General features: G+C 41.4%; 1 protein-coding gene across 1 annotated transcript; it reads right to left on the bottom strand.

Annotated features, from left to right (window-relative positions):
* Positions 1-26,798: 26,798 nt before the first annotated feature.
* LOC137241001 (bilin-binding protein-like) lies at positions 26,799-87,583 on the bottom strand. The gene is made up of 6 exons (XM_067768112.1): positions 87,429-87,583; positions 35,711-35,822; positions 35,453-35,592; positions 29,236-29,315; positions 29,085-29,171; positions 26,799-27,116 (listed from the first exon to the last, which is right to left on the bottom strand). The coding sequence occupies exons 1-6, from the start codon at positions 87,449-87,451 to the stop codon at positions 26,941-26,943; spliced, it is 618 nt and encodes a 205-aa protein (XP_067624213.1). The 5' UTR covers positions 87,452-87,583; the 3' UTR covers positions 26,799-26,940.
* Between the last annotated feature and the right edge of the window lie 32,411 nt (positions 87,584-119,994).

Genomic DNA, 119,994 nt, shown 5'->3' with positions numbered 1-119,994 from the left:
ACGCCCACTTTTTCGATATCGAAAATTTCGAAAAACCGAAAAAATGCGATAATTCATTGCCAAAGGCAACTAAAGCGATGAAACTTGGCAGATGGGTTGACGTTATGACGCAGAATAGAAAATTAGTAAGATTTTGGACAACGGGCGTGGCACCGCCCACTTTTACAAGAAGGTAATTTAAAAGTTTTGCAAGCTGTAATTTGGCAGTCGTTGAAGATATCATGATGAAATTTGGCAGGAACGCTGCTACTATTACTATATATGTGCTAAATAAAAATTAGCAAAATTGGATGAAGAACACGCCCACTTTTTAAAAAAAAAATTTTTTTAATTCAAATTTTAACAAAAAATTTAATATCTTTACTGTATATAAGTAAATTAAGTCAAAATTCAACTCCTGTAATGATATGATGCAACAAAATACAAAAATAAAAGAAAATTTCAAAATGGGCGTGGCTCCGCCCATTTTCATTTAGTTTGTCTAGAATACTTTTAATGCCATAAGTCGAACAAAAATTTACCAATCCTTCTCAAATTTGGTAGGTACATAGATTCTATGACGGTACTTGTTCTCTGTGAAAATGGCCGAAATCGGTGGAAGCCACGCCCAGTTTTTATACACAGTCCACCGTCTGTCCTTCCGCTCGGCTGTTAACACAATAACTTGAGCAAAAACCGATATATATTTACTAAACTTAGCCCACCTACTTATCTGAACTCACTTTATCTCGGTATAAAAAATAGCCGAAATCCGACCATAACCACGCCCACTTTATCGATATCGAAAATTACGAAAAATGAAAAAAATGCCATAATTCTATACCAAATACGAAAAAAGGGATGAAACATGGTAACTGGATTGGTTTATTGACGCAAAATATAACTTTGGAAAAAACTTTGTAAAATGGGTGTGACACCTACCATATTAAGTAGAAGAAAATGAAAAAGTTCTACAAGGCAAAATCAACAGCCCTTGGAATCTTGGCAGGAATACTGTTAGTGGTATTGCATATATAAATAAATTAGCAGTACCCGACAGATGATTTTCTGGATCACCTGGTCCACATTTTGGTCGATATCGCGAGAACACCTTCACATATACATCTAAGGGCCACTCGCTTTTAAAACCCTCATTAATACCTTTAATTTGATATCCATATCGTACAAACACATTCTAGAGTCACCCCTGGCCCACCCTAATGGCGATATCTCGAAAAGGCGTCCACCTATAGACCTAATGCCCACTCCCTCTTAAAATGCTCAGTAACACCTTTCGTTTGATACCCATATCGTACAAACATTCTAGAGTCACCTCTGGCCCACCCTAATGGCGATATCTCGAAAAGGCGTCCACCTATAGACCGAATGTCCACTCCCTCTTAAAATGCTCAGTAACACCTTTCGTTTGATACCCATATCGTACAAACATTCTAGAGTCACCCCTGGCCCACCCTATTGGCGATGTCTCGAAAAGGCCACCTATAGACCTAATGCCCACTCCCTCTTAAAATGCTCAGTAACACCTTTCGTTTGATACCCATATCGTACAAACATTCTAGAGTCACCCTTGGTCCACCTTTATGGCGATATCTCGAAAAGGCATCCACATATAGAACTAAGGATTACTCCCTTTTAAAATACTCATTAGCACCTTTCATTTGATACCCATATCGTACAAACACATTCTAGAGTCACCCCTGGCCCACCCTAATGGCGATATCTCGAAAAGGCGTCCACCTATAGACCTAATGCCCACTCCCTCTTAAAATGCTCAGTAACACCTTTCGTTTGATACCCATATCGCACAAACATTATAGAGTCACCCCTGGCCCACACTAATGGCGATATCTCGAAAAGACGTCCACCTATAGACCTAATGCCCACTCCCTCTTAAAATGCTCAGTAACACCTTTCGTTTGATACCCATATCGTACAAACACATTCTAGAGTCACCCCTGGCCCACCCTAATGACGACATTTCGAAAAGGCGTCCACCTATAGACCTATTGCCCACTCCCTCTTAAAATGCTCAGTAACACTTTTCGTTTTATACCCATATCGTACAAACATTCTAGAGTCACCCCTGGCCCACCCTAATGGCAATATCTCGAAAAGGCGTCCACCTATAGACCTAATGCCCACTCCCTCTTAAAATGCTCAGTAACACCTTTCATTTGATTCCCATATCGTACAAACACATTCTAGAGACACCCCTGGTCCACCTTTATGGCGATATCTCGAAACGGCGGCCACCTATGGACTAAGGATCACTCCTTTTCAAAATACTCATTAACAGCTTTCCTTTGATACCCATATCGTACAAACATATTCTAGAGTCACCCCTGGTCCACCTTTATGGCGATTTCTCGAAAAGGCGTTCACCTATACAACTAAAGCCCATTCCCTTTTAAAATACTCATTACCACCTTTCATTTGATACCCATATCCTACAAACACATTCTAGAGTCACCCCTGGTCCACCTTAATGGCGATATCTCGAAAGGGCGTCCACCGATAGACCTAAGGCCCACTCCCTCTTAAAATGCTCAGTAACACCTTTCATTTGATACCCATATCGTACAAACAAATTCTAGAGTCAGCCCTGGTCCACCTTTATGGCGATATTCCTAAATGGCGTCCATCCATAGAACTATGGCCTACTCTCTCTTAAAATACTCTTTAATACCTTCCATTTGATACACATGTCATACAACCACATTCCAAGGTTACCCTAGGTTCATTTTCCTACATGGTGATTTTCCTTATTTTGTCTCCATAGCTCTCAACTGAGTATGTAATGTTCGGTTACACCCGAACTTAGCCTTCCTTACTTGTTTACTTTTTGCTTTGCGAGTACAGTTTTCATAAATTTTTTTAAACTTGGAGTTTATATTTTCACACAACACATCTACGTCATTCAACAAAAGACCATCACTCCAGTTTCGATGCAAATCTGTTGTTTTATTTTTGCGGTATCTAAAACATTCAGGGGGGGGGGGGGAGGGTATAGCTCTTTTTGCATTGGTTATGTGATGTTGCTTAGGTATTCCAAACACTAATGAATAGTGGTCTGTTATATTGCATTCAACAGTGGCAGATTCTATATCAGCATTATTACATTTTACAAATATATGGTCGATACAAGTACTTGTCCCTCGCTTAATATTGTTACGAATATTAGCAAAACTGAGGAGTGCTGCCATCTCCAGGCCGATGCTAAGCAGTGACGTGAATTCACATCAATAATTCAATCATTATGTATCTACATAAACGAATCAATAATTGCGTCTACACATATGTACACATTCCGTCGAGCAACATTTACATACAAGGCAGCGAGAGATGAGATGTCACACACCGATGAATTTACTTATACGCTTATGTGTGTGCGGGAGACTGTAAACTACAAACACATGAATATATATTATCTGAGTGGTCACAAGAGAGGGCAATAATTTGTGCACGTAGTTGTGGCTGGCGATTTTGTAGCCGAAACAACTAGTAACTTCTGGAAATCGAAGAGCCTAGAAGTATGCAGCGTAAACTATAGAAGCGGTGCAGGCGAGTAAGAAGTAATTCAGTTTGATTTGAGATTTGGATTAAGCGCTATCTAGCGAGCTATAGCAGTATTATTTTGAATAGTAGAGTTTCATTTGAGCTGTCAATCAGTTTGGTATTAAGTAAGCTATTCGTTGCAAAGTACAAGTGTTATTCTGAAGTACTTGAATAAAGGCCATTTTGCATTATTACATATTGGAGTTATTTATTCAACAGTTTAGCGATACGAACTTAGCAGAAGATTGCAAATAAGAGGATTTGCAAGTAAATTCGTTACAATTGGTGTCAGAGGAGGAATTGTTGAATAAATTCCAGAGGACTACAAGGACATGGAAAAGTTCAGTGAATTGAAGATCCAGCAATTGAAGAAGGAGTTGGAGAGCCGTGGATTGAATACAACCGGCAATAAGATCGAACTTCAAGCACGGCTACGAGAGGTAATGGAGTTGGAAGGAATTGATGTGGACGAGTATGTCTTTTATCCCGATGTGGAAGAGCCAGCGACTAAATTGGAAGAGAAGATAGAGACTCCGAATGTAGACACTAACGCGATACTAGCAGTGCTGAAGCAAATGTCATCGCAAATGTCATCTCAACTTGAAGAACAGAAGACATATATGGCATCCCAGCTGGAATCACATGAGACACGTATTTCAGAAATGTCGACACAGATTACATCAAAGATGGAAACACAACTGAAAGAGCAAGAGGCACGTATATCATCAAAACTCGAAGCGCGTATAAAATAAATAAATGTAAGGCGCGATAACCTCAGAAGAGATCTAAGGCCGAGCTTCTCTTCCAATTTGCGTCGTGCTCCTCTTGATTTTTCCCTACAAATTGGCCGGACGGGACCTACATGTTTTATGCCGACTCCGAACGGCATCTGCAAGGCAGATGAGTTTTCACTGAGAGCTTTTCATGGCAGAAATACAATCGGAGCGCTTGCCATACACTGCCGAGGGGCGACCCCGCTTAGAAAAATTTTCTTCTAACTGAAAAATCTTATTTCTAAAATTTTGATGTTGCTTTGCCCGGGAGTTGAACCCAGGGCATACGGTGTGATAGGCGGAGCACGCTACCATCACACCACGGTGGAAGCGCGTATAGACGAGAAAATAACGCAGTTTGAAGAAAAATTTGAGGCAGAGGTGGATGCTTTGAGAGGTCGTATACAGGAATTGCATCTTAATCGTCCAGCAGTTTCAGCGAGTAATCCAAAGGTAAAAACACCATCCTTTGACGGTTCTGTTCCTTTCCAGGTCTTTAAGCTACAGTTTGAGAAGACCGCAGCAGTGAACAACTGGAATGTGGAAGATAAAGTTGCCGCACTCTTCGTAGCATTGAAAGGACCAGCTGCCGAAATCTTACAGACTATTCCAGAGTACGAACGGAACAGTTATGACGCATTGATGGCTGCTGTAGAACGGCGATACGGAAGCGAACACAGGAAACAGATATTTCAAATAGAATTGCAAAACCGCTACCAAAAAGCTAACGAGACTTTGCAGGAGTTTGCTTCGGACATTGAAAGATTGGCTCATCTTGCAAATGCGGATGCACCCGTGGAATACACGGAAAGAGTGAAGATTCAGAGCTTTATAAATGGCATACGGGACGTCGAAACGAAGCGAGCCACATACGCGAACCCAAAGCAAACATTTTCTGAAACGGTATCCCATGCATTGACCCAGGAAACGGCGTCATTATTGAGTAAACCAGCATACAAAGCTCATCGTGTGGAAGTAGAAAGGCCGGAGTGGGTAGACACAATTTTGGAAGCACTGAAGGGATCTCAACAGAAGAATGCCGGAGTTATTAAATGTTTCAAGTGCGGCAACCCAGGTCACATTGCACGTCATTGCGATCTTGGTCCTAATAGTTCCAACAATGTAGGTGGCCGTAAACGCAAAGCTGGCGGAAATGAGCAAGAGCGTGTCGAATGTAAAGAACGAAAACTTGCCCCGGCTGTTGAATGTCCTGTGATATCTGTGTCGCAAATCGGAAGGAAATCAAGCAGTCTTACCGTCATTGGGAATGTGGATGGTAAAGAGCGTGTACTGACTGTAGATACGGGGCATCTCATTCCTTGATTCGATCTGATTTGGTCTACAGGAGAGTAAAGTCATTACCTGGAGCAAGGTTGCGTACGGTAACAGGCGAATATAATCAAGTCCAAGGCGAAGTGGTATGTGAGGTATTAATTGGAAAAGTCATGGTTCTACACAAATTCGTTGTGGCGGAGATCGTTGATGAAGTCATATTGGGAGTGGACTTCTTGGTTGACCATGACGTCAGGATCGATATGCGGAGGAAAATTATGCGCTATAAGAACCAGGACATACCACTTAACTTTAGTTTGGAAAAAGGGTTCAGCAGTAATCGGGTACTGGTGGAAAAGACTCGACAAAGACCACGAAAGTCAAAGGCAAAGGTTGATAGATCGAATGGGCCAAATAAATCAAAATCAAAAGTACCTGCGAGAGAAACACTGGCATTGACAAAACCTAAAAGACGCAGGAAAACGAAGCAACGAATTCCCGAAAAAGAATGCGAGGGTAGTTTCAAGCCGGAGCGCACTATTCTTGTGAAATGTGGGAACGATACCGATTATGCAAAGCAAATCCGTCCAGCGCAAGCTCTACGAAGTGGTTCATTGACCAAACAACAGAGTGTGAAGGAACGGCCCAGGGTAATGAGTAGTAAGATGAAACACTGGCATGACAAGAACTCTAATTCGGAAGGTTTCTTGGCGGGAAATTTGGTACTGTTAAACAACCCTCACCGGCGGAAAGGTGTTCCAGCCAAATTTCGGTGCAGTTGGGAAGGCCCGTACAAAGTTGTGAAGAAGATCAGTGATACCATCTACCGCATACAAACCACTGGGAAACCACGGATAAGAAGAGTGGTACATTTGGAGAGCTAGCGGCGTTTAGATTGGGAGATTTGTCTGATCGGGACGATCAGACTTAGGTGGAGGGCAGTGTTACGAATATTAGCAAAACTGAGGAGTGCTGCCATCTCCAGGCCGATGCTAAGCAGTGACGTGAATTCACATCAATAATTCAATCATTATGTATCTACATAAACGAATCAATAATTGCGTCTACACATATGTACACATTCCGACGAGCAACATTAACATACAAGGCAGCGAGAGATGAGATGTCACACACCGATGAATTTACTTATACGCTTATGTGTGTGCGGGAGACTGTAAACTACAAACACATGTATATATCTTATCTGAGTGGTCACAAGAGAGGGCAATAATTTGTGCACGTAGTTGTGGCTGGCGATTTTGTAGCCGAAACAACTAGTAACTTCTGGAAATCGAAGAGCCTAGAAGTATGCAGCGTAAACTATAAAAGCGGTGCAGGCGAGTAAGAAGTAATTCAGTTTGATTTGAGATTTGGATTAAGCGCTATCTAGCGAGCTATAGCAGTATTATTTTGAATAGTAGAGTTTCATTTGAGCTGTCAATCAGTTTGGTATTAAGTAAGCTATTCGTTGCAAAGTACAAGTGTTATTCTGAAGTACTTGAATAAAGGCCATTTTGCATTATTACATATTGGAGTTATTTATTCAACAGTTTAGCGATACGAACTTAGCAGAAGATTGCAAATAAGAGGATTTGCAAGTAAATTCGTTACAATATCAACTCTTGTACAGTCTGTTATTACTCTTTCCATACCGACTGAAGAGAGCATATCTAAATACAAAGTAACAATATTACTGTCTGTGTTGAGTGTATTGATATTAATATCTCCTATTATTATTTCGCATTCTTCATTACTTTACTTTCGTAGAACGCTTTCAAGTTCGTCTACAAAAGTGCGCACGTTGCTATGCGGAGGCCGATATATGGCGTGCAAAGTGTACGCAAAGTTGTTGTTACTTTCGAAAATTTTGATTTGGAGAGTTTCAAGAGAGGTAACCTGAATTATATTGCACTCATAAGCCAAATTTTCTCTTATGTACATCGCAATTCCGCCTCCTCTAATTTCCACTCGGTTAAAGAACTCAGAACAAAAACCCTCTATATGAAATAGGTTTTGCTCGTCTGATTTTATATTAGTCTCAGCCAAAACGAGAAGATCTATACAGTCTATCAATTGAGCTATTTCTGCAAGAAACGCATGAAAATTTTTCTAAGCGATCTGATATTGAGGTACATGGAGCGAAGTGAATGTTCCTTATTACCTGTTATTGAAAAAATATTGGAAGAAATTGTAGTCACGAGACTGACAAAATTCATTGAAAAGTACAAAATAATTGAAAATAGTCAATATGGGTTCCAAAAACAAAAAACATCAACCAACTTCTCGGAAATTTTGCTAACAAAATAAATGAAAATCTTTGACAAAGTATCCACAATCTTGCACTTTTTATAGATTTTACCAAAGCTTTTGACACATTCCAAGCTATTGGAAGCCTTGGAAAATGCAGGAATAAGAGGAAACTGCTTACAATGGTTTGAAAGCTATTTGAAGCTACGAGTCTATAGGGTGAAAATTTGCAATGAATTCAGCGACAAGATCTCTGTCTCTTACGGAGTTCCTCAAGGCTCAAAGCTGGGGCCCATACTATATTTAATTTATGCAAACAATTTGATCATGCACCTAACAGACTGCGAAGTCTTTGCATATGCAGACGACACCACCATCGTAGTGTCCCACAAAGATTTAAATGTTGCAACAACTATAATGCAACAAAAACTTGATATTGTAACGAATTTACTGCAAATCCTCTTATTTGCAATCCTCTGCTAAGTTCGAATCACAAAACTGTTGAATAAATAACTCCAATATTGAATAATGGAAAAATGACCTTTATTAAAGTACTTCACAATAACACTTATACTCTGCTACTCGCTGGCTTAATAACCAAACTGATTGATAACTCAAATGAAACTCTACTATTGGCCGCCAGATCGCCTGCTTAATCAAACTGATTGATAGCTTAACTCAAACTGAATTACTTCTTACTCGCCTGCACCGCTTTTATAGTTTACGCTGCATACTTCTAGGCTCTTCGATTTCCAGAAGTTACTAGTTGTTTCGGCTACAAAATCGCCAGCCACAACTACGTGCACAAATTATTGCTCTCTCTTGTGACAACTCAGATAAGATATATGCATGTGTTTGTAGTTTACAGTCTCCCGCACACACATAAGCGTATAAGTAAATTCATCGGTGTGTAACATCTCATCTCTCGCTGCCTTGTATGTAAATGTTGCTCGTCGGAATGTGTACATATGTGTAGACGCAATTATTGATTCGTTTATGTAGATACATAATGATTGAATTATTGATGTGAATTCACGTCACTGCTTAGCATCGGCCTGGAGATGGCAGCACTCCTCAGTTTTGCTAATATTCGTAACACTGCCCTCCACCTAAGTCTGATCGTCCCGATCAGACAAATCTCCCAATCTAAACGCCGCTAGCATCTCCAAATGTACCACCCTTCTAATCCGTGGTTTCCCAGTGGTTTGTATGCGGTAGATGGTATCACAACTTTGTGCGGGCCTTCCCAACTGCACCGAAATTGGGCTGGAACACCTTTCCGCCGGTGAGGGTTGTTTAACAGTACCAAATCTCCATTCCGGAAACCTTCCGAATTATTTTCCCTGTCGTACCTGTGTTCCATTTTACTACTCATTATTCTGGATCGTTCTCTCGCACTCTGTTGCTTGGCCAATGAAGAACTACTTTGTAGAGCTTGTTCTTGACGGATTGGCTTCACATACTCAGTATCGTTCCGACGTTTCCCAACAAAAGTGCGCGCTGGCTTGAAACCATCCTTGCATTCTTTCTGAAAAATTCTTTCAGTGAATTTAGTGCGTCCATTAGGGTTTGTTGATGCCGGTTTTTCCTCGCAGGTACTTTTAATTTCGCTATATTTGGCACATTCGATCCATCAACCTTTGCTCGATCTACTTTCCTTGACTTTCGTGGTCTCTGTCGAATCTCCTCCACCAGCACTCGCTTACTGCTGAACCCTTTTTCCAAACTGAAGTTAAGTGGCACATCTTGGTTCTCATAATGCACCACCCTTCTCTGCATATCGATCTTGATGTCATGGTCAACCAAGAAATCCACTCCCAATATAACTTTATCAACGATCTCCGCCACAACGAATTTGTGTAGAAGCATGACCTTCCCAATTAGGACTTCACATATTACTTCTCCCTGAACTTGGTTATATTCGCCTGTGACCGTACGCAACCTCGCTCCAGGTAATGACTTTACTCTCTTGTGTACCAAATCAGATCGGATCAAGGAATGAGATGCGCCCGTATCTATAGTCAGTACACGTTCTTTACCATCCACATTCCCTCTGACGGTAAGACTGCTTGATTTCCTTCCAATTTGTGACACAGATATCACAGGACATTCAATAGCCGGGGCAAGTTTTCATTCTTTACATTCGACACGCTCTTGCTCATTTCCGCCAGATTTGCGTTTACGGCCACCCACATTGTTGGAACTATTAGGACCAAGATCGTAATGACGTGCAATGTGACCTGGGTTGCCGCACTAAAACATTTAATTACTCCGGCATTTTTCTGTTGTGACCCCTTCAGAGCTTCCAAAATTGTATCTACCCACTCTGGCCTTTCTACTTCCACACGATGAGCTTTGTATGCTGGTTTACCCAATAATGACGCCGTTTCCTGAGTCAATGCATGGGATACCGTTTCAGAAAATGTTTGCTTTGGGTTCGCGTATGTGGCTCGCTTCGTTTCGACGTCCCGTATGCCATTTATAAAGCTCTGAATCTTCACTCTTTCCGTGTATTCCACGGGTGCATCCGCATTTGCAAGATGAGCCAATCTTTCAATGTCCGAAGCAAACTCCTGCAAAGTCTCGTTAACTTTTTGGTAGCGGTTTTGCAATTCTATTTGAAATATCTGTTTCCTGTGTTCACTTCCGTATCGCCGTTCTACAGCAGCCATCAATGCGTCATAACTGTTCCGTTCGTACTCTGGAGTAGTCTGTAAGATTTCGGCAGCTGGTCCTTTCAATGCTACGAAGAGTGCGGCAACTTTATCTTCCACATTCCAGTTGTTCACTGCTGCGGTCTTCTCAAACTGTAGCTTAAAGACCTGGAAAGGAACAGAACCGTCAAAGGATGGTGTTTTTACCTTTGTATTGCTTGCTGAAACAGCTGGGCGGTTTAATTGCTACTCTTGTATACGACCTCTCAAAGCATCCACCTCGGCTTCGATTTTTTCCTCAAACTGCGTTATTTTCTCGTCCATACGTGCTTCGAGTTTTGATGATATACGCGCCTCTTGCGCTTCGAGTTGTACTGTTATGCGTGCCTCTTGTTCTTTCAGTTGTGTCTCCATCTTTGATGTAATCTGTGTCGACATTTCTGCCATACGCGTTTCTTGTGCTTCAAACTTGGATGTTATATCTGTCTTTTGCGATTCTAGTTGTGATGCCATATATGTCTTCTGCTCTTCCAGTTGAGATGACACTGTCGATGTTTGAGTAGATATTGCAGCAAAAATCATGTTCAAGTCTGTGCTGGTAACCGTCTGCGATGTTTCGTTTTTCTCTTCAATTTTTGTTGTCTCCTCGCTATCAAGATGAAAGACATACTCTTCCACATCAATTCCTTCTGCTTCCATTGCCTCTCGTAGCCGTGCCTGAAGTTCAAGTTTAACGCCGCTTGTATTCAATCCACGGCTCCCCAACTCCTTCTTTAGTTGCTGGATCTTCAATTCACTAAACTTCGCCATGTCCCTGCTGTCCTCTGGAATTTATTCAACAATTCCTCTTCTGACACCAATTGTAACGAATTTACTGCAAATCCTCTTATTTGCAATCCTCTGCTAAGTTCGAATCACAAAACTGTTGAATAAATAACTCCAATATTGAATAATGGAAAAATGGCCTTTATTAAAGTACTTCACAATAACACTTATACTTTGCTACTCGCTGGCTTAATAACCAAACTGATTGATAACTCAAATGAAACTCTACTATTGGCCGCCAGATCGCCTGCTTAATCAAACTGATTGATAGCTCAACTCAAACTGAATTACTTCTTACTCGCCTGCACCGCTTTTATAGTTTACGCTGCATACTTCTAGGCTCTTCGATTTCCAGAAGTTACTAGTTGTTTCGGCTACAAAATCGCCAGCCACAACTAGGTGCACAAATTATTGCTCTCTCTTGTGACAACTCAGATAAGATATATGCATGTGTTTGTAGTTTACAGTCTCCCGCACACACATAAGCGTATAAGTAAATTCATCGGTGTGTAACATCTCATCTCTCGCTGCCTTGTATGTAAATGTTGCTCGTCGGAATGTGTACATATGTGTAGACGCAATTGTTAATTCGTTTATGTAGATACATAATGATTGAATTATTGATGTGAATTCACGTCACTGCTTAGCATCGGCCTGGAGATGGCAGCACTCCTCAGTTTTGCTAATATTCGTAACAATATCATTGCCAAATGGTCTCACGACAATGGACTGTTAGCAAACGAATTAAAAACTAAAGTCATGCATATTAGACCACCACATTTGCAAACTTCAAATATCAATTTAAAATTCCATAGCCACGATTGCTTACACAAAACTCTAATGCCTTGTTTGTGTGATGTTAATATTGAAACCGTCCGCACGTACAAATATTTGGGAATCGTTATTGATGACCATTTCAAATGGAATGAGCATGTATTGTATCTACAGAATAAGTTGCGAAAAACCTCGTACTTTCTAAAACATCTAAGCTATTGCAGTAACTATGCAGTCCTGCTACAGGCATACCTGGCTTTGTCAGAATCATACATCACGTACGGCATCACAGCGTGGGGTACTCCCACAAGTTTAAAAAGATACAGTTGAGTGAGAACTACATTTTAAAAACCTTGGCGAAAAAGAAAAACATATATACACCGAATATCAAGCTTAGTAGGGATCTAGGTATACTTGATGTTAGATCCATCTTAAAGATTACTATACTTAACGAGTTCTACGATGAAAAGAAGTTCCAGATAACAATCAACCACAATATCGGACCAAGAATGCAAGGGCAAAACAGACTTAGAATACCGAAGTTTCTGAATAACTACTCAAAAAATACTTTGTCTGTATTAGTACCTACCTTTCTAAATGAGCTACCAGTCAATTTTCTAAATCTTTCTAACGAATTCCATCGAAAAAATTAATCAAAAAACACATAAAAAGTTTATTGTGAGAATTTCCGCTTACTGTTTCTTTTAATTATTCTTTCAAAAGATAAATTTTAATATAGTACTTTATTATCTAATCCCTTACCGTTCTAAAAACAAATTAAATGTTAGTTTTAATTCTTAATAATTTCGATTTGAAGCTACATACTTCTTCTATCAATTATTTACTTTTTTGTGAAACATGTTGTACAATTATTTTACCCGCATACAAGCTCACAGCTTCGCGGGTTAAGTGTAATCCTATTGAAAGTAATACGAAATAAAATAATAATACGAATATGAAATACAAAGAGGTTTCTCTGGGTGCCTTTCTAGACATCTAGGGGGCTTTTAACAATGTCTTACCGGTGGCAATCGAAAGGGTTTAGGAGCCGAGGCGGCTCTGATTGAATTTATTAGCATACTTCTATGGGGCAGAATTGTCGCAGCGGAGTGGGGAGGGCCCATAATTAAGAGGAGGGTGTGCAGAAGCATGCCACAGAGGGGTGTCCTATCTCCTCTGCTCTGGGTTGTGGTAGTAAACGAGCTTCTTGTGGAGCTGTCAGCCAATGGTTGTTGGGTGGTTGCCTATGCAGATGACCTCGCTATCCTAATCAGAGGCAAATTTCTGGGCACCCTGCGCGATGTTCTGCAGGGCTACCTGGATACTGAGGCTAAGTGGGCTGAATCATGTGGATTGGCGGTCAAGCCGGGAAAAACGGGATTGGTTCTTTTTAAAAGGAAATATAAAATGCCCGATTTCAGAACTCCTTGGAGGGGTACCGTTGGTACTTTCTGATATGGTTAAATATTTGGCGATTGTTTTGGACAAGAAACTGCCCTGGATACCCAATGTGGAAGATAGTGCCAGGAAGGCCGCGGTTGCCTTGTACTGCTGCAGAGGGGCTATCGGAAAGAGATTGGGACTCTCGCCAGGCGCTCACAGAACAACACCTACCTTGGTACTGAACGTCATGCTCTAGTTGATATTGCGTGAAAGGCGTTCGCTCCTATACAACCTTCACCCCAGTCATTCCACCGAGAAAGGAGTGGGAAGAGGAATTATCTGGGGTATGGGAGCGGACTTGTCCACGGATGGATCGAAGTTGGACGGAAAGGTTGGTGGAGGGGTCTTTTGTCACGAGCTAAATGTCAGCCCCAAATTTAAGTTGGATGATCACTGCAGTGTATTCCAAGCGGAAGTTGCTGCGATTAAGGATGCGGTGGATGAAATGCTATCTAGTGCTACTACCGTTAGGGAATTTAACATCTACTCTGATAGCCAAGCGGCTATCAAGGCCTTGACCTCAACTGCAGTGCGATTGAGGGTGGTCTGGAGTACCTGACCTCGTTTGGGATTGCATCGCATTATTTTACAATTAAGATTATCTGAGTCCCGGGCCATAGTGATATCCCGGGTAACTGTAAAGCGCGTCTCTTCGCCCGCATAGGTAGAACTGAACCGGATAGAAATGCCTGTAGGTATTTCGGGATTCCGCTTGTCACCTGTGGATTGCTCCTCCACAGCTGGGCCCCGGGTCAGCTCAGCAAACGTTGGGCGGACACCAAGTCTTGCAGGGTAGCAAGATCTTTTTGGCCGAAAGTGGATGGCAGGAGGTCTGCTGAAATAATTGGGTTCAATAAGGCTCACCTATCAATGGTCATTGGGGTTTGACAGGGCACTGTTCCATGGGTATCCATACGGTACGTCTCAATATACTGGAAACTCCATCCTGCTGCAGCTGTATGGAGGATGATGAGGTGGAATCACCAAATCACTTTATACTTGATTGCCCAGCTTTTGCCAGAACTAGGCGAAAGTATTTCGGACGCGACTCACTTGGATCTCCCGAGGATTTATCCAAAGTTGAGATCGGTATCATTCGGAGCTTTATCGTTGCTACCCAGCGATTCGCTAAGTAGCTAGATCTAAGTCACCGTTATTTTTGGTGTATGTGTTATCACAACGGACCTTCGTGTTGTTCAAGTGAGCTATCCTTATCAGGGCAGCTACCACCTAACCTAACCTAACCTAAGGGCAGATCGACGCAAATGACTCTCCATTCGATTGTAAAGCAAATAGAGAGGCAACATTTGGGGATTGTTAAAATCGCTTACCAGCTGTTCAGTTTGCATATGTTGTATTACATTTATGTCCCGGTGTCCAAAAGGTTTGTGCCAATAATGTTGGCATTTTGTTGATGAACAGGATACTTGCATGACTTTGTCAATGATTATTGATACAAATTGTTTACTTGAGACACCATTCCAATTTCACGATAATCACTATTAAAAATTTTGCAGATAGATTACTAAAAGTTACTTTGAGACCTTTTTTCACAGATAGCAAACATCCATTAAACGATGGTATATACAAGACATTTTCTAGGCGGATTTCTTCAACATTTCCTTTCTGATTTACTAGCTGCAGTTCACAGGCACCTTTCTCAAAAGATTTCATGATATTTCCATTAGCTGCTGTAACTGTATCCCATTATAATTCATTCAAGCTCAAAAATTTGGTCTTATCGCAGCACATGTGACAGGTAGCGCCAGAATCGATCACCCAATTTGAATTCTAACCAACATTGACACAAAAAAAACTTTCATTAACAGTCTTATCATCAACGAAATGTAACTTCTCTTTTCCCTGCTGCCTGTTCCTGAAATTCCAACAATTTTAACCCTGGAATGTGTTTGTATGACATGTGTATCAAATGGAAGGTATTAAAGAGTATTTTAAGAGGAAGTGGACCATAGTTCTATAGATGGACGCCATTTAGGGATATCGCCACAAAGGTGGACCAGGCCTGGGTATCAAATGAAAGGTGTTAATGATAATTTTAAAAGGGAGTGGGCCTTAGTTCTATAGGTGGACGCCTTTTCGGAATATCGCTATAAAAGTGGACCAGGGTTGACTCTAGAATGCGTTTGTACAATATGGGTATCAAACGAAAAGTGCAAATAAGTGTTTTAAAAGGGCGTGGGTCTTCGTTCTATAGGTGGACGCCTTTTCGCGATATCGCCATAAAGGTGGACCAGGGGTGACTCTAGAATTTGTTTGTGCGATATGGGTATCAAATGAAAGGTGTTAATGAGTATTTCAAAAGAGCGTAGGCCTAAGTTCTATAGGTGGATGCCTTTTCGAGATATCGCCATAAAGGTGGAGCAGGGGTGACTCTAGAATTTGTTTGTGCGATATGGGTATCAAATGAAAGGTGTTGATGAGTATTTTAAAATGGAGTGGGCTTTAGTTCTATAGGTGGACCATTTTCGGAATATCGCTATAAAAGTGGACCAGGGTTGAATCTAGAATGCGTTTGAACGATATGGGTATCAAATTTAAGATGTTAATGAGTATTTCAAAAGGGAGTGGGCCTTAGTTCTATAGGTGGACGCCTTTCCGAGATATCGCCATAGAGGTGGGCCAGGGGTGACTCTAGAATGTGTTTGTACGATATGGGTATCAAATTAAAGGTATTAATGAGGGTTTTAAAAGGGAGTGGCCCTTAGTTGTATATGTGAAGGCGTTTTCGAGATATCGACCAAAATGTGGAACAGGGTGATCCAGAACATCATCTGGCGGGTACCGCTAATTTATTTATATATGTAATACCACGAACAGTATTCCTTCCAAGATTCCAAGGGCTTTTGATTTCGCCCTGCAAAACTTTTTCATTTTCTTCTACATAATATGGTAAATATCACACCCATTTTACCAAGTTTTTTTCTAAAGTTATATTTTGCGTCAATAGACCAATACAATTACCATGTTTCATTCCTTTTTTCGTATTTGGTATATAATTATGGCATTTTTTTCATTTTTCCTAATTTTCGATATCGAAAAAGTGGGCGTGGTCAAAGTCGGATTTCGGCCATTTTTTACACCAATACAAAGTGAGTTCAGATAAGTACGTGAACTGAGTTTAGTAAAGATATATCGATTTTTGCTCAAGTTATCGTGTTAACGGCCGAGCGGAAGGACAGACGGTCGACTGTGTATAAAAACTGGGCCTGGCTTCAACCGATTTCGCCCTTTTTCTTAGAAAACAGTTATCGTCCTAGAATCTAAGCCTCTACCAAACTTCACAAGGATTGGTAAATTTTTGTTCGACTTATGGCATTAAAAGTATCCTAGACAAATTAAATGAAAAAGGGTGGATCCACGCCCATTTTTTAAAATTTTCTTTTATTTTTGTATTTTGTTGCAACATATCATTACTGGTGTTGAATGTTGACATAATTTACTTATATACTGTAAAGATATTAAATTTTCTTTTAAAATTTGAATTTAAAACCAATATTTTTTAAAAAGTGGGCGTGGTCGTTCTCCGATTTTGCTAATTTTTATTAAGCAGACATATAGTAATAAGTGTAAAGTTCCTGCCAAATTTCATCATGATATCTTCAACGACTGCCAAATTACAGCTTGCAAAACTTCTAAATTACCTTCTTTTAAAAGTGGGCGGTGCCACGCCCATTGTCCAAAATTTTACTAGTTTTCTATTCTGATTCATAAGTTCAACTCACCTACCAAGTTTCATCGCTTAATCCGTATTTGGTAATGAATTATTGCACTTTTTCGATTTTTCGAAATTTTCGTGGTTATTGTCCGATATCGTTCATTTTAAATAACGATCTGAGATGAGTTCCCAGGAACCTACATACAAAATTTCATCAAGATACCTCAAAATTTACTCAAGTTATCGTGTTAACGGACAGACGGACGGACGGACGGACGGACATAGCTCAATCGAATTTTGTTTCGGTACTTATGATTTTGATATATGGAAGTCTATATCTATCTCGATTCCTTTATACCTGTACAACCAACCGTTATCCAATCAAAGTTAATATACTCTGTGAGCTCTGCTTAACTGAGTATAACAATGACAAAACAGAAGAGAAACCAAGAGTACTTACAAAATATGTTGATGACCCTTTTGCAATCATACAAGAAAATGAGATTCAAAATACGCTGAATACACTTAATTCCTTTCAAAACAATATTTAGTTTACTGTAGGTTTAGAATACGGGGCCAAATTACCTCATCTGGACTCCACTATAATCAACAAGTAAGGAAAGCTAAGTTCGGGTGTAACGTACTCACCTGAGAGCTTTGGAGACAAAATAAGGTAATACGGTAACCCTGGAATGTATTTGTATGATATGGATTCAAATTAAAGAAAAAAAGTCAAAAAACTCAAATTTTACAGGCTCGAAAATTATTTTTTTGGGTATGCTTAGTGGAACTTTTTTTTTCCTGAGCCCAAAACCTATCAAAAAATGGATGGCGTGATATAGGTTAATAAATCGACCCAGCTTAATATACATAAACAAATCAATCATTATGTCTACACATATGTACATACTAGCAGCGGAGAGATACGCACAAACACATGCATATATCTGAGATACTCACAAAAGTATGCAATCATCGGTAGAAGTATTACTCACATATACAAGCGCATATGGCTATGCGAGAAGCTATAAACGATCATCTGTAGTTTGTAGCTGGTAATTTTATATATGGTAAACAAGTAGTAAATTCTAGAAGAAGAGACGCCTAGATCTATGCGAACGAGACAGCAAAGGGTATAAAATGAGCGAAAGCTGAGTAAACAGCAATCAGTTTGATTTAAGCACGCTATCAGTTGCAAATTATAAGTGTTATTGTGAAGTATTTTCAAAGCAGTCTAATAAAGACCATTAGTAAAAGGTTGTAAAATAAGCGGAGTTTCACAAAATTCGTTATAATATGGTCGGTGTCACACCCATTTTACAAATTTACAAAGTTTTTTCTTGAGTTATATTTTGCGTCAATAAGCTAATCCAATTACCATATTTCATCCCTTTCCTTTCGTTATTTTCGATATCGAAAAAGTGTGCGTAGTCGGATTTCATCCATTTTTTATACCAAGGGTCATCTTCATTCCGAAGGGCGGCAGAAGCTGTCATATATCACCTAAGAATTTCAGGCGAATCATTATCTCGTCGTTTTTTCTTAAGACGTTTCAGCGGTTGATTGACCTGTACCTAAGGGAAAAGATTCCTCGGGGGTTACTGTCATCTTCACAGCATACCTACTGTGAGGGCAGATCGAGGGGGCTAAGATACTTGGCTTGGATATCATACGTGGTTCCAGGCTCTGGATCAGGGACTGTTATCAGTCCTATACCGGCAATAGTGACGAACTGTCACGCGTAATTAGTTATCACGTCCTGCACGAGGTGCCCCTGCTTCTACTGATAATGGCGGATCTACAGAGGACAATCTGATAAAACGCGAAAACCCTGAGACATTGTGCCGAGCTCAGGGGAAGGAGGACTCTGTTAAGTGTCATGATCGGTACACAACGGTGACGAACTGGATTGTTAGGGCTTTTGATTTTTGACTTGATGACTTTGGGCTGGTAGGTGCGTTATTCTGCCACCTTAGTAAGTCGGGGTGAAACCTTACCGAAATGGCTGGTAGGCTAATGCTGCACCTGCCCACGTCCCCTTAAAACCGTGGCAGATCTCAAGGTATGTTCCGGCTCCGTCGCCGTTAAGTTGGTGGTGTATGTGCGGTTGAAAATTTTTCCGCTTTGCGTCCGGTCTGGCTCTTAACGCATTACCCATAAGGTAATGCGTCAACCCTCGCGTGGCCTCCCTGCGTAGCATAGATAACCACGGGACCGTTGAAGGGCGACTATACAATCGGCTCCGGATAGCGGCTTTGAGGGGGAACTTTTTAGAATGGACAAAACTAACACGAATCCGCCAGTTCGGAAGAAGAGCGGTTTTGACGGAAATCCGTCAAATCAATCTTCAGCACTCTAATGCGGCTTCCGCAAATTTGTTGCTCTACCTTGAAAAAGGCGGAGTGGATATAGTCCTTGTCTAGGAGCCATGGCTGAGTAGTAGCGGCAGAAAGATTTCTGGATTAAGGACTGGAAAATTCAACACCTTGGTGCAGGTGGATTCAGGTAGGCTTAGATCTTTTGTGCTTGTTAAAACAGAGATTAATCCTTTATTTTCTCCAATTTCAGCAATGCTGACGTAACCACGATCTGCCTCGAGCAGGGCAGTAATGAAATGTGGGCGGTCTCAGCGTACATGCCCCATGGGAACGTAGCGGGACCTCCACCTGCGATACTGGGCGAAATCACCGCTGAAGCAAGGCGCAGAGTTGTTGGCGTGATCATCGACTAATGCCCATCATAGCATCTAGGGAAGCTCGGATACCAACACTAGAAGTGAGTCTTTATTTACTTTTATTGTAGATGAGGGGCTTTGTATATGTAATAGGGGGAATGACCCGACTTTTGTTACTGCGGTAACGGAGGAGGTCCTGGCCCCACCCTGTTTAGTAGAGAACTGGAAGGTCAGATATCTGGCTGGAGCGTTCTCAACGAGCACTCCTTCTCTGATCACCGATATATTCAGTTTTCGGTGAACGAAGAACTACCCGTAAAATATCTTTTAGGAACCCTAAAAGTACTAACTGGGACTTGTATTGTAGGAAGCTGGGAGAGCTGTTTCATTCGGCACCTACCGTTAGTTCGGAACTGTCCGAATCTGAGATAGAAGTTCTGGTGGAAAACTTCACCTCGACAAGCAATAGCGCCTTTCAACTGTCCTGTCAATTGAAAACTTACAGGGGGAAGGGCCCTGCTGGTCGGATCCTCTTGACGACCTAAGAGCGTCCAGTCGGCGGCTCTTCAACAGAGCCAGGAGGTGTAAATTACCCTCGGACTGGGAGCTCTATAAGGTGAGTCTGGAGATTTATAAATATACAATAAGGACATCCAAGCGAGATTCATGGTGAAACTTCTGCGAAAACGTTTGCAGAATGAACCGCGAAGTTTAAAAAAATACTCTCTAGGAATCCCGCTCCTCTGGGGTATCTGAGAGATAATGGTAGGGACTGGTCGATGAGTAGCGAGGAGTCCCTAAAACTTTTACTGGACAATCATTTTCCCGATGTCCCAGTTGCGCAGGGCTCTTCGCCTGCATAGTCGGCGGTCGTTGGTCATGCAGAAGTACCTGCCATTCCAATACGGGAAAGTCAAATAACCTGGGCTATAGGTTCGTTCAAGCCCTATAAGTCTCCGGACCGGATGGAACCATTCCTGCAAAATTTCAAAAGTTTTTACGCATTTCCTGCCGATGGTTGGCCATCATCTACACTCACTGCCTCAGGCTTAACTATATCCCGAAGTCTTGGCACACGCTTAGGGTTATTTTCATTCCGAAGGCCGGCGGAAGCTCTCATGTACCACCTAAGGATTTCAGGCCAATCAGTCTCTCGTCGTTTCTTATTAAGACTTTTGAGCGGTTGATTGACCTGTACCTACGGGAAAGGATACCTCTGGGGTTAACGTCGGATTCACAGCATGCGTACTGCAAGGGCAGATAGACTGACATGGCTCTCCGTTCGATTGTAAAGCAAATAGAGGGGTCCCTAGAATACAAAAAGTTTGCCCTAGGTGCCTAGAAAGGCAGACATCGAGGGGGCTTTTAACAATGTCTTACCGGGGGAAATCGAAAGAGCTCTGGTGGGTTTAGGAGTCGAGGCGGCTATGGTTGAATTTATTAGCAAACTTCTATGGGGCAGAAATATCGCAGCGGAGTGGGGAGGGCCCATAATTAAGAGGAAGGTTTGCAGGGGCACGCCACAGTGGGGTGTCCTATCTCCTCTGCTCTGGGTTGTGGTTGTAATCGAGCTTCATGTGGAGCTGGAAGCCAATGGTTTTCGGGTGGCTGCCTATGCAGATGACCTCGCTATCCTAGTCAGAGGCAAATTTCTGGGCACCCTAGATACTGAGGCTAGGTGGGCTGAATCATTTGGATAGGCGGTCAACCCGGGAAAAATGGAATTGGTTCCTTTTACAAGGAACTATAAAATACCCGATTTCAGAACTCCCTCGATTAGAGGGGTACCGTTGGCACTTTCTGATATGGTTAAATATTTGGGGATTGTTTTGGACAAGAAACTGTCCTGGATACCCAATGTGGAAGATAGGGCCTGGAAGGCCGCGGTTGCCTTGTACTGCTGCAGAGGGGCTATCGGAAAGAGATTGGGACTCTCGCCAGGAATAGTACATTGGCTTTACGAGATGGTGGTCAAACCGATTCTGCTATATGGGGTGCTGTTCTGGTGGAAAGCACTGGACACGGCGAGCACCTCCAAAATGTTAGTGTCAGTCCAACGGACGGCGCTGATCGGTAGCAATGGAGCTCACAAAACAACAGCTACCTTGGCAATGAATGTCATGCTCTAATAGATATTGCGGGAAAGGCGGTCGCGGCAAGGTCGTTGGTCAGGCTTCGTGATATGGGCTATGGGCTTTCTGACTTTGACCACTCTAGCCTTCTTATCGGTTTCGACTTTATCCCGGACAGAACGGACTATTGTATGCCGATAACTGCTCCCTATACAACCGTCATCCCAGTCATTCCACCGAGAAAGGAGTGGGGAAGAGGAATTATCTGGGACATGGGTCCGGTTTACTTGTCCACGGATGGGTCGAAGTTGGACGGAAAGGTTGGTGGGGGGTCTTTTGTCACGAGCTAAATGTAAGCCGCAAATTTAAGTTGGCTGATCACTGCAGTGTATTCCAAGCGGAAGTTGCTGCGATTAAGGATGCGGTGGATGAAATGCTATCCAGTGCTACTACGGTTAGGGAATTTAACATCTACTCTGATAGCCAAGTGGCCTCCCTGCGTAGCATAGATAACCACGGGACCGTTGAAGGGCGACTATACAATCGGCTCCGGATAGCGGCCTTGAGGGGGGACTTTTTAGAATGGACAAAACTAACACGAATCCGCCAAGTGTGGGGTTCGGAAGAAGAGCGGTTTTGACGGAAATCCGTCAAATCAATCTTCAGCACCCTAAGACGGCTTCCGCAAATTTGGTGCTCTACCTTGAAAAAGACGGAGTGTATATAGTCCATGTCCAGGAGCCGTGGCTGAGTAGTAACTGCAGAAATATTTCTGGATTAAGGACGGGAAAATTCAACCCTTTGTTGCAGGGGGAGGGGGGGGCAGGTAGGCTTAGATCTTGTGTGCTTGTTAAAACAGAGATTAAATCTTTTATTCTCTCCAATTTCAGCAGTGCTGACGTAACCACGGTCTGCCTCGAGCGAGGTAGTAATGAAATGTGGCTGGTCTCAGCGTACATGCCCCATGGGAACGTAGCTGAACCTCCACCTGCGATACTGGACGAAATCACCGCTGAAGCAAGGCGGAGAGTTGTTGGCGTGATCATCGACGAATGCCCATCATAGCATCTAGGAAAGCTCGGATACCAACACTAGAAGTGAGTATTTATTTCCTTTAATTTAGATGAGCGGCTTTGTATATGTAATAGGGGGAATGACCCGACTTTTATTACTGCGGTAAGGGAGGAGGTTCTGAACCCCACCCTGGTTAGTAGAGAACTGGAAGGTTAGATATCTGGCTGGAGGGTTCTCAACGAACTCTCCTTCTCTGATCACCGATATATTCAGTTCTCGGTGAACGAAGAACTTCCCGGTAAAATATCTTTTAGGAACCCTAAAAGTACTAACTGGGACTTGTATTGTAAGAAGCTGGGAGATCTGTTGCATGCGCCGCCTGCCGTTAGTTCGGATCTGTCCGAATCTGAAATAGACGTTCTGGTGGAAAACTTCACCCCGACAAGCAATAGCGCCTTTCAACTGTCTCGTCAATTGAAAACTTACAGGGGGAAGGTCCCTGCTGGTCGGATTCTCTTGACGACCTAAGAGCGTCCAGTCGGCGGCTCTTCAACAGAGCCAGGAGATGTAAATTACCCTCTGGAGATTTACAAATATAAAATAAGGATAGCCAAGCGAGATTCATGGTGAAACTTCTGCGAAAACGTTTGCAGAATGAACCGCGAAGCTTAGAAAAATACTCTCTAAGAATCCCGCTTCTCTGTGGTATCTGAGAGATAATGGTAGGGACTGGTCGATGAGTAGTGAGGAGTCCCTAAAGCTTTTACTGGACAATCGTTTTCCCGATGTCGCAGTTGCCCAGGGATCTTCGCCTGCATGGTCGGAGATCGTTGGCCATGCAGAAGTGCCTGCCATTCCATTACGGGAAAGTCAAATAACCTGAGTTATAGGGTCGTTCAAGCCCTATAAGTCTCCGGACCGGATGGAATTATTCCTGCACAAATTCAAAAGTCTTTAGGGATTTCCTGCCGATGGCTGGCCATCATCTACATTATCTGCCTCAGGCTTAACTATATCCCGAAGTCTTTTAGGGTTATTTTCATTCCGAAGGCCGGCAGAAGCTCTCATGTGTCACCTGAGGATTTCAGGCCAATCAGTCTCTCGTCGTTTCTTCTTAAGACTTTTGAGCGGTTGATTGACCTGTACCTACGGGAAAGGATACCTCTGGGGTTACCGTCGGCTTCACAGCATGCGTACTGCAAGGGCAGATAGATGGAAATGGCTCTCCATTCGATTGTAAAGCAAATAGAGGGGTCCCTAGAACACAAAGAGTTTGCTCTGGGTGCCTAAAAAGGCAGGCATCGAGGGGGCCTTTAACAATGTCTTACCGGGGGAAATCGAAAGAGCTCTGGTGGGTTTAGGAGTCGAGGCGGCTATGGTTGAATTTATTAGCAAACTTCTATGGCGCAGAAATATCGCAGCGGAGTGGGGAGGGCCCATAATTAGGAGGAAGGTGTGCAGGGGCACGCCACAGTGGGGTGTCCTATCTCCTCTGCTCTGGGTTGTGGTAGTTAACGAGCTTCATGTGGAGCTGGAAGCCAATGGTTGTCGGGTGGCTGCCTATGCAGATTAACTCGCTATCCTAGTCAGAGGCAAATTTCTGGGCACCCTAGATACTGAGGCTAGGTGGGCTGAATCATTTGGATAGGCGGTCAACCCGGGAAAAATGGAATTGGTTCCTTTTACAAGGAACTATAAAATACCCGATTTCAGAACTCCCTAGATTGGAGGGGTACCGTTGGTACTTTCTGATAGGGTTAAATATTTGGGGATTGTTTTGGACAAGAAACTGTCCTGGATACCCAATGTGGAAGATAGGGCCTGGAAGGCCGCGGTTGCCTTGTACTGCTGCAGAGGGGCTATCGGAAAGAGATTGGGACTCTCGCCAGGAATAGTACATTGGCTTTACGAGATGGTGGTCAAACTGATTCTGCTATATGGGGTGCTGTTTTGGTGGAAAGCACTGGACACGGCGAGCAACTCCAAAATGTTAATGTCAGTCCAACGGACGGCGCTGATCGGTAGCAGTGGCGCTCACAGAACAACAAATACCTTAGCCCTGAACGTCATGCTCTAGGAGATATTGCGGAAAAGGCGGTCGCGGCAAGGTCGTTGGTCAGGCTTCGTGATATGGGCTATGGGCTTTCTGACTCTGGACACCCTAGCCTTCTTACTGGTTTCGACTTTATCCCGGACAGAACGAACTATTGTATGCCGATAACTGCTCCCTATACAACGTTCACCCCAGTCATACCACCGAGAAAGGAGTGGGGAAGAGGAATTATCTGGGGCATGAGACCGGTTAACATGTCCACGGATGGGTCGAAGTTAAATGAAAAGGTAGGTGGGGGGTCTTTTGTCACGAGCTAAATTTAAGCCGCAAATATAAGTTGGCTGATCACTGCAGTGTATTACAAGCGGAAGTTGCTGCGATTAAGGATGCAGTGGATGAAATGCTATCCAGTGCTACTACGGTTTGGGAATTTAACATCTACTCTGATAGCCAGGCGGCTATCAAGGCCTTGAGCTCAACTGCAGTGCGATCGAGGGTGGTCTGGAGCGCCTTGCCTCGCATGCGATTGCATCGAATTATTTTACAATTAAGAGTATCTGGGTCCCGGGCCATAGTGATATGCCGGGTAACTGTCAAGCGCGTATCTTCGGCCGCATCGGTACAACTGAACCGGATGAAGATGCCTGTAGGGATTTCGGGATTCCGCTGGCCACCTGTGGATTGCTCCTCCATAGCTGGGGCTCGGGTGAACTCAGCAATCGTTGGGCGGACTCCAAGTCTTGCAGGGTAGCAAGATCTTTCTGGCCGAAAGTGGATGGCAGGAGGTCTGCTGAATTAATCGTATCTGGGTCCCGGGCCATAGTGATATCCTGGGTAACTGTCAAGCGCGTATCTTCGGCCGCATCGGTACAACTGAACCGGATGAAGATGCCTGTAGGGATTTCGGGATTCCGCTGGCCACCTGTGGATTGCTCCTCCATAGCTGGGCCTCGAGTGAACTCAGCAAACGTTGGGCGGACACCAAGTCTTGCAGGGTAGCAAGATCTTTCTGGCCGAAAGTGGATGGCATGAGGTCTGCTGAATTAATCGGGTTCAAGAAGGCTCACCTATCAATGGTCATTGGGGTTTTGACAGGGCACTGTCCCATGGGTATCCATTCGATACGTCTTAATATGCTGGAAACTCCATCCTGCTGCAGCTGTATGGAGGATAATGAGGTGGAATCACCAAATAACTTTATGCTTGATTGCCCAGCTTTTGCCAGACCTAGGCGAAAGTACTTCGGTCGGGACTCACCCGAGGATTTATCCAAAGTTGAGATCGGTATCATTCGCAGCTTTATCGTTGCTACCCTGCGATTCTGTAAGTAGTTATATCTACGTAACCGTTATTTTAGTTTATTATATGTGGTATCACAACTGACCTTCATGTTGTCCAAGTGAGCTTCGCCTATCAGGGAAGCTACCACCCAACCTAACCTAACCTATACCAAGATAAAGTGAGTTCAGATAAGTACGTGAACTACGTTTAGTAAAGATATATCGATTTTTGCTCAAGTTATCGTGTTAATTGCCGAGCGGAAGGACAAACGGTCGACGGTGTAAAAAAACTGGGCGCGCCTTCAACCGATTTTGCCTATTTTCACAGAAAACAGTTATCGTCATAGAATCTATGCCTCTACCAAATATCACAAGGATTGGTAAATTTTTGTTCGACGTATGGCATCAGAAGTATTCTAGACAAATTAAATTAAAATGGGCGGAGCCCATAACCTATTGCAAAAATATTAACTTGTAATAAAACAATTCTATATTCATTATTCAGATTCAATTACATGAATGAGACAAATTTTCCGTATTATATTAAAATGTCTGTCAGTTACCAATGATAACATACAACAAGTAAATGCAAACGTAAAATAGATTTTAATAAAAAAATATTTAACACTTAACACTTCCTCTGTGTATAATTCTGCACTGTGGGCACTAAATAACCTTGGCAGTTCAGGTGACTGGTACGTCGGAGGTCCAATATGGAAAGTCCTATGTCATTAATAGCACGCGTGTAAGCAGTTACAACATCCTGGGTTAGCACACGTTCTCGTGTATGAATCCAAACGTATTCTAAATTTTGGAAGAGAAAATAATGTTATAAATATGTTTACATTGATTTTTAATTGACATGTAAAATTGTGATTACGTTTGTCCCTTTTGGCTGCAGTATTCTAAATTAATTAAAGGTACAAATAGATTGTTGAACTCTAAGCCATTACTAAAATTTTCGTTCAGGGACTATGTTGAAGATAAGTGTGGGAATGATTTACCCAAATCTCGTTTGGAATTTGGTTTGTTAACGTAATTATTACGATGTTCAGTGTTATTGTTTTTTCCTACTTTCCACCGTGTATAAAAATCAACAAAACAGCTGCATTAATGATCTCTTCATCATCGGATGCAGTGATCTCTTATGTTCCAGTGATATCGGCAAGTGTAAATATTTGTAGAAAAAATAGCTAAAACATATTGCAAATACAAATACGCAAAACCCAACAAACCAGCTGTATTTCGCTTAATGGTAAATTTTTAAAAATTTGCCTGCCAATTGAAATATGTTCTAAAGAAAAATTGTTAAACAAATGAATTAAATTAAATTATTAAAAGAAATAGCAAAAAAAATGTATAAAAAAATTAAGTTAAAATAGGAATACAAGAAAAAAAAATTTGTTTATCAATCAAATCAAATTAAAAAATATGTAAGAAAATTAGCAAATAAATTATTAAATTATTAATAAAAACGTTATTAATGTAAAAAAGAATGTATGAGACAATTGGTAAAGTAGTAAAAAAAATTTTAAAACTTATTATATTCGTTAATAAAAAGAAAATTAGAAATGATTTTGATAAAAACTTAATTCAAATAAACCTAGCTTCATAAAGAAGAGTTAGAAAAAAAAATGTTTTTCTTTAACAATTAGTAGAATAAATAACAAAAGAAAATTTTTGGAAATAATTAATAAAAAAACTAAGTAATTTTTTAAATTAGTATAAAAAACAAAAATAAGAAATTAGTAACAAGAACAAAAAAAAAAATATGAAAAATGTATAAAATTTATGAAAATGTAGGAAAATAGAGAACTTGATTTCATTAAAATTTGCAAAGAATATTAGCAAAAAAAAAAATAATAAATAATTTAAAAAAAAAAAATTATAAAAATAAAAATAATTAGTGAAAAAATTTAGTAAAAGAATTCAGTGAAAAAATTGCAAAATTAAAAAAAAATTATGATATAGGTTAATTAAATAAAATTTAAACAAAAATTAGGAAAAAAATTTTTTTTCATACATTGCAAGTCACTATGGACTCATTCCTTCTATTTCACCTCCTCGCGGATCGGCCGGATCAACTATACATTGCGATACATTTTAAAATACATGTCCTGTATGTAAGAGAGTCATACAAGCGTGTGCTCCTATATCTTCTTCACTGCCTTTATGACATAGAGAATGAGAATAAGTCGGCTGAAATACCTTTTATTAAAACAAGACATTGTCCAAAAAACTTAAGATTCGAAAAGTTTTTCACTGATTTCCACCAATAAGAAAATCGCTTCTATTTATAGTTACATATATCTCTCAAATGATCTTGCAGACTATTCGCATTCTGTGTCGAACATCCATAATAGGGACCCGGGGGTCAATTTCCTATCTGTGAAAAACTGAGAAATGTACACTTATTGAAAACTCATTTGCTCACAAAATTTACACTTTAAATTACCATGCGATTCTGTAAAGTACTGTGCACATTGTTTTGCTGAATAAACGCTGGATGTAAAAGTCATATATCAGTGAGAAAATGTTTATCAAACGCCTTGAAAGGAAACGAAATTATTCTGCAACAGTGCGTAGGAGTTTTGAACGTTAAAATAGTGTACACTGGCTGTCGAGAAAATTCAGGAAGTTTTTATCGCTGAGTTTTCTTGTTCACAGTTTTGCTTTACAGAATCAGTATTTCAAAGTTTACACAATTTCTGGTGTACACTTTAAAACTGACAGATAGTGAATATGAAGTGAAATGGTCTGTCTGTTACTAACCGTCGTATTGACAAGATGATAAATTCTGGCAGGAATAGGTGATAAGATACCTCTCGTAATCAACACTTAGAATTTTGAAAATAAAAGCTGCAAAATATAAATAAAAATTATAGTTTAAATTTTTTAAAAATATATGGTTATAATAACATACGAGGTGTGTTGGGATATTGTATTTGAAGTTGTCCATCCCCAACGAATGTAAATGTTCCAGTGCTTTGGTGTATAGCATCGCTAATAAATGTGAAAAAATGTGATAAACTGCTGTGCATATTTTCAATTTAAACAACAAAAAGGGTATGTGGACGCTACTGCGAGCTGAGAGAGTAAGCATAACGCCTTTACAGGAGGAAAAAAGCACGGACAGAAAGGCATGAGTCCGAGGGGCATGAGCTGTTAGTCACCAGGAATGACGCCTGCAAATTTTGGCAAAAAAATTCGACAACAGACGAAAGGTTCTTAGTCCGGGGTAAAATACTGTCAGATTGGAAACGGTGACCTTTTAACCGTTGTTCAGAGAGTACTTAGATTATGTAGGGAACACTTCTCTGACCTCCCAAATGGAGACAGCGATTTACCTATCGCCAACGCTTTTATTTAATTGTCTGATCAACGCCCTAGATTGATGAGGAGTGTGATGACTAGTACCTAGGACCTGCCTAATTATTTTCTAGCTTTTAGTATTATTATTACTTCATGTAAGTATTCTAAGCGGGGTCGCCCCTCGGCAGCGTTTGGCAAGCGCTCCGGGTGTATTTCTGCCATGAAAAGCTCTCAGTGAAAACTCATCTGCCTTGCAGATGCCGTTCGGAGTCGGCATAAAATCATGTAGGTCCCGTCCGGCCAATTTGTAGGGAAAATCAAGAGGAGCACGACGCAAATTGGAAGAGAAGCTCGGCCTTAGATCTCTTCGGAGGTTATCGCGCCTTACATTTATTTATTTTAAGTATTGTTTTCAATAAAACCGTTTAATTTAAATTTTTTTTTAATTATTTTATTTTCAAGTTTTTAGTTTTTATTTAATTGCATATTATTTCTCGTTCTATTTAGTTCACTTAGAGACTCATTATTACAAGGACTGTTTCCTGACAATTTGTTACAATCTAAGTCCTCAATATATAATCCTTCCAATGACTTTACTCGACTCTGCACCACGTATGCTTGTCCCTCCTCCAACTCCAAAATATACTGATGTCACTTCTACCGGACTGTATGTAATATTTGTTCCAAATATGAGCCAAATGGGGCAGCATAGGTCGCTTTCTATTCACGTATGTAATATATTGTAACGAATTTACTTGCAATTCCCCTTATTTGCAACTTCTACTAAGGTTCGAATCCCTAAACTGTTGAATAAATAACACCACTATTCAGTAATGCAAAATGGTCTTTATGGTCTATTCGACAGATAGCGTGGTTAATCAAAACTGATTGATAGCTTAAATGAAACTAAATTGTCGCGCCTCTACTGTTGTCGCTTTTATACTGTCTGATTTCCTCGTTGCATACTTCTAGGCTTTTCCATTCCAGAACTTTCTAGTTAGTAATCAGCTACAAAATCAGCAACCACAACTACGATTATAGCTTCTCATATGCGCGTGAGTAATACTTGCACAAATTATTGCCCTCTCTTGTGAGCACCTCAGATAAGATATATGCATGTGTTTGTGCGTTGCTTCTCCGCTGCTCGTATGGACATATGTGTAGACAAAATTATTGAATTATTGATGTGCATACAAATCACTGTTTAGCATCGGCTTAGAGATGACAGTACCCCTTAGTGTTGCTAATATTCGTAACACTGCCCACCACCTAAGTCTGATCGTCCCGATCAGACAAATCTCTCGATCTAACCGCTGCTAGCCTCTCCAAATGAACCACCCTTCTATTTCGTGGTTTCTCAATTGCTTATATGCGGTAGATGACATCACTGATCCTCTTCACAACTCTGTACGGGCCTTCCCAACTGCACCGATATTTGGATGGAACACCTTTCGACCAGTGGGGGTTGTATAGCAGTACTAAATCTCCTTCCAAGAAACCTTCCGAATTAAAGTTCTTGTCATGCCAGTGTTTTATCTTACTACTCATTACCCTGGGCCGTTCCTTCCCACTCTGTTGTTTGGTCAATGAACCACTTCGTAGAGCTTGCGCTGGACTGATTTGCTTTGCATAATCGGTATCGTTCCCACGTTTCACAACAGTAGTGCCCTCCGGCTTGAAACTACCCTCACATTCTTTCTGGGAAATTCGTTGCTCCGTTTTTGTGCGTCCATTGGGTTTTGTCAATGCCAGTGTTTCTCTTGCAGGTACTTTTGATTTTGCTTCTTTTGGCCCATTTGATCTATCAACCATTGCCTTTGATTTCCGAGGTCTTTGTCGAGTCTTCTCCACCAGTACTCGATTACTACTGAACCCTTTCTCCAAACTGAAGTTAAGTGGTATATGCTGGTTCTTCTAATGCATCACTTTTCTCTGCATATCGATCTTGATGTCATGGTCAAGCAAGAAGTCCACTCGCAATATGACTTCATCAAAGATCTCCGCTACAACGAATTTGTGTAGAACCATGACCTCCTCAATTAAGACTTCACATACCACTTCTCCCTGGACTTGGTTACACTCGCCAGTAATCGTACGCAATCTTGCTCCAGGTAATGGCTTTACTCTCCTGTTGACCAAATCAGATCGGATCAAGGAATGAGATGCGCCCGTATCGACAGTCAGTACACGCTCCTTGCCATCCACATTTCCTTTGACGGTAAGACTGCTCGATTTCCTTCCAGTTTGCGAGATAGGTATCACACGACATTCAATAGCTGGGGCAAGTTCTCGATCTTTACAATTGACTCGCTCTTGCTCATCTCCTCCCGCTTTGCGTTTACGGCCACTCAAGTTGGAACTACCAGGAGCGGTGCTGCAATGACGTGCAATGCGACTTGGGTTACCGCACTTGAAAAACTTCATATTTCCGGCATTTTGCTGTTGTAACCTTCAGTGCTTCCAAAATTGTGTCTACCCAGTCTGGTCTTTCCACTTCCACGCGATGAGCTTTCTAACCTGGCTTACTCAAAATTGAGGCTGTTTCCTGGGTCAGTGCATACGATACCGTTTCGGCAAATGTTAGTTTTGGATTCGCGTATGTAGCTCGCTTCGTTTCAACGTCCCATATGCCTTTTATAAAGCTCTGAATCTTTACCCTTTCACTGTGTTCCACGGGTGCGTCCGCATTTTCCAAATGTGCCAACCTTTCGACATCCGACGCAAACTCTTGCAATGTTTCACCAGGCCTCTGGAAGCGGTTCAGTAACTCCATTTAGTATATCTGTCTCGTATGCTCAGTTCCGTATCGTCTCTCTAGGGCGCCCATCAATGCTTCATAACAGTTCCGTTCGCCCTCTGGAATGGTTTGTAAAATCTCAGCTGCAGGCCCTTTCAACGTCATGAACAGTGCAGCAACTTTATTTTCAGCATTCCAGTTATTCACTGCTGCTTCTCGAACTGTAGCTTAAAGAACTGGAAAGGAACAGAGCCGTCAAAAGATGGAGATTTTACCTTCGGATTGCTTGCTGAAACAGCTGGGCGATTTAGTTGTAACTGTTTCATAAGACCTTTCAACGCTGCTATCTCGGCATAAATTTTGTCCTCGAGTTGTAAAATTTTTGCATCCTGTTCTTCCAGTTTCGCAAAGAGCTGCGATGATACCTGTTCCGAAATTTGTGTCGACATTCCAGATATACGTGCCTATTTCGCTTCCAGTTGAGATGACATATATGTCTTCTGTTCTTCCAATTGAGATGAAATTTGCGACACCATTTCTGAAATGCGTGCCTCCTGTGACTCCAGCTGAGATGCCATTGTCGATGATTGTGCAGATATTGTGCTCCTCACTGTCTGCGGTGTTTCGTTTTTTCTTCCATTTTTGTTGTTGCTTTGTCGCTATCAAAGTGAAAAACATACCCCTCAGCATTGATTCCTTCAAATAATATAGCTACACTTAGTCGTCTTTGTAGCTGGGATTTATCGCCAAAAGTAGCCAATCCACGGAATTCCAACTCCTCCTTCAGTTGCTGGATCGTCAATTCACTCATTTTTGCCATGTCCAAGTTGTATTCCCAATTTTCGGAAAATATTCAGCAATCCCACTTCTGACACCAATTGTAACGAATTTACTTGCAACTCCCCTTGTTTGCAATCTTCTACTAAGGTTCGAATCACTAAACTGTTGAATAAATAACACCACTATTCAGTAATGCAAAATGGTCTTTATTAGACTACTTTCAAAATAACACTTCAATTGCTCGACAGATAGCGTGCTTAATCAAAACTGATTGATAGCTTAAATGAAACTAAATTGTCGCGCCTCTACTGTTGCCGCCTTTTATACTGTCTGATTTCCTCGTTGCATACTTCTAGGCTTTTCCATTCCAGAACTTACTAGTTAGTTATGAGCTACAAAATCACCAGTCACAACTACGTTTATAGCTTCTCATATGCGCGTGAGTAATACTTCCAAAAAAGAAGCGGTAAAGATGGTTTGATCGTGAATGAGGACAAAACGAAGTACCTGCGGTCATCCAGCAAAGAGTCAGCGCATACGCGCCTTGGCAACCACGCTACTGTTGGCAGTCATAATTTCGAAATAGTAAAAGACTTCGTTTATTTGGGAACCAGCATCAACACTAGCAACAACATCAGCACTGAAATACAGCGAAGAATCAATCTTGCCAATAAATGCTACTTAGGACTAGGTAGGCAATTGAAATGTAAAGTCCTATCTCGGCGAACGAAAATCATACTCTACAAGTCACTTATCGTACCCGTCCTGCTATATGGGGCAGAAGCATGGACCATGACAACAGCAGATGAAGCGGCTTTGGGAGTTCGAGAGAAAAGTTCTTCGAAAGATTTATGGACCTCTACGCGTTGGCGATGGCGAGTGCCGAAGAAGATTTAATGATGAGCTGTACGAGCTATACGCATACATCAACATAGTCCAGCGAATTAAAACGCAGCGGCTGCGCTGGCTAGGCCATATTATGCGAATGAAAGATGATGCTCCGGCCAAGAAAGTGTTTCTATCGGAACCCGCCTATGGAAGCAGAGTTAGAGGGCGGCCTCCACTCCGTTGGAAGGACCAGGTGGAAAACGATTTAAACTCTCTTGGTGTGACCAATTGGCGCCGGTTGGCAGAGCGAAGGAGCGACTGGCGTGCCTTGTTGGACGGCCATAACCTCTTAGACGGTTAAACGCCAATTAAGTAAGTAATACTTGCACAAATTATTGCCCTCTCTTGTGAGCAACTCAGATAATATATATGCATGTGTTTGTGCGTTGCTTCTCCTCTGCTCGTATGGACATATGTGTAGACATAATGATTGAATTATTGATGTGCATACAAATCACTGTTTAGCATCGGCTTAAAGATGACAGTACCCCTTAGTGTTGCTAATATTCGTAACAATATGTTCCAAATATTAGCCAAATTGGACCACAAATACGATTTTTGTGAATATCTCGATGCTTGCTTTTTTTCGGATCTGACTAAACTGAGAGCAAAATACTATAACCTAACGCCGAAAAAAGTTCTGAACCCTTAAAGCATGTGGGGACAACATGATTTAATCTCACCGTCCTCAATGCAGGTTCAACACGAAGAGGCTTAGAGTATTCGTCAGATTCCTAATCAATACTTTCGGGACCCAAATCAGCAGGGTTGTATGAGCATTGTTGAGATCATTTCGTCAGACCAGCTCTGCTTAGTTTTTAACTTTACAAGAAACGTTTGCCTAACCAGCATGTTCTAGGTCATCTATGCAGCAAACACTTGGCAGGAATTGTTTTCGAGCGCCCAGTGTAGAGCATACTGTGCATTGCTTTGGCGTGACCCTGCTCTCACCCCTATCCGCTGCCACAATTCTCTTGCATTGAAAACTATTGGTTCGAATTCGGGGCATATCTATAATATAAAGAAAAGTTTGGCAATTTTCGGTTGAAAGAAATTTTTTTTTCAAAATCAAATTTAAACTGTTTTACTTGTTTCGTTCTCGATAAATTGCACTAAAGATAGCACAACGCCGAAACCGGTTTGTCTTCTAACCAAACTTGACAAGGAATGGCGAAAAAGAATCCAATTCAAGTAATTGATGCATATTGGAACAATTTAAAATTATTCCTTCATTCCATCTTCAGTGTTATTTTTGAGAACGAAAAGGGAAACAAATATTTTACCTATGCACTTGGAATTTGAAAAAAAGTTTCTTTTGACACAAAGTCTTCACTTTTACACCCTGTCGAAAAATCAACAACACAAAAGTCAATATAACTTTCAACTAAAACTAAAAGATTTACCTGCAATTAAAAATACTTACTCTGCATTACTTATTTCGAAGGTTTCTATTATATGTTCATCATTAGTTCCAGTAATGTAATCGGATTTTTGGCAGCGGAAAGCTTCATCGTTCCTGAAGGGATATCTAACTTGCATAAACCAGCGACCTTGGTAATTAACCTAATTAAAACATAAGCTTTTAAAATGTATTTAAAGTCTATGCATAGTACTATAAAATTGGCCTAGCTTTGCAGAGCTGACACTTAAGTTATTTAATTATATATAACTTATTACTCACCCATTCTGATTCCACGTTTGACAAACCGCTCATATATGGACATGCACCTTGTCTTCGAACTCCGGCCACCAAACATGATGATGCCAATAAAATTAAAATTGATAAAGGCGGACTAAAAAAAAATTTTATTAATTATATTTTTTGTTGTTTACGGCCTTTGAATTATAACTTTTTAAATATAAACGAGCTCTAGGCCAAATATTTGTATATCTTATCTAATCTAATATCTAATATCTAATATCTAATCTAATATATATTATAAATGGGAAAGTTTGGATGTTAAGATGTTTGGATGTTTGGATGTTTAGATGTTTGGATGTTTGGATGTTTGGATGTTTGGATGTTTGGATGTTTGGATGTTTGTCCAGACGTTTGTCTTTGTGACTCAATAACGCAAGAACGGCTGGACCGATTTGGATGAAATTTTGCACACATATAGCCAATAGTCTAGAAGGATCTACTAGCTATATATTTTTCAAAAGGGGCGTAGTCCCCGCCCCCTAGGAACAGTTATAATTTAATTATTATATTTTTTCGTCTTTGCGACTGAATCACGCCAGAATGGCTACACGGATTTTGATGAAATTTGGGACACAGACAGTAGTCTACTAGCGAAATTTTTTTCGAACATGGAAAGAGGGGTGGGGGTCCCACGACCCTTCGAGAAATTATTTTTCATAATTTTTACACATTATAACTTTACGTATACTGGCCTTCACCAATATCACAGGCTCAAGGGGTCAAATAAGTCGAGGGCTTACAAAGTAAGCAGTGACACCCTCCGCCCGCCCCCCTTTATCACCCCCTCTGGTGTAAAATCCATAAATTGTTATAACTCAATCTAACTTTTCTCCTAAATCAATAGTTTTTGGTATCTGGTACATACAGAACGAGATCTAGACAATTTTGGAGGAACGATCAGTGGTCCTCTCCTCTACTCCCGCCATCCGCCCTCCATCAATTGTTTTTATTAGCACGCTTTTATTAGCTTTACCTGTATGTTTCTATCTAACTTTTTATTCGCTCCAATGCGCCTGCTGCCTTATTAACATGGTTTTATAATTAGCTTCACCTTATTTGTAATCCCGTAAGGGTCATATCGAGACCCTTCCGGGATCATTTCTGGATGGTTTTCGGGATCGGTCCGGGATTACGCCGGGGTAATTTCGGGACTTTTTCGGGACTATTTCGGGATCATTTTGGGACCCTTCCGGGATCATTTCTGTATAGTTTACGGGATCCGTCCGGGATCCCGTCGGGGTCATTTCGGGACTTTTTCGCGACTAATACGGGATCATTTGGGAACCCTTTCGGCATCATTTCTGGATGGTTTTCGGGATCCGTCCGGGATCCCTTTAGGGTAGTTTCGGGACTATTAGGGAATCATTTGGGAACCTATCCGGCATCATTTCTGGATAATTTTCGGGATCCGTCCGGGATGCCGACGAGGTCATTTCGGGACTATTTCGGGATCATTTGGGATACCTACCGGCATCATTTCTGGATGGTTTTTGGGATTCGTCCGGGATCCCGTCGTGGTCCTTTCGGGACTTTTTTTCGACTAATACGGGATCATTTGCGGACCCTTTCGGCATCATTTCTGGATAGTTGTCGGGATCCCGTCACGGTCATTTCGGGACTATTAGGGGATCATTTGAGGACCTTTCCGGCATCATTTCTGTATTGTGTTCGGAATCCTTTCGGGATCCCGTCAGGGTCATTTTGGGACTTTTTTGGGGCTACTACGGGATCATTTGGGGATCCTCTAGGGGTCGTTTCGTGACTTTTTCTGTTTTATTTCGGGATCATTTGGGGACCCTTCCGGCATAATTTCTTGATGGTTTGCCGGATCCATCAGGGTCATTTCGGGACCATTTTGGGATCATTTGGGGACCCTTCCGAGATCATTTCTGGATCCGTCCGGGATGCCGTAGGAGCCATTTCGGGATTTTTTGTTACTTTTCCGGGATAGTTTTTGGACCCTTCCGGGATCATTTCTGGATCTGTGCGGGATCCCATCTGGGTCATTTCCGGACTATTTCGGGATCATTTTGGGATCCTTCCGGAATCATTTCTGTATGGTTTTCGCGATCCGTCGTTGATTCCCTCAGAGCCATTTCGGAACCTTTTCTGGAGTATGTCGGGGTCATTTGGGGACTTTTTCGGGATCATTTGGGGCTCTTCCGGCATCATTTCTGGATGGTTTTCGGGATCCGTGCGGGATCTCGTCGGGGTCATTTGGGGACTTTTTCGGGATCATTTGGGGGCTCTTCCGGCATCATTTCTGGATGATTTTCGGGATCCGTCCGGGATTTCGTCGGGGTCATTTGGGGACTTTTTCGGGATCATTTGGGGGCTCTTCCGGCATCATTTCTGGATGGTTTTCGGGATCCGTCCGGGATCCCATCAGGGTAATTTCGGGACTATTAGGGGATCATTTGTGGACCTTTCCGGCATCATTTCTGGATAATTTTTGGTATCCGTCCGGGATGCCGACGATGTCATTTCGGGATTATTTCGGGATCATTTGGGATACCTACCGGCATCATTTATGGATGGTTTTAGGGATTCGTCCGGGATCCCGTCGAGGTCATTTCGGGACTTTTTCTCGACTAATACGGGATCATTTGCGGACCCTTTCGGCATAATTTCTGGATAGTTGTCGGGATCCGTTCGGGATCCCATCGGCGTCATTTCGGGACTTTTTCGGGATAATTTGGGCTCCCTTCCGGCATCATTTCTGGATGGTTTTCGAGATTCGTCCGGAATCCCGTCGGGGTCATTTCAGGACTTTTTCGCCACTAATACGGGATCGTTTGGGGGCCGTTTCGCCATCATTTCTGAATGGTTTTCGGGATCGGTCCGGGATCCCGTCATGGTCATTTCGGCACTATTTGGGGATCATTTGGGAACCTTTCCGGCATCATTTTTGGATAGTTTCCGGGATCCGTCGGGAATCCCTTCAGGGTCATTTCGGGACTATTAAGGGATCATTTGAGGACCTTTCCGGCATCATTTCTGGATTATTTTCGGTATACGTTCGGGATCCCGTCGTGGTCATTTCGGGAGTTTTTCGGGATCATTTAAGGATGGCTTTCAGGATTCGTCCGGGAACCCGTCAGGGTAATTTCTGGACTTTTCCGAGACTATTTCGGGATCATTTTGGAACCTTCCCAAGATCATTTCTGGATGGATTTCGGGATTTGTCCGGGATGCCCTCAGGGTCATTTTGGGACTATTAGGTGAGCATTTGAGGACCGTTCCGGCATCACTTCTGGATGGTTTTTGGAATCCTTTCGGGATCCCGTCAGGGTCATTTCGGGGCTTTTTCGGGATCATTTAAGGATGACTTTCAGGATTCGTCCGGGAACCCGTCAGGGTAATTTTTGGACTTCTCCGAGACTATTTCGGGTTCATTTTGGGACCTTCCCAAGATCATTTCTGGATGGATTTCGGGATTTGTCCGGGATGCCCTCAGGGTCATTTTGGGACTATTAGGTGAGCATTTGAGGACCGTTCCGGCATCACTTCTGGATGGTTTTCGGTATCCGTTCAGATTCCCGTCGGAATAATTGCGGGACTTTTTCGGGATCATTGGGGTCCCTTCCAAAATCATTTCTGGATGGTTTTTGGGATTCGTCCGGCATCCCGTCGGGGTCATTTCGGTACTTTTTCTCGACTAATACGGGATCATTTGCGGGCCCTTTCGGTATCATTTCTGGATAGTTGTCGGGATCCGTTCGGGATCCCGTCAGGGTCTTTTCGGAACTATTGGGAGATCATTTGAGGAACTTTCCGGCATCATTTCTGGTTAGTTTTCGGGATCCTTTCCGGGTCCCATCAGGGTTATTTCGGGACTTTTTCGGCATCATTTAAGATTGGTTTTCAGGATTCGTCCGGTATCCGTCAGGGTAATTTCTGGACTTTTCCCAGACTATTTCGGGATAATTTTGGGACCCTCCCAAGATCATTTCTGGATGGATTTCGGGATCTGTCCGGGATGCCGTCAGGGTCATTTTGGGACTATTAGGTGATCATTTGAGGACCTTTTCGGCATCACTTCTGGATGGTTTTCGGTATCCGTTCAGATTCCCGTCGGAATAATTGCGGGACTTTTTCGGGATCATTGGGGTCCCTTCCAAAATCATTTCTGGATGGTTTTTGGGATTCGTCCGGCATCCCGTCGGGATCCCGTCAGGGTCTTTTCGGAACTATTGGGAGATCATTTGAGGACCTTTCCGGCATCATTTCTGGTTAGTTTTCGGGATCCTTTCCGGGTCCCATCAGGGTCATTTCGGGACTTTTTCGGCATCATTTAAGATTGGTTTTCAGGATTCGTCCGGTATCCGTCAGGGTAATTTCTGGACTTTTCCCAGACTATTTCGGGATAATTTTGGGACCCTCCCAAGATCATTTCTGGATGGATTTCGGGATCTGTCCGGGATGCCGTCAGGGTCATTTTGGGACTATTAGGTGATCATTTGACGACCTTTTCGGCATCACTTCTGGATGGTTTTCGGTATCCGCTCAGGATCCCGTCGGAATTATTGCGGGACTTTTTCGGGATCATTTGGTGTCCCTTCCGGCATCATTTATGGATGGTTTTCGGGATCCGTCCGGGATATCGTCGGGGTAATTTGGGGACTTTTTCGGGATCATTTGGGGGCTCTTCCGGCATCATTTATGGATGGTTTTCGGGATCCGTCCGGGATCCCATCAGGGTAATTTCGGGACTATTAGGGGATCATTTGTGGACCTTTCCGGCATCATTTTTGGATAATTTTCGGTATCCGTCCGGGATGCCGACGAGGTCATTTCGGGATTATTTCGGGATCATTTGGGATACCTACCGGCATCATTTCTGGATGGTTTTTGGGATTCGTCCGGGATCCCGTCGGGGTCATTTCGGGACTTTTTCTCGACTAATACGGGATCATTTGCGGACCCTTTCGGCATAATTTCTGGATAGTTGTCGGGATCCGTTCGGGATCCCGTCACGGTCATTTCGGAACTATTAGGGGATCATTTGAGGACCTTTCCGGCATCATTTCTGGATAGTTTTTGGAATCCTTTCGGGATCCCGTCAGGGTCATTTCGGGGCTTTTTCGGGATCATTTAAGGATGGCTTTCAGGATTCGTACGGGAACCCGTCAGGGTAATTTCTGGACTTTTCCGAGACTATTTCGGGATCATTTTGGGACCTTCCCAAGATCATTTCTGGATGGATTTCGGGATTTGTCCGGGATGCCCTCAGGGTCAATTTGGGACTATTAGGTGAGCATTTGAGGACCGTTCCGGCATCACTTCTGGATGGTTTTCGGTATCCGTTCAGATTCCCGTCGGAATAATTGCGGGACTTTTTCGGGATCATTGGGGTCCCTTCCAAAATCATTTCTGGATGGTTTTTGGGATTCGTCCGGCATCCCGTCGGGATCCCGTCAGGGTCTTTTCGGAACTATTGGGAGATCATTTGAGGACCTTTCCGGCATCATTTCTGGTTAGTTTTCGGGATCCTTTCCGGGTCCCATCAGGGTCATTTCGGGACTTTTTCGGCATCATTTAAGATTGGTTTTCAGGATTCGTCCGGTATCCGTCAGGGTAATTTCTGGACTTTTCCCAGACTATTTCGGGATAATTTTGGGACCCTCCCAAGATCATTTCTGGATGGATTTCGGGATCTGTCCGGGATGCCGTCAGGGTCATTTTGGGACTATTAGGTGATCATTTGAGGACCTTTTCGGCATCACTTCTGGATGGTTTTCGGTATCCGCTCAGGATCCCGTCGGAATTATTGCGGGACTTTTTCGGGATCATTTGGTGTCCCTTCCGGCATCATTTCTGGCTGGTTTTTGGGATTCGTCCGGCATCCCGTCGGGTTCATTTCGGGACTTTTTCTCGACTAATACGGATTCATTTGCGGGCCCTTTTGGCATCATTTCTAGATAGTTGTCGGGATCCGTTCGGGATCCCGTCAGGGTCTTTTCGGAACTATTAGGTGATCATTTGAGGAAATTTCCGGCATCATTTCTGGATAGTTTTCGGGATCCTTTCGGGGTCCAGTCAGGGTCATTTCGGGACTTTTTCGGGATCATTTAGAGATGACTTTCAGGATTCGTCCGGGAACCCGTCAGGGTAATTTCTGAACTTTTCCGAGACTATTTCGGGATACTTTTAGGACCTTCCCAAGATCATTTCTGGATGGATTTTGGGATCAGTCCGGGATGCCGTCAGGGTCATTTTGGTATTAGGTGATCATTTGAGGACCTTTCCGGCATCACTTCTGGATGGTTATCGGTATCCGATCAGGATCCCCTCGAAATCATTGCGGGACTTTTTCGGGATCATTTGGGGTCCCTCCCAAGATCATTTCTGGATGGATTTCGGGATCTGTCCGGGATCCCGTCAGGGTCATTTAGGGGTGCGTTCGAGATCCCGTCAGGTTCATTTCGGGAATTCTTCGGGAATATATCGGGATCATTTCTGGATGGTTTATGGGATCCGTCCATGACCCCTTAAGGGTCATTTCGGGACTATTAGGTGATCATTTGAGGACCTTTCCGGCATCACTTCTGGATGATTTTCGGTATCCGTTCGGGATCCCGTCGGAATCAATGCGGGACTTTTACGGAATCATTTGGGATTCCTTCCGGCATCATTTCTGGATGGTTTTCGGGATTTGTCCGGGATCCCGTCGGGGTTATTTCGGGACCTTTTCGGGGCTAATACGGGATCATTTGGGGATCCTCTAGGAGTCGTTTCGTGACTTTTTCTGTATTATTTCGGGATCATTTTGGGACCCTTTCGGCATAATTTCTTGATGGTTTGCCGGATCCATCAGGGTCATTTCGGGACCATTTTGGGATCATTTGGGGACCCTTCCGAGATCATTTCTGGATCCGTCCGGGATGCCGTAGGAGCCATTTCGGGATTTTTTGTTACTTTTCCGGGATAGTTTTTGCACCCTTCCGGGATCATTTCTGGATCTGTGCGGGATCCCATCTGGGTCAATTCCGGACTATTTCGGGATCATTTTGGAATCCTTCCGGAATCATTTCTGTATGGTTTTCGCGATCCATCGTGGATCCCCTCGGAGCCATTTCGGAACTTTTTCTGGAGTTATTCGGGATAATTTAGGGACCCTTCCTGCATATTTTCTGGATGGTTTCTGAGATCCGTCCGGGAGCCCGTCAGGGTAATTTCGGAACTTTTTCGGGACTATTTCGGGATCAATTTGGTACCCTTCAGGCATCATTTCTGTGTGGTTATCTGGATAAGTCTAGAATCGTGTCGTTGTCATTTCGGGTTTTTTGGGACTACTTCGGGAACTTTTGGAAACACTTCCGGGGCGTTTCTGGATGGTTTTCGGGATCCGTCCGCGATAGCGTCGGGGTCATTTCGTGGCTTTTTCTGGATAATTTCGTTATCATTGTGGGATCCTATCAGGTTATCAGCTCATAAAGTTCTTTTTTTTACTCAATTACAAAAATAAAATGCATTAGACAGAAAAAAAATTTTAAACAGATAACTTTATAAGCAGGCTAACGTGAATAGCCCACATATTTCATTTTCTCCTTGCGGACGGGGCCGCGGGTAAAGGCTAGTATATTATAAATGGGAAAGTTTGGATGTTAAGATGTTTGGATGTTTGGATGTTTGGATGTGTGGATGTTTGTCCAGACGTTTGTCTTTGTGACTCAATAACGCAAGAACGGCTGGACCGATTTGGATGAAATTTTGCACACATATAGCCAATAGTCTAGAAGGATCTACTAGCTATATATTTTTCAAAAGGGACGTGGTCCCCGCCCCCTAGGTTAGGGGGTTTAGGGTTATTTCGGGACCTTTTCGGGGCTAATACGGGATCATTTGGGGATCCTGGGTCGTTTCGTGACTTTTCTGTATTATTTCGGGATCATTTTGGGACCCTTACGGCATAATTTCTTGATGGTTTGCCGGGTCCATCAGGGTCATTTCGGGACCATTTTGGGATCATTTGGGGACCCTTCCGAGATCATTTCTGGATCCGTCCGGGATGCCGTAGGAGCCATTTCGGGATTTTTTTTACTTTCCGGGGTAGTTTTTCACCCTTCCGGGATCATTTCTGGATCTGTGCGGGATCCCGTCTGGGCCAATTCCGGACTATTTCGGGATCATTTTGGAATCCTTCCGGAATCATTTCTGTATTGTTTTCGCGATCCATCGTGGATCCCCTCGGAGCCATTTCGGAACTTTTTCTGGAGTTAGTCGGGACAATTTAGGGACCCTTCCTGGATATTTTCTGGATGGTTTTTGAGATCCGCCCGGGAGCCCGTCAGGGTCATTTCGGAACCTTTTCGGGATCATTTTGGAACACCTTCAGGGATCATTTCTATGTGGTTCTCTGGATACGTCTAGAATCGTGTCGCTCTCATTTCGGGTTTTTTTGGGACTATTCGGGGAACTTTTGGAGACCCTTTCGGGGCATTTCTGGATGGTTTTCGGGATCCGTCCGCGATAGCGTTGGGGTCATTTCGTAGCTTTTTCTGGATAATTTCGGGATCATTTGGGATCCTATCAGGTTATCAGCTCATTTAGTTCTTTTTTTTACTCAATTACAAAAATAAAATGCATTAGACAGAAAACAAAATTCTAAACAGATAATAAGCAGGCTAGCGCGAATAGCCCATATATTTAAAATTTTCCTTGCAGACGGGGCCGCGGGTAAAGGCTAGTATATATTATAAATGGGAATTCGGGTTTTTTTGGGACTATTCGGGGAACTTTTGGAGACCCTTTCGGGGCACATCTGGATGGTTTTCGGGATCCGTCCGCGATAGCGTTGGGGTCATTTCGTAGCTTTTTCTGGATAATTTCGGGATCATTTGGGATCCTATCAGGTTATCAGCTCATTTAGTTCTTTTTTTTACTCAATTACAAAAATAAAATGCATCAGACAGAAAACAAAATTCTAAACAGATAATAAGCAGGCTAACGCGAATAGCCCATATATTTAAAATTTTCCTTGCGGACGGGGCCGCGGGTAAAGGCTAGTCTAATATATATTATAAATGGGAAAGTTTGGATGTTAAGATGTTTGGATGTTTGGATGTTTGGATGTTTAGATGTTTGGATGTTTGGATGTTTGGATGTTTGGATGTTTGGATGTTTGTCCAGACGTTTGTCTTTGTGACTCAATAACGCAAGAACGGCTGGACCGATTTGGATGAAATTTTGCACACATATAGCCAATAGTCTAGAAGGATCTACTAGCTATATATTTTTCAAAAGGGGCGTGGTCCCCGCCCCCTAGGAACAGTTATAATTTAATTATTATATTTTTTCGTCTTTGCGACTGAATCACGCCAGAATGGCTACACGGATTTTGATGAAATTTGGGACACAGACAGTAGTCTACTAGCGAAATTTTTTTCGAACATGGAAAGAGGGGTGGGGGTCCCACGACCCTTCGAGAAATTATTTTTCATAATTTTTACACATTATAACTTTACGTATACTGGCCTTCACCAATATCACAGGCTCAAGGGGTCAAATAAGTCGAGGGCTTACAAAGTAAGCAGTGACACCCTCCGCCCGCGCCCCCTTTATCACCCCCTCTGGTGTAAAATCCATAAATTGTTATAACTCAATCTAACTTTTCTCCTAAATCAATAGTTTTTGGTATCTGGTACATACAGAACGAGATCTAGACAATTTTGGAGGAACGATCAGTGGTCCTCTCCTCTACTCCCGCCATCCGCCCTCCATCAATTGTTTTTATTAGCACGCTTTTATTAGCTTTACCTGTATGTTTCTATCTAACTTTTTATTCGCTCCAATGCGCCTGCTGCCTTATTAACATGGTTTTATAATTAGCTTCACCTTATTTGTAATCCCGTAAGGGTCATATCGAGACCCTTCCGGGATCATTTCTGGATGGTTTTCGGGATCGGTCCGGGATTACGCCGGGGTAATTTCGGGACTTTTTCGGGACTATTTCGGGATCATTTTGGGACCCTTCCGGGATCATTTCTGTATAGTTTACGGGATCCGTCCGGGATCCCGTCGGGGTCATTTCGGGACTTTTTCGCGACTAATACGGGATCATTTGGGAACCCTTTCGGCATCATTTCTGGATGGTTTTCGGGATCCGTCCGGGATCCCTTTAGGGTAATTTCGGGACTATTAGGGGATCATTTGGGAACCTATCCGGCATCATTTCTGGATAATTTTCGGGATCCGTCCGGGATGCCGACGAGGTCATTTCGGGACTATTTCGGGATCATTTGGGATACCTACCGGCATCATTTCTGGATGGTTTTTGGGATTCGTCCGGGATCCCGTCGTGGTCCTTTCGGGACTTTTTTTCGACTAATACGGGATCATTTGCGGACCCTTTCGGCATCATTTCTGGATAGTTGTCGGGATCCCGTCACGGTCATTTCGGGACTATTAGGGGATCATTTGAGGACCTTTCCGGCATCATTTCTGTATTGTGTTCGGAATCCTTTCGGGATCCCGTCAGGGTCATTTTGGGACTTTTTTGGGGCTACTACGGGATCATTTGGGGATCCTCTAGGGGTCGTTTCGTGACTTTTTCTGTTTTATTTCGGGATCATTTGGGGACCCTTCCGGCATAATTTCTTGATGGTTTGCCGGATCCATCAGGGTCATTTCGGGACCATTTTGGGATCATTTGGGGACCCTTCCGAGATCATTTCTGGATCCGTCCGGGATGCCCTAGGAGCCATTTCGGGATTTTTTGTTACTTTTCCGGGATAGTTTTTGGACCCTTCCGGGATCATTTCTGGATCTGTGCGGGATCCCATCTGGGTCATTTCCGGACTATTTCGGGATCATTTTGGGATCCTTCCGGAATCATTTCTGTATGGTTTTCGCGATCCGTCGTTGATTCCCTCAGAGCCATTTCGGAACCTTTTCTGGAGTATGTCGGGGTCATTTGGGGACTTTTTCGGGATCATTTGGGGCTCTTCCGGCATCATTTCTGGATGGTTTTCGGGATCCGTGCGGGATCTCGTCGGGGTCATTTGGGGACTTTTTCGGGATCATTTGGGGGCTCTTCCGGCATCATTTCTGGATGATTTTCGGGATCCGTCCGGGATATCGTCGGGGTCATTTGGGGACTTTTTCGGGATCATTTGGGGGCTCTTCCGGCATCATTTCTGGATGGTTTTCGGGATCCGTCCGGGATCCCATCAAGGTAATTTCGGGACTATTAGGGGATCATTTGTGGACCTTTCCGGCATCATTTCTGGATAATTTTTGGTATCCGTCCGGGATGCCGACGATGTCATTTCGGGATTATTTCGGGATCATTTGAGATACCTACCGGCATCATTTTTGGATGGTTTTAGGGATTCGTCCGGGATCCCGTCGAGGTCATTTCGGGACTTTTTCTCGACTAATACGGGATCATTTGCGGACCCTTTCGGCATAATTTCTGGATAGTTGTCGGGATCCGTTCGGGATCCCATCGGCGTCATTTCGGGACTTTTTCGGGATAATTTGGGCTCCCTTCCGGCATCATTTCTGGATGGTTTTCGAGATTCGTCCGGAATCCCGTCGGGGTCATTTCAGGACTTTTTCGCCACTAATACGGGATCGTTTGGGGGCCGTTTCGCCATCATTTCTGAATGGTTTTCGGGATCCGTCCGGGATATCGTCGGGGTAATTTGGGGACTTTTTCGGGATCATTTGGGGGCTCTTCCGGCATCATTTATGGATGGTTTTCGGGATCCGTCCGGGATCCCATCAGGGTAATTTCGGGACTATTAGGTGATCATTTGTGGACCTTTCCGGCATCATTTTTGGATAATTTTCGGTATCCGTCCGGGATGCCGACGAGGTCATTTCGGGATCATTTGGGATACCTACCGGCATCATTTCTGGATGGTTTTTGGGATTCGTCCGGGATCCCGTCGGGGTCATTTCGGGACTTTTTCTCGACTAATACGGGATCATTTGCGGACCCTTTCGGCATAATTTCTGGATAGTTGTCGGGATCCGTTCGGGATCCCGTCACGGTCATTTCGGAACTATTAGGGGATCATTTGAGGACCTTTCCGGCATCATTTCTGGATAGTTTTTGGAATCCTTTCGGGATCCCGTCAGGGTCATTTCGGGGCTTTTTCGGGATCATTTAAGGATGGCTTTCAGGATTCGTACGGGAACCCGTCAGGGTAATTTCTGGACTTTTCCGAGACTATTTCGGGATCATTTTGGGACCTTCCCAAGATCATTTCTGGATGGATTTCGGGATTTGTCCGGGATGCCCTCAGGGTCAATTTGGGACTATTAGGTGAGCATTTGAGGACCGTTCCGGCATCACTTCTGGATGGTTTTCGGTATCCGTTCAGATTCCCGTCGGAATAATTGCGGGACTTTTTCGGGATCATTGGGGTCCCTTCCAAAATCATTTCTGGATGGTTTTTGGGATTCGTCCGGCATCCCGTCGGGATCCCGTCAGGGTCTTTTCGGAACTATTGGGAGATCATTTGAGGACCTTTCCGGCATCATTTCTGGTTAGTTTTCGGGATCCTTTCCGGGTCCCATCAGGGTAATTTCGGGACTTTTTCGGCATCATTTAAGATTGGTTTTCAGGATTCGTCCGGTATCCGTCAGGGTAATTTCTGGACTTTTCCCAGACTATTTCGGGATAATTTTGGGACCCTCCCAAGATCATTTCTGGATGGATTTCGGGATCTGTCCGGGATGCCGTCAGGGTCATTTTGGGACTATTAGGTGATCATTTGAGGACCTTTTCGGCATCACTTCTGGATGGTTTTCGGTATCCGCTCAGGATCCCGTCGGAATTATTGCGGGACTTTTTCGGGATCATTTGGTGTCCCTTCCGGCATCATTTCTGGCTGGTTTTTGGGATTCGTCCGGCATCCCGTCGGGTTCATTTCGGGACTTTTTCTCGACTAATACGGGTTCATTTGCGGGCCCTTTTGGCATCATTTCTAGATAGTTGTCGGGATCCGTTCGGGATCCCGTCAGGGTCTTTTCGGAACTATTAGGTGATCATTTGAGGAAATTTCCGGCATCATTTCTGGATAGTTTTCGGGATCCTTTCGGGGTCCAGTCAGGGTCATTTCGGGACTTTTTCGGGATCATTTAGAGATGGCTTTCAGGATTCGTCCGGGAACCCGTCAGGGTAATTTCTGAACTTTTCCGAGACTATTTCGGGATACTTTTAGGACCTTCCCAAGATCATTTCTGGATGGATTTTGGGATCAGTCCGGGATGCCGTCAGGGTCATTTTGGTATTAGGTGATCATTTGAGGACCTTTCCGGCATCACTTCTGGATGGTTATCGGTATCCGATCAGGATCCCCTCGAAATCATTGCGGGACTTTTTCGGGATCATTTGGGGTCCCTCCCAAGATCATTTCTGGATGGATTTCGGGATCTGTCCGGGATCCCGTCAGGGTCATTTAGGGGTGCGTTCGAGATCCCGTCAGGTTCATTTCGGGAATTCTTCGGGAATATATCGGGATCATTTCTGGATGGTTTATGGGATCCGTCCATGACCCCTTAAGGGTCATTTCGGGACTATTAGGTGATCATTTGAGGACCTTTCCGGCATCACTTCTGGATGATTTTCGGTATCCGTTCGGGATCCCGTCGGAATCAATGCGGGACTTTTACGGAATCATTTGGGATTCCTTCCGGCATCATTTCTGGATGGTTTTCGGGATTTGTCCGGGATCCCGTCGGGGTTATTTCGGGACCTTTTCGGGGCTAATACGGGATCATTTGGGGATCCTCTAGGAGTCGTTTCGTGACTTTTTCTGTATTATTTCGGGATCATTTTGGGACCCTTTCGGCATAATTTCTTGATGGTTTGCCGGATCCATCAGGGTCATTTCGGGACCATTTTGGGATCATTTGGGGACCCTTCCGAGATCATTTCTGGATCCGTCCGGGATGCCGTAGGAGCCATTTCGGGATTTTTTGTTACTTTTCCGGGATAGTTTTTGCACCCTTCCGGGATCATTTCTGGATCTGTGCGGGATCCCATCTGGGTCAATTCCGGACTATTTCGGGATCATTTTGGAATCCTTCCGGAATCATTTCTGTATGGTTTTCGCGATCCATCGTGGATCCCCTCGGAGCCATTTCGGAACTTTTTCTGGAGTTATTCGGGATAATTTAGGGACCCTTCCTGGATATTTTCTGGATGGTTTCTGAGATCCGTCCGGGAGCCCGTCAGGGTAATTTCGGAACTTTTTCGGGACTATTTCGGGATCAATTTGGTACCCTTCAGGCATCATTTCTGTGTGGTTATCTGGATAAGTCTAGAATCGTGTCGTTGTCATTTCGGGTTTTTTGGGACTACTTCGGGAACTTTTGGAAACACTTCCGGGGCGTTTCTGGATGGTTTTCGGGATCCGTCCGCGATAGCGTCGGGGTCATTTCGTGGCTTTTTCTGGATAATTTCGTTATCATTATGGGATCCTATCAGGTTATCAGCTCATAAAGTTCTTTTTTTTACTCAATTACAAAAATAAAATGCATTAGACAGAAAAAAAATTTTAAACAGATAACTTTATAAGCAGGCTAACGTGAATAGCCCACATATTTCATTTTCTCCTTGCGAACGGGGCCGCGGGTAAAGGCTAGTATATTATAAATGGGAAAGTTTGGATGTTAAGATGTTTGGATGTTTGGATGTGTGGATGTTTGTCCAGACGTTTGTCTTTGTGACTCAATAACGCAAGAACGGCTGGACCGATTTGGATGAAATTTTGCACACATATAGCCAATAGTCTAGAAGGATCTACTAGCTATATATTTTTCAAAAGGGACGTGGTCCCCGCCCCCTAGGAACAGTTATAATTTAATTATTATATTTTTTCGTCTTTGCGACTGAATCACGCCAGAATGGCTAAACGGATTTTGATGAAATTTGGGACACAGACAGTAGTCTACTAGCGAAATTTTTTTCGAACATGGAAAGAGGGGTGGGGGTCCCACGACCCCTTCGAGAAATTATTTTTCATAATTTTTACACATTATAAATTTACGTATACTGGCCTTCACCCATATCACAGACTCAAGGGCTCAAATAAGTCGAGGGCTTACAAAGTAAGCAGTGACACCCTCCGCCCGCCCCCCTTTATCTCCCCCTCTGGTGTGAAATCCATAAATTGTTATAACTCAATCTAAATTTTCTCCTAAATCAATAGTTTTTGGTATCTGGTACATACAGAACGAGATCTAGACAATTTTGGAGGAACGATCAGTGGTCCTCTCCTCTACTCCCGCCATCCGCCCTCCATCAATTGTTTTTATTAGCACGCTTTTATTAGCTTTACCTGTATGTTTCTATCTAACTTTTTATTCGCTCCAATGCGCCTGCTGCGTTATTAACATGGTTTTATAATTAGCTTCACCTTATTTGTAATCCCGTAAGGGTCATATCGAGACCCTTCCGGGATCATTTCTGGATGGTTTTCGGGATCGGTCCGGGATTACGCCGGGGTAATTTCGGGACTTTTTCGGGACTATTTCGGGATCATTTTGGGACCCTTCCGGGATCATTTCTGTGTAGTTTACGGGATCCGTCCGAGATCCCGTCGGGGTTATTTTGGAACATTTTCGGGACTATTCCGCAATCATTTCGGGACTATTTCGCGATCATTTGGGGACCCTTCCGGCATCATTTCTGGATGGTTTTCGGGATCCGTGCGGGATCTCGTCGGGGTCATATGGGGACTTTTTCGGGATCATTTGGGGGCTCTTCCGGCATCATTTCTGGATGGTTTTCGGGATCCGTCCGGGATATCGTCGGGGTCATTTGGGGCCTTTTTCGGGATCATTTGGGGGCTCTTCCGGCATCATTTCTGGATGGTTTTCGGGATCCGTCCGGGATCTCGTCGGGGTCATTTGGGGACTTTTTCGGGATCATTTTGGGGCTCATCCGGCATCATTTCTGGATGGTTTTCGGGATCCGTCCGGGATCCCGTCGGGGTCATTTCGGGACTTTTTCGCGACTAATACGGGATCATTTGATAACCCTTTCGGCATCATTTCTGGATGGTTTTCGGGATCCATACGGGATCCCGTCGGGGTCATTTCGGGACTTTTTCGCGACTAATACGGGATCATTTGGGAACCCTTTCGGCATCATTTCTGGATGGTTTTCGGGATCCGTCCGGGATCCCATTAGGGTAATTTCGGGACTATTAGGGGATCATTTGGGAACCTTTCCGGCATCATTTCTGGATAATTTTCGGGATCCGTCCGGGATGCCGACGAGGTCATTTCGGGACTATTTCGGGATAATTTGGGATACCTACCGGCATTATTTCTGGATGGTTTTTGGAATTCGTCCGGGATCCCGTCTTGGTCCTTTTGGGACTTTTTTTCGACTAATACGGGATCATTTGCGGACCCTTCGGCATCATTTCTGGATAGTTGTCGGGATCCCGTCACGGTCATTTCGGGACTATTAGGGGATCATTTGAGGACCTTTCCGGCATCATTTCTGTATTGTTTTCGGAATCCTTTCGGGATCCCGTCAGGGTCATTTTGGGACTTTTTCGGGGCTAATACGGGATCATTTGGGGATCCGCTAGGGTTCGTTTCGTGACTTTTTCTGTTTTATTTCGGGATCATTTGGGGACCCTTCCGGCAAAATTTCTTGATGGTTTGCCGGATCCATCAGGGTCATTTCGGGACCATTTTGGGATCATTTGGGGACCCTTCCGAGATCATTTCTGGATCCGTCCGGGATGCCGTAGGAGCCATTTCGGGATTTTTTGTTACTTTTCCGGGGTAGTTTTTGGACCCTTCCGGGATCATTTCTGGATCTGTGCGGGATCCCATCTGGGTCATTTCCGGACTATTTCGGGATCATTTTGGGATCCTTCCGGAATCATTTCTGTATGGTTTTCGCGATCTGTCGTTGATTCCCTCGGAGCCATTTCGGAACCTTTTCTGGAGTATGTCGGGGTCATTTGGGGACTTTTTCGGGATCATTTGGGGCTCTTCCGGCATCATTTCTGGATGGTTTTCGGGATTCGTGCGGGATCTCGTCGGGGTCATTTGGGGACTTTTTCGGGATCATTTGGGGGCTCTTCCGGCATCATTTCTGGATGGTTTTCGGGATCCGTCCGGGATATCGTCGGGGTCATTTGGGGACTTTTTCGGGATCATTTGGGGGCTCTTCCGGCATCATTTCTGGATGGTTTTCGGGATCCGTCCGGGATCCCATCAGGGTAATTTCGGGACTATTAGGGGATCATTTGTGGACCTTTCCGGCATCATTTCTGGATAATTTTCGGTATCCGTCCGGGATGCCGACGAGGTCATTTCGGGATTATTTCGGGATCATTTGGGATACCTACCGGCATCATTTCTGGATGGTTTTTGGGATTCGTCCGGGATCCCGTCGGGGTCATTTCGGGACTTTTTCTCGACTAATACGGGATCATTTGCGGACCCTTTCGGCATAATTTCTCGATAGTTGTCGGGATCCGTTCGGGATCCCGTCACGGTAATTTCGGAACTATTAGGGGATCATTTGAGGACCTTTCCGGCATCATTTCTGGATAGTTTTTGGAATCCTTTCGGGATCCCGTCAGGGTCATTTCGGGGCTTTTTCGGGATCATTTAAGGATGGCTTTCAGGATTCATCCGAGAACCCGTCAGGGCAATTTCTGGACTTTTCCGAGACTATTTCGGGATCATTTTGGGACCTTCCCAAGATCATTTCTGGATGGATTTCGGGATTTGTCCGAGATGCCCTCAGGGTCATTTTGGGACTATTAGGTGAGCATTTGAGGACCGTTCCGGCATCACTTCTGGATGGTTTTCGGTATCCGTTCAGATTCCCGTAGGAATAATTGCGGGACTTTTTCGGGATCATTGGGGTCCCTTCCTACATCATTTCTGGATGGTTTTTGGGATTCGTCCGGCATACCGTCGGGGTCATTTCGGGACTTTTTCTCGACTAATACGGGATCATTTGCGGGCCCGTTCGGTATCATTTCTGGATAGTTGTCGGGATCCGTTCGGGATCCCGTCGGAATCAATGCGGGACTTTTACGGAATCATTTGGGATTCCTTCCGGCATCATTTATGGATGGTTTTCGGGATTTGTCCGGGATCCCGTCGGGGTTATTTCGGGACCTTTTCGGGGCTAATACGGGATCATTTGGGGATCCTCTAGGGGTCGTTTCGTGACTTTTCTGTATTATTTCGGGATCATTTTGGGACCCTTACGGCATAATTTCTTGATGGTTTGCCGGGTCCATCAGGGTCATTTCGGGACCATTTTGGGATCATTTGGGGACCCTTCCGAGATCATTTCTGGATCCGTCCGGGATGCCGTAGGAGCCATTTCGGGATTTTTTTTACTTTCCGGGGTAGTTTTTCACCCTTCCGGGATCATTTCTGGATCTGTGCGGGATCCCGTCTGGGCCAATTCCGGACTATTTCGGGATCATTTTGGAATCCTTCCGGAATCATTTCTGTATGGTTTTCGCGATCCATCGTGGATCCCCTCGGAGCCATTTCGGAACTTTTTCTGGAGTTAGTCGGGACAATTTAGGGACCCTTCCTGGATATTTTCTGGATGGTTTTTGAGATCCGCCCGGGAGCCCGTCAGGGTCATTTCGGAACCTTTTCGGGATCATTTTGGAACACCTTCAGGGATCATTTCTATGTGGTTCTCTGGATACGTCTAGAATCGTGTCGCTCTCATTTCGGGTTTTTTTGGGACTATTCGGGGAACTTTTGGAGACCCTTTCGGGGCATTTCTGGATGGTTTTCGGGATCCGTCCGCGATAGCGTTGGGGTCATTTCGTAGCTTTTTCTGGATAATTTCGGGATCATTTGGGATCCTATCAGGTTATCAGCTCATTTAGTTCTTTTTTTTACTCAATTACAAAAATAAAATGCATTAGACAGAAAACAAAATTCTAAACAGATAATAAGCAGGCTAGCGCGAATAGCCCATATATTTAAAATTTTCCTTGCAGACGGGGCCGCGGGTAAAGGCTAGTATATATTATAAATGGGAATTCGGGTTTTTTTGGGACTATTCGGGGAACTTTTGGAGACCCTTTCGGGGCACATCTGGATGGTTTTCGGGATCCGTCCGCGATAGCGTTGGGGTCATTTCGTAGCTTTTTCTGGATAATTTCGGGATCATTTGGGATCCTATCAGGTTATCAGCTCATTTAGTTCTTTTTTTTACTCAATTACAAAAATAAAATGCATCAGACAGAAAACAAAATTCTAAACAGATAATAAGCAGGCTAACGCGAATAGCCCATATATTTAAAATTTTCCTTGCGGACGGGGCCGCGGGTAAAGGCTAGTATATTATAAATGGGAAAGTTTGGATGTTAAGATGTTTGGATGTTTGGATGTTTGGATGTTTGTCCAGACGTTTGTCTTTGTGACTCAATAACGCAAGAACGGCTGGACCGATTTGGATGAAATTTTGCACACATATAGCCAATAGTCTAGAAGGATCTACTAGCTATATATTTTTCAAAAGGGGCGTGGTCCCCGCTCCCTAGGAACAGTTATAATTTAATTATTATATTTTTTCGTCTTAGCGACTGAATCACGCCAGAATGGCTACACGGATTTTGATGAAATTTGGGACACAGACAGTAGTCTACTAGCGAAATTTTTTTCGAACATGGAAAGAGGGGTGGGGGTCCCACGACCCCTTCGAGAAATTATTTTTCATAATTTTTACACATTATAACTTTACGTATACTGGCCTTCACCAATATCACAGACTCAAGGGGTCAAATAAGTCGAGGGCTTACAAAGTAAGCAGTGACACCCTCCGCCCGCCCCCCTTTATCTCTCCCTCTGGTGTAAAATCCATAAATTGTTATAACTCAATCTAAATTTTCTCCTAAATCAATAGTTTTTGGTATCTGGTACATGCAGAACGAGATCTAGACAATTTTGGAGGAACGATCAGTGGTCCTCTCCTCTACTCCCGCCATCCGCACTCCATCAATTGTTTTTATTAGCACGCTTTTATTAGCTTTACCTGTATGTTTCTATCTAACTTTTTATTCGCTCCAATGCGCTGCTGCCTTATTAAAATGTTTTTATAATTAGCTTCACCTTATTTGTAATCCCGTAAGGGTCATATCGAGACCCTTCCGGGATCATTTCTGGATGGTTTTCGGTATCGGTCCGGGATTACGCCGGGGTAATTTCGGGACTTTTTTGGGACTATTTCGGGATCATTTTGGGACCCTTCCGGGATCATTTCTGTATAGTTTACGGGATCCGTCCGGGATCCCGTCGGGGTTATTTTGGAACATTTTCGGGACTATTCCGGAATCATTTCGGGACTATTTCGCGATCATTTGGGGACCCTTCCGGCATCATTTCTGGATGGTTTTCGGGATCCGTGCGGGATCTCGTCGGGGTCATATGGGGACTTTTTCGGGATCATTTGGGGGCTCTTCCGGCATCATTTCTGGATGGTTTTCGGGATCCGTCCGGGATATCGTCGGGGTCATTTGGGGACTTTTTCGGGATCATTTGGGGGCTCTTCCGGCATCATTTCTGGATGGTTTTCGGGATCCGTCCGGGATCTCGTCGGGGTCATTTGGGGACTTTTTCGGGATCATTTTGGGGCTCATCCGGCATCATTTCTGGATGGTTTTCGGGATCCGTCCGGGATCCCGTCGGGGTCATTTCGGGACTTTTTCGCGACTAATACGGGATCATTTGGGAACCCTTTCGGCATCATTTCTGGATGGTTTTCGGGATCCGTCCGGGATCCCATTAGGGTAATTTCGGGACTATTAGGGGATCATTTGGGAACCTTTCCGGCATCATTTCTGGATAATTTTCGGGATCCGTCCGGGATGCCGACGAGGTCATTTCGGGACTATATCGGGATCCTTTGGGATACCTACCGGCATCATTTCTGGATGGTTTTTGGGATTCGTCCGGGATCCCGTCGTGGTCCTTTCGGGACTTTTTTTCGACTAATACGGGATCATTTGCGGACCCTTTCGGCATCATTTCTGGATAGTTGTCGGGATCCCGTCACAGTCATTTCGGGAATATTAGGGGATCATTTGAGGACCTTTCCGGAATCATTTCTGTATTGTTTTCGGAATCCTTTCGGGATCCCGTCAGGGTCATTTTGGGACTTTTTCGGGGCTAATACGGGATCATTTGGGGATCCTCTAGGGGTCGTTTCGTGACTTTTTCTGTATTATTTCGGGATCATTTGGGGACCCTTTCGGCATAATTTCTTGATGGTTTGCCGGATCCATCAGGGTCATTTCGGGACCATTTTGGGATCATTTGGGGACCCTTCCGAGATCATTTCTGGATCCGTCCGGGATGCCGTAGGAGCCATTTCGGGATTTTTTGTTACTTTTCCGGGACCATTTCTGGATCTGTGCGGGATCCCATCTGGGTCATTTCCGGACTATTTCGGGATCATTTTGGGATCCTTCCGTAATCAAATCCGTATGGTTTTCGCGATCCGTCGTTGATTCCCTCGGAGCCATTTCGGAACCTTTTCTGGAGTATGTCGGGGTCATTTGGGGACTTTTTCGGGATCATTTGGGGCTCTTCCGGCATCATTTCTGGATGGTTTTCGGGATCCGTGCGGGATCTCGTCGGGGTCATTTGGGGACTTTTTCGGGATCATTTAGTGGCTCTTCCGGCATCATTTCTGGATGGTTTTCGGGATCCGTCCGGGATATCGTCGGGGTCATGTGGGGACTTTTTCGGGATCATTTGGGTGCTCTTCCGGCATCTTTTCGGGATCCGTCCGGGATCCCATCAGGGTAATTTCGGGACTATTAGGGGATCATTTGTGGACCTTTCCGGCATCATTTCTGGATAATTTTCGGTATCCGTCCGGGATGCCGACGAGATCATTTTGGGACCTTCTCAAGATCATTTCTGGATGGATTTCGGGATTTGTCCGGGATGCCCTCAGGGTCATTTTGGGACTATTAGTTGAGCATTTGAGGACCGTTCCGGCATCACTTCTGGATGGTTTTCGGTATCCGTTCAGATTCCCGTCGGAATGCGGGACTTTTTCGGGATCATTTGGTGTCCCTTCCGGCATCATTTCTGGATGGTTTTTGGGATTCGTCCGGCATCCCGTTGGGTTCATTTCGGGACTTTTTCTCGACTAATACGGGATCATTTGCGGGCGCTTTCGGCATCATTTCTAGATAGTTGTCGGGATCCGTTCGGGATCCCGTCAGGGTCTTTTCGGAACTATTAGGTGATCATTTGAGGACATTTCCGGCATCATTCCTGGATAGTTTTCGGGATCCTTTCGGGGTCCAGTCAGGGTCATTTCGGGACTTTTTCGGAACTATTAGGTGATCATTTGAGGACATTTCCGGCATCATTCCTGGATAGTTTTCGGGATCCTTTCGGGGTCCAGTCAGGGTCATTTCGGGACTTTTTCGGGATCATTTAGAGATGGCTTTCAGGATTCGTCCGGGAACCCGTCAGGGTAATTTCTGAACTTTTCCGAGACTATTTCGGGATAATTTTGGGACCTTCCCAAGATCATTTCTGGATGGATTTTGGGATCAGTCCGGGATGCCGTCAGGGTCATTTTGCTATTAGGTGATCATTTGAGGACCTTTCCGGCATCACTTCTGGATGGTTTTCGGTATCCGTTCGGGATCCCCTCGGAATCATTGCGGGACTTTTTCGGGATCATTTGGGGTCCCTCCCAAGATCATTTCTGGATGGATTTCGGGATCTGTCCGGGATCCCGTCAGGGTCATTTAGGGGTGCGTTCGAGATCCCGTCAGGGTCATTTCGGGACTTCTTCTGGACTATGTCGGGATCATTTCTGGATTGTTTATGGGATCCGTCCATGACCCCTTAAGGGTCATTTCGGGACTATTAGGTGATCATTTGAGGACCTTTCCGGCATCACTTCTGGATGATTTTCGGTATCCGTTCGGGATCCCGTCGGAATCAATGCGGGACTTTTACGGAATCATTTGGGATTCCTTCCGACATCATTTCTGGATGGTTTTCGGGATTTGTCCGGGATCCCGTCGGGGTTATTTCGGGACCTTTTCGGGGCTAATACGGGATCATTTGGGGATCCTCTAGGGGTCGTTTCGTGACTTTTTCTGTTTTATTTCGGAATCATTTTGGGACCCTTTCGGCATAATTTCTTGATGGTTTGCCGGATCCATCAGGGTCATTTCGGGACCATTTGGGAGATCATTTCTGGATGCGTCCGGGATGCCGTAGGAGCCATTTCGGTATTTTTTGTTACTTTTCCGGGATAGTTTTTGCACCCTTCCGGGATCATTTCTGGATCTGTGCGGGATCCCATCTGGGTCAATTCCGGACTATTTCGGGATCATTTTGGAATCCTTCCGGAATCATTTCTGTATGGTTTTCGCGATCCATCGTGGATCCCCTCTGAGCCATTTCGGAACTTTTTCTGGAGTTAGTCGGGATAATTTAGGGACCCTTCCTGGATATTTTCTGGATGGTTTTTGAGATCCGCCCGGGAGCCCGTCAGGGTCATTTCGGAACCTTTTCGGGATCATTTTGGAACACCTTCAGGGATCATTTCTGTGTGGTTCTCTGGATACGTCTAGAATCGTGTCGCTCTCATTTCGGGTTTTTTTGGGACTATTCGGGGAAATTTTGGAGACCCTTTCGGGGCATTTCTGGATGGTTTTCGGGATCCGTCCGCGATAGCGTTGGCGTCATTTCGTAGCTTTTTCTGGATAATTTCGGGATCATTTGGGATCCTATCAGGTTATCAGTTCATTTAGTTCTTTTTTTTACTCAATTACAAAAATAAAATGCATTAGACAGAAAACACAATTTTAAACAGATAATAAGCAGGCTAACGCGAATACCCCATATATTTAAAATTTTCCTTGCGGACGGGGCCACGGCTAAAGGCTAGTATATTATAAATGGGAAAGTTTGGATGTTAAGATGTTTGGATGTTTGGATGTTTGGATGTTTGTCCAGACGTTTGTCTTTGTGACTCAATAACGCAAGAACGGCTGGACCGATTTGGATGAAATTTTGCACACATATAGCCAATAGTCTAGAAGGATCTACTAGCTATATATTTTTCAAAAGGGGCGTGGTCCCCGCTCCCTAGGAACAGTTATAATTTAATTATTATATTTTTTCGTCTTAGCGACTGAATCACGCCAGAATGGCTACACGGATTTTGATGAAATTTGGGACACAGACAGTAGTCTACTAGCGAAATTTTTTTCGAACATGGAAAGAGGGGTGGGGGTCCCACGACCCCTTCGAGAAATTATTTTTCATAATTTTTACACATTATAACTTTACGTATACTGGCCTTCACCAATATCACAGACTCAAGGGGTCAAATAAGTCGAGGGCTTACAAAGTAAGCAGTGACACCCTCCGCCCGCCCCCCTTTATCTCTCCCTCTGGTGTAAAATCCATAAATTGTTATAACTCAATCTAAATTTTCTCCTAAATCAATAGTTTTTGGTATCTGGTACATGCAGAACGAGATCTAGACAATTTTGGAGGAACGATCAGTGGTCCTCTCCTCTACTCCCGCCATCCGCACTCCATCAATTGTTTTTATTAGCACGCTTTTATTAGCTTTACCTGTATGTTTTATCTAACTTTTTATTCGCTCCAATGCGCTGCTGCCTTATTAACATGGTTTTATAATTAGCTTCACCTTATTTGTAATCCCGTAAGGGTCATATCGAGACCCTTCCGGGATCATTTCTGGATGGTTTTCGGTATCGGTCCGGGATTACGCCGGGGTAATTTCGGGACTTTTTCGGGACTATTTCGGGATCATTTTGGGACCCTTCCGGGATCATTTCTGTATAGTTTACGGGATCCGTCCGGGATCCCGTCGGGGTTATTTTGGAACATTTTCGGGACTATTCCGGAATCATTTCGGGACTATTTCGCGATCATTTGGGGACCCTTCCGGCATCATTTCTGGATGGTTTTCGGGATCCGTGCGGGATCTCGTCGGGGTCATATGGGGACTTTTTCGGGATCATTTGGGGGCTCTTCCGGCATCATTTCTGGATGGTTTTCGGGATCCGTCCGGGATATCGTCGGGGTCATTTGGGGACTTTTTCGGGATCATTTGGGGGCTCTTCCGGCATCATTTCTGGATGGTTTTCGGGATCCGTCCGGGATCTCGTCGGGGTCATTTGGGGACTTTTTCGGGATCATTTTGGGGCTCATCCGGCATCATTTCTGGATGGTTTTCGGGATCCGTCCGGGATCCCGTCGGGGTCATTTCGGGACTTTTTCGCGACTAATACGGGATCATTTGGGAACCCTTTCGGCATCATTTCTGGATGGTTTTCGGGATCCGTCCGGGATCCCATTAGGGTAATTTCGGGACTATTAGGGGATCATTTGGGAACCTTTCCGGCATCATTTCTGGATAATTTTCGGGATCCGTCCGGGATGCCGACGAGGTCATTTCGGGACTATATCGGGATCCTTTGGGATACCTACCGGCATCATTTCTGGATGGTTTTTGGGATTCGTCCGGGATCCCGTCGTGGTCCTTTCGGGACTTTTTTTCGACTAATACGGGATCATTTGCGGACCCTTTCGGCATCATTTCTGGATAGTTGTCGGGATCCCGTCACAGTCATTTCGGGAATATTAGGGGATAATTTGAGGACCTTTCCGGAATCATTTCTGTATTGTTTTCGGAATCGTTTCGGGATCCCGTCAGGGTCATTTTGGGACTTTTTCGGGGCTAATACGGGATCATTTGGGGATCCTCTAGGGGTCGTTTCGTGACTTTTTCTGTATTATTTCGGGATCATTTGGGGACCCTTTCGGCATAATTTCTTGATGGTTTGCCGGATCCATCAGGGTCATTTCGGGACCATTTTGGGATCATTTGGGGACCCTTCCGAGATCATTTCTGGATCCGTCCGGGATGCCGTAGGAGCCATTTCGGGATTTTTTGTTACTTTTCCGGGATCATTTCTGGATCTGTGCGGGATCCCATCTGGGTCATTTCCGGACTATTTCGGGATCATTTTGGGATCCTTTCGTAATCAAATCCGTATGGTTTTCGCGATCCGTCGTTGATTCCCTCGGAGCCATTTCGGAACCTTTTCTGGAGTATGTCGGGGTCATTTGGGGACTTTTTCGGGATCATTTGGGGCTCTTCCGGCATCATTTCTGGATGGTTTTCGGGATCCGTGCGGGATCTCGTCGGGGTCATTTGGGGACTTTTTCGGGATCATTTAGTGGCTCATCCGGCATCATTTCTGGATGGTTTTCGGGATCCGTCCGGGATATCGTCGGGGTCATGTGGGGACTTTTTCGGGATCATTTGGGTGCTCTTCCGGCATCTTTTCGGGATCCGTCCGGGATCCCATCAGGGTAATTTCGGGACTATTAGGGGATCATTTGTGGACCTTTCCGGCATCATTTCTGGATAATTTTCGGTATCCGTCCGGGATGCCGACGAGATCATTTTGGGACCTTCCCAAGATCATTTCTGGATGGATTTCGGGATTTGTCCGGGATGCCCTCAGGGTCATTTTGGGACTATTAGTTGAGCATTTGAGGACCGTTCCGGCATCACTTCTGGATGGTTTTCGGTATCCGTTCAGATTCCCGTCGGAATGCGGGACTTTTTCGGGATCATTTGGTGTCCCTTCCGGCATCATTTCTGGATGGTTTTTGGGATTCGTCCGGCATCCCGTTGGGTTCATTTCGGGACTTTTTCTCGACTAATACGGGATCATTTGCGGGCGCTTTCGGCATCATTTCTAGATAGTTGTCGGGATCCGTTCGGGATCCCGTCAGGGTCTTTTCGGAACTATTAGGTGATCATTTGAGGACATTTCCGGCATCATTCCTGGATAGTTTTCGGGATTCTTTCGGGGTCCAGTCAGGGTCATTTCGGGACTTTTTCGGGATCATTTAGAGATGGCTTTCAGGATTCGTCCGGGAACCCGTCAGGGTAATTTCTGAACTTTTCCGAGACTATTTCGGGATAATTTTGGGACCTTCCCAAGATCATTTCTGGATGGATTTTGGGATCAGTCCGGGATGCCGTCAGGGTCATTTTGCTATTAGGTGATCATTTGAGGACCTTTCCGGCATCACTTCTGGATGGTTTTCGGTATCCGTTCGGGATCCCCTCGGAATCAATGCGGGACTTTTTCGGGATCATTTGGGGTCCCTCCCAAGTTCATTTCTGGATGGATTTCGGGATCTGTCCGGGATCCCGTCAGGGTCATTTAGGGGTGCGTTCGAGATCCCGTCAGGGTCATTTCGGGACTTCTTCTGGACTATATCGGGATCATTTCTGGATTGTTTATGGGATCCGTCCATGACCCCTTAAGGGTCATTTCGGGACTATTAGGTGATCATTTGAGGACCTTTCCGGCATCACTTCTGGATGATTTTCGGTATCCGTTCGGGATCCCGTCGGAATCAATGCGGGACTTTTACGGAATCATATGGGATTCCTTCCGACATCATTTCTGGATGGTTTTCGGGATTTGTCCGGGATCCCGTCGGGGTTATTTCGGGACCTTTTCGGGGCTAATACGGGATCATTTGGGGATCCTCTAGGGGTCGTTTCGTGACTTTTTCTGTTTTATTTCGGGATCATTTTGGGACCCTTTCGGCATAATTTCTTGATGGTTTGCCGGATCCATCAGGGTCATTTCGGGACCATTTGGGAGATCATTTCTGGATGCGTCCGGGATGCCGTAGGAGCCATTTCGGTATTTTTTGTTACTTTTCCGGGATAGTTTTTGCACCCTTCCGGGATCATTCCTGGATCTGTGCGGGATCCCATCTGGGTCAATTCCGGACTATTTCGGGATCATTTTGGAATCCTTCCGGAATCATTTCTGTATGGTTTTCGCGATCCATCGTGGATCCCCTCGGAGCCATTTCGGAACTTTTTCTGGAGTTAGTCGGGATAATTTAGGGACCCTTCCTGGATATTTTCTGGATGGTTTTTGAGATCCGCCCGGGAGCCCGTCAGGGTCATTTCGGAACCTTTTCGGGATCATTTTGGAACACCTTCAGGGATCATTTCTGTGTGGTTCTCTGGATACGTCTAGAATCGTGTCGCTCTCATTTCGGGTTTTTTTGGGACTATTCGGGGAAATTTTGGAAACCCTTTCGGGGCATTTCTGGATGGTTTTCGGGATCCGTCCGCGATAGCGTTGGCGTCATTTCGTAGCTTTTTCTGGATAATTTCGGGATCATTTGGGATCCTATCAGGTTATCAGTTCATTTAGTTCTTTTTTTTACTCAATTACAAAAATAAAATGCATTAGACAGAAAACACAATTTTAAACAGATAATAAGCAGGCTAACGCGAATACCCCATATATTTAAAATTTTCCTTGCGGACGGGGCCGCGGGTAAAGGCTAGTTCTTAATAAAACACAATACGTGAATTTTTGATATACAATTATATTATTTAATTTGTCGATATTTCGACTTCAGTCTGAAGTCATCATCAGGACTAGATACGAAAAGAACAAACATACATATTAAAATCATAAGCTGATCAACAACAACAACAATAATAGATAAGAGCATCTCCCACTGTTTACCAAAGAGTTCACCTGCAGGCTGCAACTGATATCACTTGAGCGGCGCTCACTACTCATTAGATAGCTTTCTGCTTATGTTCATTTTTTGTTTATGATAACGGCTTTGTGTTATTTACATTTTATTGTTATTTGCTTTGCACTGTTCGTAAACTTATATTTTTGTTACACTAGTCGACATATTGCATTCAACAATGTAAGTTTTATACTTGTGCAAATGTGTATTTTTATGATTTTAATATGTATGTTTGTTCTTTTCGTATCTAGTCCTGATGATGACTTCAGACTGAAGTCGAAATATCGACAAATTAAATAATAAAATTGTATATCAAAAATTCACGTATTGTGTTTTATTAAGAATATACAAATATTTTGCCTATAGCTCGTTTATATTTAAAAAATTAATTAAAAAATTATATTATACTAGCAGACCCGGCAGACGTTGTTCTGCCCTAAATTTGGCCTATCTGCATACATTTTAATAATCTTTTTCCGTCTAACTCTGCCCTACCCCTCTACACTTTTTGTTAATCTTTTTATTCACTCCTCCCTCCGTCTTTTTCGCTTCATCTCCATATTCGTCTCATTCTATCTCTTTCTCAGTCTCCATATCTCTTTTCCCTTCTCTCAAGTTTTTCTCCTTCTTTTTCATCTCTTATTGCCAGTCCCAGAGGGTGGTATGTATTTTGTTCCAGTCCCATTCCAAGTCTCATTCCCCCCTCCGAGTTTCAGTCTCAGTCCCAGTCCTAGCCCTAATCCCAGTCCCAATCCGTCTCTGGTTTACTTCCCGGAAAAAAGCATCGTAAATACTAATATAGGCAAATTTATATACGAAATTTCAGGCAAAGCGAATAGGTCGTATCTAAATAGGTATGTTGGCATTATTAATTCTTGTCTTTATTTCGGCTTCGCATGCATATTTATCAGTTTTGCCAGCTTTCATTTGAAATCCATAATACACACACATTCATATCCGGGTCCACGTTTTGGCCTACATCTCGAGACCCTAGTCACCCAGCGGCATAAAACTTACTCTGTACTAAATCAAACATCAACAGCTTTCATTTGAAATCCATAATACACACACATTCATATCCGGGTCCACGTTTTGGCCTACATCTCCAGACCCTAGTCACCCAGCGGCATAAAACTTACTCTGTACTAAATCACACATCAACAGCTTCAATTTGATATCCATAATGTAAAAACGCATCCTTGTGTTACCCTGATCCACGTTTTGGCCTATATCTCGAGACCCTAGTCACCAATAGGCATGAAAACTTACTTACTTACTTAATTGGCGCTTAACCGTCTAAACCGTTATGGCCGTCCAAGGTATGAAAACTACCCTGTACTAAAGCACTCATCAACAGCTTCAATTTGATACCCACAATGTAAAAGCATTGTCTAGGCGTTCACGGGCCCACGTTTGGCCTATATCTCCAGACCCTAGTCACCCAGGGGTATGAAAATTATCCTGTACTATAGCACTCATCAACAGTTTTCATTTGCTATCCATATTGTATAAACACATTCTAGGGGTACCCGGTCCACGTTTTGGGCTATATCTCGAGACCCTAGCCTCCCAGTTGTATGAAAATTATCCTGTACTATAGCACTCATCAACAGCTTTCATTTAATATTCATATTGTATAAACGCATTCTAGGGGTACCCGGGTCCACGTTTTGGGCTATATCTCGATACCCTAGCCTCCCAGTTGCATGAAAATGATCCTGTACTATAGCACTCATCAACAGCTTTCATTTGATATCCATATTGTATAAACACATTCTAGGGGTACCCGGGTCCACGTTTTGGGCTATATCTCGAGACCCTAGCATCCCAGTTGTATGAAAATGATCCTGTACTATAGCACTCATCAACAGCTTTCATTTGATATCCATATTGTATAAACACATTCTAGGGGTACCCGGATCCATGTTTCGGCCTATATCTCGAGGCCCTAGTCACCCAGGAGTATGAAAATTATCCTGTACTATAGCACTCATCAACGGCTTTCGTTTCATATCCATATTGTATAAACACATTCTAGGGGTACCCGGGTCCACGTTTTGATCTCAAGACCCTAGGCACGTAGTGAAAAAAAAGGTAGACGTTGGCCGATTCTCAGACCTACCAAATATGCTCACAAAATTTCATGAGAATCGGTTAAGCCGTTTCGGAGGAGTTAAGCCTCTAAAACCGTGACAGAAGAATTTTATATATTAGATTGTTAAAAGAAACTTGGTGAGCTAAGTAAATTATTTTATTGCATTTTATTTTATTTTGGTTTGATTTTATACATTTTTATAACTTTCATGGAAATGAAATGGTATATTAACTTGTATATTTTGGTACGATTTTCCATCATCCCTTGTCAAATTTGGTTTTGAGACAAACCGGTTTCGGCGTTGTGCCATCATCAGTGTAGATTTTCGTTGTCCTGTATTTATAGTTCGTAGGTACATGAGCAGGTATTGTCAAAATTGATGCTTGTGTATATTTAGTTATGTGTATGTGCTGTGTGTTCATTCAGAACCGAGGGTGGTTTACTAATCGATTTGTGTGGCTGACTGGGGCAGTTAAAAATCCTTGATTTTAGTCGTTTGACCTTCTTTGTGGGTTTGTTGTTTTGGTGTGTTAATTGTTTTGTGTTTATTTGTTGTTGTGTGTTTGTCTGTTGTACCTGTGTGATTACTTTGTTTCTTGTAAACAAGTTTTAAAGGCTCGAATATAGTGTCAGAAATTGTGTTTATCTGTTCGTTTATTATTCTACTGTCGAATGTTTTCGAGTACGTTGAGACGTCGGCCCTTTTCTTGTATGTGAAGAACCCTAACTGTTTTATTGATGTTTGCTGGGGAACATTCATTCCCGACCATGTGATTCGCGAAGTTGTACTCGGGTATAATGTTTGGATTCCGTATTTTTTTGTTGTAATCTCTAATATGTTCTCTGAACCTCGTTTTTATCTGCCGTCCTGTTTGTCCTATGTAACTATGCTGGCATCGGCAGGTAAGCTTGTATACGCGGTGGCTGCTAAACGTATCCTCTGAGTTAGTGTTAGTTCTTAGTTTTCGCCCTAGATTGTTCGATGTTTTGAATGCTGTGTTAATGTTGTATTTTTTAACGAAGTTTGCCAATCTTATGTTGCTTTTCCAGTATATGTAATAGTCGTCCATCTATTATTTTCCTATTCATTACTTCTTATATATGACTTCAAGTTCTCTCTTATATGCCTCTTGTGTAAGAGGCGTTCTTTCAAGTCTATGTACCAAATGCCTTAATGCTGCATTTTTATGCTGTTGGGGGTGATTTGAGGTATTGTGTATTATTGTGTCGGTGGCCGTTGACTTTCTATATATGTCATAGCTAAATCTTTTGACTTCCTTACCAATATTTTTCGTGAGGTCTAGATAGCTGATTCCTCCGTCTTTTTCGGTTTCCATTGTAAATTTTATATTTCCGTGTTGCTTGTTGAGGTACTCCAGTACAAGCTCTTCGTTATTAGTAGTTAAAACGCATATTATGTCATCCACTTATCTAGCATAAAATGACACGCCTAATTTGGACTTCAGCTCCTGTATATACTTTTCTTCCAGATTTTACATGAACACTTCCATAAGAATTGCTGGTTTGGGGCTTCCTATTCCAAGACCGCTTGTTTGTCTATATATTTTATTGTTGAATTGAAAATAGTTTTGACGTAAAGTGATTCTTAGCGTATTTGTGATTTGCATACCTTTTACTTAGTTTTTGTATTATGAACTATTTTTGAGCTAACTATGTCCAAAGTTTCCGATATTGGTATAGATGGGTATAAATATTTTATGTCAAAAGATACCAATTTGCTGTTCTTTGTTAGCTCTACGGTCTCAAGTCTCTCTATTAGTTATGTTGTGTTAGCTTTTGCATATTGGTTCCTTAGCTCCAAGTTCGTTAAACTCACAACAGTGGCCATTACCAAGGAAGAAGCACAACTTCTCGAAAAGGGCCTGAAGCACAATATCGTGGACCAAAATACAGTAAGAACAAGAAAGGAAGGTTAAGTTCGGGTGTAACCGAACATTACATACTCAGTTGAGAGCTATGGTGACAACATAAGGGAAAATAACCATGTAGGAAAATATACCGAGGGAAACCCTGGAATGTGTTTGTATGACATGTGTATCAAATGAAAGGCATTAAAGAGTATTTTATGAGGGAGTGGGCCATAGTTCTATAGGTGGACGCCATTTAGGGATATAGCCATAAAGGTGGATCAGGGTTGACTCTAGAATGCGTTTGTACGATATGGGTATCAAATGAAAGGCATTAATGAGTATTTTAAAAGGGCGTGGACCTAAGTTCTATAGATGGACGCCTTTTCGAGATATCGCCGTAAAGATGGAACAGGGGTAACTCTAGAATGCGTTTGTACGATATGGGTATCAAATGAAAGGTGTTAATGAGCATTTTAAAAGGGAGTAATCCTTAGTTCCATAGGTGGACGCCGTTTCGAGATATCGCCATAAAGGTGGACCAGGGGTGACTCTAGACTTTGTTTGTACGATATGGGTATCAAATGAAAGGTGTTAATGATTATTTTAAAAGGGCGTGGGGCTTAGTTCTATAGGTGGACCCCTTTTCGAGATATCGCCATAAAAGTGGACCAGGGGTGACTCTAGAATTCGTTTTTGCAATATGGGTATCAAACGAAAGGAGTTAATGAGTATTTTAAGAGGGAGTGGGCCTTAGTTCTATAGGTGGACGCATTTTCGAGGTATCACAATAAAGGTGGACCAGGGGTGACTCTAGACTTTGTTTGTACGATATGGGTATCAAATGAAAGGTGTTAATGAGTATTTTTAAAAGGGAGTGGGCCTTCGTTTTATAGGTGTTCGCCTTTTCGAGATATCGCCATAAAGGTGGACCAGGGGTGACTTTAGAATTTCTTTGTATGATATGGGTATCAAATAAAAGGTGTTAATGATTATTTTAAAAGGGCGTGGGGCTTAGTTCTATAGGTGGACCCCTTTTCGAGATATCGCCATAAAGGTGGACCAGGGGTGACTCTAGAATTCGTTTGTGCAATATGGGTATCAAACGAAAGGAGTTAATGAGTATTTTAAGAGGGAGTGGGCCTTAGTTCTATAGGTGGGCGCCGTTTCGAGATATCGCCATAAAGGTGGGCCAGGGGTGACTCTAGAATTCGTTTGTGCAATATGGGTATCAAACGAAAGGAGTTAATGAGTATTTTAAGAGAGAGTGGGCCTTTCTGGACCAGGGGTGACTCTAGACTTTGTTTGTACGATATGGGTATCAAATGAAAGGTGTTAATGAGTATTTTTAAAAGGGAGTTGGCCTTCGTTCTATAGGTGTTCGCCTTTTCGAAATATCACCATAAAGGTGGACCAGGGGTGACTCTAGAATGAGTTTGTACGATATGGGTATCAAATTAAAGGTATTAATGAGAGTTTTAAAAGGGAGTGGTGGTAGTTGTATATGTGAAGGCGTTTTCCAGATATCGACCAAAATGTTGACCAGGGTGACCCAGAACATCATCTGTTGTATACCGCTAATTTATTTATATATGTAATACCTGCCAAGATTTTAAGGGTTTTTTATTTCGCCCTGCAGAACTTTTTCATTTTCTTCTACTTAATATGGTAGGTGTCACAACCATTTTATAAAGTTTTTTCTAAAGTTATATTTCGCGTCAATAAAACAATCCAATTACCTTACAATATTTCATCCCTTTTTTCGTATTTGGTATAGAATTATGGCATTTTTTTCATTTTTCGTAATTTTCGATATCGAAAAAGTGGGCGTGGTCATAGTCGGATTTCGTTCATTTTTCATACCAAGATAAAGTGAGTTCAGGTAAGTACGTGAACTGAGTTTAGTAAAGATATATCGATTTTTGCTCAAGTTGTCGTGTTAACGGACATGCGGAAGGACAGACGGACGACTGTGTATAAAAACTGGGCGTGACATCAACCGATTTCGCCCATTTTCACAGAAAACAGTTAACGCCATAAAATATATGCCCCTACCAAATTTCAAAAGGATTGGTTAATTTTTGTTTGACTTATGGCGTTAAAAGTATCCTAGACAAATTAAATGAAAAAGGGCGGAGCCACGCTCATTTTTAAATTTTCTTTTGTTTTTGTATTTTGTTGCACCATATCATTACTGGAGTTGAATCTTGACATAATTTACATATATACTGTAAAGATATTAAATTTTTTGTTAAAATTTTACTTTAAAAAAATTTTTTTTTTAAAAGTGGGCGTGGTCCTTCTCCGATTTTGCTAATTTTTATTAAGCGTATATATAGTAATAAGAGTAATGTTCGTGCCAAATTTCATCATGATATCTTCAACGACTGCCAAATTACAGATTGCAAAAGTTTTAAATTACCTTCTTTTAAAAGTGGGCGGTGCCACGCCCATTGTCCAAAATTTTACTAATTTTCTATTTTCCATCATAAGTTCAACTCATCTACCAAGTTTCGTCGCTTTATCGGTCTTTTGTAATGAATTATCGAACTTTTTCGGTTTTTCGAAATTTTCGATATCGAAAAAGTGGGCGTGGTTATAGTCCGATATCGTTCATTTTAAATAGCGATCTTAGATGAGTGCTCAGGAACCTACATACCAAATTTCATCAAGATACCTCAAAATTTACTCAAGTTATCGTGTTAACGGACGGACGGACGGACGGACGGACATGGCTCAATCAAATTTTTTTTCGATCCTGATTAGTTTGATATATGGAAGTCTATATCTATCTCGATTCCTTTATATATGTACAACCAAGCGTTATCCAATCAAACTTAATATACTCTGTGAGCTCTGCTCAACTGAGTATAAAAACGGAGCAAGCGATTGTAGATGCGGAGGTAGCAATATCCCTGTCCGAATCTTACAGTTCCACAATTAACAACATGGATAATGAAGTTCAACAAATAGCAATAGAAAACAAGTAAGGAAGGCTAAGTTCGAGTGTAACCGAACATTACATACTCAGCTGAGAGATTTGGAGACAAAACAAGGGAAAATCACTATTTTGGAAAATGAACCTAGGGTATCCCTGGAATGTGTTTGTATGACATTGGTATCAAATGGAAGGTATTAAAGAGTATTTTAAAAGGGAGTGGGCCATAGTTCTATAGGCGGACGCCATTTTGGGATATCGCCATAAAGGTGGACCAGGGGTGACTCTAGAATTTGTTTGTACGATATGGGTTTCAAATGAAAGGTGTTAATGAGTATTTTTAAAGGGAGTGAGCCTTAGTTCTATAGGTGGACGCCTTTTCTAGATATCGCCATAAAAATGGACCAATGTGTTTGTACGATATGGGTATCAAATTAAAGGTATTAATGAGGGTTTTAAGAGGGAGTGTAGTTGTACATGTGAAGGGATTTCGAGATATCGACCAATATGTGGTCCAAGGTGACCCAGAACATCATCTGTCGGGCACAGCTAATTTATTTATATATGTAATATCACGAACAGTATTCCTGTCAAGATTCCAAGGGCTTTTGATTTCGTCCTGCGGAACTTTTTCATTTTCTTCTACTTGTGATAGGTGTCACACCCATTTTACAAAGTTTTTTCTAAAGTTATATTTTGCGTCAATAAACCAATCGAATTACAATTTTGCATCCCTTTTTTCATATTTGGTATAGATTTATGGTATCATTTCCATTTTTAGTAATTTTCCATATTGAAAAAGTGGGCGTGGTCATAGTCGGATTTCCGCTATTTTTTATGCCAAGATAAAGTGAGTTCAGATAAGTACGTGAAATAAGTTTAGTAAAGATATATCGATTTTTGCTCAAGTTATCGTGTTAAGGGCCGAGCGGAAGGACAGACGGCCGACTGTGTATAAAACCTGGGCGTGGTTTCAACCGATTTCGCCCATTTCAACAGGAAACAATTATCGTCATAGAATCTATGCTTCACAAGGATTGGTTAATTTTTGTTCGACTTATGGCATTAAACGTAGTCTAGACAAATTAAATGAAAAAGTGCGGAGCCACGCCCATTTTGAAATTTTCTTTTATTTTTGTATTTTGTTGCACCATATCATTACTGGAGTTGAATGTTGACATAATTTACTTATATACTGCAAAGATAATGAATTTTGTGTTAAAATTTGACTTAAAAATTTTTTTTTTTTTTTAAAGTGGGCGTGTTCTTCATCCGATTTTGCTAATTTTTATTTAGCACATATACAGTAATAGTAGTAACGTCCCTGCCAAATTTGATCATGTTATCTTCAACTACTGCCAAATTACGGCTTGCAAAACTTTCAAATTACCTTCTTTCAAAAGTGGACGGTGCCACGCCCATTATCCAAAAATTTACTTATTTTCTATTCTACGTCATACCAAGTTTCATCACTTTATCCGTCTTTGGTAATTAATTATCGCACTTTTTGGATTTTTCGAAATTTTCGATATCGATAAAATGAGCCTGGTTATAGTCCGATTTCGTTCGTTTTAAATAGTGATCTGAGATGAGTGCCCAGGAACCTACATACCAAATTTCATCAAGATACCTCAAAATTTAATCAAGTTATCGTGTTTACGGAGGGACTGACGGACGGATATGGCTAAATAAATTTCTTTTTTCGCCCAGATCATTTTGATCTATATCTATCTCGATTAGTTTATGCCGTTACGGATTGCCTTTATGCGAGCAAAGTTAATATACTCTATGAGCTCTGCTCAGCTGAGTATAATGACCAGATTGCCTCATTGGTTTCATGTAAAAGCTCATTACGGGATTGTGTTGCAGAATTGCGAAATGATACTTTGCGTATTAGGACACAAGTCGCCGACTGCTCTGCCAACGCTGCCGCAGACGACAACGCCGCGCCTACTATTCAAACGTCGACGCAAGCGCCTCTGGCACGGAATTTCAGCCTCAACGTACATTTTTTGCCGCCACCTTTGTTGCAAACGCCTGCGTCAACTGCATCACAGCGTAATTTTTTGTCAATGCCGCCACAATTTACATTAACACAATGGCCGCAAACGCCTGCATCAACTGCACCTCAGCCGTCACAGTTTACGTCAACCCAAATGCCGCCCCGTAATATGCAAACGCCGATATATAACACAACGTCTTTGACGTTTATGGACAATTCTGCTGCAAAATTATTTCCGTTGCCATTATTCGATGGAAATCCTGAAGACTGGCCATTGTTTTTGGCAAACTACAGCGACACTACTATGGAATTCCAATACAGCCATCGTCAAAATCTTATGCGCCTACTTAAGGCTTTGCAAGGTGCTGCCAAAACTGGCGTCACCTCAATTATAATTTATCCGGAAGATGTACCAAACATTATAGATGAGTTGCAGTTCAAGTTCGCTCGTCCTGAGCTGCTCATCAAGTCTCAGCTTCACAACGTAGAACGATTTCCGTCGTTTCATGAGACTCAACTGGATCAAATTCTTGTATTTTCAAACAGGGTAAGAAATATTGTCGCCTTTTTCAAGTCCGCTAGATGCGGGCATCATTTAATGAATCCCACGTTATTAGAAAGTTTGGTGGGAAAGTTGCCTCCCTCCAAACAGTACGAATGGAGTCAACGTGCTGTCAATATATTGCCATATCCAACTGTTGAACATTTCAGTGAGTGGTTAATTGACATAGCCAGATTTGTGTCGTTATTGCCGGGGGTTTCTGACTTATCGTTGCGTCGCATCCAAGCTAGCGTAGGTCAGTTAACTTCAACTGTGCAGCCACGTTATCCTAACCGTCAGAGCGGTGGCGCTACTCGTCGAGTTTTGTACAACAAAGATATGCATTCTGAAAAAGTAAATAAATGTTTAGAGTGTGAACAGTCACATAAGTTCGTTGAATGTCCACAGTTTTTGTCACGCGACATACACTCAAAATGGAGTTTCGTGAAGAGCAACCATTTATGTTTTGGGTGTTTACGTAAGGGACATGGTTTATCGAATTGTCGGCAAAGTAAGGTATGTTCAGTCGACGGGTGCAATCGTATGCACCACACATCACTGCATCAGAGTATTATTCAGCAACAGGGTACTGCACATAATCAAAATACAACTCAAGCAAGCACAGAAAATATCGAACGCGTACTAGACTGTTTTTCTGATAGTCAAACAAGTCTTTTAAAATATTCCCCATTAGGTTGTCAGGGCCTAATGGAAATATGTCTGTCTTTGCCATGTTCGACGAAGGCTCGTCTATAACACTTCTTGAAGAGGATATAGCCGTAAAGTTAGGTCTGCGTGGTCCCAAAGTTCTATTAATATTACAATGGTATGGCGAGAGTCAATGTAAAGAAAATGCGGGAGGTTTCAGTTAATATAAGAGGTGAATCAGCCGAGTTTAACCTCAACAACGGTCATACTGTTAAGTCATTAAATTTAATACAACAAACGTTTGATAAAAATAAATTTGATCATTTTAAATCGCTGCCGATCTCGAGTTACATAAATGCTAAGTCAGTTATTTTGCTAGATATAGACAACAGCTACTTTGGTGTAGCTCAAGAAGTTGTTGATGCGGGACCAGAACAACCAATAGCCATTGAAACACGTCTGGGGTGGGTAGCCTATGGCCCTATATCTCGAAATACAGTTCGGCAACCCCACGTTCTGTACATCCGCGAATCACAATCGCATTCGCTTAAAGCTTTGTACAAATTAGTCAATTAGTATTTTTCATTAGAGAGTTTCGGCGTTCGTACTACAGATTTGGTTGTAGAATCGGACGAAGATCGTCGTGCAAGATATATTTTAGAAAAGTCAACAAAGTTTCTGGGTCCTAGATATGAAATTGGTCTTTTATGGAGAAAAGATGATACCTAGCTTCCCGCTAGTTATGATATGGCGCTTCAACGCTTACAAAAGCTCGAGCTTCGCATGACGAGAGATCCTAATTATGCCCAATGTTATAAACTAGAAATGCAAAAATATGTTGACAAAGGCTATGCCCGATTACTGAAACCAGAAGAGGCATCACATGTAAGTTCTAAAACATGGTACTTACCACCTTTCGGGGTGGTTAACCCTCATAAGCCGGCTAAAATTCGTATTGTGTTTGACGCAGCTGCTGCCACGTCAAATATTTCGTTAAACACAGTCTTACTTAAAGGGCCTGAACATGCACAGCCTTTGCTAACAATAATTTTCGAATTTCGTCAAGGAATTATAGCCATCGCTGCAGATATTCAGGAGATGTTCTCCCAGATAGTTCTCACGCTTGCCGACCAAAGCTCGCATCGCTTCTTATGGCATGATGGGAATACCCATAATACGATTCAAACCTATATTATGTCTTCGATGATTCTTGGAGCTGTGTATTCGCCGTGCTGCGAAACGCCTTAAAGTTGTATAGCCACATGCCACGTGGATCGCCTGCCATTGTGAATGATGACAAAGTGTGATCTCTTCTGCATAAACGTCAAAATTCCAAAGTGATTGGATCACCTGATTCGTCTTTGACTATCGCTGTCTCTTTCTGTATCTCTATCTATCACCCGCTGAAGATAGGCGCCGCCATATTGAACAGCCTGTCAAAACGCTGAAAAGTAGCCATATTGAACAGCCTGTCAGGCAGTTGACAGATAAGGGATCACACTTTGTCATCATTCACAATGTCGCCTGCTGTCATAAACAACATGTATGTGAATGATTTATTTATCAGCTTTGGAAGCAATATAGAAGCTGAAGATGTTGTCAAAGAAGCAATTGCCATCAACTCTGATGCAGGATTCACACTACGCAACTTCGTGTCGACCATAAATCTCTCCAAGCCAAGTTCAATGGTTCAATAACAATATCTCAGACAAAATTGTAGACATGGAGCGAAAGTCTACTGTCGACAAGGTGCTGGGTATGTTTTGGAATACTAGCACTTATTGTTTCCAATTTCACGTAAGATTTCACAAGATAAAAGCTGAAGTCCTTGATTGCGTACGTCCGCCAACAAAACGTGAACTGCTAGGGATTGTGATGGCTATATACGACCCGTTTGGGTTCTTGGCTAATGTGACCATTTGTATGTAAAGTCTGTTGCAGTCCTTGTGGAAACGACAAACCGATTGGGATGAGCCAGTTCCTGTGCAACTTGTCGCGAAATGGACGTCATGGTGGACAAGCTTTCAAAAGGTAACAAAGCTTTCAATTCCGCGATGTTATTCTACGATGTTGCCTGTAACATATGAAGTGCAGTTGCATGTGTTTGTTGATGACAGTTCTAGCCCATATGCTGCCGTTGCTTATCTACGCATATGTAGAGAAACCGTCGAGGTAATTTCTACCACAAGACCATCACAGTGAAGATGGTTGCCAACGTCGTTAAATGTAGCAGATGACGCCACACGGGGACAGCCCATTACAGAACCCGATTCAGAAAGCCGCTGGTTCAAAGGTCCCAGCTTTCTGCAACTCTCAGAGGTCGAGTGGCCGCAAGAAGTAATTTCACTCCAATCATCCGAATGCGCAACGGAAGAGAAAAAAGTCTTGCTTTTCACCACTTCGCCATATAAGTATATCATTAACTATTCAAAATTTTCCTACTTTTTCAAATTACTTAGGGTAACGAGTTGGGTCTTGCGGTATATATATAACTTCAGAAACCGAGTCCGCTATTCAGGTGAGCTAAAATTGCATGAGATTGCCAAATCGGAAGTTCACATATGTCGTCGCGTACAGGAAAAGGTATTTCCTGACGAAGTAGAACAGCTACGCACAAAACAAAAGGTGTCAAAATCAAGCCCATTACACCATTTAGATGCCGACGGTGTCGTTAAAACAAATAATCGTATAGATGCAGCATATTGTCTCCCTCTATCAGCCCGTCGTCCAATCACAATGCCTCAGCATCATCAGGTGACCCTTCGTTTAGTCTTATACTGGCATACAAAAATTCATCATCAGAATGACTCGCTTAGTAAAATACGCCAAAAGTTTTGGGTACCACATATTCGTGCATTCCCTTCTCCAGTTAATAAACGTTGTCCAGATTGTATCGCTAAAAGATCCAAGCCACTCGTTCCAATGATGGGTCCATTATCCGTCGACCGTCTCACGCCGTATGTTCGGCCGTTCAGCTACACAGGAGTTGACTACTGTGGTTCGCTTTTTATCACGATTGGTTGTCGCCGAGAAAAACGCTGGATTGCCTTATTTACATGTTTAGCTATCAGAGCAACACACCTAAAGGTAGCTGAAGATTTGTCGACCGACGCATTCATTATCTGTTTCATAAATTTTATAAACAGTCGTCCGCTTACTGAGATACCAATATCGCCTCGTGATGATGAACCGCTAAAACCTAAAAATTTTTTGTTAAGTTGCATAAATTCAACGCAGACCCCCAATCCAGACGCAGAAAAGTTATGCACAAGAAAACAGTGGAGAATTTCGCAAGCTCTGAAAGATCTATTGCGACCGTGAAACCTTTTAGCGAGTGGCTCACGAATCTCGCGAATTTCATCTGTACAGTTTAGGAGGGTGATCCAGTGCGGGACCATAAACGCCGAGTCGAACTTCACACTGCGCAAACTTACCGTCAATCAAATTGCGTAATCTGCCAGGGTCAACATAAAACATCTGAATGCAAACAATTTATTGAGCTGACTGTTGCAAACAGGTGGGCTCAAATAAAGCAGTGCCGCCTTTGCTGCGGGTGTCTTGGCTCTAGGCACGGTATGCGCGATTGTCAACGGCGCAAGCCATGCGCTATTGAGGGTTGTAGGAGAATGCACCATATAATCCTACATGAAGTCGAACGTCCACGAACAATTTGCCGAAAGCTGTAAATTCTGTCAAAAGACACGAAAATTCGATGGTTCAAGCCAAGAATCACACCGTAATGCACACGCAACCGCCAGTAGGTAGTCAACGGCCAAAGGACGCAGAAGCAGCTGTGCTCAGTTGCAGTAACGCCGCTGAAAGTAAGTTATTATTTATAATTTTTCCAGTCATTTTGTATAGAATCAACAGATCGGTCGGGACGTATGCGCTATTAGATGAAGGCTCTTCCATAACAATGACTGACAACACTCTTCTGGACGAAGTTGGGCTACGAGGACGTGAGCAGAGTCTGAACTTGCAATGGTTCGGTGGTCACGCAGCACAGGAGCCAGCAGTCGTTGTTGACCTGTCAATAAGTGGAGTAAATGTTCGAAAGAAGCACAAGCTACGCAACGTATATGGCGTTTCAAATTTGAAGTTGCCGTCTAAAAGTTTAAGTAAGTCCGAGTTGAACTGCCAAGGGTCGCATCTAAATGAGCTACCAGTACAGACATATCCGCAAGTTAGACCGAAACTTCTGATCGGTCTTGACATTTGTCACCTCGGATTGGAATTCACTACAGTAAGAGTGAGAGAGAGTGGTCCTTTCGCTGCGAACACTGAACTGGGATGAGTATTGTTTGGTCCAACATCGAGCACATCCATACCTATGCCGTCGCAATGATGTCGTCATGCTTGTTGCTGAACAATTGTAGCGATCAGTCACTCCATGATATAGTGGCCAACTTTTTCAATACTGAATCCTTCGGAGTTAGATCCGCGCCGCCAATAGAAAGTGAATCCGACAGCCGAGCACGACAGATATTGCATTCAACCACACTTCGTATTGATGGAAATTTTCAGACTGGACTCATTTGGAAGAGTAACCATACGGCACTACCAGATAGTTTCCCGCACTGAAGAGGTTGGTTGGTGTAGAGAAGAAAATAAGTCGCGACGCTGTATTTGGCGCTGCATATGAACGCATCATAAACTCGTACATAGACAAGAAATACGCACGTAAGCTCCTGCCATCAGAAGCGGCCTCGTTGTCATTCAAAACATGGTACTTACCTCACTTCGCCGTCCGAAATCCCAATAAAGCAGGCAAGTTAAGTTTAGTCTTCCACGCCGCAGCCCAGGTTGAAGGTGTCTCTCTTAACTCGTGCCTACTGAAGGGACCGAAGGAGTACAAAGAATTGCCCTCGATACTCTTTCTCTATCGCAAAGGTGCCTATGCAGTGTGTGGTGACATAAAAGAATGTTTCACCAAGTGCTAGTGCAACCAGACGACAGATGTGCGCATCGATTCCTGTGGCGCAATGGTGACTCCACAAGTCAGCCTGAAGTTTATGAAATGCTCGTGGTGACGTTTGGTGCCGCTTGCTCACAATGCTCTGCAAATTATGTTAAAACCAAGAACGCAATGGAATATGAAAATAACGACGAAATTACATTCCGAGCACTAGATGCTATTTTAAATCAGCACTGCGTAGACGACTTTGTGGACAGCTTTGCAACGGAGGAAGAAGCAATCATGGTCTCAGAGAAAGTGCGGGAAATCCATTTGAAAGCTGGTTTCGAACTTAGAAATGTCTCATCGAACTCACAAAGAGTAGTTAACGAGTGCACACGGCCAATGGGCCAAAAAGAAGGTATTTCGACTGAAAGGGTCTTAGATATATTTTGGAAACTATCAACAGACTGCTTTGGGTTTCAGCTAAAATTTAATAACGTCGATCCCGCGGTCATAAGTGGATCAAGATGCCCCACTAAGCGCGAGCTATTAAGTGTCGTTATGTCAAATTTCGACCCCTTAGGGTTTCTAGCTCATTTTGTTGTTAACGCCATATTAATTATGCGAGAGGTATGGAAAAGAAATACGCGATGGGATGAGTCACTGCCAAATGACATCAACGACGAGTGGGTTAAGTGGCGAAACCAGTTGGTTGCGGTCAGTGAGTACGCCATGCCCCGGTTTTATTTTCGATGTGGCACTCCGCTACCTCTGCAGCTTCACATATTTGTAGATGCAAGTGAGGAGGCCCTTGCAGCCTACTTCAGATCGGTAAGTTCGAGCGGAGAAGTAGAAATATCTTTCATATGCGCCAAATGCAAATGCGCCCCTATGAAGCCGCTAACTGTGCCACGACTTGAACTACAGATGGCTGTGTTAGGAACTCGCCTGTTTAACTGCGTGCGTGAAGGTCATCCGATAGACAGTGAAAACTGCTATTTGTGGAGCGACTCAATAACGGTTTTAAGGTGGATCAATAGCTAGCACCGTCGATATAAGCCGTTCGTGCAACACAGGGTTCCAGAAATATTGGCATCAACAACAACAACAAATTGCAGATGGATTCCTACTGATATTAACATTGCAGATATAGCCACACGTACAAATAATCATGCGCGATTCGATTCGACAACGCCCTGGTTAGTCGGCCCACCATTTCTCAAAACATCGCATCTTACTTGGCCTACGGGTGAAACTTTGTTTTGCGAAAATGAAGAGCCTTATGAAGAGCTTCGATCTAGATATGCTTTGGTAATTATTGACACTAATCTCTTTGAATTTAAACGTTTTTCTACCTTCAGGAAACTGGTCAGAACCGCCGCCTGGGTATTGCGTTTTATTGCCATTTGTCGCCACCAAACACAAGCAAATGAATGTCATGGACTGTCCGCCAGAGAAACTGAATTAGCAAAACGCTTACTGTGTCGACTCGTGCAAGGTGAGATGTTGGCCACGGAAACCCAGCAAATCCAAAGTGGTCAAAGCATCGTCCGTAATAGTAAGCTCCTCCATTTCTCACCGTACATTGATGAAGAAAAAGTGCTCCGTGTCGAAGGACGTATTGACGCTGTTAGTTGGCTGCCCATAAGTTCTAGACGCCCTATTATACTTCCGCCGAGCCATGCACTCACGAATCTTATCGTAACGCACTAGGCACCGCCAAAATACAAAAGCTCCCATATGTGAAATTCGTCCAACTTACTGGGTTCCACGGCTGAGGAATTTGTTGTTGTAGCACGATGTTTACTCTGTCGTATAAGTAGAGCACAGCAACAACATATATCCGGCCATTTAGCTATATAGGACTAGACTATTTCTGCCCGGTAACCGTAACTGTAGGACGCAGCATGGAGAAGAGATGGGTGGCCATCTTCACATGTTTGACTATGAGAGCGGTTCATTTGGAGCTGGCCCACGATTTGAGCACCGATTCCTGTATCGTTGCAATTCGAACACCTCCAGTAAAATATGGAATTGGGAAAAGCGGGCGTGGCATCTTCTTAAAATGGGATTTTTCAGAACTATGGCTGCTGTACAAACTTTGGTTATTATAACAGCTAAAGTTTGACTACAGAGTTGTTTGGCTGTTATTCCTTTTGGGTGTTTAGTAATCTTCCGCCGTTAAAATTTTTTGTTAACTTCAGTCTATCCACATCTTCTATCTATACATATAAATTTAAAATTATGAATGTTTGTATGTAGGTATAAATCGGGTTGTGCCCTAAACGGATCGGCCGATCACAGCTAAGTTTGAATCATGCACTAGAAACCTTCCAAAGATGGTCATATGCTAAACATAACTTCAATATAAACAAGTAAAGGTGACTCAGTTCGGGTGTAACCGAACATTACATACTCAGCGTGAGCTTCAATTGTACATTTCATTTCAGATAAATTACTTCTCTACATAACACGTGGCACCGCCCGTTTAAAAAAAATGTCTCCACATTTCCTCTTACAATAAAACTTGATAAGTGAAATATCATTGATTCAAAACTATTTTTTACTAAGTTATATCTTATTATTCTAGCCAACGACCCTTTTAAATTTGTTTTATCTCTAAGTTGCCGTGGTCTTTAACCGATCCCGTCCATTTTTTCTAGAAATATTTCCTGCTATAGGAACAATTTTTGTACCCAATTTTCTTACGATCCGTTAATTTTTCTTCGAGTTATGGCTCCCGAAACATAGAAAAATGCTTAGTAATAAAAGGGGCGGTGTCACGCCCATTTTTTAAATTTTGAATTTTTTCCTATTTATTGTTATAATTCCACATGGGAAATGAAATATCATTGATGTAAAGCTCTTTTTTGCAAAGATATAGCTTGTTTTATTCGTCCACGACTCATTTAAAAATCTTTTATATAAAAGTGGGCATGGTCCTTAACCGATTTCGTTAGTTTTTCTCCAAAGCATTCCTTATAGTAAAGGCAACCTCTGTGCCGAATTTTGTTACGATAGGTTTAATGATTTTTGATTTATGATTAATAATATTTGTTAAATTGATTTTATCACAACTGGGCGGTGCCACCCCCATTTTAAAAAATATTTCCAAATTTTTACCAATAGTCTCAATATCAGCCCACACGTCAAATGTCAACATTCTAGGTGTATTATTTACTAAATATTCAAGTTTTTTGTGGTTTCCAAAATGTTATATATATAAAAAGTGGGCGTGGTCTATATCTATCTCGATTCCTTTATACCTGTACAACCAACCGTTATCCAATCAAAGTTAATATACTCTGTGTGCAAAGCACGCTGAGTATAAAAAGGGGGTGACACCTACCATACAAATGGAATGTTTGATAGAGCATAACTCTGGAAGTATTCATGCAAGAACATTGAAATCCAGTAAAGCGTTAAATTGCATCAATCCCTTACACATCTAAGAAAATAAGGGGTGAGTAAGAAGGGGCATGGCACCTCGCATACAAATGGAATAATGAAAATTGGTAAAGCCTATATGACGTTAAGTCCTAACAGCACCAGTAATATATGGAATTGAAAAAAAAAAAAACAAAACAAATGCGACTTTCAGAACTATGGCTTACTTAGGTTATTTCAACACGTAAAGTTTGATTGCAGAGTTGAGTTTGGCTGTTATTCCTTTAGTATTCTTTTATGTTATCTTCAGGGTTGGTATTTTTGGATACGCCTGGAGGAACCGGAAGAAAACATTTCTGTTTAATTTGATATTAATTGATGTAAGAGCAAAAAGAGAAATCAGTATGGCAGTTTCTTTCTCACATACCGCGGATATCCTTTGTGTGGTGGACGTACAACTCCGCATTTAAATGACCACTGTCTACAAACATCTGATACATCGATGTGCAATATAAGCAAACGGTCAGACCAAAGTGAGGGCGTGCGATGTGTGCACCATGACTCATAAACAGTCGCTGCAAATTTTAGACCAAAACCTTAAGAATTTAAAGTGTAATGACTATCCCAAAGGTGGTGCTTTCCTGTTACTTGCTGGAACAGCCGCAGTTGAAGTACATGCATGTTTTTCGTCTATAGACGGCTTTATGTACAAAAATTTACTCTCTTTAGAAATATGAGAGGGCAATTTGGCGGAAACACTTTAGCAGCAGATTTTGCTGAACAACTTCTTGAAATTAATTGTAGCAAAATTTCTATTTCTGTACTAACAGATTTGGTTTCTTTTCCTGCAAGTTTTTGAGAAATTATGACATCACCTGAAGCTTTAATAGATAATGTTTCTTCCAAATATTACATCTATCTTTACAAACTATAAATGGGATTAAAAAAAGGCATTTTAGGCATCTTATAATGAGGATGTTAATATCACTAGAACCAAGACAACTTATCACTCTATTAACACAGTCGTGGAAGAGTCCCAAGCTGTTCATATCCGATTAAGTTTATTAGCTCTTTTGAGCAATCAAAAATTTCTCCTCATCGATTGCTCCTTAAAAAAGGGCCCATAATATCACAATATTTATGCTTCGTTATTTCGATTCTCCACGCTTATGTAGTGGGACAAGGATTTTCATCAAAAAACTTTTACGAATGTCATTGAAGCAATTCATTTTATCGGAATTTCGAAAACAAAAAAGTTTAAAACCAAGGATTCCATTGATATCGACAGATTTGCCTTTTAAATTTTAAATGCCTCAAATTTCATATCCCTATCAATGAAGCTCAAGGACGATCATTAACTGCGATTCAAGGGATTGATGAGCACTTTGTATTGCGCTCAGAGCTTCTGCAACTCAATTGCCAACCTCACCTATGCGAGGGGAATCCTGTTATAAATATAAATATATCATACAACAACAGTCATTAGCTGTAGCAGAGGTCAATCTTACCAACTCATGTTTTACCCATGGCCAGTTACGCGTAGCCTGCATATTTTTATAGAAACGTGGGGTAAAACACACGGGCATAAGCAAGTTTATAGATAAAACAGATGAATTTTGATTATTTCTCTTTTTGGAACTTTTTATGTTCTGCTTGCTTGGCTCATTTTCAATACATGCAAACAAGTGTACGAATGAGATAAATTAAACAAGTATGTGTGTCTTAAAGGTAAATAATTTATGTTTTAAGCTTATAATTTGCCTTTTCAAAGCATTTTAAGGAAAACAAAGTAGTAGTGTGTGTTGTTGAATCATAAAAATCAATAAGTTTTAGAACAAAAATGAATACCCAGCAGAAAAAACGAACGGTGCCGAACGAGTACAAATCTGAAGGAGAGCGCAACATTTAGTACTCACGCTTGTACCAATAGCGCTTAAGTTCGACGCATATATATTTAAATAAAATAATCAAAGACTACGGAAAGTTCAGTGTAGACCTTTTTAAAGCGTTCCTAAATGGTTCTGTCTTAGGTGGTTCTGAAATAGTCTACAACTTGAGTAAGTACTGAGATATCTTCACCAAATTTGGCACGCGAGCTTATCTGGACCCAGAATAGATCGGTATTGAAAATGAGCGAAATAGGATGGTAACCACTCCCACTTCTTATATATATAACATTTTGAAAACCACAAAAAACTTGAATATTTAGTAAATAATACACCTAGAATGTTGACATTTGACGTGTGGGCTGATATTGAGACTCTTGATAAAAATCTGGAACCAATTTTTAAAATGGGCGTGGCACCGCTCACTTGTGATAAAATAAATTTTGCAAAAATTATTAATCATAAATCAAAAATTGTTAAACCTATCGTAACAAAATTCGGCAGAGAGGTTCCCTTTACTATAAGGAATGCCTTGAAGAAAAGTTTACGAAATCGGTTAAGGACTACACGCACTTTTACATATACAATTTTTAAAAGAGTTGTGGACTAATAAAATAAGCTATATCATTGCAAAAAAGAGCTTTGTATCAATAGTATTTCATTTCCCAGGTGCATTTATAACAATAAATAAGAAAAACTTCAAATTTTAAAAAATTTTAAGACTAAGCAATTTTCTGTTTCAGGAATTCGAAGAAAAATTAACGGGTCGTAATAAAATTGGGTACACAAATTTCCTTATAGCATGCAATATTTCTAGAAAAAATGGACGACATCGGCTAAAGAGCATGCCCACTTTTATAAAAAAGATTTCTAAAAGGGTCGTAGACGAAAATAATAAGCTATATCTAGCGTAAAAGAGCTTTGTGTTAATAGAATTTTACTTTCTAAATAGAGTTATACATTAAATTGGAAAACACTAAAATTTTTGAAAATGGGTGTGGCACCGCCCCTCTTATGAATAAGCAATTTTCTATGTTTCGGGAGCCATAAAGAAAAATTAACATATCGTAATGAAATTGTGTACACATATTTTCCTTATAGCAGAAAATATTTCTAGTAAAAATGGACGGGATAAGTTAAATACCACGCCCACTTTTATATAAAATAAATTTAAAAGGGTCGTAGACTAGAATAATAAGCTATAACTTAACAAAAAATAGTTTTGAATCGATGATATTTCACTTATCAAGTTTTATTGTAAGAGGAAATGGGGAGACATTAGAAAAGATATTTATCTGAATTGGAATGTATAACTGAAGCTTACGCTGAGTATATAATGTTCGGTTACACCCGAACTTAGATACCTTTACTTGTTTTGATTTGAAACCATACAATGCACAGCGAATTCAACTAATTAGCCGTGCAGAAGAATGTTAAGTCAAAAGAAAATTTTCATTGATTTCGATTAACTGACGTATTGTTGTACAAAGCGTTGCATGGAAAATAATGAAGAACAGTAATCAGCTGCTTAAAAGAGTCGCTGTGTGTAAATATGATAAGCAACTCCAAAAGAGATGTTGCCGGTAATCAGCATCCATTTTAATTATGGCTTTTGACGTTGTATGACAAGCTGTTTTTATTGATTTGACCAAATTAGTGGTCAAATTCGACCAAGTGAAAACCAATCACAGATTGTTATAACGTTAATTTAGTCATTTGCAAAGCATTTGATGTTGGGAATATGTGATAATTTCTGAGTGTTAAATGCCACTTTATTTATTTTCCAAGAAATACTTTTTTGTTTACTTTTGAAGAGGTGAAAAATATCTTACAAACAGTTTTTTTTTTTTTTGTTCAAATAAATAGGTTAAATAAGCGATTAATTTAAAACCTGATATTTGAAGCCTTATTTAAAGTGCTATGTTTGCTTTTTATAAATAAATGGCAAAAAATAGAAAAATAATAACTCAAAAATAACAAAATATTCCCAATGAACCCATAGCAAAAAAGTTTTAAAGTCAGTCACTAAAAAAATACTCAACCAAAAAACTTTTGAACACTTGCAAAATAATAATAATTACGTGTAGATTTTAAATAACCAACAAATATTTTAGCTTTTCTTTCACCACAAAGTTTTATCTAATTTTAAAACAAGCGTTATTTCACTTCTGTAAATTGCACTATTTAGCGCGCCATCAACAACTCACAGTTTGACAGCAGACAATTCAATGAAGAACAATATTTATAAGAAATGATAATTACTGTGGACATTTTAAAAACAAACTGCATTCCAATTTAAAAAAAACGTGACTTGAAAATTTTTACTTTTTCGCTTCTAAACCAAATAAAAAATGCCACTGTGCGACGGCAGAAATAAGCTATTGATGATTTTATAACGTGGCCGGATCGATCCTCGTGTTATTTTTAAGTTTTGTTTGAGTGCGAACGCATTGATCCAGCCAATAAGCCTGTCAGAAATCAGATTCATCGGGCTCAATAAGGTTATGTTAGGTTGAACTGTCTGGTCCGTGAGGACCCGGCCCCACATATACTATATCCGTCCATTGTGTTTGTTTAACGACCAAACTGAGAAATAATATTTAAAACCAGGGCTTATCTTATAAAATAACTTCATCCTTTTGACAAAGCTTTCTAGGACCTATGCAACAAGCTGTTCTATATCTGATTTAAATACAGCAAAAATTCAAAAACAGGATGTATATACATATTTCTTTAAAATAATCCAAAAGGACATATAGCAGTATGTCCTTTACTAATATATCGATTTGATTCTTAAAATATCTTTTAATTTGCAAAACACTATTTTTGTCTGAAAGGATAATATAATTTAGTTACTTACAGAGCAAATTGGTGTTTCAGCATTTTGTATAGTTTTAATTTGAACGGATCACAAGCAAATATCACTTTCTTCTTCGGCACTAAAACTGACAATGTGATATTAAAATTATTCACACCTTTTATACTTGCGCTCTATGCCGATTTTTTCAGCGAAAATTCCACAGTGCTTTGGAAAGGCAATTATAAGCTTAAATAATAAAATATTTACCTTTAAGAGACACGTATTGTTTAATTTATCTCATTCGTACACTTTTTTGCATATATTGAAAATAAGCCAAGCAAGCAGAACATAAAAAGTTCCAAAAAGAGAAATAATCAAAATTCATCTGTTTTATCTATAAATATAAACAGACGTTGTTCTGCCATAAGTTTGATCTATCTACATAAGTTTTAATCTCTAACTCTTCCTCCCCCTTTTTCTGGTCCTCTTATTCACTCCTCCCTATGCCTTTCTCTCTCTATGCCTCTCTTTCTCCCGGTCCTTGGTTATTTTTTTTTATAAGATTTATAGATATAGATATATTATAAATTAAAGTCTTGAATTTTTGAAAAGATGTATTGGATACGTATTGGATTGCAACTTGCCTAAAACAAAGGTTACATGTAGCTCTATAAAATAGCTACTTAAGAGGAAAATTAACTTTAAATTTTTGTACAGTGCTGTAATGACAAGAAGTATGATTGTGTGATTCGTAAATCAACAACCTTATGTTCTGTTGAAGTAGGTGCAAGCTAACCAATAAAATGAAAAAGAAAATAAGGATTTGGGCTATCACGTATATATAGTGAAATTTTTAAAAGTTAAGCCATGGCGAAATCAATGAAATGAAGGCAGTGTCAAGTTTAAGTGAGTTCGCTTTTCCGCTATGCAACTGAATTTGGAAACCACTGTAATGCTTGACCAAGTCAACAAAAACGGTTTTTTATACAACGTCAAATGTGGTTTGCCTTCCATTTTGACTACAAAGTGACAACTAAGTTTACCAATAAATGAAAACAACAGTTGCCCATTTACCATTAAAATTTCATTTGCTAACATGTTGGCATTTTATTTTCGTTCATCATATAATAACACAGCGTGAAAAACAACGGAAAATAATGAAATAGGTTGTGAAATAAATGAACACAAAATTTTATCGTGGATTTTGACCATGAGCTTCTTTATCGACTTTGAGTTAGTAATGTGTTAGAATGAAACGTCTTTGACCCCAACTGACCACAGGGTCAGCTTGAGGCAGTTTTGATGTCAGTCATTTTGAACTAATGAAAACGAAGCATTAGATATATTGGTTTTGATTTGTTTTTCATATGCTTTTTATTGTTATTGTTTTTTTTTTCATTAAATTTTCGGGGAATTTTCATCACATTTAACACGGAAAACATTTTTGTTTGTTGAAAAATAACACCTCCCTTAATTTATTTATTTAATTAATTTCTTAAATATATGAATAGGCACAATGAATGAATGTGCGTTGTTAGCGAAAGTTCAATAAAAAAACGATAATGCAGTTTCTTATGGGTATCTATTGTTAAAATGTGTAACGTCTAAAGAAGGCTGGGCTTACCTTTGTTTAGTTAATTACCTAATTCATTCGTATAGTAAAAGATTTAGTTACAAACATAAAAGGGATCGGTCGAAGGATACAAAAATATAAAAGAATGTTCCGAAAGCTTTCAACTTTAGCCACTGACCTTAAAACTATTTTTTGCTATGGGTTCATTGGCCAATATTTTGTTATTTTTAAGTTATTATTTTTCTAGTTTTTGCCATTTGTTTATACAAAGCAAACACAGACACATTAATTAAGGTTCCAATTATGAGGTTTTAAAATTAATCACCTATTTATTTAAAAAAAAAAAAACTGTTTTTAAGATACTTTTCACTTGTTCAAAGTAAAGAAAGAACTATTTCTTAGAAAATAAAGAAAGTGGCATTCAAGCTGCAGAAATTCGCATATATTCCCAACATCAAATCCTTTGGAAATGACTAAATCAACGTTATAACAATCTATAACTTGGTTTTCGCTTAGAAAATTTTAGTGAAATCAATAAAAAGCAGCTTTGTTATACAACGTTATCATCCGATTTGACTACAAAGCTACAATTCAATTGGTCAATAAGTCGCTGTTTCCACACAAAATGTTGGTTGCTGATAATCGGCAACTTCCGTTTTGGAATTGCCTATTATATTTACACATGGCGACTCCTTTTAAGCAACAGTTTGACATTTCATTTCATTGAAAAAAATAATTTTACTTATCTTGTTTGGTTGATTTTCCGACAGGGTGGATAAATGATGTATATTGGAACGATTTTCCGTCATCCCTTGTCAAATTTGGTTTTGAGACAAACCGGTTTCGGCGTTGTGCCATCATCAGTGTCGATTTTCGTTCTGATCTGTTGTTGTCATTTGTCCTGTATTTATAGTTCGTAGGTATATGAGCAGGTATTGTCAAATTGATGCTTGTGTATATTTAGTTATGTGTATGTGTTGTGTGTTCGTTCAGAACCGAGGGTGGTTTACTAATCGATTTGTGTGGCGGACTGGGGTAGGTAGAAATCTGTGATTTTAGTCGTTTGACCTTCTTTGTCGGTTTTTTGTTTTGGTGTGTTAATTGTTTTGTGTTTATTTGTTGTTGTGCGTTTGTCTGTTGTACCTGTGTGATTAAGTTGTTTCCTGTAAACAAGTTTTAAAGGCTCCAATATTGTGTCAGAAATGGTGTTTATCTGTTCGTTTATTATTCTACCGTCGAATGTTTTCTGTTTGTAGATTTCCATGTTTTCGAGTACGTTAAGACGTCGGCCCTTTTCTTGTATGTGAAGAACCCTAACTGTTTTATTGATGTTTGCTGGGGAACATTCATTCTCGACCATGTGATTCGCGAAGTTAGACTCGGGTATAATGTTTGGATTCCGTATTTTTTTGTTGTAATTTTTAATATGTTCTCTGAACCTCGTTCTTATTTGCCGTCCTGTTTGTCCTATGTAACTATGCTGGCATCCGCAGGTAAGCTTGTATACGCCGTGGCTGCTAAACGGATCCTCTGAGTTAATGTTAGTTCTTAGTTTTCGCCCTAGATTGTTCGATGTTTTGAATGCTGTGTTAATGTTGTATTTTTTAAAGAAATTTGCCAATTTATATGTTGCTTTTCCAGTATATGTCATAGTCGTCCAGCTATTATTTTCTTTTTCATTATTTCTTTTTGGTTCTCCATTTGTCCTTCTGAGCTTATCTACTAGTGCTTTTTTATATCCGTTGTTTGCAGCGATATTATATATGACCTCAAGTTCTCTCTTATATGCCTCTCGTGTAAGAGGTGTTCTTTCAAGTCTATGTACCAAGTGCCTTAATGCTGCATTTTTATGATGTTGAGGGTGATTTGAGGTATTGTGTATTATTGTGTCGGTGGCCGTTGACTTTCTATATATGTCATAGTTAAATCTTTTGGCTTCTTTATCAATATTTATCGTGAGGTCTAGATAGTTGATTCCTCCGTCTTTTTCGATTTCCATTGTAAATTTTATATTGCCGTGCTGTTTGTTGAGGTACTCCAGTACGAGCTCTTCGTTATTAGTAGTTAAAACGCATATTATGTCATCCACGTATCTAGCATAAAATGACACGCCTAATTTGGAATTCAGCTCCTGTATGTACTTTTCTTCCAGATTTTGCATGAACACTTCCATAAGAATTGCTGATGTGGGGCTTCCCATTCCAAGACCGTTTGTTTGTCTATATATTTTATTGTTGAATTTAAAATAGTTTTGACGTAAAGTGGTTCTTAGCGTATTTGTGATTTGCATACTTTTCACTTTGTTTTTTGTGTTGTGAACTATTTTTGAGCTAACTATGTCCAAAGTCTCCGATAGTGGTATAGATGGGTATAGATCTTTTATGTCAAAAGATACCAATTTGCTGTTTCTTGTTAGCTCTACGGTCTCGAGTCTCTCTATTAGTTCTGTTGTGTTAGCTATTGCATATTCGTTCCTTAGCTCCAGAGTGTCTATCAAGATCGTTTTTAAATATTTGGACAGTTTGTAACATGGTGCCGATTTAAAATTAATGATGGGCCTCATTGGCGTGTCCGGCTTGTGGATTTTTGGTTGCGCAACCAGTGGAGGAGCCGAAGGGTTCATTTGGACCAATCTATGTGCCATGTTAGAATCTACTATATTTGTTGCATTTTTTATAGCAACTTTGATTTGTTTTTGGTATTCATCTGTGGGATCCTCTCTCATTCTACGACATTTCATTTCCTCTATGAGATCCTCGGTTTTGGATATATATTGCTCTTTTTCGATTAGCACAGTGGTGTTTCCTTTGTCCGCTTTCGTTGTGACAATATTGTTTTTCCTTAGTTTATGCCGTAGATTCTTTATTGTTTTCTCCTCTGTGTTCGGTTTTTGTCGTTCCTGTGCTTTCACCTCCTTTCTTATGATTTCCCTGCACATGTGTCTTGCGTGCTCCTGTTCTTCCTGTGGTATCAATGATATTGCGATCTCCGCATCTACAATCGCTTGCTCCGTTTTTCTTACTGTATTCTGGTCCATGATATTGTGCTTCAGGCCCTTTTCGAGAAGTTGTGCCTCTTCCTTGGTAATGGCCACTGTTGTGAGGTTAACGAACTTGTCATGAAACTGGTGAGTGTTTTGGTTTTGGTTACCCTCTCGTCGTCCTGCCAGCTTGTCCAATTTTCGGTTCAGCGACCTGTATTTTTGTTGTAGTTCCTGATCGACCTCTGTCTTAATGCGGTCGAAGCATTCCATTAATACAGTCGTAGGTAGTTGTTCTGCCAATCTTAAATGGATAGATAATAACTCGGCATTTATCTCATCCTTCTTCGAGTATAAGCTTTCCAACTCATATTTTAAAAAATCCTTTTCCGCTTTTCTAACTGTTTTCCTGCTAGATTTGGTATTTGCCTTTATTGTTATTTTTGCGAATTTCGGAGTAACATTCAATTCCAGGCATTGTTTGTTGAACCAAATGCTCGCCTTTGCTTTATATATTTTCAGTAGGCGTCGCTTGTAAATTGTTAGTAGTCCGTTCGCGTTCAAGTTAAAAGCCTGACAAGCAATAACTGACTTATCTTGTTTGGTTGATTTTCCGACAGGGTGGATAAATGATGTATATTGGAACGATTTTCCGTCATCCCTTGTCAAATTTGGTTTTGAGACAAACCGGTTTCGGCGTTGTGCCATCATCAGTGTCGATTTTCGTTCTGATCTGTTGTTGTCATTTGTCCTGTATTTATAGTTCGTAGGTATATGAGCAGGTATTGTCAAATTGATGCTTGTGTATATTTAGTTATGTGTATGTGTTGTGTGTTCGTTCAGAACCGAGGGTGGTTTACTAATCGATTTGTGTGGCGGACTGGGGTAGGTAGAAATCTGTGATTTTAGTCGTTTGACCTTCTTTGTCGGTTTTTTGTTTTGGTGTGTTAATTGTTTTGTGTTTATTTGTTGTTGTGCGTTTGTCTGCTGTACCTGTGTGATTAAGTTGTTTCCTGTAAACAAGTTTTAAAGGCTCGAATATTGTGTCAGAAATGGTGTTTATCTGTTCGTTTATTATTCTACCGTCGAATGTTTTCTGTTTGTAGATTTCCATGTTTTCGAGTACGTTAAGACGTCGGCCCTTTTCTTGTATGTGAAGAACCCTAACTGTTTTATTGATGTTTGCTGGGGAACATTCATTCTCGACCATGTGATTCGCGAAGTTAGACTCGGGTATAATGTTTGGATTCCGTATTTTTTTGTTGTAATTTTTAATATGTTCTCTGAACCTCGTTCTTATTTGCCGTCCTGTTTGTCCTATGTAACTATGCTGGCATCCGCAGGTAAGCTTGTATACGCCGTGGCTGCTAAACGGATCCTCTGAGTTAATGTTAGTTCTTAGTTTTCGCCCTAGATTGTTCGATGTTTTGAATGCTGTGTTAATGTTGTTGGCGGGAGCAGAATCCAAATTAGATTCTATATGAAATGCCGGGTCATATTCCGCGAAGCCAACGATCTCGTCACCTTACCTTTCAGCAGTTGTTTAAATGGCGTGATGAACCAACCAAAACAGCTCTTCCCGTTGAGTATGGTTGCAGACCCTTACAATTTAGTCGATGGTCTTGGTTTCGAAATAGATGCTTAGTATAACTGCACTACTACCGGATTTAATATAATAAGACACTGAATTTGATTTAGTGGTATCAATAGTTTTACAGGTTTATTAGTACGTATAGAAAATTTGCCGGTATGTACAAAGAATTTGCAAAACAGTGATGACAAAAGGTATTATGAAGTTATATTGACTTATCGATAACATGAATGTGAATATAGAGATTACAAATGTCTATGTTAATATACAGATGACCAAATAATGGTGTGTTCCCGTACTGGTCATGTTATGTGGCGTTCATACTGATCGCTGTGACATCCAACATTCTCCCGGCCATGGCAACATTGTTGGCATTAGTCCTGCGTTAAACTGGTTGTATATGAATCAACATGGCATTACTCGGAGAAGAGAATAAATGACTGAACCAAATTCGTATGGCAATAAGTAAACAGGTTGTATATATATGAAATCCACATAGTTTTACTCGAATAGGAGAATAAGTGACTGACCCAAATTCGTATGGCAATAGTTAACAGGTTAATGAGCAACGATCGGTACCAAGGCGAGCTTTGTGATCGGTCTTTTGAACGTGCCCGTGGCTGTCTTGATGGTTACCACGCGAATGAGCTCATCGCTTCCGGGATGTAACGAGACCACGCGACCCATGGGCCACTGACCAACTGGAAAGCGATCATCTTTGATGATAACCAAATCGTTTTCCTTAATGTTCGGCTTCCTTTCTTGCCATTTAGTACGGATCTGCATAGTAGACAAAATATCCTCTTTGAATCGCTGCCAAAAGTGCTGAACCATTTGGTCCATTAGCTGATGTCGTTTAATTGGATTAGATTCACATGGTGGTTGCGGTCGAGATAGAAGAGCGTTGCCCGTGAGGAAGTGTCCAGGCGTTATTGCAGTAAAGTCGTTGGGATTATCCGTAATTGGTGAGATCGGTCTGGAATTTAGCACCGCCTCAATGCGGGTTAGGACGGTTGAGAACTCCTCAAAAGTCAATTTGGCCTTTCCGATTACTCTAGCCAAGTGAAATTTCATGGATTTCACCGCCGCTTCAGCTAAACCATTAAAATGAGGAGCACCGGGTGGGCTAAAATGCCATTGAATATGTCGATTCGTGAGAGCTGGGATAATTTCCTTTGCTATTGATCGGAGATATTGGGATTGGCTTCTTTGATTCTCATGTTCAGCACCAACAAAATTCGTTCCGCAGTCACTGAATACGTCGTGACAAAATCCTCGCCTGGCCACAAAACGGTCGAATGCGTGTAGGAATGTTTGGGTCGAGAGATCGCCAGCTGCCTCCAAGTGAACTGCTTTGGTGGTCATGCAAGTGAACACAGCGACGTAGCCCTTGTATGACTTTTGGCCGCGACCTCTTGAGGAACGAATGTCATATGGACCTGCGTAATCGATGATGGTGGAAGCGAATGGTCGAGTGTTGTGGTTCACACGGACCGTGGGTAAGGCGGCCATTTGTTGTTGAGATAAAACTGGACGCGCCCTGAAACAAATAACACAGCTTCGGATGAGACGACGAGCGAGATTGCGCACATCTAAAATCCAGTAAATTTGTCGAATTTGATTGACGGTGACTTGGGGCCCTCCATGTAACGTGAGGCGATGATAATGGTATACGATTAACGTCGCGAGGTGGCTCGTTGACGGGAGTATTATTGGAAATTTCTCTTCAAACGACATAAAGGCATTTTGCAAGCGGCCATTTGCACGAAGAATATTATTATCGTCAATGAATGGATTAAGACGAAATAGTTTGCTAGATTTTGGAATTGGTTTCTTAGTGTGAACTGTTTTGAGCTCGGATGAGAATTCCGTGGATTGGATCCAGCGGATGAGTGACAATTCGCTATGTTGAATTTCGATAACTGTAGGAGGAGGGATATGTTGAATGAGGTGGCTTATTGGGTTCGAAAGCATTGCAATTGATGGACGTTGCCGTGTGAGGTTGATTGAAGATCTCATAATTTTCACAAAACGAATGGCGTATGCGACAGCTCGACGAAGGCGATTGAAGTTGGAAAATCGTTTAAGGAGTGGTTCCAATCCGCCCTCTTCCTTTGTAGTAAGATTTATGCCTTTGAATCGAGCACGAAGTTCGGAATCATCATCGTCGTGAAGTTCGTATGATGAGTTTGGCCATTCCGCTTGTGACAAAGATAGAAATGGAGGTCCGTGCCACCATAGTGACGAATCGCGCAATTCGGTAATTGTTAAACCCCGACTGTTGAGATCGGCTGGATTAGCTGAGGAAGAGACATGATTCCATTGTTCAACTTCAGTCGACGCCAGAATTTTGTGAACGCGATTGCATACGAAGACAGCCCAGCGATTGGGATCTCCTCGAATCCAGGATAATACGACGGTGGAATCGGTCCACATAAAAACCTTGTCGATGTTAAGTCTCAATGATTGTTTGACAGCATCAAGTAATGTGACCGCCAGCGTCGCACCGCATAGTTCTGCTCTAGGTATTGTTAACGGTTTTCGAATGGGTGCCAGTTTACTCTTTGCTGCTAATAGGTTGACATAGACGTATCCGTTTACGTCGACCGTTCGGAGATAAATCGCGGTGGCGTAGGCCTTGGTTGAACTGTCGCAGAAAACGTGAAGTTGGTTGTTTTTGTTCGTTGAGGATGTACGGATCCAGCGAGGGATTTCAATGTACTTGATTAACTGAAGGTCATCCATAGTTTGGTTAAATTCAGACTGTAGATTGATACACGTTATGGGTTCATCCCAATCCAATTTCTGTTCCCATAGCTTGTTTAGAAAAATTTTTTCCTTGGTGACGAAGGGATTCAGCCAACCGAGTGGATCGAACAGACGTGCCACTATCGAGGAGACATTGCGTTTTGTCAGTCGCGTCGCCGTTGGAAATTTCATCGAAAAGGTAAAAAAATCGCTGAGTCTTGACCATCCCAACCCAAGTGCTTTAATGGAATCTTCAGGATTGAATAAACACATCGTGGTTTCATCGCGATATTCGACGGGAATTTGCTTAAGAATTTCGGGTGAATTGCTCGCCCATTTGCGAAGTTCGAAACCAGCACTGCGAAGCAACTTAATGAGTTCTTGAATCATTTGTATGGCGTCCTCGATTGTTTCGCTTCCGGTCGTGACGTCATCCACGTATGTTTCAAACTTAAGAGCGCTGTAGACCGCTGGCGAAGTGAGTTTGGCTTCTTCGGCCAATACGTGAAGAGTTTTAATAGCCTGATACGGTGATGGTGCGAGGCCAAACGTTACAGTTTGAAGCGCATATGTTTGAATGCCCGAATTGTCGTCGTCTTGCCATAAGATGTATTGATAGTGGGTGTCGTCTGGATGCATGTCGATGCAGCGATACATTTTTTCAATATCTGCAATGAAGGCATATTTGTGCGTTCTCCAGTTTAGAATAATTGAGACTAAATTGGCTTGTAAAACGGGACCGGTGGTCAAAATGTCGTTTAACGATTTTCCGTTTGTAGACTTGGCCGAGCCGTCAAAAACCTGTCGAAGTTTGGTGGTGAGGCTGGTTTCTTTAAACACTGCATGGTGGGGCAAATAATAATGCTTTTCTTGGATCTGGTGCATTAACTTGACCTGATTCAATTTTTGATACTCGTTAAAGACCTTAAAATATGCTTCCTTGAATTTGTCGTCACGGCTGAAGCGACGTTGTAGCGATTGAAAGCGTTGAAGTGCCACTTCGTAGGAGGAACCTAATGCAATTGACGGATCTAAATAGGATTTGAAGGGTAGGCGCACCATAAACTTTCCATTTCGTTGACGAAGGGTAGTCTCCTGGTAAAACCTTTCTGTCCATTCATCTTCCTTGGATATCGATCTGACAATAGGTACTTCCTCTAGTTCATAAAACCTTGTAAGCAAATCTCGTATTTCTGTTGTGGAAATATGGTTACACTGAGTTAATGGAAAGGTTAGAACATGATTTTGTTGAAATAATTCCCCAAACAGGATCCACCCCAAAGCCGTGCATTGAGCAATGGGATCACCGATCTCACCCTTACACACCCCGCTTTCAAGAATGCGACCGTATACATCGCCGGCCAATAACAAATCAATTTGGCCCGGAGTTGCATAGTGAGGATCAGCCAGTGATAAAGTTTTAAGGTGAGGCCAAGACTTCACTTTGACTGGATGCAAAGGCAACTCCGAGGTGATTGATGGAAGAACTGCAAATTTCGATTTAAAATTAAAGTTAGGATTGACAATTGATTGAATACTAAGAATAACTCCCTTATCAACAATTTTGTATTGAGATTCCCCCATGGGCCGGTAACCTATACAGAAAGGAATGAAGGGTAATTTCAGTCGTTGAACAACGCGCGTAGTAATGACGGATTGCTGCGATCCATTGTCGATTAATGCACGAAGCCGGACAGGCTGGCCAGATGCATCAATGACATTGACAATTGCTGTTGCAAGTAGAATTGTGGAACTTGTGTGTACCAAATTGTTGGAAACCATTTGCGGATTAACCAAAGGCGCATGGTTAACGTGAGGTGAGTTCGATAACGGTTCTGGATCTCGGAGAGATGTTGTATTTGATGATAACTTTGAATGGTTGAAATGCAATAAAGTGTGATGCCTACCACCACAGGTAAAACAAGAATGTTTGCTAGAACATGGTGTTGAGGTTGAATGACCGAGACAATTAAAGCACAGCTTATGGGTACTTGCGAACGATTTGCGCTCAAAGGGGGTCCATTGCAAAAATTGTTGGCACTTGCGAAGGACATGTGATCCCTTACACCCTTCGATCGGACAGATGATGGATTTTTTTGCGACGTGAAGATTTCGTATTTCCCTTCTGTTAACAGGCTTGGTGGATATATTGTTAGGCTTTGCATTAAGTGATGCTTTGGAATTGTTGTGGTGACTTGCATGAACGGCAGCATCAGCAATGAGAAATGTCGATTTCAAAAAGTCTAGTAATTGTTGAAGCTTTGCAACTGTCTTCGGTTCCTTGCGATATCTTTCAAAATCAAGACGTGTAGCTGGTGAGAGCTTCTCGAGTAAATGGAACGCAAAAAACTCAGAATTCGCCTCGGTATTGAACTTAAGGTTCTTCAATTGAACAACGTAGGCACGTGCAGAGTCATGCAATGATTTAAGCTCAGCTGCCGATTCACGTTGACTATAAGTCGGCAAATTCATAAATTTTCTCATGAATGCTGTAAACAGAACCTGATCATTACTATAACGATCCTTTAAATCATTGAGGGCTTCGTCATACGTGTCATCCATAACCTCCAAATGAGCGATGGATGACGTTACGTCTGTGGTAAGAAATGATTTTAGATACACAAATTTTTGATGCTTTGATAACTTTGGATTATTATGAATAGCTTGAAATGATGCAAAAAAGGTTGGCCATTTAGTTGGCTCGCCGTCAAATTTTTCTATTTTCAGCTCAGGAGGTCTAAACGTGCTATCGGTGTGAACTTCACGTATGATCGTATTAATCGTTTCCGTTGTTGCAGAAGCCGATGCAGTAGAATTAGGAAAGGCGGTTTGGGTTTCGTGGGTTTCATTTGGATACAGTTGGTCGAATACATTTTCGATATGGTCGATTGCATCTGCATGCTCAGATTGAAAAGACCCAAAGATGTCCCGTTTGAAATATTCGTCATCTCGAGATAATCTAGAACGCACCAATGTGCGATGGTTCGCATTGAAGGCTAAAAGAGTTTGCGAGATTCGATTGAGGCGTGTAGCAAACTGCCCTTTAGAACGTCGATTTGGTCCATCTTTATCGAAATTTGGTCGCTCTTTACGTAAACGTTCGAGCAGATCGAGTTGTTCCGCCACCAGTTGCTCTTCTTCAGTGAGAGCCACTGATTTCTCAGCCGGTGAGTCGGTTTCCGGCATGTCGGTATAGAAAAAAAAATTGCCAACGAAATGATACAGTCACTTACCTCGAAATCCTGTTGCCTTTCGTCACAATTGGGGGGTTTACGGATTCGGATGGCCTTGATGGTGTATGCTGATAGAAATGATGATGAGCTTTGTAGTGTTGAACGTTCGCTCTTGGCGATTCCAAACAGTCAGCTTTGTTCGCGTTACGAAGAATTGACTAAACGTGTTTGGCGATGCCTTTTGAGGTTAGGTGGACACAAGCGATTTCTTGACATCAGAGTTAGTGGTATTTCGCGAAAACTGATCCGGCTCGAAGGACCAGTGGCGGGAGCAGAATCCAAATTAGATTCTATATGAAATGCCGGGTCATATTCCGCGAAGCCAACGATCTCGTCACCTTACCTTTCAGCAGTTGTTTAAATGGCGTGATGAACCAACCAAAACAGCTCTTCCCGTTGAGTATGGTTGCAGACCCTTACAATTTAGTCGATGGTCTTGGTTTCGAAATAGATGCTTAGTATAACTGCACTACTACCGGATTTAATATAATAAGACACTGAATTTGATTTAGTGGTATCAATAGTTTTACAGGTTTATTAGTACGTATAGAAAATTTGCCGGTATGTACAAAGAATTTGCAAAACAGTGATGACAAAAGGTATTATGAAGTTATATTGACTTATCGATAACATGAATGTGAATATAGAGATTACAAATGTCTATGTTAATATACAGATGACCAAATAATGGTGTGTTCCCGTACTGGTCATGTTATGTGGCGTTCATACTGATCGCTGTGACATCCAACAGTTGTATTTTTTAAAGAAATTTGCCAATTTATATGTTGCTTTTCCAGTATATGTCATAGTCGTCCAGCTATTATTTTCTTTTTCATTATTTCTTTTTGGTTCTCCATTTGTCCTTCTGAGCTTATCTACTAGTGCTTTTTTATATCCGTTGTTTGCAGCGATATTATATATGACCTCAAGTTCTCTCTTATATGCCTCTCGTGTAAGAGGTGTTCTTTCAAGTCTATGTACCAAGTGCCTTAATGCTGCATTTTTATGATGTTGAGGGTGATTTGAGGTATTGTGTATTATTGTGTCGGTGGCCGTTGACTTTCTATATATGTCATAGTTAAATCTTTTGGCTTCTTTATCAATATTTATCGTGAGGTCTAGATAGTTGATTCCTCCGTCTTTTTCGGTTTCCATTGTAAATTTTATATTGCCGTGCTGTTTGTTGAGGTACTCCAGTACGAGCTCTTCGTTATTAGTAGTTAAAACGCATATTATGTCATCCACGTATCTAGCATAAAATGACACGCCTAATTTGGAATTCAGCTCCTGTATGTACTTTTCTTCCAGATTTTGCATGAACACTTCCATAAGAATTGCTGATGTGGGGCTTCCCATTCCAAGACCGTTTGTTTGTCTATAAATTTTACAATGGAAACCGAAAAAGACGGAGGAATCAACTATCTAGACCTCACGATAAATATTGATAAAGAAGCCAAAAGATTTAACTATGACATATATAGAAAGTCAACGGCCACCGACACAATAATACACAATACCTCAAATCACCCTCAACATCATAAAAATGCAGCATTAAGGCACTTGGTACATAGACTTGAAAGAACACCTCTTACACGAGAGGCATATAAGAGAGAACTTGAGGTCATATATAATATCGCTGCAAACAACGGATATAAAAAAGCACTAGTAGATAAGCTCAGAAGGACAAATGGAGAACCAAAAAGAAATAATGAAAAAGAAAATAATAGCTGGACGACTATGACATATACTGGAAAAGCAACATATAAATTGGCAAATTTCTTTAAAAAATACAACATTAACACAGCATTCAAAACATCGAACAATCTAGGGCGAAAACTAAGAACTAACATTAACTCAGAGGATCCGTTTAGCAGCCACGGCGTATACAAGCTTACCTGCGGATGCCAGCATAGTTACATAGGACAAACAGGACGGCAAATAAGAACGAGGTTCAGAGAACATATTAAAAATTACAACAAAAAAATACGGAATCCAAACATTATACCCGAGTCTAACTTCGCGAATCACATGGTCGAGAATGAATGTTCCCCAGCAAACATCAATAAAACAGTTAGGGTTCTTCACATACAAGAAAAGGGCCGACGTCTTAACGTACTCGAAAACATGGAAATCTACAAACAGAAAACATTCGACGGTAGAATAATAAACGAACAGATAAACACCATTTCTGACACAATATTGGAGCCTTTAAAACTTGTTTACAGGAAACAACTTAATCACACAGGTACAACAGACAAACGCACAACAACAAATAAACACAAAACAATTAACACACCAAAACAAAAAACCGACAAAGAAGGTCAAACGACTAAAATCACAGATTTCTACCTACCCCAGTCCGCCACACAAATCGATTAGTAAACCACCCTCGGTTCTGAACGAACACACAACACATACACATAACTAAATATACACAAGCATCAATTTGACAATACCTGCTCATATACCTACGAACTATAAATACAGGACAAATGACAACAACAGATCAGAACGAAAATCGACACTGATGATGGCACAACGCCGAAACCGGTTTGTCTCAAAACCAAATTTGACAAGGGATGACGGAAAATCGTTCCAATATACATCAAAATAATTTTATTTATTGAAAGATTGTGAAATATTGGAAATATGAATTAAAATTATAAAAATGTGTATTTAAAAACAAAAAAAAAAATTTCTTTTATAAATACATTTAAAACAAGTAAGGAAGTCTAAGTTCAGGTGAAACCGAACGTTCCATACTCAGCTGTACACTTGAAATGCTGTTTGTTTTTTGTGCTCAATAGTGTTATATACAAGGCTGCGCAATAATACATATATATATGGTTCTATTCTGAACTAATTTTCGTTTAAAAGAAGCAAAAAGGATACAGAGGCTAACACCAGTGACATTAAGCGGGTAATAATGCATTTTTCCTTCAGATATGGGGTTTTCCCTACTGTTTATTTTAAAATAAAGATATAACAGAACAATGAACATAAACACACAAGTGCCATTGTACTAAAAAGCGTTATTACAAAAAAAGGGCAGGGTTTGTAATTGTCGCCATCAAAATTAATGTTAAACACTTTTATCGCATACATTTCGCGACAAAAAAATTGTCGCATGCGATAAAATTAATTTCTAATTCTACTAATGGATGATCTAACGTTGCCTTATATCGCAGGGAATGTACAAGAAACTACAACTAACTTCAATACAGATTTTCTAAAATGTTAGTGAGGGACAATTCCAGAAGCTATATAAAGGCTGACCACACTACAGTTACTTTTTTTGGAGAACCGCAAAGTCATCGATATAGCAGGCGAAGTAGAAGATTATGTTGCCGGCAATTTTGGACTTTATACGTCCCACTTACTAATTTCCCAGGTATGTAGAAATGAAAATTAACCAGAAAGCATCCAAGGGGGCAGCAACAGCATTTTGATTATTTTCCACCTAAAACCCCATAGGACGTGCATGACCTAAGAAATCCTAAACAGTATGTGCCAAATCGGCATATACATATGTACATCCACAACCAGACATACATATGTGCTGTACTTTTGCCCTTCCATGCCTTTGCCTTCCAAAAACGTGCAAAGACAGACCCCACAACAAACAGACATTGGAAAACATATATATAAACATATATATAAGAAGTAATAAAGCGATTCATTAATTAATGTAAAATAGTGAACTAAAGGCAAATTAGATTGTTAAAATGTTAACTTTTAAAAGTAAAAGCATCCATCGATATTTAATTGCATTATTAATACCTAACGTAAAAGTCACATTTTTTTTTTTGTTGTTGTTGCAAAGAAAAAACCAATCGCTTCAAAAGCAAAAGCAAAAATTCATATTAAACAGAAAAATTCCAAAAAATTTTCGTTTAATTTCGTATTATCGTATGGATAATCGAAGAAGATATACATATCCAATATATAAAATTCTTCTGTCACGGTTTTAGAGGCTGAACTCCTCCGAAACGGCTGAAGCGATTCTCATGAAATTTTGTGAGCATATTGGGTAGGTCTGAGAATCGGCCAACGTCTACCTTTTTTTCGCTACGTGTCTAGGGTCTTGAGATCAAACGTGTACCCGGGTACCCCTAGAATGTGTTTATACAATATGGATATCAAATGAAAGCTGTTGATGAGTGCTATAATACATGATCATTTTCATGCAACTGGGAGGCTATGGTCTCGAGATATAGCCCAAAACGTGGACCAGGGTACCCCTGGAATGTGTATACAATATGGATATCAAATGAAAGCTGTTGATGAGTGCTATAGTACAGGAGAATTTTCATACTCCTGGGTTACTAGGGTCTCGAGATATAGGCCGAAACGTGGATCCGGGTACCCCTAGAATGTGTTTATACAATATGGATATCAAATGAAAACTGTTGATCAGTGCTATAGTACAGGATCATTTTCATACAACTGGGAGGCTAAGGTCTCGAGATATAGCCCAAAACGTGGACCCGGGTACCCCTAGAATGTGTTTATACAATATGGATATCAAATGAAAGCTGTTGATGAGTGCTATAGTACAGGATAATTTTCATTCAACTGGGAGGCTAGGGTCTTAATATCAATCCACACGTCAAATTTCAACATTCTAGGTGTATTATTTACTAAATAATCAGGTTTTTTGTGTTTTCCGAAATGTTATATATATAAAAAGTGGGCGTGGTTATCATCCGCTCATTTTCAACACCAATATATTCTGGGTCCATATAAGCTCGTGTACGAAATTTGGTGAAGATATTGATAATATTTACTCAAGTTATAGTGCTAACGGGCAGACGGTCGGACGGACATGGCTAAATCAAATTTTTTTTCGATACTGATGATTTTGATATATGGAAGTCTATATCTATCTCGATTCCTTTATACCTGTACAACCAACCGTTATACAATCAAAGTTATTATACCCTCCGTACAAGTACAGCTGGGTATAAAAAACCAGAAATTGACAACAGAAGAAAGACAACAAAAAACAAGTCGCCGAGCACAAGCAACTCGGTGCCCGTCCGCTTTCGTCGTCACCCCCTAATTCGTCAAGTAACGAGTTTCAACAGCAAAAATATTTGTGTGTAAACAGCGACTAAGTGAAAACGGCAATGGCCCAACGGTATGGCAAATTTGACATTCAAGTTTCATTTGTCAACGTGTTATGTATAGAAAAGTAATTTATCTGAAATGAAATGTACAATTGAAGCTCACGCTGAGTATATAATGTTCTGTTACACCCGAACTTAGACACCCTTACTTGTTATAACTTTCTTTAAGTTTGACTTGAAATAAATGTGAAAACTTACATTGAACAAGCAAGGACGGCTAAGTTCGGGTGTAACCGAACATTACATACTCAGTTGAGAGCTGTGGAGACAAAGTAAGGGAAAATCACCATGTTGTAAACAGAACCTAGGGTAACCCTGGAATGTGTTTGTATGACATGTGTATCAAATGGAAGGTATTATAGAGTATTTTAATAGGAAGTGGACCATAGTTCTATAGATGGACGCCATTAAGGGATATCGCCATAAAGGTGGACCAGGGGTGACTCTAGAATTGATTTGTACTATATGGGTTTCAAATGAAAGGTGTTAATGAGTATTTTAAAAGGGAGTGGACCTTAGTTCTATAGGTGGACGCCTTTTCGGAATATCGTTATAAAAGTGGACCAGGGTTGACTCTAGAATGCGCTTGTACAATATGGGTATCAAACGAAAGGTGTTAATAAGTGTTTTAAAAGGGAGTGGGCCGTAGTTCTATGGGTGGACGCCTTTTCGGGATATCGCCATAAACGTGAACCAGGGGTGACTCTAGAATTTATTTTGTACGATATGGGTATAAATGAAAGGTATTAATGAGTATTTTAAAAGGGCGTGGGACTTAGTTCTATATGTGGACGCCTTTTCGAGATATCGCCATAAAGGTGCACCAGAGGTGACTCTAGAATTTGTTTGTACTATATGGCTATCAAACGAAAGGTGTTAATGAGTATTTTAAAAGGGAGTGGACATTAGTTCCACGGGTGGACGCCTTTTCGGGATATCGCCATAAACGTGGACCAGGGGTGACTCTAGAATTTATTTTGTACGATATGGGTATAAATGAAAGGTATTAATTAGTATTTTAAAAGGGCGTGGGCCTTAGTTCTATATGTGGACGCCTTTTCGAGATATCGCCATAAAGGTGCACCAGAGGTGACTCTAGAATTTGTTTGTACTATATGGCTATCAAACGAAAGGTGTTAATGAGTATTTTAAACGGGAGTGGGCATTAGTTCCATGGGTGGACGCCTTTTCGGGATATCGCCATAAGCGTGGACCAGGGGTGACTCTAGAATTTGTTTGTACTATATGGGTATCAAATGAAAGGTGTTAATGAGTATTTTAAAAGGGAGTGGACCTTAGTTCTATAGGTGGACGCCTTTTCGGAATATCGTTATAAAAGTGGACCAGCGTTGACTCTAGAATGCGCTTGTACAATATGGGTATCAAACGAAAGGTGTTAATAAGTGTTTTAAAAGAGAGTGGGCCGTAGTTCTATGGGTGGACGCCTTTTCGGGATATCGCCATAAACGTGGACCAGGGGTGACTCTAGAATTTATTTTGTACGATATGGATATAAATGAAAGGTATTAATTAGTATTTTAAAAGGGCGTGGGACTTAGTTCTATATGTGGACGCCTTTTCGAGATATCGCCATAAGCGTGGACCAGGGGTGACTCTAGAATTTGTTTGTACTATATGGGTATCAAATGAAAGGTGATAATGAGTATTTTAAAAAGGAGTGGACCTTAGTTCTATAGGTGGACGCCTTTTCGGAATATCGTTATAAAAGTGGACCAGCGTTGACTCTAGAATGCGCTTGTACAATATGGGTATCAAACGAAAGGTGTTAATAAGTGTTTTAAAAGGGAGTGGGCCGTAGTTCTATGGGTGGACGCCTTTTCGGGATATCGCCATAAACGTGGACCAGGGGTGACTCTAGAATTTATTTTGTACGATATGGGTATAAATGAAAGGTATTAATGAGTATTTTAAAAGGGCGTGGGCCTTAGTTCTATATGTGGACGCCTTTTCGAGATATCGCCATAAAGGTGCACCAGAGGTGACTCTAGATTTTGTTTGTACTATATGGCTATCAAACGAAAGGTGTTAATGAGTATTTTAAAAGGGAGTGGGCATTGGTTCTATAGGTGGACGCCTTTTCGGAATATCGTTATAAAAGTGGATCAGGGTTGACTCTAGAATGCGCATGTACAATATGGGTATCAAACGAAAGGTGTTAATAAGTGTTTTAAAAGGGAGTGGGCCGTAGTTCTATGGATGTACGCCTTTTCGGGAAATCGCCATAAACGTGGACCAGGGGTGACTCTAGAATTTATTTTGTACGATATGGGCATCAAACGAAAGGTATTAATGAGTATTTTAAAAGGGCGTGGGCCTAAGTTCTATAGATGGACGCCTTTTCGAGATATCGCCATAAAGATGGACCAGGGGTGACTCTAGAATTGGTTTGTACGATATGAGTATCAAGTGAAAGGTGTTAATGAGTATTTTAAGAGGGTGTGGGCCTTAGTTCTATATGTGGACGCCTTTTCGAGATATCGCCTTAAAGGTGGACCAGGGGTGACTCTAGAATTTGTTTGTACTATATGGGTATCAAATGAAAGGTGTTAATGAGTATTTTAAAAGGGGTGGGCCTTAGTTCTATAGGTGGACGCCTTTTCGGAATATCGTTATAAAAGTGGACCAGGGTTGACTCTAGAATGCGCTTGTACAATATGGGTATCAAACGAAAGGTGTTAATAAGTGTTTTAAAAGGGAGTGGGCCTTAGTTCTATGGATGGACGCCTTTTCGGGATATCGCCATAAACGTGGACCAGGGGCGACTCTAGAATTTGTTTGTACGATATGGGTATCAAGTGAAAGGTGTTAATGAGTATTTTAAAAGGGCGTGGGCCTTAGTTCTATAGGTGGACGCCTTTTCGAGATATCGCCATAAAGGTGGACCAGGGGTGACTCTAGAATTTGTTTGTACTATATGGGTATCAAATGAAAGGTGTTAATGAGTATTTTAAAAGGGGTGGGCCTTAGTTCTATAGGTGGACGCCTTTTCGGAATATCGTTATAAAAGTGGACCAGGGTTGACTCTAGAATGCTCTTGTACAATATGGGTATCAAACGAAAGGTGTTAATAAGTGTTTTAAAAGGGAGTGGGCCTTAGTTCTATGGATGGACTCGATATATCGCCATAAAGGTGGACCAGGGGTGACTCTAGAATTTGTTTGTACGATATGGGTATCAAGTGAAAGGTGTTAATGAGTATTTTAAAAGGGGTGGGCCTTAGTTCTATAGGTGGACGCCTTTTCGGAATATCGTTATAAAAGTGGACCAGGGTTGACTCTAGAATGCACTTGTACAATATGGGTATCAAACGAAAGGTGTTAATAAGTGTTTTAAAAGGGAGTGGGCCGTAGTTCTAGAATTTATTTTGTACGATATGGATATAAATGAAAGGTATTAATTAGTATTTTAAAAGGGCGTGGGACTTAGTTCTATATGTGGACGCCTTTTCGAGATATCGCCATAAAGGTGCACCGGAGGTGACTCTAGAATTTGTTTGTACTATATGGCTATAAAACGAAAGGTGTTAATGAGTATTTTAAAAGGGAGTGGACATTAGTTCCATGGGTGAACGCCTTTTCGGGATATCGCCATAAACGTGGACCAGGGGTGATTCTAGAATTTATTTTGTACGATATGGGTATAAATGAAAGGTATTAATTAGTATTTTAAAAGGGCGTGGGCCTTAGTTCTATATGTGGACGCCTTTTCGAGATATCGCCATAAAGGTGCACCAGAGGTGACTCTAGAATTTGTTTGTACTATATGGCTATCAAACGAAAGGTGTTAATGAGTATTTTAAACGGGAGTGGGCATTAGTTCCATGGGCGGACGCCTTTTCGGGATATCGCCATAAGCGTGGACCAGGGGTGACTCTAGAATTTGTTTGTATTATATGGGTATCAAATGAAAGGTGATAATGAGTATTTTAAAAGGGAGTGGACCTTAGTTCTATAGGTGGACGCCTTTTCGGAATATCGCCATAAAGGTGCACCAGAGGCGACTCTAGATTTTGTTTGTACTATATGGCTATCAAACGAAAGGTGTTAATGAGTATTTTAAAAGGGAGTGGGCATTGGTTCTATAGGTGGACGCCTTTTCGGAATATCGTTATAAAAGTGGATCAGGGTTGACCCTAGAATGCGCATGTACAATATGGGTATCAAACGAAAGGTGTTAATAAGTGTTTTAAAAGGGAGTGGGCCGTAGTTCTATGGATGTACGCCTTTTCGGGAAATCGCCATAAACGTGGACCAGGGGTGACTCTAGAATTTATTTTGTACGATATGGGCATCAAACGAAAGGTATTAATGAGTATTTTAAAAGGGCGTGGGCCTAAGCTCTATAGATGGACGCCTTTTCGAGATATCGCCATAAAGATGGACCAGGGGTGACTCTAGAATTGGTTTGTACGATATGAGTATCAAGTGAAAGGTGTTAGAGAGTATTTTAAGAGGGTGTGGGCCTTAGTTCTATATGTGGACGCCTTTTCGAGATATCGCCTTAAAGGTGGACCAGGGGTGACTCTAGAATTTGTTTGTACTATATGGGTATCAAATGAAAGGTGTTAATGAGTATTTTAAAAGGGCGTGGGCCTTAGTTCTATAGGTGGACGCCTTTTCGAGATATCGCCATAAAGGTGGACCAGGGGTGACTCTAGAATTTGTTTGTACTATATGGGTATCAAATGAAAGGTGTTAATGAGTATTTTAAAAGGGGTGGGCCTTAGTTCTATAGGTGGACGCCTTTTCGGAATATCGTTATAAAAGTGGACCAGGGTTGACTCTAGAATGCGCTTGTACAATATGGGTATCAAACGAAAGGTGTTAATAAGTGTTTTAAAAGGGAGTGGGCCTTAGTTCTATGGATGGACGCCCTTTCGAGATATCGCCATAAAGGTGGACCAGGGGTGACTCTAGAATTTGTTTGTACGATATGGGTATCAAGTGAAAGGTGTTAATGAGTATTTTAAAAGGGCGTGGGCCTTAGTTCTATAGGTGGACGCCTTTTCGAGATATCGCCATAAGGGTGGACCAGGGGTGACTCTAGAATTTGTTTGTACAATATGGGTATCAAATGAAAGGTGTTAATGAGTATTTTAAAAGGGAGAGGGCCTTAGTTCTATAGGTGGATGCCTTTTCGAGATATCGCCATAGAGGTGGGCCAGGGGTGACTCTAGAATTTTTTTGTACGATACGGGTATCAAATGAAAGGTGTTAATGAGTGTTTTAAAAGGGAGTGGGCCTTAGTTCTATATGTGGACTCCTTTTCGAGATATCGCCATAAACGTGGACCAGGGGTGACTCTAGAATGTGTTTATACGATACGGGTATCAAGTGAAAGGTGTTAATGATAATTTAAAACGGCGTGGGCCTTAGTTCTATAGGTGGACGCCTTTTCGAGATATCGCCATAAAGGTGGACCAGGGGTGACTCTAGAATTTGTTTGTACAATATGGGTATCAAATGAAAGGTGTTAATGAGTATTTTAAAAGGGCGTGGGCCTTAGTTCTATAGGTGGACGGCCTTTCGAGATATCGCCATAAAGGTGGACCAGGGGTGACTCTAGAATTTGTTTGTACGATATGGGTATCAAGTAAAAGGTGTTAATGAGTATTTTAAAAGGGCGTGGGCCTTAGTTCTATAGGTGGACGGCCTTTCGAGATATCGCCATAAACGTGGATCAGGGGTGACTCTAGAATTTGTTTGTACGATATGGGTATCAAGTAAAAGGTGTTAATCAGTATTTTAAAAGGGAGTGGGCCTTAGTTCTATATGTGGACTCCTTTTCGAGATATCGCCATAAACGTGGACCAGGTGTGACTCTAGAATGTGTTTATACGATATGGGTATCAAGTGAAAGGTGTTAATGAGTATTTTAAAACGGCGTGGGCCTTAGTTCTATAGGTGGGCGCCTTTCGAGATATCGCCATAAAGGTGGACCAGGGGTAACTCTAGAATTTGTTTGTACGATATGGGTATCAAGTAAAAGGTGTTAATGAGTATTTTAAAAGGGCGTGGGCTTTAGTTCTATAGGTGGACGGCCTTTCGAGATATCGCCATAAAGGTGGACCAGGGGTGACTCTAGAATTTGTTTGTACGATATGGGTATCAAGTAAAAGGTGTTAATGAGTATTTTAAAAGGGCGTGGGCCTTAGTTCTATAGGTGGACGCCTTTTCGCGATATCGCCATAAACGTGGACCAGGGGTGACTCTAGAATTTGTTTGTACGATATGGGTATCAAGTAAAAGGTGTTAATCAGTATTTTAAAAGGGAGTGGGCCTTAGTTCTATATGTGGACTCCTTTTCGAGATATCGCCATAAACGTGGACCAGGGGTGACTCTAGAATGTGTTTATACGATATGGGTATCAAGTGAAAGGTGTTAATGAGTATTTTAAAACGGCGTGGGCCTTAGTTCTATAGGTGGACGCCTTTTCGAGATATCGCCATAAAGGTGGACCAGGGGTGACTCTAGAATTTGTTTGTACAATATGGGTATCAAATGAAAGGTGTTAATGAGTATTTTAAAAGGGTGTGGGCCTTGGTTCTATAGGTGGACGGCCTTTCTAGATATCGCCATAACCGTGGACCAGGGGTGACTCTAGAATGTGTTTGTATGATATGGGTATCAAATTAAAGGTATTAATGAGGGTTTTAAAAGGGAGTGGCCCTTAGTTGTATATGTGAAGGCGTTTTCGAGATATCGACCAAAATGTGGACCAGGGTGATCCAGACCATCATCGATCGGGTACCGCTAATTTATTTATATATGTAATACCACGAACAGTATTCCTTCCAAGATTCCAAGGGCTTTTGATTTCGCCCTGCAAAACTTTTTCATTTTCTTCTACTTAATGTGGTAGGTGTCACACCCATTTTGCAAAGTTTTTTTTCTAAAGTTATATTTTGCGTCTATAAACCAATCCAATTACCATGTTTCATCCCTTTTTTCGTATTTGGTATAGAATTATGGCATTTTTTTCATTTTTCGTAATTTTCGATATCGAAAAAGTGGGCGTGGTCATTTGCGGATTTCGACCATTTTTTATACCAATACAAAGTGAGTTCAGATAATTACGTGAAGTAAGTTTAGTAAAGATATATCGATTTTTGCTCAAGTTATCGTGTTAGAGGCCGGGCGGAAGGACAGACGGTCGACTGTGTATAAAAACTGGGCGTGGCTTCAACCGATTTCACCCTTTTTCACAGAAAACAGTTATCGTCCTAGAATCTAAGCCTCTACCAAATTTCACGAGGATTGGTAAATTTTTGTTCGACTTATGGCATTAAAAGTATCCTAGACAAATTAAATGAAAAAGGGCGGAGCCACGTTCATTTTGAAATTTTCTTTTATTTTTGTATTTTGTTGCACCATATCATTACTGGAGTTGAATTTTGACATAATTTACTTATATACGGTAAAGATATTAACTTTTCTTTTAAAATTTGAATTTAAAAAAATATTTTTTTTTAAGTGGGCGTGGTCGTTCTCCGATTTTGCTAATTTTTATTAAGCAGATATATAGTAATAAGAGTAACGTTCCTGCCAAATTTCATCATGATATTTTCAACGACTGCCAAATTACAGCTTGCAAAACTTCTAAATTACCTTCTTTTAAAAGTGGGTGGTGCCACGCCCATTGTCCAAAATTTTACTAGTTTTCTATTTTGCGTCATAAGTTCAACTCACCTACCAAGTTTCACCGCTTAATCTGTATTTGGTAATGAATTATCGCACTTTCTGATTTTTCGAAATTTTCGATATCGAAAAAGTGGGCGTGGTTATTGTCCGATATCATTCATTTTAAATAGCGATCTGATATGAGTGCCCAGGAACCTACGTACCAAATTTCATCAAGATACCTCAAAATTTACTCAAGTTATCGTGTTAACGGACAGTCGAGCGGACGGACGGACGGACATGGCTCAATCGAATTTTTTTTCGATACTGATGATTTTGATATATGGAAGTCTATATCTATCTCGATTCCTTTATACCTGTACAACCAACCGTTATCCAATCAAAGTTAATATACTCTGTGAGCTCTGCTCAACTGAGTATAAAAATATACATATACTTTTAGCTCTTTTTGCAGCGGGATTTGGATTTTTTTGAAAAAATTTAGCTCTTTCTAGCCCTTTTTCCTAGATTCTATCCCCAAAGAATTTTTTTTCTGGCAACACTGGTCAGCAATGTAAAATTGTGGGTAATACATACGAACCTGTGTTGTCAGGAAAGGTTCAATAAAGAAATAGATAATGGGTGCTGTTTAAAGATCTATTTACATAGGTATCTATTATTGGGTTGTTTAACGTCTAAAGAAGGCTGTGAAAAGATGGAAATTATCGGGGCTCGATGCCTCAGTATGTAGGGCTTACATTTGTTTAGTTAATATACCTAATTCATTGGTACAGTAAAGGATTTAGTTTTAAACACGAAAGGGATCTGTCGAAAGACACAAAAAAAATAAAAGAATGTTCCGAATTCCTTTCAACTTTACTCACTGACCTTAAAACTGTTTTTTGTTATGGGTTCATTTGGATATATTTTGTTATTTTTAAGTTATTATTTTCCTATTTTTTGCCGTTTGTCTATACAAAGCAAACAAAGCACATTAATTGAGGTTTCAATTATGAGGTTTTAAAAATAATCACCTATTTATTTCAACAAAAAAAAACTGTTTTTAAGATATTTTCCACCTGTTCAAAAGTAAACAAAGAAGTATTTCTTGGAAAATAAATAAAGTGGCATATAACCTGCAGATACTCTCACCTATTCCCAACATCGCATGCTTTGCAAATGACTAAATTAACGTAATAACAATCTATGATTGGTTTTCACTTGGTCGAATTTCACCATTAATTTGGTCAAATCAATAAAAACAGCTTGTCATACAACGTCAAAAGCCATAATTAAAATGGATGCTGATTACCGGCAACTTTTTTTATGGAGTTGCTTATCATATTTACACAAGGCGACTCTTTTTATACTCAGCCAAGCAGAGCTCACAGAGTATAATACTTTTATTAGCATAACAGTACCCCGCAACGAAATAAACTATTCGAGATATTTCATTTAGCCATGACCGTCCGTCCGTCCGTCCGCCCATCTGTCCCTAAACACGATAACCTGAGTAAATTCGAAATTTCTAAAAACCGAAAAAGTGCGATAATTCATTACCAAAGACGGATGAAGCGATGAAACTTGGTAGGTGGTTTTTCCTTATCAAATAGAAATTTAGTAAAATTTTGGACAATGAGCGTGGCGCCGCCCAATTTAAAAGAAGGTAATTTAAAAGTTTTGCAAGCTTTAATTTGGCAGTCGTTGACGATATTGTGACGAATATTACAACACTAAGGGATACTATCATCTCTAAGCCGTTACTGAGCAAAGACTTGTATGCACATAAACAAATCAATCATTATGTCTACACATATGTCCATACAAGCAGCGGAGAGAAACGCACAAACGCATGCATATATCTGAGATACTCCCAAAAGTAGGCAATCATCGGTGGAAGTATCACTCACATATACACGCGCATATGGCTATGTGAGAAGCTATAATCGTGCATCTGTAGTATATAGCTGGTGAGTTTATAGCTGGTATCAAATAGTAAATTCTAGAAACGCCTAGAAATATGCAAATGAGGAAACCGAAGAGTATAAAAGCAGCACAATTTCAGGCATATGTCAATGATTTAAAAGGTCGTATGATGCAATTACAACTAAATCGCCCGGCTGTTCCAGCGAGCAATCCGAAGGTAAAAACTCCATCTTTTGACGCTTCTGTTCCTTTCCAGGTCTTTAAGTTACAGTTTGAGAAGACCGCAGCAGTGAATAGCTGGAATGCTGAAGATAAAGCTGCTGCACTGTTCATGACATTGAAAGGGCCTGCAGCTGAGATCTTACGAACCATTCCAGAGGCCGAACGGAACTGTTATGAAGCATTGATGGCCGCTCTAGAGAGATTATACGGAAGTGAGCATAGGAGACATATATACCAAATGTAGTTACTGAACCGCTTTCAGAGGCCTGCTGAAACATTGCAAGAGTTTACGTCGGATGTTGAAAGGCTTGCACATTTAGCGAATGCGGACGCACCCGCGGAATACACTGAAAGGGTAAAGATTCAGAGCTTTATAAATGGCATACGGGACGTCGAAACAAAGCGAGCGAAATACGCAAATCCAAAGCCAACATTTGCTGAAACAGTATCCCATGCGCTGACTCAGGAAACAGCACCGCTTCTGTGTAAGCCAGCTTTCAAAGCACGCCGTGTATAAGTGGAAAGGCCAGACTGGGCGAACATAATATTGGAGGCGCTGAAAGGATTGAAAAAGCGGAGTGAAAGAGTCATCAAATGCTTCAAATGCGGGAAGCCCGGTCACATTGCACGTCATTGTGATCTTGATCCTAGTGGTTTCAACAGCATGGGTGGTCTTAATAATAAAGATGGAGGGGATGAGCAAGAGCGAGTCAGATGTAGAGATCGAGAGCTAGCTCCAGCTATTGAATGTCCTGAGATATCTGTGTCGCAAATTGGAAGGAAATCAAGCAGTCTTGCCATTAGAGGGAATGTAGAGGGAAAGATATATAAATATACAGCTCAAAAGATAAAATTCAAGATATATCGAGATTTCAACAATGTTATATTACAAACAAAGATATATTAATGAACATTACACTTTAATTTCAGAATATAATAATAATAAGAAACATGAGCAGAAATAAGATCTTATACCGAGATCTTATATTGGCGGAATGCATCAGATTCCGCTCAGCACGATTTCGCATTGCAGTGGATTCCAATCTTGCTGTTGGAATACAACAAGATTCCAATCAGCATGTCATGGGAATCCGGCAGTGCTAAGAGCAGTGTAATGAGGATACGCCATCACAAGGCATAAAAAAGTAACATAACCTGTGTTGTTGGAATGCACCGGATTCCAATCAGCTCGATGCCTGACCCATATGATTGTACTACCGGAATGCATACGATTCCCGTCAGTGACTCATGAAAAAGAATGTTTTTTACGTTGTTGGAATGCACCAGATTCCAATCAACACAGTACTGTCTTGTTCCTTCTTAATGATACATGTTGATAAATTTTCCTTCATTCTTAAACGAGATAGTTCCTGTTTTTTATGGAAGAAATGAATGCCGGCAAATTAAATTAAATTAGCTTGTATCTCTTAAATTAGATAGGCAAGTTTGCATTACGTATAGTGGCAAAAGTACATTCAAGACTGATACAGCTATACAAGTCATTGTAGTGCGCGCACCAGATAAGAAGAGGATTATATTTAGCAAAGTTTCGTCGACAAAGGGGTTAATAAAAAGGAACGTAGTGTCTGGATACTCTAGGGGAACCGCAAAAAAAAAAGCGGCTGTGAAGGTCCGAAGAATCAATTTCTCCGATAATGAGCTTATGGATGAACAATACCCCCAGTAATATTCTCCGATTTTCCAGAGTGGGTAAGTAAATAAGATGAAGTCTACTTCTGTATGGTGGAGACTTGAGTCCCAACTAAGGCCGCGCAATGCGAATATCAAAAATTGCTTTTGAACTGACTCAAGACGCTTTATATGCTTTTGAGAAACAGGGGACCAAACGCACGAGCAATACTCGAGTATTGGACGAACCAGCGATGTGTAAAGAACCTTAGTGAGGTACGGATCATCGAACTGTTTAGCCCGTCTTTTAACAAATCCAAGTAAACCCAACACTTATTGGCAATAGATGAAATATGCATGTTAAAATTCAATTTTGGATGAAAATGGACACCTAGATCATTTGCAATAGATATACGCTCCAAAGGCGTACCATCTATTACATAAGGTTTCAATGCTGGCTTCACTCGGTGAAATGTCATATGCTTAAAGGTAGAGCAATTTGAAGCTAGTAAATTTGTTGTGCACCAACATTGGAACGAGTCCAAGTCGACCTGAAGAAGATCCAAGGAACTCAAATCGGTAGGACAGTAAGTGTAGCAAAGTTTTACATCATCCGCATGCATTATAGTATGGGAATATAATATTATCTGCGGCAAGTCATTAATGAAAAGGGCAACGAGCAAAGGGCCTAGATGAATTCCCTGGGGTACACCGGAGGAAACTCCGAACGATTCCGACAGATTGCACTTGAACAGGACTTTTGGGCCCGGTTAGAAAGATAACTTTTCAGCCACATTAATAGGTGAAATGGAAAGCCCAGTAAATCAAGCTTATGAATAAGTAACTCCTGGTTGACGGTATCAAATGCTTTGCTGAAGTCCGTGTATATGACATCCGTTTGCTTGTTCGCTAAAAATCCTTCCATAACTATAGAGGTGAATACAAGAAAATTTGTAGTGGTTAACCTTTGACGAATGAAACCGTGTTGTCATGGAGATAAAAGACTAGAACACTGATATTGGAGTTGGCTGGTAGCAATCTGTTCAAAGGCTTTAGGAATGACTGAAAGTTTAGCAATACCCCTGTAGTTTTCAACTTTTGACCTACTACCTTTTTTATGCAGGGGTATAATAAAAGACTGTTTCCAAAGTGCCGGGAATGACGCAGATCCCAGAGATAGCTCAAATAATTTTAAAATAGGCTCATACATGTTTTCGGCGCAGTACCTAAGCACGCAACTAGGAACACCGTCCGGTCCCGGAGAAAATGTGGGCTTCAAAGATTGAAGACTCTGAAAAACAATATTACCATCAATAGCAGGATTCCTAATGGGCTATCTAAGCGATAGGGATATTGATCGGAATGAAAAGCACTGGATGAATACGTGGACTTCAAGAACTCAGAAAATAGTTCAGCAATGTCGTCATCAGTGCAAGCTTTTTTACGTCCAAAGGTTAATGAGGAAGGATACCCAGAAGTTTTCCGCTTTGGATTTACGAAACTGTAAAACTTTTTTGGATATTTAAAAAATTGGGCTTTACAACAACTCAAGTAATTTTTATAACAAAGCTGATTAAGACGGTGAAATTTAGAACGAGCTGTTAGATATTTAGAGAGGTCTGCAGATGCTCCAGATTTCTTGAATCTCTTATAAAGCTTAGATTTAATGTTATTAAGTCTGACAAGTTTCCTTGAAAACCAAGGGGACTTATTCGAACATAGGGTATAGCGAGTAGAAATGCAGGTATCAAAGAAGCAACAGATCATTGAGCATAATGAAATTCGCTTTATAGAAGCATCTAGATCGGGGACGAGACTGTACTTGAAACCTACGGGAAAGGCTGATATCAAGTGATATCTCTAGCGTAGGGTGAAGAGGGTCTTCTGGAAGGGATAAAGGTGGGATTTGCGTAAGGGCAGTACCCACCGAGCCATCCACAAATAATAAATCCAGCATTTTATTTCCACTATTTGGAACATTGTTAATCTGTAAAAGAGATAAGTCTAACAAGCAATTGAGAAACTCATGTTGAGCAGTGGGAGTTAAAAAGTTTGAATCACTTATATTAACCCAACTAACTGTTGGCAAGTTAAAGTCACCAACAACAAAAAGTCGATCGTTATCTCCCAACTGCGAATGCAAATCGCAGATGGCCGAGCTATGACTAGCATAAACATCCATATCCGAACGAGAGGTGGTATATACGAACAGCAAACAATTACGCTATAGCTACCGAATGAAACCTAAATGCTATGAATTCGATATAAGTGATATTGCCCAGGAATGGCAAATTCCTTGATCTAATATTTGGATCTGCAGACCTAAAAACTTCATGTGGAGAATGTCTATTTCCAATTATGGAAAATAGCATACACCACAGTGCCTTGGCTATAAATTTCGAGTTTTATAATTTTGATAAAAACAGGCTAAATCTACGTTCGAGTATAACTATTTTAAGGCCGACCACATGGCTATAAATCAGTTTTTCTTAGCCACTGACTGGACTTTCTTGAACTCCTCCAATGAACCAGAGTCTTCTTACGGAATTTTCAAGGAAATACTTTTATCAGCAATTTCGAGATTCATACCTTTAAAACGTAATAGTTCCAGTAAGAGACTACCCTGGTATAATGCAAAACTTAGTAATATTAAAAATAGAAAAAATAAAGCCTTCAAAAGATATAGAAATAGCTCTAATGAAACTTATCGACTTAATTATATTACACTTAAAAGGCAATTTGATGGTCTTAATAAGTTTTTGTTCAAGCGATATATGATTAAACTTGAATCGAAATTGAAAACAAATCCGTCTAGTTTTTGGTTGGTTATAAATTCCCAGAGACAGACTAATGGCTTCCCCATGACCATGGGGTATGATGACGAAATCTCCAGCAATACGCAAGATACGTGTAACTTGTTTGCCAAATTATTTCAGAAGGTATATTCAAAGTTTACCTCTTCACCAATTCCGGTATTTCACTCTGGATACCAATCTCAAATTTCTTCTTTTGATATTACTGCAGATGATGTTCTGCTGTCGATCTCTAAGCTGCCAAGTAGCACAAAATCAGATTTTGAGGGATTTTCTCCGTTATTCTTTAAAATATGTTCGAACACCATTGCAGAGCCTCTGGCGCTTCTCTTTCGAGAATGCCTGAGCAATAGAAGTTTTTTAGACTTATGGAAATTATGATCCATAAATCCCGTATATAAATCTGGTAGCCGCAATGATATATGCAACTACAGACCGATTGTTAAGCAGAGTACTCTGGCAAAAGTATTCGATCATATATTGCATGGTAAATAATTCGATTACATCGGTAATGCTATAGTTGAGCGCCAGCATGGATTCTTTCCTGGAAGGTCCACCTCCACCAATTTAGCTTTACTCACCAATCAAATTGTGCTTTTGAGAGCCAAGAGCAACTTGATGTTATTTATACGGACTTCTCTAAAGCGTTTGACAAGGTCGATTCATCTATACTGCTACACAAGCTGGCGATGTACGGTAGCAAAGCTAACCTGTTAAAATTCTTCTCAAGTTTTTTGGAAAACAGAATGCTATATGTGTCAATTGGAGCCGATAGGTCATCCTTGCTTATCAACGCCTGGTCAGGAATCCCTCAGGGTACCCATTGCGGTCCTCTACTATTCCTAATTTTTATCAATGTTCTGCCTCAACAATTCAAGTTCGCTAAATGTCTAATGTTTGCAGACGACGTCAATCTTTTTCTAGGAGTCCGTGATACTTCCGACCACTCAAACTTACAATCCGATCTCAATTCTTTTGCCGAATGGTGCTCAAATAATAACTTGCTCCTAAACACAAACAAATGTTGTATTATTTCATATTCTAAAAAGACAACGCAACATATTTTAATTATAGACTAAATGACAGATCTCTGAATCGCCTCATTGGTAAGAAGTCGTCTGGAATGCTGCTCAATAATATG

This window comes from Eurosta solidaginis, chromosome 2 (genome assembly GCF_040869045.1).
Source record: "Eurosta solidaginis isolate ZX-2024a chromosome 2, ASM4086904v1, whole genome shotgun sequence".
NCBI lineage: Eukaryota > Metazoa > Arthropoda > Insecta > Diptera > Tephritidae > Eurosta > Eurosta solidaginis.
This window is presented reverse-complemented; position numbering and strand designations above follow the sequence as displayed.

Excerpts from the sequence above, each read along its gene's own strand:
- LOC137241001 (XM_067768112.1), bottom strand. The coding sequence starts at position 87,451 with ATGCTGAAACACCAATTTGCTCT. Across the intron at positions 35,823-87,428 it reads CTGAAACACCAATTTGCTCT|TCCGCCTTTATCAATTTTAA; the intron begins GTAAGTAACTAA and ends ATTTTTTTTTAG. Across the intron at positions 27,117-29,084 it reads ATCATCTTGTCAATACGACG|AATACGTTTGGATTCATACA; the intron begins GTTAGTAACAGA and ends TCCAAAATTTAG.